Source organism: Podarcis vaucheri (assembly GCF_965113315.1).
Source record: "Podarcis vaucheri genome assembly, chromosome: 16".
Lineage (NCBI taxonomy): Eukaryota > Metazoa > Chordata > Lepidosauria > Squamata > Lacertidae > Podarcis > Podarcis vaucheri.
Window position 1 is genome coordinate 43,494,940 of NC_138754.1, and position 121,896 is coordinate 43,616,835.

At 49.6% G+C, this 121,896-nt stretch overlaps 1 protein-coding gene and 1 long non-coding RNA gene across 2 annotated transcripts; one reads left to right on the forward strand and one right to left on the reverse strand.

Moving 5' to 3' along the window:
* Positions 1 to 69,931: 69,931 nt before the first annotated feature.
* On the forward strand, positions 69,932 to 71,410 carry LOC309521385. Its single transcript, XR_014214634.1, has 2 exons — positions 69,932 to 71,127; positions 71,160 to 71,410. It is a non-coding gene; the product is annotated as an uncharacterized lncRNA (long non-coding RNA).
* MN1 (MN1 proto-oncogene, transcriptional regulator) lies at positions 71,273 to 111,603 on the reverse strand. Its single transcript, XM_082203771.1, has 2 exons — positions 107,975 to 111,603; positions 71,273 to 71,617 (listed from the first exon to the last, which is right to left on the reverse strand). The coding sequence occupies exons 1-2, from the start codon at positions 111,309 to 111,311 to the stop codon at positions 71,433 to 71,435; spliced, it is 3,522 nt and encodes a 1,173-aa protein (XP_082059897.1). The 5' UTR covers positions 111,312 to 111,603; the 3' UTR covers positions 71,273 to 71,432.
* Between the last annotated feature and the right edge of the window lie 10,293 nt (positions 111,604 to 121,896).

Sequence of the window (121,896 nt, forward strand, 5' to 3'; positions counted from 1 at the left end):
TCGGAGAAGGCTGAGGCAAAGAAGGCATTGAGTAGTTCAGCCCTTTCTGTGTCCCCTGTTTGCATTTCACCATCTTCTCCTCTGAGTGATCCCATTGTTTCTTTGTTCTTCCTTTTGCTACGAACATACCCATAAAAGCCTTTTTTGTTGCTTTTAACCTCTCTAGCAAGCCTGAGTTCATTCTGTGCTTTAGCTTTTCTGACTTTGTGTCTACACGTGCTGGCTATTTGTTTGAATTCCTCTTTGGTGGTTTCCCCCCTTTTCCATTTTTTGTACACATCCTTTTTTAATCTTAATTCAGTTAAAAGTTCTTTAGATAGCCACCCTGGCTTCTTTAGGCACCTTCCATGTTTCCGTCTCATTGGTATTGCCTGATGTTGTGCTTTTAGTATCTCCCTCTTAACAAACTCCCAGCCATCATGAACTCCCTTTCCTTTTAGTATTGTTGTCCATGGGATCTCACCCAGCACTTCCCTAAGTTTTATGAAGTCGGCTTTCTTAAAGTCAAGAAATTGAGTCCTAGTATGCTTGGCTGCTCCTTTCCGCTGTATAGTAAACTTCAGAAGAGCATGATCACTCGCGCCTAATGATCCTTCCACTTCTACCCCACTAACCAGGTCATCAACATTGGTTAGGACCAGATCTAAAATGGCTGTTCCTCTTGTTGCTTCTCCCACTTTCTGGACAATGAAGTTGTCTGCAAGGCCAGTGAGGAATCTGTTTGACCTTATGCTCTTGGCTGAGTTTGACGTCCAACAAATATCCGGGTAATTGAAGTCCCCCATTACTACTATCTCCCTTCCTTTTGCATGCTTGGCCATCTGTTCCAGGAAGGCATCATCTATGTCCTCCGTTTGGCTTGGGGATCTATAGTAAACTCCCACAATGAGGTCTCTGTTATTCTTCTCTCTCTTAATTTTGACCCAAATGCTCTCACTTTGGCTTTGAGGATCTAAATCTTGGATCTCTTCACAGGTATACACATCCCTGACATATAACGCCACTCCTCCTCCTTTCTTGTCTGGTCTGTTTCTCTGAAATAGATTGTATCCCCCCATTATTACATTCCAATCGTGGGACTTATCCCACCAGGTTTCAGTGATGCCTATTATGTCATATTTAGTTTGCTGTACCAAGAGCTCAAGCTCATCTTGTTTATTTCCCATGCTTTGCGCATTAGTGTACAGACATTGAAGTCCATTAATCATTCCCCCGTGTCTCTTATTTAAGGATTTTTTCCTCCCACCACTAGGTCCGCGTGCTGTTTGCTCCATTTGGTCTATGACATTTGGATGATCATCTTCATTAATTGATAGACTCCTACCTTCAGGAGCACTGTCTCCCTCCCCCACATTAGTCAGTTTAAAGCCCTCCAGATGAGGTTTCTGAGATTTTTGGCAAAAACATTTCTCCCAACCGTTGTGAGGTGCAGCCCATCACTTGCCAGAAGTCCATCTTCAAGAAACTGCAGTCCGTGATCTAAGAATCCAAACCGTTCCTGTTTACACCATTTGCGAAGCCAGCTGTTCACTTCCAGTATTTTTCCCTCTCTCCCTGGGCCACGTCGTTCAACTGGGAGGACAGATGAGATGACAATTTGTGCATTTAGTTGCTTCAATTTCCTGCCGAGAGCCTCGTAGTCTCTTTTGATCTTCTGGAGGCTATTGCTTGCAGTGTCATTGGTTCCCACATGAACCAAGAGGAAGGGGTATTTGTCAGTGGGTTTTATGATTCCTTGCAGTCGTTCAGTTACATCTTGGATCTTAGCCCCGGGGAGACAGCACACTTCCCGAGACATCTTGTCAGGCCCACAGATCACTGCTTCTGTTCCCCTCAGTAGGGAATCCCCTATCACCACTACACGCCTCCTCTTGGGTTTGGTCGGGGTTCTTCCGTGAGCTGTCCGTTCCAAGGTCGCCTGCACATTCCCTGAGGACTGACTTTGCTGCTCGTCTTCATATACCTGATCGACTGTAATGAGGGAGAGATCCTCAAATGGAGTCTGCTCTTCGTCTTCCATGCTAGGGGAGAGGACCTCAAAGCGATTGTGTATTTCTAAGCAATCAGAGTGAACCCTGGGCCTCCTACTTCTTTGAGTCACGTTTCTCCATATATCTGGCTCCTGTGTTGGTGAACTAGACTCCTTCTCAGGGGAGTCCCCTGTCTCCTCCTTGGTGGAGACGGTGTGCTCTGTTGCTTCCAAGAAGAGCTCCAGCTCTCTAATTCTTTGGAGCGTAGCTACACGTTCCTCCAGTTGCTGGACTTTGTCTTTTAAGAGGGCAATCAACATGCAATTGCTGCAGGTAAAGCTGCCTGCAACCTTTGGCAAGATGGCAAACATTGCGCAGGAATCGCAGGCGACTGCAGCTGTTCCCTCCCCTTCCATCTTGAGATCGTGTTGTTGGGGTTGGCTACAGAGGTCCTCCATCATAAAAAGCTTGAAGACAGGACAAATAACTTCCCCCACACAAAAAAACACCTAGATCTCCCCCAACAAACGTTTGAGACTAGCTCCCCTAAATCTAAAAGATGGATCTAACTGCGCGCGCCACTAGGCGCGCGCCGCTCCCCTACAAACTCTGATAAGCTCCTCCCACAGCTAATCCCCTGCCTCAACAGAAACCCTGCCCCCTCTGACCTTTACACAGGGAAAACAGCTAATGAGCCACAAAGAAACACACACACACAAGAAAACCCTTTTTGCTCCTTCTTCAACTGATGCCCTGCAAACTCTGATAAGCTCCTCCCACAGCTAATCCCCTGCCTCAACAGAAACCCTGCCCCCTCTGACCTTTACACAGGGAAAACAGCTAATGAGCCACAAAGAAACACACACACACAAGAAAACCCTTTTTGCTCCTTCTTCAACTGATGCCCTGCAAACTCTGATAAGCTCCTCCCACAGCTAATCCCCTGCCTCAACAGAAACCCTGCCCCCTCTGACCTTTACACAGGGAAAACAGCTAATCAGCCACAAAGAAACACACACACACAAGAAAACCCTTTTTGCTCCTTCTTCAACTGATGCCCTGCAAACTCTGATAAGCTCCTCCCACAGCTAATCCCCTGCCTCAACAGAAACCCTGCCCCCTCTGACCTTTACACAGGGAAAACAGCTAATGAGCCACAAAGAAACACACACACACAAGAAAACCCTTTTTGCTCCTTCTTCAACTGATGCCCTGCAAACTCTGATAAGCTCCTCCCACAGCTAATCCCCTGCCTCAACAGAAACCCTGCCCCCTCTGACCTTTACACAGGGAAAACAGCTAATGAGCCACAAAGAAACACACACACACAAGAAAACCCTTTTTGCTCCTTCTTCAACTGATGCCCTGCAAACTCTGATAAGCTCCTCCCACAGCTAATCCCCTGCCTCAACAGAAACCCTGCCCCCTCTGACCTTTACACAGGGAAAACAGCTAATGAGCCACAAAGAAACACACACACACAAGAAAACCCTTTTTGCTCCTTCTCCAACTGATGCCCTGCAAACTCTGATAAGCTCCTCCCACAGCTAATCCCCTGCCTCAACAGAAACCCTGCCCCCTCTGACCTTTACACAGGGAAAACAGCTAATGAGCCACAAAGAAACACACACACACAAGAAAACCCTTTTTGCTCATTCTTTAACTGATGCCCTGCAAACTCTGATAAGCTCCTCCCACAGCTAATCCCCTGCCTCAACAGAAACCCTGCCCCCTCTGACCTTTACACAGGGAAAACAGCTAATGAGCCACAAAGAAACACACACACACAAGAAAACCCTTTTTGCTCCTTCTTCAACTGATGCCCTGCAAACTCTGATAAGCTCCTCCCACAGCTAATCCCCTGCCTCAACAGAAACCCTGCCCCCTCTGACCTTTACACAGGGAAAACAGCTAATGAGCCACAAAGAAACACACACACACACACAAGAAAACCCTTTTTGCTCCTTCTTCAACTGATGCCCTGCAAACTCTGATAAGCTCCTCCCACAGCTAATCCCCTGCCTCAACAGAAACCCTGCCCCCTCTATGGTGTCCCACGGGTCATGTAAAATGTAGTAACTTCTAATATGGCTATTGCAGTAAAGTGATTTTCGGTGGGGGGGGGTGAATACAGCTGTTTGCCAAGCAGCATCAAGCTGACCCACCCAGTGTGAAGTGCAGAAGCAGCACCTCAGCAACCCTTTAGCAAAGAAGATCCATCTTATGCAGATTCCAAGTGGGGTCTTTCTGAGGCCCACTCCTGCCTGGAGAAAAGAGAGGGGCATTTTGCACTGGGGGGGCTCCCTGGCAGCAGCCGGAGCAGCAGCAGCTGCTGCTGCATTCTGCTTCCCGGGCTGCTGCACGTGTGCATTTGCAGTTAATTTGTGGGCCTCTGAAAGTTCCTCAAGATCTCACAGCTTTCACCGCAGCAGCAGCAGCAGCAGTGGCAGACTGCACCTGGCACTGGGTGGCCAAGGGGTGGGGAAGCAGACTGATGGATTGTTGACCAATCCAATTTTGCCAGCAGTAATTTAAAGAAATTAAAACAACTCCATTGGAGATTAACATGGTAAATAGCATGTCCAAGTTTGTTTCTGGATGCAGAAGAGGTACCAACAGGGTGGAACAAGGTGGCCAGCTTCAACCTTTTCTCCTTTTGCAGAAGCAGAGACACCCTGGAGGCCGAACAAAGTGGCCTTTGGCCTGGAGGACTGGTCAAAGTGCTGGGGTTGTAACGGGGGCGGGGTTTGGCTGGCAGGCTTTGTGGGCAAGGGTGAAAGTTTTGGATTTGCCAGGGCCAGCGCATGGTTGGCAGCAAAGTGCCTGAACCCGGGCTCTGAAAAGAGGTTATGGGGGCGGTGGACCTGCAGAAAGGCAAAAGGTTATTGGGAAATGATTTATAATGGTTAAAAAAAGAAGTTTAAAGTGATGATTCCCCAGAAACCTGAGGCCTTTCTGCTAGGTATAACTGGACCAGAGCTTTGTTTATGTATACTATGTTAGTGGCATGAATAGTCTACATGCAAAAATGGAAAGAAGAATGCCCAGCTAAAGAAGAATTGCTCATGAAGATGATGGAATATGCTGAGGTGGCTAGACCATCTGTGAGAATTGGAGAACCGAATGAAGAAAAATTTCTTGAAGAATGGAAATATTTTGTGGAATATTTCAAAAAATATCATGGTTATGTTAAAACATATGCAGGATTTGAAGTACAGTATAGCAGCAGATAAGAATTGCAGCTTAATAATTTATAATTATTAACGTACATAATTGGCAAAATACAAGTAATATAGCAACTGCTGGTTGTTTAAAAGAATTTGTAAAATTTGAAAAGCTAATAAAAACTGTTTAAAAAAGGGAAATGGATTATGGGATTCAATACCTGGTTCAAAGATGCTTTGCAGTGGGGTGCAGAGCTCCTCTATGGTGTCCCACGGCTGAAGCAGGAGAAGCCAAGGGGGGAGGTTGGCTTTGGCATATGGCACTGCCAGCCCTGCAGGCAGCAGGAGAGCGGCCCCATTTCCAGGAGAGGCTTCAAAGAAATGGACGGAAAAGCAGCAGGTTCCTCCTCCTTGACTGGGACACCCACATGACGCACCTTGTCAGTCACATCCACAGGTCAGGGGAAGCCAACTAAGCCACAGAAGCCCCCTTGGTCTTGTCTCGCTTCCTCTTCCCCCCACCCCCAGTGGTCAGTGCTCCATAAAATCCACATGGAATGCTTTTGCCCCTCCTTCCCCTGCAATGCTGCTGCTTTGGATGGGGTACATTGGGGGGCTGCCATTGCAGTGAAGCAGCCCACCGGTGGGGACCCAGCCAGCTGATGATGGTTACCACCTCTTAACTGGCACATTAAATGCATTGCAGGCATTAGAGTTTTTGCTCTGCTCTCTACTTAAGAATAACAAAGTCACTTGACCTTTCAGCAGCCACAATAGGCAAGGAAGCGACTTTTTGACAAATGCACTTTGTAATGGTCTCTGGTCGTCTTCATGCGGCTGTTGGAACAGTTAATATCTCATGTCACAGATGCAGACAGACTGAGGCTCATGATTAATTTAACTTGCCAATTAATCACCCCCAAATGGGCTGTTTTGTCACCTCTTCCTAATGGGAAGATGTTGATGCCTCCTGGTGAATCTGTGGAGAGGCTCTTGGCTGGTGATCAACTGGTGCTGTCCCAGCACAGCTTTCCAGGAAGGACCAAGAGAAAGAGGGAGGGGGAATTCCCTCAAAGAACACAAGCAGGTAGGGGAGAGCATTTGCTGCACAGTTCCACACGGACACCTCTGGGATGACCGGGAACTTTTGCCCTATGTAGCATCCTGGTGCTTAATCTGAGTCACAAATGGGCTCCACAGCCTGCTTCAGATGCCAGGGCTCAAGCCTAGAATAAAGTGCCTCTGAGCTAATGCAGAGAGCATTTCTTTGCTCCCATTTGGGAGTTACTAGATTCAGCACCAGCAGGCCCACCATCTGGCCACATTGAAGTCTGGGGAGGTGAGGGCTGCAGCCCCACTTCTCTCTCTCTTTTGCCTGACCAGCACGTGTGCTGTTGAACATGGTGACACACACACCTTTCGTGGGAACTGCATGGCTTAACTGCAGTGGCCCCCAGAATTGATGGGGAGAGGCAGGATTGAGAGGGAGGTATCTGCCTGCAGACTCCAGCATTCGCTGACCCTCCTTGCTGTGCCTACCATGGCACCCTGAAGCCAGGCAAAATCTCCACTTGGCACTCAGCCAGGGTTGTGTGTCTTTCAGAAATTAGCCACCTTGGAGACTGCGGTTTCTTTAAGAGATACGGTTTCTTTACATGTATTTACAACCAGTGTCTAGGTGGTGAGAGTTCAGAGCACTCGCCTATCTAGAGCGGCTTGCTTCCTGCAGGAGAGCAACACTGGATTCCAAGCACAGCAAAAAGTCATCCTTGGTGGCTCTTTGTTCCAGCCTGTCATCCCCAGCTCACGTAGAATTCTGTCCCTGCTTCTATGGCAGCTTCCCTTAATACCTCAACTATTGAGTTATTCCTGACCTTTGCTAAATCTAAGAAGGTGCATCTACCCCCCCCAAAAAAAAATTAGTATAACTCAAGGCGTAGGAAAACAGAAGCCAAGGAGTCTTCTCCACCTGCCCTCTTGCATCTTGCTTCTGCCCTTCCAACATTCAGGAGCCTTGGATCCCGAGGGTGTCCTGGGTTGGGAGGCCCTTCTGGCTCTTGACTGACTCTTTGCTTGCCCTCCACAGTCAGCTGGGACGTCTTGAATTAAAGCGGTGCATTATCACAGCCGCCACGAACCACCATGAGCTGGGTGGGCTCAAGAGCCGGAGCACGGCATGGCACAAGCCTTGTAAGTGCCCGAGTGCCACTCAGTCTCAGCTGGCATCCTCATTTAACTTTTATTGACAATTAATACCATGGGAAGGAGCATCACTGTTGTGTCAGGGAAACATAATGTTGCTTTATGGCCTCATCAATTAGATGTTTCTGGAAACAACAGAACTTTGGGCCCTGAGCCAGCCCTCCTCTCTGTAGCAGCCTCCCAATCTCAGAGCCACAGACCAGGCAGACAAACGAAGATCTCCTTCCCACTGCAAAGAGGCAGCATGGATGGCAGCAGAGAGCAGCACCACTCTGGGGATCCCAAAATAGCAAGTGGTTCTCTCCTCCCTGCCCCACTGGCATCCCAGAGGCAAAGCCTTGGCTGGTTTCGAGGGGGGTACCAGGCCTCCCCAGAGCGCCCAGGGAGCACACCAGCCTTGGAGTGGAGTGAAGCAGCTAAACAACCACTTAAAATTTGCTTGCAAGAAGAAACCTGACCCTGAAGGGAAGGGAAGCAGTCCCAGTGCAAAACACCCTCCCCAACCTCTTCATACCTGGTTGGGTTGCCCTAAAGAAGCTGGCCATTTTGCTCCTGTTAGTTTCTGTCTCTTGGGGAAGGCAGGGGTGATGATGATGATGATGATGATCATCATGATGATGATAACTTTTATTTGTATCTTGCCCTCCCCAGCTGAGACTGGGCTCAGGGCGGCTAACATCAAATATATAACATTGGTATAAAATCAAACAATAATTAAATTACCTCCTAAAAACAAGTCAGGATCAAATTAAAATCTAATTAGGTGGCTTTCCTCAGGATTAGGGTTGGGAACAGTAAATGCTCATCAGGCCCAGCTGTTTACGCTGTTCTTATATGGGCCTGTGAGAATCCTGGGAGGCTTCTTTCATACTAGTTCTTATACAAAGAGAGAAGGGGAGTCAGGTTGAGCCCTGACCAAAGATCCTGCAGAAAGATGTCAGATCCCACAGGGCCCTGGCCTCTTGTGGCAGAGCGTTCTACCAGGCTGGGGCCACGGCCAAAAAGGCCTTGGCCTAGTCGAGGCCAGCCTCATTTCTGAGACCCAGGATCTCCAAGCTGTTATTATTTGTAGACCGTGAGGTCCTCCGTGGGGCGTACCATGAGAGGTGGTCCCATAGGTACGAGGGTCCTAGGCCTAGGGATAAGCAGTGCAGGCCAAAGTGATGATGGGGTCCCTTTCTCTTCATTCATGCACAGAAATGTCTGGGGCTGCTTCGCTCTGCTCCTCCTCACTCTTCCTTATACCTATGATATTGTTACAGGCCACCCTGACCTCCAAGTCACGTGAGAGACTCCAAGGGTTGCAGCATTCACTCAGGGTTCTGTTTCCTTGAAATGAAGGTCAACAGAGACTCTGCTGTCTTTTGGATATGTGGTTTTATTTACACACAAATATAACCTGAGCATAAGATGGAGGGGCTCACAGCATCAACACCCAACAGATCTTGCTTTAGATCCAGCAAAAGAGCAAGCATCTATCTGGCTCTCTAGCATTTAGGTGAGGGGGGTGGAGGAAAGGCCAGCCCATGAGTTGAGGTCCCATCTTGCAACCTAGATCATTCTTTTGAGATGTGGATGAGGACACTTCAGTGGCCAGCTAAGCTCATTGTCTTCCCAAGAAACTTGTGTGACCAGTTCAGCAACCTCCTCTATCAGATTCTAACCCACACTGGGTATAGAACTTCAAGAACTCAAAGGGACTCAGGGAATCATGCAGTCTGACCCCCCCTCCACTGCCCACAAACCTGTTTCCCTTCCTCTTTCTCAACCTTCTATTCAGTTCCCTCAGCCTTCTGTCACAATCTGGTGTGACCAAGGAAGGGCACTTGGGTGGGGCTCTGCCAGGAGGGCCTGGCCTGGTTCCCTGGGTTCTCGGGGGCAAGGTCAGCAGGTGCCGTTCCCTAAGTCCATGGGCTGCTTCTCCCTTTAGTCAACAGGAGCAGAGGATTCATGGAGCAAGAATGCAGAGTGGGGTGAAGACTAGAACCCATCCGCTCCCTGTCCAGTTTGAGGGACCTTTGGGTGGTGTTTCTGTTAAGCAGCCTGTGCTGGAGGAGGGTCTTCTGTTACAGACACACACAGGGGCAGAGGTGGGCATGGCAGCATTGACTCAAGACCCACAGCTCAAGAGTGGTGCACCTACTTTCATCCAACCCCCCCCCCCCAACCCAGGTGCAGCTCTGGGCATCATAAGGTAAAGGAATCAGGTCTCTGCAGGTGATGTTGTCCTGGGGCTTGCAGAGTCCCAATGAAATGGGGGGGGGCAGCTTCCCACCTAAGCTGCAGGACATGGTCACACTATTTGCTACAGCAGGGAATGTCAATGGGACGTCAAAGCCACTAATATAAACAGATTTATTATCATCTTTAGGAAGAAAACCCACTGTCTGGTTAGTTAAAAGAAAGTGGTAATTAATTATTAACCCTGACTCCCAATAGGAGCTTTGAGATCTCTCCAAGTAATAATTACACTTAAGTAGCACAGCTGGAGAACACAGAGCAATGCTGTAGCAGCCCAGGAAATCAAAGGCAAGATCAAGGTGACTTAACTTGCAATATCCCCTTTCAAACAGTCTCCTTTAGAGACTAGGCACACAGCTCCTGCCTGCTGCCAGCAGTTGGCAGGATACAGCAGACACCCAGGAATTGAAATACAGCAGAAAGGGAGCCCTGTGGTTGCCTGTGGACCTGCAGGTGGTGGTGGGGAGGATGTCAGAGGGGTCTCTAGAGAGGTGAGGAGCCCCCCTGCCCTAGGGTCACTCCCAGAATCAGGAGAGGACGGAGCCTTTTGCACACACACTGCCCCAGCTGGCATGACCAGAAGCTAAGCAATGTCTCACTGGGACTGTACAGAAGGTGGTCTCCCAAGAGTCCCCAAATGCCTTGCTCCTTCCCGGTCTTTCCTCCTGAGCTGCCCTGAGCTAAGCCAAGGTCTGGAGAACCCAGGCTGGTGGTGAGGAGTTCTCTCTGCTAAGCAACAGCTGTAGACATCAGCAAGCCTTAGCAGCAGCTCATGGATTACCAGGAAAGGCAGCTTACTAGGCTGTGTGAACCAGGCCAGTCAGATCCATTTGCAGAGCCCAAACTAAGGTGCTGTTGGCTTTCCTGAAGCAATAACTCCCTCTGCTGGCCATGAACAGAAAGCACTGATTCCATGCACTTGAATGCATTTGATGGTGTTCAGTTAACTATGCAGCAAGCTCGCCAATGCAACTACTTGGCACATGTGGATGGATACCTGTCAAGTCGATTGCCCATAAAGTCCTGCCAAGTTGAGAGGAAATTCCCATCCATCTTCCTGCTGTGCAAGATTTATGATCAGATGTAGAAGTGTGGTAAAACTGCATTCATCTCTCAGAACAATGTTACAAAATAAAAAAAAAATCCTTCCAGTAGCACCTTTTTTATTTTTTATTTTATTTTGTTTCAACTATGGCAGACCAACATGGCTACCTACCTGTAACCACAATGTTACAGGCTTAGAAAATGGTTACCCCAGGCGCACTGTGGCAGAATACTTTCCCCCAAAGACTGTGAGTTGAAGGTTCTGGAGGGGCAGCGATGCCAACAGGAGACAACATGGGGCTGCCCAGTGCAGTGCAGAAGGGAGAAGGAAGGGCATGGGGGCTTCTATGGCTCCTCTCCCAAGACTGCTGTGTTCTAAGGAGGGTCATACACCTGCAGGGGCCTGCAAAAGCATTTCTTCCTGGGGGCAGCCCTTCACTCTTCCATGAAGTTATGGCGTCTCTGCTTCAGCTCCTGAGCGACACTAGATATGTGTAAAATGCAGTATTATTATTATTATTATTATTATTATTAATCATGATGAGCCTGAGAGTTGAAAGCAGAACTTTGCTGCCAATCTCCCTTGAATGGCTGCCATCCCTATCGATCCTGCTCTGCTTTCTGAATTACACAAGGGTGGTGTTCTCCCTCAACCCACTCTACAGCCATTCCCAAGGAGTCAAGATGTTCCACCAATTTCTCCCATCTTCACTTCCGAAGGGCACTTGGGGGTTGAACATGTCATCTCTGGAGCACAGAAAATCTCGTGACCGCAGGGAGTGGAAGCGCTCTCAGGCCGCTGCTGGGCTGATTTAACTCAAAGTGACGCGCCTGTCATAGCCAGAATGGGGGCCTGTGCCACAAGGACCCCGCTTAGCTGCTAGTTCAGGCGGGTGACTCTCTTCTCAGAGCAAAGGCACAGGAGAGTTGTCTAGAGGACCCACATTGGCAGATGAGGTGGGGGGAGGGAAGGTGCTGCCAGGTGGGGCGATGCAAGCCTCTTCCTGCCTAACACGCGACAGAAGAGCCGGCTCAGAGGCGTTGGCGCTCTCCCATACTCTGCCCCTGATGCTGACTGCTGTCTGTGAGGGGAACCCCTTGCCTAGAGGAGGGGGAGCAGCCAGAGCTCAAGTCCCATAGAGGGAGGGGCAGGGTTGCCTAATGCATGGGGACTACATTCAGTGGGGTGAGGGGTGCACTCTGCACATGTTCAAGAGCACCCTTTTCTGTATTTTTGCATCACATGTTCCAGGTGCTCTCTAGGAATGGGGGCACTTTTAACCATCTCCATAAAGCTGCTCTTTCAGTAACGCCAAAGCTGAGCATCCACAGAGACTCTGCCCCAAATAAAAGCCACAGAGTGACAACTCTTGGAATGTCGTGCATGGTTCCGGTTGCCTCACCTCAAAGGGGATATTGTGGTGCTAGAAAAGGTTCAGAAAAGATAGACCGGAAGGATCCAGGGGCTGAAGAAACTCCTGCATGAGGTGACAACACGAGGCTTCTTTGTTTGAAGACAAGGGGAGTCAGAGGTCAGATGAAAGAAGAGAGAGAAAAGCTTTCCTTCCACTTTCATAATACTCAACATGGGGCATTCAATGAAGCTGTACAGTGAAAGATTCAGAGCAGACAAAAGAAAGTACCTGGTCATGCAGTTAAACTGTGGAACTCCCTCCCACAGGAAGCAGGGATGGCGAAAGAGAGGACTGGACAAATTCATAAAGCATAAATGGTCATGCTCTGGCATTCACTGCCTTCACCGTGGGAAGCAGCTGTGCTTCTGAAGGCCCCTTGCTGGGGAGGCCAAGCGAGGAGCGTGCTGTTGCTGTGCTCAGGTCCAGCTTCCAGGCTTTCCTTGGACATCTGCGTGGTCCCTATCAGAAGACGATGCTGACCGGGATGGCCCCACTTTGGCCTGATCCAGCCGCAGGGCTCCGTTGACACAGCATGCCATGCCAAGCTACTGAGAAGCCCAAGCAGGGAGGGCAGGCAGCGCTGTGCCCGGAAATGCAACGGAGTGGGCCATCAGAGAACCATCGAATGGTAGAGTTGGAAGCGATGCCCAAAGGTCATCTAATCCAACCCCCTGCAATTCAGGAATCTCAGCTGCACAATCCCCATAAGAGCCACAGAAGCTCCAGAGCAGAAGCTGGCAAACAGTCTGCTCCGCCCACACGCTGTGAGCCAAAGGCAGTGGTGGCCAAGGGCTCAAAGCAGGCCCAGCTGTGTGTGAGGAGGACAGGGGCACGCTGCCAGCCTCGCTTCTCGTGGCCCCCTCTCTTTCAAGGAAACAGGCACTGCTTCCTGTGCCCTGCCAGCGCCCTCTGGCTCCTTCAAGGACCATGGGAATGGCCTGCCACAAGCCTCAGCCAAGCCTTGGTCGCCTGCATGCGAGGCCGCCTCTCCCTCTTTGAGCTCTCTGCTGGCTAATTGCTGGCACACTCTCTCGGAACGGGCGAAACACCCTCTGACAGGGCGTGTGATTTATTACTGCCCACTGCAAAACGGAACAAAATCAATTGCCTATTACCTCACTTAGCAAGAGCCTGTCACCGCCTGGGAGCAGCTGGGGGGAGTGGAAAGGCAGGGCAGGCCTGGCCCAGCCAAGCTGTGGCCACCCTTTGCCCCACCAGCTCCAGGACAGATAATATTTGCTCTGCGTGGCATGGGGGCTGGGGGGCTGCTCCAGCTTGACCTGAATCCCCTGCGGCATTGGTGCATCACAAGACCCTCCCAGCCCTGGTGCATTTCCAAGATGAATGAATCCCTTTGCTTTGCTTTGGTCTGTCAGGCAAGGCTGCTCATGATGGAAAGAGCTGCCATTGCAGCCTCTGGCCCAGAACGCCCCCCAACTGAAGCTGTGAGAGAGCTGGGGGGAGGACGCACCCCTTGCCCATCCTCAAAGGTACTCTCCTCCAGTTGATCCTCCCCCCCCCACCCCAAGGATCAGCCTGGGGCAAGGCATTGAACCCCCTCCCCGGGGGAGCAGATGCCAACTAAGCCTCAGGCAGGGAGAGAGACAGGCTGTTGGGTGGGGGGAGGCACATGACTAGTGGGGGTGGCAGGCAAATGGCATTCCTGCCATTTTATCCCAAGGCTGAATCTGTTGTGATGGCTGTGCAGAGGCTCTTCTGGTGGTTTGGGGTCTGCTGGGGTCCCCTTCCCCACCTGGCCTTGGTGGAAGAGAAGCCCCTTCCCTGGTCCAAGAACAAAGGCAGGATATGCTTGTGAAACATGGACCACTTATAAACGCCATCTCCAACTCCTCAAAAGATTCCATCAACAGTATCTCCGAATAATTTTACACATCACTTGGGAAGACAGGCAAACTAATATCAGTGTACTGGAAGAAGCAAAGAAGCAATAATTCTTCAACATCAACTTCGTTGGACTAGTCATGTTGTGCGGATGCCTGATTAACGTCTTCCAAAGCAACTACTCTATTCTGAACTTAAAAATGGAAAGTGTAATGCCGGTGGTCAACAAAAAAGGTTGAAAGACTGTCTCAAGACAAATCTAAAAAAATGTAGTATAAACTGGGAGCACTCCAGCTGGAGAACAGCCTTTACCAAAGGTGTCATGGACTTTGAAGACACTCGAACTTAGGAAGCAAGGGAGAAATGTGCTAAGTGGAGGGCATGCTTGGCAAATCCTCACCGTGATCAACTCCCGCCCAGAAAGCAATGTCCCCACCGTGGAAGGACCTGTGGATCCAGAATTGGCCTCCACAGTCACTTACAGACTCACTGTTAAGACCGTGTTCATGGAAGACAATCTTACTTGGCTACAATGGAAAGAAGAAGAAGAAGAAGAAGAAGAAGAAGAAGAAGAAGAAGAAGAAGAAGAAGAAGAAGAAGAAGAAGAAGAGACTTGTAGCAGAGTCAGCAGCTGCTCCCGCCTGGGTGCTGCATGGAGGTGAAGCCCAAGTCCAAGCGGGCACCCAGAACGATTCCAGCAGCTGCATCCCAGGAGGGCAAGGGGACACGGGGCTGGCATCAGTGGCACCCCCAGCCTCCAGTTTGCCTCAGCTCCTTCCTGATTTCCTCCTTAGGTTGGCATGTTTAAGGGCTTCTGCAGTCTATATGCTGGGGAACTCCTGGCAAGGGGCTCAGGCACACCATTTGGGGAGAGGCGGGCTCAGCCTTCTGCTGATGTGTCGCTTTTGGGAAGGGAGAATCACAATGCGCTGTGACTGAGCACCTGCTTTGAGTGCAGAAGGTCCCACTCCAGACCTTGGCCAGCACTGCTCATTCAGCTCTCTCTGAGAGACTCTTGGAATGGGGACCCCTGAGCTGCAACCTGTGTGAGTGGGGCTGCTCCCGTTCCCACCCCCTTGCGCCCCTGCCCCACTCCCTGCCTTTGCAACCCCACAAGGCCCACATTGTTCTGGTCTCTCCATAGCCTTGTTCTGCACAATGCGCCTTGTGGGGGGTGCTGCTTCTCTCCCTCCCCCCCCACAGGTTGCCATGGCTACCCCTTGGGCTCTGTGACTATATCAGAGACCTCCACTTCCCTCCCTCCTCCCAGGAAGGGAAGGAAGGTGCTTGTGAGCATGCCTGGAGATGCCACAATGGCAGGAGGGGGAGGGGGTTCTGCGTGGGAGGAAGGGGTCTGCGTGCATTTCAATGGGCCAGACAGCAAAGGCCTGGCAGCCCCCTCCCCCTTCCCGGCCTTTGTTATGCCCAAGAGCCAAATTCCCTGCCTGAGCTCCTCTGCTGGGGACCCCCCTGCCTCTATCCCATCTCTCAGGGTGTCAGGTTACCTGGACAAAGGGGGCTTTGTGGGGAAAAGGGGCAGGTGCAGGGGGGCTTGCTGATGCAGCAGCCCGCTTGTCGGTGGGAGGCTGGGCTTTGAGGGCAAGGGAGGGCAAGGCCGGGTGCCTTCCTTCTCCAGCCCCCCTCCTCCCCACCTGCCAGCGAGGCTCTCTCCTGGCCTAGAAGCTGACAATGTGCCCGATGTTGCCCGGCCCTTTGAGGGTGGACCTGCCTTCCACTTACAAAGGAAAGGGTGAATCCATGAGTGTGTCTGCATGTGTGAGAGAGATGTTCAAAGCATGCGCAGAAGGCAACAGAAAGCAGGGACGTCTTGTGGGCTAGTCTGCCTTAGAAGGAGCAGATGGGTCCTGCACGCTGCAGAAGATGCTGTGGAGAAACGGAAACAGGGCGGAGAGAGCCTGGCATGGATGGGTGTGCCCGCATCTGGTGGCACTGCCTTTGCGGGAGGGTCTGCTGCCACCCCCCTCCCCCTCCCGCTGCATGGAGCCTCAGAGATGGGGCTCATTTGTTGCAAGGGTAAACAACCTCAGGCAACGGCCAAAGGCAAAAGCTTGTGGTGCCTTCTGTGCCAACTTTTAAATACCTGCTGAAGACGACTTTATTCCACCAGGCCTATGCGGGCAATTAAGAAGACTTCATTCCACAGAGGTCTATGGATTTTGTTGTCTGGTTTCATGTTTTTATATCACTGTAAACTGCTCACGGCTGTGATATATTTTTATGATATAGCAATATATAAGTATTTCTATAAATAAACAACTTTGGTCCCATACAGAGGTCCTCCCCCCCCCAGCACACTTCTGCCCCCTTTATGGTGCCTTTTCAGAAGAGGGCTCTGAGCTCATGCCTCTCCATTTAGCCTGCTGCTCCTCTGGCATGCTCTACTACGGGGAATTTTTATGGCTGGGATTTGCAAGGGTATTTTGAGGGCCAGCCTGTTGCCAGGCGGAGGGAATATGGAGGCGTTAGAATGGAGGGGGGCGAGAGGCAGGCTTCTTTCTACTGGGGCCTATATTTAGAGAGGGCCTTGCTCCGCCCCGACCCCCCCCCCCCCCAATCCTGCTTTCTCCTCATCCCCAACCTCAGAGCCTGAGGCCCACAGGGTGGCTTTGTCCTTTGCTTTGGGGCCTTGGAACATCTAAACCTGGTTTAGCACAGGAGCATCTGCCAGAAACTCCTTCCATCACCAAAGAGGCCCCCACTGCCTTTGCAAACCCCCCTCTGTGGCACTGATGACTCCAGGTTTGAGGGGTCCTGGCTGCCACTGCCTCCTCTGCCATCCCATGAAAACAGGTCCCAGGAGACCCTGTCGCTGCCTTTGGTACCTGATGTGAGAAGCCCCCTTCCTCTTCTGCTGCCTTTGCCAACAACAAAGGCGTTTCAGTTCAAAGGAGAGATCTAGCCCACCACCAGGAGCCTTGAGGCTGCAGTCGGCCAGCATCCGCAGGGGGCAAGGGGGAAGTGTCCACTCCAATCCATCCATCATGTGTTGATGACAGGTGACTGGAAGCCCCCTGCTGTGATCTGTGGACAGCTGACCAGCCCTCAGCTTCAGTTGGGGCAGATGCTGGGCTGGGGCTGGCCGTGTTTGACTTGCCTCTTTTTCTCCCAACGTGAGTGGCAGCTCTGGAAGGAGGATGACCTTAGTCGTCAATCACTCACGGGACTAGGAGGACTCTGGCTGGGCAGAGGCAGTCCTTAGGCACGCAGCGCATGCCCTGGAAAACCTTTGTCTCCCAAAGCTCCACGTTGCTGGTGTGGAAATAGCCAGATGTTGAACAAGAAAGAAATGCCAGGTGGGGGAGAGCAGCCTGGATTTCTAACTGGAGACACACCCCATCCAGATGTGCGTGTGTGCAAACACTTTATTGCAAATTCATCAATATGCTAGTCAGGCTTGTGACCGTCCAGAGATTTGACTGAGATTCACAATAAGGCAGAGAAAATTTCCATTTGCTTAAAAAAGTGGCACCGTAGTTTTCGCTCTATAAGACGCACTTTTTCCCTCCTAAAAAGTAAGGGGAAATGTGTGTGCGTCTTATGGAGCGAGTGCAGGCAGGAGGCTCTGCTCAGCGCTCCCTTTAAAGAGCGCGCGGAGCGTGTGTGCTGCCCTTCTCCCTCCTTGGAGAAAAGCCCCCAAGAGCCGCACACATGCTCCGTGCGCTCTTTAAAGGGAGCGCGGCTCTTGGGGGAGCCTTCATCCCTCTGCCCTGAAGAGGCTTTGCCCGGCTATCCCACAAGCCAGAACAGCAAGAGGCTATCCCAGAAGCCAGATCTCTCTTGCTGTTCTGGCTTCTGGGAGTCAGACTAATTTTTTTTCTTGTTTTCCTCCTCCAAAAACTAGGTGCATCTTATGGTCTGGTGCATCTTATAGAGCAAAAAATACGGTACTTTGGCAAGGAGGAGGGGGAGGAGGAGGGGGAGGAAAGCAAGCTATGGTTCAAGGGAGGACAAGAAGAGAGACTGGGCAAGAGGAGAGTCTTAGCATGGCTCCCTACACCTTGGTGCCCGCCTCTGCCACCTGCCTTCAGCTCACCTGGAAGGGAGAAAATGTCCCTCCCCAGCAACCACCACAAGGGGAGTGGAGGCAGACCAGGTGGAGGAAGAGAGCTATTAATAGGCCACCCTTTGTGTGCCCCCCCCCATCTTTTCTCTCTTCAGTGTTCAGCGTGTTTTATGGTTCTTATTACCAAGAATCCTACCCAGTTGTGACCCTGAGTGGGGACTCCTTTCCATGCTGAGGTCTGCCTTGATGGAAAACTGCCGGCTTAGCAATTGTGAGTAGAGGAAAAATAGAATCATGGAATTTTATACTTGGAAGGGACCCCAAGGGTCATCTAGTCCAACCCCTGCAATGCAGGAAACTCAGCTAAAGCATCCATGACAGGTGGCCATCCAACCTCTGCTTAAAAACCTCCAAGGAAGGAGAGTCCACAGCCTCCCAAGGGAGACCGTTCCATTGTCTTTCCGCTTCTCTGGAGGCATCTCTCTGCAAAGCAGGCTGGCGCAAGCGAAACCACCAGCCTTCCCCACAGGACACAGGCGGAAAGGCCGGCCGCTGCTCTTGCACATGCAAAGGAGAACCCAGCCAGCCTCTGGTCTGGGGCGGAAGGAGTGGAGCACAGTTTGGGCAGAGATGGCCAGTTGCCCCACGGAGGACACACTAACCCTTGCCAATGCTGCTCCTAGGAAGATGCTTCTTCAGCAATGATGCCTATGGTGCCCTCATACTAGCACAGCTCGGCCAGGATGCTGGCTGCTGAGGTGGCTGTCTGAGATGGGGAACACAGTGAGCCGGTTTCCTCCCCCTCCTCCTCCTCGCTGGAGGTCTCCTGCCCAGCGCATACCAGGCACAGCCCTGGGAATCTGGGCTCCTCACAGCGGAAGCTGCAAGCCTCCCATGTTGTGCTGGAGGCGGACCTCTCTCTCCTGTATCTTGGGCTGGTTGAGTCCCTCCTTCGCTGCCAGGTAGCCACCTCTTGGGAATCTGACATTGCTGGAATTTACTCAGGGGGAGGCAAGAGCCAGCAAGGGGCGTGAGGACTCCCAGCCACAAAGTGTCCAGCCAGATGGAAATGTGAGCCACAGAGACAGCCCAAGCGCACCCACCTGCGTCTCCACCAGCCCCCGTCTGAAGGAGCAGCCACGCAGCCAAGCGAGAGAGCCAGGCAGCCTCCTGGCCTCCCTCCCAGTCCTGCAGCCTGATCCAAAGTCTTGCTTCTTCTTGCTTGCCGCTTGGTCCTCCTCAGCCTGCATTTCATTCCAAGATGGACTTTGGACTCATTAATTTTAAGAGACTCGCCCTGGCAGAATCTCAAATAATTCTCTCCCACTAGATAGCTACAATTATGAATGGTGCCGGCTCCCTCGATGGCTGGCAATTCCCATTCCCTTCCCCTGATTTAATGACCTATTTGTATTCTATCAATAAATGAAGTTCTCAGGGCCACCCGTAAATGGAAGAGGCACACTATGCTCCAGTAGCCAAAACCGGGGGGAGAAATCTCACCAGAGAGCCCAAATGTCTTGTAGGATGCGACTGCTTGACTTATTGGCCTCCTCTCTTGGCTGCACTTGAATATTAAGCGTTGTATTAATAGCTCACTCTTAATTATCCATGAGTAATGTACTACAACTGGAAAATTAATGGAGGGGAGCACTACAAAAATGAGAATTTCTACTCCCTCTCTTGGACACGTTTCCAAGGAGGCTGCAGCAGACACGTGCGGGCAGCAGCCCCCCCCCCCACCATGGGCTGCCCTCCTCACCAAGGCTGGTGGGGCTTGGGGGCTACATGAGTCCACACAAACCCCTACAGAAGTCACAGGAGGCTTAGAAACGGTTGGCATGGGTGAGTACTATTTCAGGCTGGGAAAGGTCAGAGCGGAAGAAAGCTGAGGGCAAAGTCTAGGGGGCCCCAAGGTCAAGCTGATCTGCAGCGGCTGCTCCTGCTCCCGGGTACATGGCAAGGTGCACAATCACTAGGCAGGGGGCGCATGAGGGCCATAGGGCAACTGGCTCCTTTAGCCAAGTCACCAGGCAGCGGCAGCAGCAATCGAAGTGGGCAGAAAGAGTCCTGTCCAAAGAACAAACCTGTCACTGGAGCCAGAACTCACCAGGCCTCAGTTCTGGAAACTGGTTCCAGTGCCAAGGACTGGAACATGTGACATAAAGAATAATGAAAGTGTGCCTCTGAGCACAAGCAGAGTAACTCTTTCTCAGTACTAAGAGTGACCCACAAGTCTGCACTGAGGGGGCTGGAAGATTGTAGTTTGCTGCCTTGCTTCCCGAGGACTGTGCTCCACCAAGTGTAATTGAAAGGGACTTCAGAAATACAGACCAGGAATGAAAAAAATCAGGCAGCAAAGTTTCTTAAAGAAAAAGTTTTTTTTATTTGGATTTTTGTCAGACAAAAAGCAAATAGGGTGCATTCAGGAAAATGAAGAATGCCCACCCCTCCTTGGGGGTAGCTAACTCATATACCTTCTTGCTAAGCATAGTTCAGCCCCTTGGCATCCCTTTAGCCAATGATTGACAATTTCCTATGGTCATTGATGCATATTCATTAGAGCTCAACCAATGAATAAATTGGTGTGTCCTTTCAGTTCCAAGTTGCCTATTCCACTAGGTGGCGCTACTGGCTTATAATCTACTTAACCTCTGTACTAGTTCCAGGAAGTGCCCCTGAACCCCCTAATTCCAAGAAATGTGCCGAAGTGAGTCGTGTGGTTTAGCACCTGGAGCCTGGCGGTCAGCAAACATCCTGCTACTTGCCTTTGTCAGGGGTCGTTTCTCAGAAATGGCTTAACCTCAACTGGCAAACTTCCTGCAGGGGCAAGCTAGCTGCACCCACAAGCTTGCATGCTTGCTGCCTCTGCAAAATATCCTAACCACACTTGCTCTTTGCAAACAGTTGCAAACAGGAGAGAGGCTTTGCTCTCAGAAAATGACTTCAGGCTTTTAGCTTCTAGTTTGCTCTCTAAAATGGTGTCAGAGGTTCTTAGCCTGGCTCTCCATTGGTCATCCTGACCTTCACCCCTTCATTCCCCCCTTTCCATCACGAAAATGCTGACCGGTCACGGTTCTCCATTTTCGCTTGATGGACCTATAGGTACAATATCATAGAGAGCCAGAAAATGTACACTCCTGTGGATACACTGGCCTCCCTCTATGACCCTGTCAAGTCTTCAAATATGGTACTGGGGAACCACGTAGGTGGTGTTCAGAATCTTGACCTCGCACGCATACCCAGCACTCAGACCTGTTCAGGCTCTGGGCCACAGCCATGGTCATGTTCAGGAAGGTGTTCTCCCTCCACCCGGTGGCCATCTGAGAGGTGAGAACCATCAGGAGGCAGGGTATGATCCACATCCTGATTCGAGGAATGTTCGGTGGCCCAGAACAAAGAACTGTACCACCAACACAGAAATACCACAGGCCAAAGGGATGGGGGCCCACGAAGGCCAGGTCATGTGGGCCTCTAACTCCTGGCCCTACTGAGGCGTGAACAGCGTCTACACACAAAACGTTCCCACTCTACACAGGGAAAAGTGGCCGCCTGACACTGATACACTGCTAGGCCTCGGGAGCTATAGGGATGGCAATAGACTCTGTAAAGTTCAAAAGCTGGTCCTACTGGGTGGAGGTCACCTACGTGGTCTCTGACCAGGGCCTATGGAGGCTGAAGCCTGGGGTGGCAACCCTTATGCAGCCACAAGGATACCCTACCACATTCAAGGGTATTATGTGTGGAGTTACCAGGCCAGGTATTCTTCTGGGATTATGGGAGGCTCGAGCCACCACGACAACCACAGGTGGGACTACAGGATTTACTGGCACTTGTTCAGCAATTTCAATGCGCACCTGGTTCAGGCTCCCTCCCCTGCAATATTTGCATTAAGATAGGCTCCGTCCCATGCAACACCTGAATTAAGATTAGGACCTGGTCTACCAGATGGGGTTGGTACAGTGCTCTACCCCCTGAGTGACAGTTGGTTACCCCCCCACAACAGCAAGAGCGGTCCAGAACTCGATAGATTTCGACCGTCTCTGCAACTTCCCGTAGGAGCAGTACCCATGTGCGCTGGACAGTGGTGTGGAAGAGAAGCCACAGTGGGGTAGTGGGATGTTTCAATACGGCAACCTCATCAAACCCCTGTTCCCAATAGCCAATGAGCACGCCATTTCTTACCACTGGCAAGACGAACCAGTCATAGCAGAGGTCCGCAGGCCAATAGGGTCGGTATGGCTCAGTGGGGTCAGGACAATAGGACATAGAGCAAATCAATACAGAACATAATAGAGAAAAGGGGAAAGTCCTTGTGAAAGTCCTTGTGATGATCAGTCGCAGGATCTAGTTGCCCGTGGCCTAACGCGTTTCCGGTAGCGTCAGACACAAGGTGATGATCAGACGCGTGTGATGCACCCAGGGAATCACGTCGGCTATTCTCACCGCAGTTGGGATGGAGAGGAGGACGTTATACGGGCCTCGCCACTTGGGGATGAGGGGGTTGCGCTTCCACGCTGTCACCCGGCTGGAACTGGTGGACCGGCTCAGCGAGACTGCACGGTGTAGGCTCGAGGTAGTACCTGGAAAGGGAAGCAAACACACACGGGGACAGGAATTGCACTTGTTCCTGAGTGATGTGATCTCCCACCCGCCCCAAACTGGCGGGGATGTCTCGGACGAAAGGGGTGGCCTGCCATACAAAAGTTCAAAGGGTGATAGTCTCAGTCTCTTGGTTGGAGCGCTCCGAATCCGAAACAAGGTAATGGGCAGGACATCTATCCAGTGTAGTCCCGTCTCCTGGGTCAGCTTGGCCAAGTGGGTCTTCAAGGTGTGATTCATAAGTTCAGGTTTTCCCGAACTCTGGGGTCTGTAGGCTGCGTGTAGCCTTCAGTTTATCTGCAGTGCCTTGCACACTTCTTGCACAACTTCATCAATGAAGGCAGGGCCATTGCCATTGTCACTGCCAATACTTCTGGGGAGGCCACTGTCCAACCCGTCAGGGTGCAGACAAACACAAGCAGGTATTTGATGCCCCTAACTGGAGGTAGTTCAGTGAAGTCCACAATCAGGCTTTCCATAGGGGTGAAGCCCACGTGTTGTACGCCCGGTGGGGGAAGGTGGCCTTGTCTGGGGGTGTTCTTGGCGCACAGGACACACTTTTGGGATATAGCAGCAACTAGTTGAGAAAGGTTAGTGATATAGAAAAGTCTCCCAAGGTGTACTCTGGCAGCTGGACTTCCTATGTGAGTAGACTCGTGGTAGTTCTTTACAATCACGCTGGCTAGATGCTGGGGCACAAAAACACGGTTGTCTGGTAGATGGAACCATCCCTCCTGGAGTGTTGCTCCTTCCTGGCGTGCCCACTGTTGTTCCTCCGGTGTGTAGCGTGGTTCCACATCGTCTGGAGTGAGTTGTGGGATGAGGGCTGCGTTGAGTGCTGGTGGAGGTTTCAAAGCTGCTTCACGAGCTGCGTTGTCTGCCTTCCGGTTGCCCCTAGTGACCATGTCCCGGCCTCTCCGATGGCCTTTGCAGTGCATCACGGCAATCTCTTCGGGACCCCATACTGCTTCCAGCAACCTCTCAACTTCTGGACGTTAGCCTTGCATCCAGCTGCCAATTGCAGGGCAATGCCTTTTGCTGTTGGACTTCGCCTCAGAGCACAAACAACTCTTGGAGACTTTGGCTTTCTTAGAACTCTTGGAACGGCTTGCCTGGCTTGCACCCCCACTTCTGGGTGCTCTGCTGCCTGAGGAACAACTTGTAACTGCCTTCCTCTTCCCTTCTCTCAGCCTCTTTCCAGCCCACCGTCCATCACACAGATTTATTGAAGCGTAGAAACAGCTTCCCAAAACAGCCTCAGCCCCCTCTGGGCTTGGTACTTTTTCTGGGCATCCTCTAGCCCCCTCTGGGCTTTCTGGGCATCCTACAGCCCCTTCTGGGCTTCCAGCCCCCTCTGGTCTGGCTGCCACTGTGGCCTGACATGCTGTCTTCAGTGGCTGCCACGCTACCCAGGGCTTCCTCCTTTGGAGTATTGCCAACAGCCAAGAATCAATGCTGGCCCTTAAAATGGCTAGGACCCTTTGGTCTCTCTAGAACATCAGGCACGTCTGCTTCACAAGCTTCCACTGCGCCTGCAGACTTCTCAATGGGTTGGGCAAAGCCTGTTTCAGCCTGTATACCCCTTATATTCCATAAGGGTGAGAACCGAATGGGGCACATTCACATGCATCTCCTGGCCAAACATGAACTTGCCTGCTTCTTCCACTAGTGTGACGGTGGCAGTGACAGCCCGCAGACAGGGTGGCCAGCCTTTCGCTGTGGAATCTAATTGCTTGATAGTCTCAAAGGCTTCTTGTTGGGCCGGTCCCCACTCAAAGGAGTCTCTTTCCCTTCCTCTGGTAACTTCATTTAGAGGTTTTGCTAAAATACTGAAGCCTGGGATCAGGATTCTGTAAAAGCCTGCTGCTCCACAACTTTAAACTTGTCTTTTAGGGATATCACAATCTCTGCCTTTTCTTGCAGTGACCTTTTGACAATTTCTAGATGGTCAGTATGTTCAGCAAGTTGTCTGGATAAATTAGCTAAATCTTCATCCCTTTTTTTTGCATTTTGTAAAGTGAGCTGGTTGTGTGAATCTTTCACTGATTTCAGCTCATTCACAAAACTTTGTTCTTTGTATTTCTTTTAATTTTAGTAACTTGTTCAATTTCTCCTTTGCAGAGATATGTTCATCGACCTGGGATTTAAGATGGTCTGTTTCCTCCTTACATTCTATTTCTGTTTCTTGCAATTTTTAGCTGATTTACTTATTTGTTCTTTAAGCAATTTAATTTGTGAGTCACACTCCATGAGTTTGTTGTTGTAAGTAACATCACAAGTCTTTATTGCAGAATGAAGATCTTTAACTGTTTGGCTAGTCTCTTTGTTTTGCCTAACAAATTCTTCATTCTCTTTTGTTTTACTAGTGTTTTCAATTTTTTTTTCTTCTCAGCCAGTTATGATTTTATTGCACTTAACTGTTCAGAAAGTTCTGAAAGCTTTCTGCCTCCACTGTTCACACCTTTGGTTTGTACATCTTTCAGCAATTTCCCTGTCTTGCATTTCATACTCTTTGCATTTGATCTGACATTTCAGAATATTAATCTGCTCAGAATACACATTTGTATTTGAAATAATAGCAGAAATTTATTTGTCTTTCTCAGCTAAAACCTCTCTGAGGTTGTCAAATTCTCTTCCATGCCTCTGGAGGTCATGAATTAGTTGAGACCTCTCTTCTAAATGACTTGTGTTTAATCTATTAAGTCCTTCATTTGTCTGCTCAAGATCCTGTTACATTAATTCTATAGCAGCATCCTGTTTCATGGTCTTTTCTCGAAAGTGGGTATTTATTTACTTTTTCCTCTGTTAATGCAGTAATAACTGCTTACTGTTCTGTACACTCTTCTCCATAAACACTGCACTTCTTCTGGACATCTTCCCTCTCCAAAACCTGACATGAGGGAGTGACTTTGCAATGTTCAGTCCTGCATTTCTTCAACCAGGGGGGGGTTGTCATCTACAACCTTCAGCCAGTTGTCTATATAGGGGATCTGGTCAGGATGTCCCCCCCCCTGGTCTATGCCATAGTCTCCGCTGAATCCTTTCTTGAAGTTGTTTAACATGCATTGAAGGGGAATTACTGGACCTTTCAAGCCTTTCGAGCCTCCCCCTCCCATTTTCAGTATGGCCCTGTACAGCGTCCCCACACCAAACACTCACACATTCATTTCGCAACTTTTCTCACCCAGGTGCGGTCGCCCGACTGGGAAATGGAGTACTTGTTGCTACGACCCCAGGGGAATGCCCCGGGGTAACACACATACATGCACAAAATGCCTCTCTCGCCAGACGTTGTACCATACACTAACCACCCTGTGCCCCCCCTTTCTCTCCTTCCTAATACCAAAGCGTGGGTGGTTGGGTCAACCCTTCTCCTTAATGCCACTATCCACGCTGGAGATTTGATCAGGATCTCCCTTCTCCTTAATTAAAAGGAGGATTTCCTATCCCCTCAGGGCTTGTTGCCATGTACTCACCCCAGCCGGCTGTTCTCTGCCCTGTCCTCCCAACCTCGGCTCTTCAAATCCGTTGTCCTCTGTCCCAGGATACAGCAAGAGGGTCAAGTTGCCTTCTGTCCCCCTCCGAAGAAAAGGTTCGGTGTGCACCTGGAAGCCAGGAGGTCTGTTGGCCCTCCGCCGTCACTGCCCAGAGGGCAAGGGAGCTGCCTCCTGGTCTCTGAGGACACTTAAAGTCCTTCTGATCCGAGTCACGGCACCAGAAATGAAAGGGACTTCAGAAATACAGACCAGGAATGAAAAAAATCAGGCAGCAAAGTTTCTTAAAGAAAAAGTTTTTTTTATTTGGATTTTTGTCAGACAAAAAGCAAATAGGGTGCATTCAGGAAAATGAAGAATGCCCACCCCTCCTTGGGGGTAGCTAACTCATATACCTTCTTGCTAAGCATAGTTCAGCCCCTTGGCATCCCTTTAGCCAATGATTGACAATTTCCTATGGTCATTGATGCATATTCATTAAAGCTCAACCAATGAATAAATTGGTGTGTCCTTTCGGTTCCAAGTTGCCTATTCCACTAGGTGGCGCTTTGTTGTTGTTGTTTAGTCGTTTAGTCGTGTCCGACTCTTCGTGACCCCATGGACCAGAGCACGCCAGGCACTTCTGTCCTCCACTGCCTCCCGCAGTTTGATCAAACTCATGCTAGTAGCTTCAAGAACACCATCCAACCATCTCATTCTCTGTCGTCCCCTTCTCCTTGTGCCCTCCATCTTTCCCAACATCAGGGTCTTTTCCAGGGAGTCCTCTCTTCTCATGAGGTGGCCAAAGTATTGGAGCCTCAGCTTCATGATCTGTCCTTCCAGTGAGCACTCAGGGCTGATTTCCTTCAGAATGGATAGGTTTGATCTTCTTGCAGTCCATGGGACTCTCAAGAGTCTCCTCCAGCACCATAATTCAAAAGCATCAATTCTTCGGCGATAGGTGGCGCTACTGGCTTATAATCTACTTAACCTCTGTACTAGTTCCAGGAAGTGCCCCTGAACCCCCTAATTCCAAGAAATGTGCCGAAGTGAGTCGTGTGGTTTAGCACCTGGAGCCTGGCGGTCAGCAAACATCCTGCTACTTGCCTTTGTCAGGGGTCGTTTCTCAGAAATGGCTTAACCTCAACTGGCAAACTTCCTGCAGGGGCAAGCTAGCTGCACCCACAAGCTTGCATGCTTGCTGCCTCTGCAAAATATCCTAACCACACTTGCTCTTTGCAAACAGTTGCAAACAGGAGAGAGGCTTTGCTCTCAGAAAATGACTTCAGGCTTTTAGCTTCTAGTTTGCTCTCTAAAATGGTGTCAGAGGTTCTTAGCCTGGCTCTCCATTGGTCATCCTGACCTTCACCCCTTCATAATCTGCCCCCACCCTTGGCCAGGTGGGATTATGTCTCAGAACATCCTTTCTGGGAGGGACCATGGAGCAAGGACTGCAGATCCCAACATGCAGTCCCAGGTAAATAAGCTGCTTCCCATGGGCTCCTGACAGTGTTTTCCTGATGCCTGCAGCCCTTTTCTTGTGGTGCCAGGGGGCCCATTCTGAAACAGAAGCCCCTAAGAACAAAAAGCCCAACTAATTATAAATCAGGTGATAACGGATGATTGTAGGTTCCAAAAAGGAACGAGACAAGGATGCCCACTATCACCATTATTGTTTATCCTGGTCTTGGAAGTACTTGCCAAAAACATAAGAGCAAATAAAGAGATCACAGGTGTAAAAACTGGCAAAAGTGAATTAAAGTTAAAAGCGTATGCAGATGACCTAGTGATAACAGTGGAAGAACCTAAAACCTCACTCCCTAAAGTAATAGAAAAAAATCAGAAATTTGGGGAAGTGGCAGGATTTAAGCTAAATAGGAATAAAACTAAATTATTAGTTAAAAACATGAAGGAAGAAAAAAAATGAACTAAATTAAATGAAAATAAGGTTAGCAAAAATAAATTGAGGAAATGGATGAAAGAGAAAAAGTAAAATAATAATATGTTAAATTAAATTATTAAGTTAAAGTTGAGAAATAAGTAATAAGGATTTGCTGAGCTAATAATTTGAATTGGAATACAAGAAGGGAAGGTGTGAGGAGGTCTGAGAAATAAGTTAAAAGAAATAAGCAATTTTCTTTTTTGTGGTTGTTTATTTTTGTTTTTGTTTCATTATAGAAAATGCTAATAAATATATATTTTTAGAAAAAACACGAAGGAAGAAGAAAGAACTGAGTTAGAACAAAACATTGAGACTGAAGTCCATAAAAAGGTTAAATATTTAGGGATTTGGTTAACATCAAGAAATATAAACCTATTTAAAAATAACTATGAAAAAATTTGGATTGAGGTAAAAAGAAATTTAGAAATATGGAGTACAATGAATCTCTCATTGTCAGGAAAAATATCGGCGATTAAAATAAATGTGTTGCCAAAAATGCTATTTCTTTTTCAAGCAATGCCAGTCATCCTGAAAGATTAATGTTTTTAAAAATGGCAGAAAGAGATTTCAAAATACGGTACTTACAGACGTAAAAGACAGAGGCAGGTTTGCCCCCCCCCGACCTTAAATTGTATTATGAATCTGCTTGTTTGGTATGGATCAGGGACTGGATGAGATTGGACAAGCAAGAGGCATTAGAACTAGAAGGGCATGACAACAGATTCGGCTGGCACGCATACTTATGGTACGGGAAAGGGAAGGTTCATAGAAGTTTTTACAACCATATAATCAGGAAATCACTAATGAGAGTATGGGAGAGATACGAAGACTTATTGGAACAAAAGACCCTGTGGTGGCTTTCACCCCATGAAGCATTACTGCTCAAACCACTTGGAAAGAAAGGAAAATGGCTCACATATGTTGATTTATTAAAGGACCGTGATGGAAAATGGAAATTAAGAGATTACGATGAGATCAAAGGCCACTTTCAGAGTTGGTTGCATTATCGGCAACTATATGAAACACATGAAGAAGACAGCAAGAAAGGATTCAGTTACACAAGATCTAGGTTTCAAACGGAAGTGATCAAAGGGAAAGTGAAATTACTGAAGGCAGCATATTATTAGAATGGGAGACAAAAGATGAAGAGATAAAATCAGTTAGTATTAAATGGGCACAAGATGTAGGTCATAACATTATGATGGAAGATTGGGGAAAATTATGGAAAACTGATTTAAAATTTACAGATTGTTCCCTACTGAAGGAGAATTACATGAAGATGATATACACCAGTGCGGTTAGGGAAAATGTACAAAACTAGTTCAAATATATGTTGGAAGTGTAAGGAAAAGGAAGAGACATTTTATCATATGTGGTGGGATTGTAATGTAATTTTTAAAAATTGGGAAATGATATATAATGAATTGAAGAAAATGTTCCATTTAACATTTGTTTAAAAACCCGAAGCATTTTTGTTAGGGATTGTAGGGGAAAATCTGCCAAAAAAGCTGAAAAAACATCTTTATGTATGCGACAACGGCTGCGAGAGTTCTAATAGCACAAGGATGGAAGACTAAAGAAACTCCAACTAAAGAATCATGGCAAGAAAAAATGATGGACTATGCAGAACTGGCAAAATTGACATATAAGCTACGGGACAAGGATAACTGTGACTTTAAAGATGAATGGGAACCCTTTACGAAGTATTTGAAGATGCAACAAAGCGAACTGGACTCCTTGGCAGGTTTTGAATAAACATTCACAAACCTTTTATTGATAATAATCAGCTAAATAGTTTGAGGATCCATACAACTGTGTAACATGCAGAAAGCAGCATTCTCAGAGAAATCAAAGACTGGAACTGAGGGAAGGGGGGTTGTGTGGGAGGGTGAGGGGAGGGAGGAAAAATGGGGGGGAATAAGGATGATATGTTTCTGGATAATATGTCTTGTTTTAATTTTGAATTAAAAAAAGTTTAAAAAACAGAAAAAGAAAAGCAAACTGAACCCCATTCAAGATCCAATTTCTGCAGTCTACATCCACTGCGAGCTACAGCTCTTCTCCTTCTCAGCAAATCTGACCTCCTTTAGCTCACTTCCCCCCACAGGACAATGTATACCTGTAGTCTGAGCTGCACGTCATGCAAAGGGTGCTACGCCTGCTCCCCTCATGGTACTGTAGTGGGGGAGACTGGAGAGATGCAGGCGTCTCATTTCCCCAGTCATGAACGTTTCAAAAGAGCTACAGGAAGGAGCGTGGCTGCATATTCTGCGGGGGGGGGGTGTATCTAACAGCAGCCTCGTCGCCTCCAGTAAACGCAAACTGTTTCCAAAGGTTCTTTTGAGTCATGAAAACTCAAGGTAAATCCCTGAGGAATGACAGTGCTGGGTCACCTCCCTAGCAGAGTGCTTTTCAGGAGAGATTCAACTGCATCCTGGGAATTCAGGTTTGCACAGCTAAGGGGGATTATAGTAGCCCTTTGCCTTGGCTTCTCCAGGAAACCTCTTCCCTGGGCTTTCATCCTGACTTGCTTCTGTGGAGGCTCTCCCTCTTTCCCTCAATCAATCATTTACCCCACACTTTTTAGTGCATTTCCCGTTACTTTCCTAACCGCAAAAAGTCCATTTTTGAAAAGTTAATTTGTTGCAACTGAGTGTTTTAATCTATTATAATTGTGCAAAACTGAATTTCTGATAAGTGGTTGAATCCCACCAACAAAAGATGGAGAGTTCTGGAGGCAACTTCCGTCACAAGAAGTCCACTTTTTAAAAATGCCAAACCTTTTCAGGTTAGGAAAGTGACACAAAAATTCACTAAAAAGTGTGGGATAAACTTTGGTCATATCTGCACCATACATTATTACCATCAAAGAATCCTGGGACCTGTAGTTTGTTAAGAGTGTTGGGAACTGTAGCTCTGTGAATTGGGGGGGGGAGAGAAACAATGTCCTTCAAATGTATGGCGCCGTCTTCTCCTCGGTTCAAGCATGGATGGATGCTCAATGATTCGGTCATGGGAGGAGCCTCCTGTCTATACATTATTCCCTGTGCCTTGGAGAGTCAGGCCCCTCATGTCACCACATCAGATGGCTGACATTTCTCTTTCTCTTTCCTGCTCCTGCTAAATATCTCACCAGAACCTAATGCTGCCCCTGTTCCCTGAATTAGGTCAAGAGCCCACCCAGTCCCACCCCAGTGGCCAACCAGAGACCCACAAGGGAAGCCCACGGGCAGGGGGGCAACAGCAACACCCTCCTCACTTGGGATCCCTGCAACTGGCATTATTCAGAGGCATGAAGGTCTTTGGCAGGGAAGGTGGAGCACAGCCACCAGGACAAGGAGCCACTCTCCCTCCACGCCACCACCATCCAGTCGCATGAATCATAGAATCATAGAATCATAGAGTTGGAAGAGACCCCAAGGGCCATCGAGTCCAACCCCCTGCCAAGCAGGAAACACCATCAGAGCACTCCTGACATATGGTTGTCAAGCCTCTGCTTAAAGACCTCCAAAGTAGGAGACTCCACCACACTCCTTGGCAGCAAATTCCACTGTCAAACAGCTCTTACTGTCAGGAAGTTCTTCCTAATGTTTAGGTGGAATCTTCTTTCTTGTAGTTTGGATCCATTGCTCCGTGTCCGCTTCTCTGGAGCAGCAGAAAACAACCTTTCTCCCTCCTCTATGTGACATCCTTTTATATATTTGAACATGGCTATCATATATATATATATGATAATATATATATGTGTCAGGGGTTCAGGAGCAGAGGCGAGGGCAAGGGAGGAAACAGAGAGCGAGGGGGAGGAGGCAGAAGAAAGGATGAGTGATGACGACGACCCGAGATCTCCGAGTCTTTCCAGTGAATCAGAAGATTCACAAAAAGGAGCACCAGTGGCCAGGGCAAGGGGGGAGACTAGGGGGACACCCCAGGAAGAAAGAGCCAGAGGGGACTCAGAGGGGAGCAGTTGGAGATCGGGACCAACGTCACCGCCAGAGAGTAGGAAAGAGGAAGAGCGCCAGGGAGCAAGCGCTGGCAGCTCGCAACAGGAGGGAGGGCACGAGTCAGGAGTGGCCACACCTTCATCGGGGAGCGAAGTGACGGTTAGACGGAAAGTGGAAGGTTGGGCGCGCGCGCCAAGTTCAAATGCACAGGAAGGTGGCGCAGTAGGCAGCCCGGAAAGGGAGCCAGGTCCTAAAGCCCGGCGCAAGGAGACAGGAGAGTCAGGGGGGTCAGCGTCAGAAGAATCCCGGAAGGAAGAGACCCAGGGGGGCAGAGGGACCCAGAGGAGAACTGTCAGGCGGAAAAGGTGGAGCAGGGCTAGGATATTAAGTTGGTGCGCAAGGGGCGGAGACTCAGACGGAGCTTCGCCGATCTAAGCATAAGACGTAGGGTTGCACGCAGCAGCTTGAGAATGGAGACTGTAACTCAATAAAGACTTTTATTTAACGATCGCTGGCTAGCGTGATCCTCTGTGAGCTAGGATCTGGAAGTAACCCTGACAGTAAGCTCCGTCTCTTCAAATTGTGGGCATCCACGGCCTCGCGGAGAGGAGGGAAAGCGGGTGCCTACAAGAGAGCTCACGAACGGCAGACAATATGACGGCCGAACAGCAAATAACGGAACTCAGAGAAGCAGTTTCACGACTGAATGCCGAGGCGCTGGCGTCCAGGAAGAGAGAGGAGGAAGCAGCTGCCGCCTACAGGGATCTCCAGGTCAGGTTGGACGTGCTTACGAAGCAAGGGCAACAGACACCCAAATCAGAGGGGATTGGGTTGGGGAGACGCACAGGCGGTCTGGTCTCGCACTTCGATGGGAATTTGCAACAGTACCCCAACTTTAGAGCAGACGTAATGTGTGCACTGCAACTACTGCACAAAGACTTTAGAGATGAACAAGAGAAAGTGGGGTTCATCATGTCCCATTTGCATGGAGACGCAAAAGCATGGCTGCGCAATTTGTGGAGAGATAAGGATCCTGCGCTCCAAAATGCGGACGCCTTTATTAAAGCGATGGATGGCTGTTTTTTATCAAGCATTGACGTGGATCTTGCCCGAAAGGAGGTGCATGGACTAAGGCAAGGGAGGGCCAGCGTAAGGCAGTATCATGCCCGCTTTTTCGCTTTGGTCAGTGCCCTGGAATGGGACAGAGATTCGGCTCCTGTCAGAGACCTTTTTTGGGAGGGCTTGCACAACTCGGTTAAAGATGAGATTGCGAGGGGGGAGAGACCCCGGACCACGCAGGAGATCGTTCAGAGGGCGCTGGCGGTGGGGGTGCGGCTGGAAGAACGTCCGTGGAGCAGGGACGAAGGGCGCAGCGGGCGCGAACCAGCCAGGGGCTCCTCCTTCCTTCCCAGAGAAGCAGCGCGTGCGCAATCCACGCCTCCAACAGGGGGAGGGGTGGAACCGATGGAGGTTGGGAGTGCAAGGGCTCAGTCAGCAGCCAGAGCCCTAGCACCGGCAGCAGTGAAAGCGAAGCCTCCTAGAGGGAACAGGAAGTGTTATATCTGCGAGGATCCAGGGCATATGGCGAAAGAGTGTCCCCGGAGGCTCCACAAGCACACTGCAGCCTCAGCAATGGTGACTGCAGCAACGCAGCACGGAGAACCACAGCAGGGAAACGACGATGTCTGGCTGGAGGAAGAGGCACTGGGGCCCAGCCAGACGTGTCAGTGAAGCAGTCCCCAGAGATTTTACCGCCCATGGACCCCCTCCCGCCCAAGCCAGTAGTGAGGCTCACCGCATCGCTCCAGCTACCCAATGGAATCACCATGGACGTGCCAATCACCGTCGACTCGGGAAGCAATGCAGACTTCATAGGGCAGGACTTTGTCGACCGGCACGCTATACAGTTGCTGCCTGCCACGCTGCCCCTGCAGGTTGTCACGGTGGATGGCAGGGAGCTGTTAGGGGGGCAAGTGGTGAAGCAGACGCCACCTATGGTGCTGCGGCTTGGAAATCACAGGGAAATCATCAGCTTCAACGTCACTCAACTCTCGGACACGCCTATTGTATTGGGCATGAGTTGGCTGGACAAGCACAGCCCGACGCTGGCTTGGTACCAGAGGCAGCTGACCTTCGGCTCTTCCTTTTGTGCTGAACACTGCATCATGCCCCAGCAGGAAGGGGAGCAAGAGGAGTCACAGCTGCTGCTAGGCACGCTGCAAGCGATTCCCCACAAGTACGCAGAATTTTTGGAGGTTTTCTGCGAGAAGGAGGCAGACAAGCTACCCCCCCACAGACCATATGACTGCAAAATTGACCTGCTGCCGGGGGCGGCGCTGCCCAAAGGGAAGCTGTATTCCATGTCTGAAGACGAACTGCAGGAACTCAAAGAGTTCATAGATCATAATTTGAAGCGCGGTTTCATCCGAGAGTCCCAGGCAGCGGGGGGCAGTCCTGTATTCTTTGTGAAGAAGCGAGACACGCCCCAAAAAAGACTCGTAGTGGACTACCGCATTTTGAACAGTGTCACCAAGCCATCGGACTTCCCCATGCCCCGAATCGACGACCTCCTCGCAAAAGTACGCAAGGGCAGCGTGTTCACCAAGTTGGACCTGCGAGGGGCGTACAACCTCATTCGCATGCGGGAAGGAGATGAGTGGAAGACAGCCATGTTCACGCCCCTGGGCACCTACGAATATAGAGTTATGCCTTTTGGATTGCAAAATGGCTCCCACGTTTTTCAAGCTTTCATGCATCACGTGTTGGCGGGGCTCCTCTACAAGACGTGCGTCTGTTTCTTGGATGACATCCTGATCTTTTCGGAATCGCAGCAGGAGCATGACAGACACGTCAGGGAAGTGCTGAGCAGGCTCCAGCAACATAGGCTTTACGCCAAGCTGGAGAAGTGCCAATTCGACGTGACGGAGGTGGATTTCCTGGGCTACAAGTTGTCTGACAAGGGGCTCGCCATGGACAGCGCCAAGGTTCGAGCGGTGTTGGATTGGAAAAGCCCACGCAACCGGAAGGAGGTCCAACGGTTTGTCGGCTTCGCGAACTTCTATCGCAAGTTCATCAAAGGCTTCGCTATGCAGACAGCGGCCATCACGGACACGCTCAGTTCCAAGAAAAAGAAGTTCATCTGGACAGCGCAGGCGGAGCAGTCCTTTCAGGCACTCAAGCGTCTTTTCGCGTCGGAGGAACAGCTGCTTCATGTCGACCCCAGCAGGCCGATGAGAGTTGAAACAGACGCCTCGGACAGGGCCGTCGGAGCAGTCCTGCTGCAGAAGGACCCGCAGGGGGTTTGGAGGCCCGGAGCGTTTTACTCCAGGAAGCTCAGCAAGTCCGAACAGAACTACACCATCTGGGACAGGGAGTTGCTGGCTATTCATGCAGCGTTCAAAGCATGGAGGCACTTCCTGATTGGAGCCAAGCACACGGTGCAGGTCTGCACGGACCACAAGAATCTGGAGCACTGGCGCACGGCACAGTTCCTGAACCAGAGGCAGATACGTTGGGCTGAGTTCTTTGCGAACTTCGACTTCCGAATAGAGTATGTCCCGGGGGACACCAACATCATGGCGGACGCGCTCTCCCGTAAGCCACAGTATCTGGAGGACGCCACGCCAGCGGCCGCCATGCACATCTTCGCCCCAACAGTGTGGGCGTGCGCGGCGGCGACAGTGGACCTGGAGGCGGTGCGACGAGCGTTGCAGAATGACTCCTTCGCGCAAGCAAAGATGGCAGAGATGCAAAGGGGCACGGCAGCGACCGACGGGTTCCAGCTGAGAGATGGATTGCTCATCCGCAAAGGGGCCATCTACGTGCCGGGAGACGAACTTCGCGCCAAGGTACTGCATCAGCTGCACGACGCGCCCACTGCCGGGCACTTTGGCAAGGAGAAGACGGTGGAATTAGTCGCCAGGGATTTCTGGTGGCCCGGAATGAGAGGGGAGGTCGCGGACTACGTGGCGAGGTGCGACACCTGCCAGAGGGCCAAACCAGTGCACAGACCGCCGGCCGGACTGTTGGAACCGCTGCAAACTCCGGTCGAGCCATGGGAGAGAGTCGCCCTGGACTTCGTCACGGATCTGCCCAGCTCGAGGGGCAAGACGGCCGTGCTGGTGGTGGTGGACTTGTTCTCCAAGATGGCACATTTCATCCCGTGTGCGAAGGTGGCCACGGCGGAACAAACCGCCAAACTGTTCATAGACCACGTGTTCAAGGTTCACGGTCTGCCACGGTCTATTCTGTCCGACCGAGGGCGGCAGTTCATCTCGAATTTCTGGCAGAAGCTGATGGGCTTCCTAAACGTCAAGATCAACCTGGCGTCGGCGAGACACCCGCAGACCAACGGGCAAGCGGAGCGGGTCAATGCCATCATGCAGCAGTACCTGAGATGCTATGCGAATCAACAGCCTGCGACGTGGGTGGATTACCTGCCGCTCGCCGAGTTCGCCTACAACAACACGAAGCACGTGTCCACGGGGGTCATGCCGTTCTTCGCCAACAACGGGAGGCACCCCAGAACCTTCCCGGGACTGGAAAGACTGGTGGAGGGGGAGCCGCAGACAGCAGATGCGTTCGCGTCGGAGTTGCAGGAGGTCCACGATCAGCTGCGGCGGCACCTGGAGCTGGCCAAACACGCATACAAGGTGCAGGCAGACAAACACAGAAGGGTTGGCGAAGAGATCCATGTGGGAGACTGGGTCTGGTTAGCAGCCCACGCAGTGCCGGCCAGGTCGTTGGCCAAGAAGAAACTAGGGCATAAGCAACTGGGGCCCTACCAAGTCGAAGAGCAGGTCAACCCGGTGGCCTTCAGGCTGGCGCTTCCGGAGGGTTCCAGAATGCATCCGGTGTTCCACAGATCGGTGCTCACTCCCTACAAGGCACCGCACAGGTTTCAGGAACCCGGAACGGCGCCAAGTCCGCTCCGAGAGGGAACCAGGCAACGGGGAGTGGCACAGGAGGTGCGCCTCAACAAAGTCACGGAGATTTTGGACTCCAGATGGGGGGAAGAGGGGGGTAGAATACCTTCTCGCTAAGGAGGGCACCCCGGCCAGTGCCAACAGCTGGGTGCCGGGCTACGCTTTAGATGAACCTCTGCTCAAGGAAGAGTTTCATGCCCTCTTCCCCCATAGGCCAATGCCAGCAGACTTTTTCGACGACTGGCTTTTCACGCCCACGCTTTCAGCCAGCACGTTCCGGGGGTTCGACTCGGATGAGGAACCGACACGAGACGCCCGTTCCCCGGAGGGGTCGCCCTCGGGATCTGCTTCAGAACCCTCGTATTGGTGGGATGATCGACCAGAGGAGCAGTGGCGCAGGAAGTGGCTGGAGGGTCCAGGACGAGCAACGCCTCCAGAAGGAAGCGAGGGAGAGACGGACATGGACGTTTTCGGGGACGACCAGGGTCTCGAGCACGGCGGCACAGAGATGGAAGCAGAGGTGACCGTCGTCGACGAGAGCAGGGAGGAAGAACCGGAAGACTTCGGATGGAGGCCCGCCATGGGAAGCGAACTGTACCCGACATTCGTCCCCTTGACACTGCAGCACCCAGTTCCCGCACCGGAAGGAGGGGAGGGGGGAAGAGGGGGCTTCGAGGGGGGGATGGATGTCAGGGGTTCAGGAGCAGAGGCGAGGGCAAGGGAGGAAACAGAGAGCGAGGGGGAGGAGGCAGAAGAAAGGATGAGTGATGACGACGACCCGAGATCTCCGAGTCTTTCCAGTGAATCAGAAGATTCACAAAAAGGAGCACCAGTGGCCAGGGCAAGGGGGGAGACTAGGGGGACACCCCAGGAAGAAAGAGCCAGAGGGGACTCAGAGGGGAGCAGTTGGAGATCGGGACCAACGTCACCGCCAGAGAGTAGGAAAGAGGAAGAGCGCCAGGGAGCAAGCGCTGGCAGCTCGCAACAGGAGGGAGGGCACGAGTCAGGAGTGGCCACACCTTCATCGGGGAGCGAAGTGACGGTTAGACGGAAAGTGGAAGGTTGGGCGCGCGCGCCAAGTTCAAATGCACAGGAAGGTGGCGCAGTAGGCAGCCCGGAAAGGGAGCCAGGTCCTAAAGCAAGGAGACAGGAGAGTCAGGGGGGTCAGCGTCAGAAGAATCCCGGAAGGAAGAGACCCAGGGGGGCAGAGGGACCCAGAGGAGAACTGTCAGGCGGAAAAGGTGGAGCAGGGCTAGGATATTAAGTTGGTGCGCAAGGGGCGGAGACTCAGACGGAGCTTCGCCGATCTAAGCATAAGACGTAGGGTTGCACGCAGCAGCTTGAGAATGGAGACTGTAACTCAATAAAGACTTTTATTTAACGATCGCTGGCTAGCGTGATCCTCTGTGAGCTAGGATCTGGAAGTAACCCTGACAATATGATATCAAATATATAAAAGCATGAGATGAAGTGGTCAGGAGCATGGGCATATAAATAAAAATACTTAACTAAAAGTAGAAATTATCAGAATATTTGAAATGGAAATACTCGCTGAGGTCACTTGGACGATGTTGTGGTGCATCCTCACGACGCAGCTGGCAACCCCATCGAGAGAGAGGAGTGGCTTCCTCAAACTGACAATCACATTGCAGGTAACTTGGTTCTGGAAGCTTCTCATAGTTTCCGGCATTTTCTCCTAAAGTTTTCTTACTGGATTTGCTGGAATGGTTTCCAGCAAATCCAAGAAAACTTGTTTTGTTTGGCATATTAAAAAAATAAGATGAAAAAAGGCAAAAATCCAGGCCTGCATGGTGCAAGGAAAATCCAATGGCAGATTTGCTCTGCTTCATGTACCACTTTTGGAATAATCCTGCGATTATCTTTGGATTTTCAATGCATTTGCAGACATGGGCGATCCCTCCCACCTCCCCTCTGTCTTTCCACGCCTCCTGCCAAAGACTAGTGCATGGGTAGTCAAACTAAGGCCTGGGGGCCGGATCAGGCCCAATCACCTTCTAAATCTGACCCACAGACGGTCCGGGAATCAGAGTGTCTTTACATGAGTAGAATGTGTGCTTTTATTTAAAATGCATCACTGGGTTATTTGTGGGGCATAAGAATTTGTTCATTACAGTGGTACCTCAGGTTACATACTTAATTTGTTCTGGAGGTCCGTTCTTAACCTGAAACTGTTCTTAACCTGAAGCACCACTTTAGCTAATGTGGCCTCCCGCTGCCGCTGCGCCGCCGGAGCACGATTTCTGTTCTCATCCTGAAGCAAAGTTCTTAACCTGAGGTACTATTTCAGGGTTAGCGGAGTCTATAACCTGAAGCGTATGTAACCTCAAGCGTATGTAACCCGAGGTACCACTGTATTATTTTTTTCAAAATATAGTCCAGCCCCCCACAAGGTCTGAGGGACAGTGGACCGGCCCCCTGCTGAAAAAGTTGGCTGACCCCTGGACTAGTGTCTCATCTGAGTTTCCAGTTGCTGAACAACAAGCTTCTCGGGCTCCCCAGGTGGGCTATGGGGATTTCCTTCCATTTCCCAAAGAACCCAGCTAACCCAGTTCTCTCTCTCTCTCTCTCTCTCTCTCTCTCTCACACACACACACACACACACACACAGAAACTCTGCTGTGTCTTGGATGGGAATTAAACTCTGGAGGTTGAATGGTTGTGTTTTGCTTCCCCCCACCAACACTTTTTTTAAAAAAATACTTTTCACTCATTTTCCCATTCTGATGATGTGATTCAATCGCAAATCTGCATAAACCACATTTCCAATTGCTGCCCTATTCATATTGTTTTTTGTTATATTTGATTATTAATCCAAATTTAATTCCATTGTGTTTTATGCTCATTTAGTATGGTATGTAAAACTGGTCTGGGACCGTAATACAATTTTTATATACCGTATTTTTTGCACCATAACACTCACTTTGTTCCTCCTAGAAAGTAAGGGTAAATGTCTGTGCATGTTATGGAGGGAATGCCTACGGGTGGCATGCCTACGGATTTTCCTCCTCTAAAAACTACGTGCGTGTTATGGTTGGGTGCATGTTATAGAGGGTAATCTGCATAATCACAAATCTGCAAAGTGTGGGCTTGCAAAATTATGGAACTTCTCCCAATATTAAATACTTCCTTATGGAATTAAAAATGGTGGCACACACAGACACAATTTGGCTGCACATGCTCAGCCCAGACTAGCAAGCTGAGTGTAGTTGTCAGCAGATACAATCAGACAATAAGTCCAACTGAAGAGTGGGCAGAGGAGGAACAGGATGAAGGGACTGGGGCAAAATGCCAAGCAAAAAGTGCAAGTATGAACCCAGAGATGACGCACAGAGCAATGAAAGTGTGGACAGGCCCTCAGACATGATTCCTAGCAAGTGTCAGAGAGAAGCATGTGGAACAGAGGTGGAAAGTCATTGTCTGGCTTTTCTAACCAGAGCTCAGTGATGGATGCTTTAGCTGAGATTCCTGTATTGCAAAGGGTTGGACTAGATGACCCTTGAGGTAATAATAATAATATTAATTTTTTATTTATACCCCGCCCATCTGGCTGAGTTTCCGCAGCCACTCTGAGTGGCTCCCAATCAAGTGTTAAAAACAATACAGCATTAAATATTAAAAACTTCCCTCAACAGGGCTGCCTTCAGATGTCTTTTGAAAATAGGATAGCTGCTTATTTCCTTGACATCTGATGGGAGTGAGTTCCACAGGGCGGGCGCCACTACCAAAAAGGCCCTCTGCCTGGTTCCCTGTAACCTCACTTCTGGCAATTAGGGAACCACCAGAAGGCCCTCGGCACTGGATCTCAGTGTCCGGGACGAATGATGGGGGTGGAGACGCTCCTTCAGGTATACAGGACCAAGGCCGTTTAGGGCTTTAAAGGTCAGCACCAACACTTTGAATTGTGCCCGGAAATGTACTGGGAACCAATGTAGATCTTTCAAGACAGGTGTTATGTGGTCCCGGCGGCCACCGCCAGTCACCAGTCTAGCTTGGCGCATTCTGGATTAATTGCAGTTTTTGGATCACCTTCAAAGGTAGCCCCATGTAGAGCGCATTGCAGTAGTCCAAGCAGGAGATAACTAGAGCATGCACCACTCTGGCGAGACAGTCTGCGGACAGGTAGGGTCTTAGCCTGCATACCAGGTGGAGCTGGTAGACAACCGCCCTGGACACAGAATTAACCTGTGCATCCATGGACAGCTTTGAGTCCAAAATGACTCCCAGGTTGCACACCTGGTCCTTCAGGGGCACAGTTACCCCATTCAGGACCAGGGAATCCCCCGCCCCCGCCCGCCCCCTGTCCCTCAAATCAGTACTTCTGTCTTGTCAGGATTCAACTTCAGTCTGTTAGCTGCTATCTATCCTCCAACTGCCTCCAGGACCTTCACCCCCTTCACTAGTTCTGATTTGAAAGAGAGGTAGAGCTGGGTATCATCTGCATATTGATGGACACCCAGCCCAAACCCCCTGATGATCTCTCCCAGCAGCTTCATGTAGATGTTAAAAAGCATGGGGGAGAGGACAGAACCCTGAGGCACCCCACAAGTGAGGGCCCAGGGGTCTGAACACTCATCCCCCACCACCACTTTCTGAAGGAGGAAGGAGTGGAACCACTGTATAACAGTGCCCCCAGCTCTGAGCCCCTCTAGACGGTCCAGAAGGATGTTATGGTCGATAGCATCAAAGGCCGCTGAGATATCCAGCAGAACTAGGAAACAGCTCTCACCTTTGTCCCTAGCCCACCGGAGATCATCAACCAGCAAGACCATGATGAGGCCTGAATCCTGATTGGAAGGGATCCAAGTGGTCCACATCGTCCAGGTGTGCTTGGAGGTCCCTTCCAACTCTATGATTCTATTATTCCTCTCATGATCTGGGCAGCTCCTAATGCTCCTCACTTAGGGCTTATCCATACTTAACCTTTCCAGGCAGAGGTCCGTGTTTTAATGGTCTGTGTCTGAGCGTTCTTGTGTTTCCCTTCTTCTTCTTTCCCCACAAAAACCCTCTCTTTAAACCTGAATCGGAGCAAACATCAGTTCGGATTTCCACAGATTGATGTTTATCTTGATTGAGCTTTAAAGAGAGCCTGGGGCTCTTGACCAAAAAGGGGGGGGGGTGCTTGGACATGGCTCATTAAAGCACAGACCATGCCTGGGAAGAGCAACGAAAGGTAAGTGTGGAGAAGTCCTTACTTTCAGCCTTTTGCCTTCCAGTTTAATCCAGGTGTTCTTCTGCTGCTGCCTCTGCATAATTCTTTCTTTTTCTGCAGGTTTTGTCTTTGGCTGGCAGATCACCCAAGGATCTCTGGTCAGCCATGACTCCTATCCTGCTTTTTTTCTACAGAGGGGCAGATAAAAGCTGCCCTCTGCCCCTGCATGCAGCTGTCACCCGCTCTCTGGAGCACACAAGGCCTGTGTCTTTCCCCCTCCCCCGTCCCCCACCCCGGAAGTGGCCACACCTGCCTGGCCAGATGCACAGAGGCAGAAAGGATGGCCGTTGGTGCCCCATGTCTTCAGAGCTCAGGAGTGTAGTCAGACCACCAGCTGGATCTCTTTTTGCATAACACGGCAAGAGCCCAACTCATCTCAGCAAAATGCAGAACCTTAGCTGACCCCTTCCCTCATTCCAACAGTTGCCCCCCCTGCCCTGCCACTGCTGCCCCCTCCCACTCCAGCTCTGCCTTGTCTCCCGAGGCTGGCCAATGATGCAGTCCCACAATATGGCCCTGATACCCGCCTGCATAAAGAGCCTGACTGGCTGCTTCCACCTGCAGGCTGCAAGACGGTGCGGGGTGTCTGCTAAATGCTACCTGGGGGGGTCTGGTCCTGCCATCTGGAATTAGAGGCAAGGCCTCTCTGGGATGCCCAGGCCCTCTGCAAAGTCTGCTTCTTGGCATGTCGATTAATGGTGGCGACAGGGAGGAAGAAGTTGCCACATCTCATCCCGACTCCCTCTTTTGGGGCTGAGCAGATGACGGATGGCAGAGTCAGACTCCGCTCTGGTGCTCCTGGCACTGCCTTCCACGCTGCTGCTTGAGTTGTTGGCCTGGATGCCGTTTTCCGGGGGGGGCACTCTGGGATGCACCTGATCCATCCAGGAAGAAGGGAGGTGCCTTTGCTTGGCTCAAAGGCCAATTTATTACTCCCTGCTTTGCAACCCCCATCGACAGGAGCTGCACAGGGAAGGGTGTTCGTGTGAAATGTGTGGCAATACCTGCCCTTGAAAAATGATAATCCTGCATGCTTGGAAATACAATACTGTCCATTGGCAGGATGCGGCCCTACCAAGCCCCCTCCTTCTGGCACCAGCAGGAGGGGGGGGGCTGGTGGCCCATAAGAGTTGTGCCAACCTAATTGAATTCCTGGTCCTGGGATTAACAGAGCTGAGGTGAGAAAGGCAGTAAATGAACCCAGAAGAAAGATTGTCTGGATCCTTGGAATTCCCAAAGGGGAAGGAAGTACAGTGGCTAAGTGGCTGGTTTTAGAGAGTTCAGTCCTCCATCTGAAGGACTCTCTGAGTCAAGTCCAGTTTAAAGATAACAAGCTGCAATGACCGGGGGGGGGGAGCGAGAGGGAGAGAAACTCCTAATTTCTCCACACCCTGCTAAATTCTATGCCCCTCTAATAGCAAGGAACATAGCAAGGGAGCTGTCTTAGACCAAGTCAGAACAACCATCCATCTAGCTTTGTATTGTCTATCAGCAGCTTTCTAGGGTTTCAAGCAAGCAGTCTTTCTCAGCCCAACCTGCAGACAGAACCTGGGATCTTCTGCATTCAAAGGATGTGCCCTACCAAGGAGCTGGGGCCCTTCCCACATTCTCCCTGATGCTGTGTCCTCCCTCCCTCACCGTTTTTCAAAGGGAAGAGGATTCCTGCCAGGTCCAGGGAGTGAACCTGCCAGGAGCTAGAAATGTTTCAGAGACAGGCTGGGGCATCCCTGGCTGGGGTTTCCTGGCTTTAGGAGAGGAGCTGCACAAGAGCTGTGTCTCTGTAGCCTGTAAAGGACACGGGTGGGCAGGGAGGATCTGATGATACTCCAGAAAAACTGGCTGTGGTGCCTCTTCCACTCCCCCACCCAAGGCCTTCTGTTCACCAGCATCAAGAACGGCAGTGTCCTTATTCCTGGCCAAAGGCTGACCGTCCTGCTCCCTCCCTGTCACTTTTAACAAGAGGATCATCCAGCAGAGATACTGCAGAAGCAAATGAGTCTTGACAATCTTCCTCTGCTAGATGCATTTTCACAAAGGGCAGAAGCAGCAGCACTTGGGAATCTGACCTGCACCTTTGCCATCTTGCAGGTGGGGAGGAAGCCATTTGCTACAAAGACGTGTCCCCACACGTACCCCCACGAGGCAAGGTGCTGGGTGGCCTGACAGAGCCCTCCTGTTCACTAAGAGGGGGGCAGCCTCTTCCTCTGAACCCAGTAGGATTTCTCAGGCAGCCAGTAGCCTCCTTCCAACCCCACCAGCAGTTCATGGTCACTATCACACACCAGCTTAGAGCAAATAAGCAGAAAGATATGTTTGGCCCTTGCCAGCCCTTTGCAAGAGAACGTGGCTAAGAAAGGGGCTGAGGGGCTCTGGCGTTGGGCATGGGCATGAGGGGTTTCCACAATGGTTCCCTGCCTGCTACAGCCAGCCTCCTCCAGTGGCACGGAGGCCGCTCTTGGCCAGCTCTGCTGCCCCTACCCAGGAGGGCAGAGGCTGTGGTGGGTGCCATGGCACCCCCCAGGCTGGGGCCTCTGATAAGCCCAGGCAGGCAAGGCAAGGCAAGGCAAGGCAGTCCCAGGATCAGAAGTCAGGCGGGGGAATGTGCCAGGCCCTGGCTGGCGTCACTGTTGAGTCATTTCCTACAGGGCGGGGGCGAGAAGAGCCCAGGCCTGCTCCCATCCCAGCCCTCAGGCCACAACCTGAACGGAACCAGCAGGGAAGCTGAGCATTCAGTGCCCTTCCCAAGGCCCGTGGACAGGGGGGCAGGGATCACCCACATGCATTCCTTTGGGTCCTCTGCAGCTGCCCAGCCACCCAGCTCTGCTGCGTCCTCCAAGGCATGGCAGGTGCCCGGGAGGTGCCACCCCTCGCAAGATGCATCCCCGCCCACCGCCAGGAAGGGCCCAGGTGCCCCTTCTGCAACGAGGTTGTGCTCTGCAGGGTTGGGGAGGGAAGCAGGAGGTGGCGGCTTTGGCACCTCCAGTCGAAGGAGAAGAAGGCAGAGGTGGGCTGGGCTGGAGCTGCCCTGCCACCAGACTGCTCTGCTCTTGCAGGCGTTTTGCAGCCAGGCTGTTGGCAACTTACATAACCGGGCAGGGAGTGGCCCCACCTGGAATAAACATACTGTTAAGCCGGGCGGCTGCCGTACATGTCTGAACGGGAGGCTCGGCATGTCATGCTCAGCACCTCCGTCCTCCCTCTGGAGCAGCCAGCTGCTTCCCTGCGGCACCTTCCAGGCATCTCGGAGGGAGGGAGAACAAGAGGGAACCCCGGAGTGACACAGCAGGAGGCGGAGAGAGGTGCTGCTGTGGTGGCGGGAGGGGGGCGTCTTTCCATTTCAGATGCAGGATTTCAAGCGGGGGGACTTCTGCCCACCCCTGCGCTCCCTGTGAGACAGGCGAGAGGGCTCTCCACCCATCACCACCTGCAAGCTGGCCGGAGTCACCCCGGTGAAAGTGGCCCACCGGCTCTCTTCAGTTTGCTCCCTGGAGCTGGACTTGTGCTCTTTTGCGAGATGCCTCCACTTCATGGATCCTTGCAAAGTGGTTCTTCCGTGCCAGGTGGGGAGGCAGGGAGGGCGGGGTGGGAAGAAAGAGTTTGCGGGGCATTTTTAGGACGCTGGGGAGGAAGATGTCATCAGTCAAGACTGAGCCTTGCATTGAGTACCTTGGAGCTGTTGAAGGGCTGCTGCGGAAGTCTCCCTCCCTCTGCGCCAAGCAGGCCAAGGAAAAGGGCTTTCCCAGGTGGACCCCTCACTCTGCTGCCTCTCGCTGCGAAGGAAGGAGCTCTGCCTCTAGCAGGAAGCGGGAGAGTTGGGCTCCTTTGAAGATCTGTGCGGGAAGCAGCAAGGAGGGGCAGTGGGATGACCACCCGCTGGAGTTAAAAGGAGGAGGAGGCGGCGGCAGCCAAGAAGAGCAAGAGGCGAGGAGCAGAGCGCTCCTGGGGGGCTGCATCCGCCGCTCCTCCCAGCTGCCTCGGGCCTGCAACCCTGAGGTGCATTGCCCCATCTCGCCTCATGGGCGAGGACTGTATGGCTCTGCTGGCATGCCTGCCCATGCCACTCTAGTGCCACCCAAGCTGCAGAGAGCTCTCCGATGGCTGTGCCTGCCCACCTGCCTGCTCACCTCTGAGGTGCTCCCTGCAGCTCTCTCCAAACCCCGACCTTGCCCTCCCCAGCCTTTCCTGGTGACACGATGCCCCTCCAGGTGGCTTCCCTAGTCTGGGTCCTGCTGGGTGGCAGCAGGGGCACAGAGAGAACCCAGAGCCCCAGCAAGATGCCTGCCACCATGAAGGCTGCCCGAGCCTCATGAAGACATGCCTTGAGCAGCTGCCGCAGAGTGCCAGCCTCTCTCACAGCCAGCGCTGGGTGAGCTCAGCCACCCAAAAAGTGTCCATTACGAGGCCACAGGGCAGGGCCTTTGTGTGCCTCCCCAATGGAGGGGGTCCAAGCAGAGAGGCTGCCTCTGAAGGCAGCCCTCTTTAGGGAGGCTTTTAATGTTTGACAGACTATTGTACTTTAATATTTTCTTGGAAGCCGCCCAGAGTGGCTGGAGAAACCCGGCCAGATGGGTGGGGTGTGTGTGTGTGTGTGTGTGTGTGTGTGTGTAAATAAATAATACTTCATCATCATCATCATCATTTAGGGTATCATTTGGTCACTGCAATGAGTCCACAGAGCAGGCTGTGGCTGTGGCTGCCCCTGCCCCATAGCAAGTGGGGTGGAAGCTTCCTTCCCTCTGCCTGATGGCTGATGAGGCAATGCTGCCGGGAGAGAACCTCAGCCAGCCAGGCTGCTGGTGGCAGTGACTTCAGCATGGCGGCTGCTGCTGGTGGCTTCTCACTGCCTCCCACTCTTTTGGACACAGAGCCAAACTGCTCACCCTTCCTGGAGCTTGGAAGGCTCCTGGAGAAACTCAGACCAATGCTTGGTCCCATTTCCCCACAGTCAAGCTGTGAGCATGGGGGCTGGAACCAGATGCAGATGTAGGGGAGCAGGACTTTTTGGGTCACACTGAGCCTCAGGGGCGCCGCAACAGTGACTTTGAATGGAGCACGAGAAGCAGGAGGGGGGCACCAAATTTTGGTGTCGTGCAGAGCACTCATAGGTCCACCACTGCTGGAGCCCTTTTCGATATGCCCCCTCAGGGCAAGAGAGGGTTGAGCCCTCCAGGGACGTGGGGTTAGGTAGGACAGAGTTGCCTCCACACGGTAGTCAGGTCATTGCCCCACGCTGCAAATCCCACACCCACCAGGAAGCGGGCAGGCTGGGCAGCCTTTGTGCTAACTGCGTGGGATTAGCAACACTTACCTTTTGCCCTGCTTATTCCTGGCACAGCTCTCTGTCTGAGGACTCAAGTGCAGACTGCGCCTCCATAGAGCAGGGGGAAGTGTGGGGAACCCCCTGGGGTGGCACCCAGCTGAAGGGTGCCTTTCTGATTCACGTCCTGGGTGAAACCCAGCCCAATAACGTGCTCAGCACCTCTGCGGCTCTGCTGCACATGAACACCTCAAGTTTCTCGGTTGGGCTGCCAGATGCCCAGCTCCTCCTCCTCTTGGATGGAACCCTTTCCACCTGGGGTGGAGCTCTTTCGCTCTTCACCAGCCAGGCCACTCGCAGCTAAGCAAAGCCCCCTGGAGAAATATGCTGAGGAGCCTCCCCAGCTAGCCAGGACTTTTGCTGGTGTCTGTGCAGATGTCCTTTCAGGGCACCGTGGAGTGCGGATGCTCCTGATCATTTCTGATCTCCAGCCTAAATTGGGCCCGAGGCAAACATGGCGATCTGTGAACCCCAGATCTGTCAGCTAGGATTAGAGTCAGCAAAGCAGAAGCTTTGAGCTGTCTGAAGGCAAGGGGGAAATAAGGAATGGCTGGACCAGGTCCTCTGAGTAGGATTTCAGGGGGGGCTGCTCAACTCAGAAGAGCCTTCCTGGAGTGGAAGCCCCTGCCCCACTAGTTGTGGGATAAGGAAGAGGGCTGGCCTCTCTAAAGAGCCAAGAGATGCAACATTGGGGGGGGGGGGACTGTATGAGGAAGGAGCTCTACCAAAATACCTTAATTGGGACCAGAACGGTTGACTGTATCCGTGAAGCATTTGGCGTTTGGGGTGAGCAGTGTGGCGGCTGTCTTTGTACATGACACCCATTCATCACTGGGGAGATCAAAGAGACCCACAGAAGCCCCCACCAGGAACAAAATAACTTCAGGGGATGTTCAATGTGGAAATGCAAACTGGGGTACACCCCATCCGCCACCCCCATTCCAGATAAGTCTAAGGACCCAGCAGAGAAATTGCGGGCAATGGAAAGAGGCAGAGGTCATCACCACGAGGAGAAAAGGCACAATAAGTGAGGGAAGGAGAACATTTGTGATCCATTGACGGGTAAGAATTCATAGACTGTTTAATCAAGGAATCCCTAAGCTGTGCACACAGAACGATTTAAAACAATTTATCACTATACACAAAAAGTCAGTAAAAATTGAAAACAGCAAAACATATCTTGTTTCTGTGCCGATAGGGGGGCTTCCTAAAACAAACACATTTTTAATGGGTACCTCAAAGCGTGCCAGCCCTGCAGGGCGCCTGGTCTGCAGAGAACAAAGCTCCTCTTCCCCCCAGCCATGGAGCAAAGGTCAGGAGGTTCTTGCAAGAGTGCAAGCCCCATAGATTGAAGCAGTTGAGGGGGCGTATGGTGGGGCGGGGGGCAAGGAAATTCTTCAAGTAAACTGATGGAAGCAAGATAGAAATTTATAAGCATATGAATGGAGAGAAGGAAATTCAGAGGGAAAATATGATCTCTCCTCTGCATGAGGAACTGCTTGGGGCCACCAGTGAAGATAAGCCTTGACTGGAGCCTCCACCTTCCAAGGCAAGCGTCCCTAGGTTGAGAGGATAGAAAGAGAACACTGGAGCTGCTGGGCCTTTGGTTTGAAGAAGCCAGGCGACAGCGGTCATGTCCTGGGGATGCTGAGCCCAAGTGGCCTCCAGGACCTGCCAAGATGCCTCTTGCCAGTCGACCTGCAGGCAACTCAGCCGGCCGGTTGGGTTCAGCTGATGGCAGCTTCTGCAATCTGGCAGCTGACCCAGCACTTGCCAAGGCAACCAGTTCAGCCAACACATGCTTAGCTTCTCCTCTGGCAACACCTGCCCAGCAATGGGCTTACTTGGGAACAAGCCTTTGCCAGGGGAGAGGCCGGCCACATCCTGCCCTTCCTTGGCAATGCTGTCAATCACACAGGAAGAGTAGCTGGCTGACCATGGGGCTTATGGCCATGCATTCAATGGCCAAAATGCTTGGGAGAAGCAGCCAACCCTCCTGCTTGGGGGGTAGGGGTGCTGGTAGTGAGACAGAGAAGGAGAATTCCTGGCAGGTGACTCTGGCAATTTGGCCCTCTCTTTTTGTTTCATGCAGCTGAGAGGGAGGAGTCTGCACGAGGCAACACCCCTTTCACCATCAAGCAAGTAGCTGAAATGGCCAAGAAGAAGGAAAGAAAGACAGTGACTTCCTGTGCCAATGGTGTGCCCCTCTTGCAAGGGTGACCTTCTCTCTGGCCCCCTCCATCCCCAAGCCCATGTTCAGCTCACCACCCTGACTGGGCATGTGCAGACATTTGGGGATGATTCTCATGGGAAGCCAAATTGCCATTGCTTACATATTATTATGATACAGAAGGGGGGGCATGTCTTCTTCACCCCTTCCGCCGGTCACCAGGGGGTCCAAGGCAATGACCTAAAGGGCACCCGGCCCTACATGGACCCCTCAGCCCCCACACTGTTACACAAGCACTGATTTTCTTGCTTTCGGTGCCAATTTACTCCATTTCTCTAGGACTCCATAATCCTCCTCTGTCCTCCATAATCCCTCAAGCGAGGTGTCACGTACACACAGGAAGACCCTAATCCCGTCAAATCACTCTGCCAAGCCCTTCCTCCGGGCAGTGCCAGGTGACAGACTTTGCATACCTGGACTATTGTCCTCTCATCACCGGTACTCAGGATGTACTTATCTGCGCATATCTCCAGCTCTGCTTATTCCCCCCTCCCTCCTCCATATGTTAATCCTGTGTAACCCAACCTCTTATTAATGTATTCATGATGTAACCGTGATGTATTTTGCATTGTCTCCTGGGACATGGAGGGAAGTTTTAAAAGTTCATGTCACCCCTTCCTCGGGGTCAAATCTCGCCTTGAACCTGTTGTGCAATAAACTTGGATCTTCTGCATCTCAGAATCATAGAATCATAGAGTTGGAAGAGACCACAAGGGCCATCGAGTCCAACCCCCTGCCAAGCAGGAAACACCATCAGAGCACTCCTGACATATGGTTGTCAAGCCTCTGCTTAAAGACCTCCAAAGTAGGAGACTCCACCACACTCCTTGGCAGCAAATTCCACTGTCGAACAGCTCTTACTGTCAGGAAGTTCTTCCTAAGGTTTAGGTGGAATCTTCTTTCTTGTAGTTTGGATCCATTGCTCCGTGTCCGCTTCTCTGGAGCAGCAGAAAACAACCTTTCTCCCTCCTCTATGTGACATCCTTTTATATATTTGAACATGGCTATCATATCACCCCTTAACCTCCTCTTCTCCAGGCTAAACATGCCCAGCTCCCTTAGCCGTTCCTCATAAGGCATCGTTTCCAGGCCTTTGACCATTTTGGTTGCCCTCCTCTGGACACGTTCCAGTTTGTCAGTGTCCTTCTTGAACTGTGGAGTCCAGAACTGGACACAGTACTCCAGGTGAGGTCTGACCAGAGCAGAATACAGTGGCACTATTACTTCCCTTGATCTAGATGCTATACTCCTATTGATGCAGCCCAGAATTGCATTGGCTTTTTTAGCTGCCGCGTCACACTGTTGGCTCATGTCAAGTTTATGGTCAACCAAGACTCCTAGATCCTTTTCACATGTACTGCTCTCAAGCCAGGTGTCACCCATCTTGTATTTGTGCCTCTCATTTTTTTTGCCCAAGTGCAATACTTTACATTTCTCCCTGTTAAAATTCATCTTGTTTGTTTTTGCCCAGTTCTCTAATCTGTCAAGGTCGTTTTGAAGTGTGATCCTGTCCTCTGGGGTGTTAGCCACCCCTCCCAGTTTGGTGTCATCTGCAAATTTGATCAGGATGCCCTTGAGTCCATCATCCAAGTCATTGATAAAGATGTTGAATAAGACCGGGCCCAAGACAGAACCCTGTGGCACCCCACTAGTCACTCTTCTCCAGGATGAAGAGGGAACCATTGATGAGAACCCTTTGGGTTCGGTCAGTCAGCCAGTTCCCCTTCATGGATCACTGCCTTGCCGTGGCGAAGGGGCTTGAAGAACTCAGAGAAGCTATGGACTATGCCGAGCAGGGCACCCAAGATGAACAGGTCATAGTGGAGAGTTTTGACCAAACGTGATCCACCTGGAGTAGGAACCGGCAAGCCACTCCAGTATCCCTGCCAAGAAAACTCCATGGACAAAGACAACAGGCATATAAAAGTTATGACGCTGGAAGATGAGCCCCTCAGGTCGGAAGGCGTCCAACATGCTACTGAGGAAGTGTGGAAGTCAAGTACAAGTAGATTCAGAGCTGATGAAGCGGCTGGGCCAAAGCCGAAAGGACGCTCAGTTGTGGATATGCATGGAAGCGAAAGGAAAGTCCAATGCTGTAAAGAAAAATATTGCATAGGAACCTGGAATGTAAGAACCATGAACCTGGGTAAGTTGGATGTGGTCAAAAATGAGATGGCGAGAATAAATATTGACATCCTGGGCATCAGTGAGCTAAAATGGACAGGAATGGGCGAATTCAGGTCGGATGACTATCATATCTACTACTGTGGGCAAGAAACCCGTAAAAGAAATGGAGTGGCCCTCATAGTCAACAAAAGAGTGGCGAAAGCTGTACTGGGATGCAGTCTCAAAAATGATAGAATGATCTCAATACGAATCCAAGGCAGACCTTTTAACATCACAGTAATCCAAGTTTATGCACCAACTACTGGTGCTGAAGAAACTGAAATTGACCAATTCTATGAAGACTTACAAGACCTTATAGAAGTGACACCAAAGAAGGATGTTCTACTCATTATAGGGGATTGGAATGCTAAAGTAGGGAATCAAGAGATAAAAGGAACAACTGGAAAGTTTGGCCTTGGAGATCAAAACGAAGCAGGGCAAAGGCTAATAGAGTTCTGTCAAGAGAACAAGCTGGTCATCACAAACACGCTTTTCCAACAACACAAGAGACGACTCTACACATGGACATCACCAGATGGGCAACATCGAAATCAGATTGATTATATTCTCTGCAGCCAAAGATGGAGAAGCTCTATACAGTCAGCAAAAACAAGACCTGGAGCTGACTGTGGCTTAGATCATCAGCTTCTTATAGCAAAATTCAAGCTTAAACTGAAGAAAGTAGGTAAAACCACCGGACAGGTAAGATACAATCTAAACCAAATCCCTTATGAATACACAGTGGAAGTGAGGAACAGGTTTAAGGATTTAGATTTGCTGGACAGAGTGCCTGAAGAACTATGGGTGGAGGCTCGCAACATTATACAGGAGGCAGCAACTAAAACCATCCCAATGAAAAAGAAATGCAATAAAGCAAAGTGGCTGTCCAACGAGGCCTTACAAATAGCGGGGGAGAGAAGGCAAGCAAAATGCGAGGGAGATAGTGAAAGATACAGGAAATTGAATGCAGATTTCCAAAGAATAGCAAGGAGAGACAAGAAGGCCTTCTTAAACGAGCAATGCAAAGAAATAGAGGAATGTAACAGAATGGGAAGAACCAGAGATCTGTTCAAGAAAATTGGGAGAATGAAAGGAACATTTCATACAAAGATTACCATAATAAAGGACAAAAGTGATAAAGACCTAACTGAAGCAGAAGACATCAAGAAGAGGTGGCAAGAATACACAGAGGAATTATACCAGAAAGATATGGATGTCTCGTACACCCCAGGTAGTGTGGTTGCTGACCTTGAGCCAGACATCCTGGAGAGTGAAGTCAAATGGGCCTTAGAAAGCACTGCAAATAACAAGGCCAGTGGAAGTGATGGTATTCCAGCTGAACTGTTTAAAATTTTAAAAGATGATGCTGTTAAGGTGCTACACTCAATATGCCAGCAAGTTTGGATAACTCAGCAGTGGCCAGAGGATTGGAGAAGATCAGTCTACATCCCAATCCCAAAGAAAGACAGTGCCAAAGAATGCTCCAACTACCGCACAATTTCACTCATTTCACATGCTAGCAAGGTTATGCTTAAAATTCTACAAGGAAGGCTCAAGCAGTATGTGGACCGAGAACTCCCAGAAGTGCAAGCTGGATTTAGAAGAGGCAGAGGAACCAGAGACCAAATTGCAAACATGCGCTGGATTATGGAGAAAGCTAGAGAGTTCCAGAAAGACATCTACTTCTGCTTCATTGACTATGCAAAAGCCTTTGACTGTGTTGACCACAGCAAACTATGGCAAGTTCTTAAAGAAATGGGAGTGCCTGATCACCTCATCTGTCTCCTGAGAAATCTCTATGTGGGACAAGAAGCTACAGTTAGAACTGGATATGGAACAACTGATTGGTTCCAAATTGGGAAAGGAGTACGGCAAGGCTGTATATTGTCTCCCTGCTTATTTAACTTCATCATGCGAAAGGCTGGGCTGGATGAATCCCAAGCCGGAATTAAGATTGCCGGAAGAAATATCAACAACCTCAGATATGCAGATGACACAACCTTGATGGCAGAAAGTGAAGAGGAATTAAAGAACCTTTTAATGAGGGTGAAAGAGGAGAGCGCAAAATATGGTCTGAAGCTCAACATCAAAAAAACGAAGATCATGGCCACTGGGCCCATCACCTCCTGGCAAATAGAAGGGGAAGAAATGGAGGCAGTGAGAGATTTTACTTTCTTGGGCTCCATGATCAGTGCAGATGGTGACAGCAGTCACGAAATTAAAAGACGCCTGCTCCTTGGGAGAAAGGCGATGGCAAACCTAGACAACTTCTTAAAAAGCAGAGACATCACCTTGCCAACAAAGGTCCGTATAGTAAAAGCCATGGTTTTCCCAGTAGTGATGTATGGAAGTGAGAGCTGGACCATAAAGAAGGCTGATCGCCGAAGAATTGATGCTTTTGAATTATGGTGCTGGAGGAGACTCTTGAGAGTCCCATGGACTGCAAGAAGATCAAACCTCTCCATTCTGAAGGAAATCAGCCCTGAGTGCTCACTGGAAGGACAGATCGTGAAACTGAGGCTCCAATACTTTGGCCACCTCATGAGAAGAGAAGACTCCCTGGAAAAGACCCTGATGTTGGGAAAGATGGAGGGCACAAGGAGAAGGGGACGACAGAGAATGAGATGGTTGGATGGTGTTCTTGAAGCTACCAGCATGAGTTTGATCAAACTGCGGGAGGCAGTGGAGGACAGAAGTGCCTGGCGTGCTCTGGTCCATGGGGTCACGAAGAGTCGGACACGACTAAACGACTAAACAACAACAAAGTCAGCCAGTTACAAATCCACTGAGTGGTAGCATAGTCAAGACCGCATTTTACCAAGAATATCATGGGGCACCTTGTCAAATGCCTTGCTGAAATCAAGGTAGGCTACATCCACTGCGTTCCCTTCATCTACCAGGCTTGTAATTCTGTCAAAAAACGAGATCAGGTTAGTCTGGCATGACTTATTTTTCAGAAATCCATGCTGACTATTGGTGATCACAGCATTCCTTTCTAGGTGCTCACAGACTGTTTGCTTAATGATCTGCTCCAGAATCTTCCCTGGTATTGATGTCAGACTGACTGGGCGGTAATTATTTGGGTCCTCTCTTTTCCCCTTTTTGAAAATAGGGACAACATTTGCCCTCCTCCAGTCTGCCGGGACTTCACCTGTTCTCCAGGAATTCTCAAAGATGACTGCCAGTGGTTCTTGCTCCTCTCTCCGGCTGAGCTCATTTTCCTCCGCAGGGACCCGCGGACTTAGTCCGATGAGCTGGGTAGCAGAGCAGCCTCGCACCCAGATTTTACCGTAACATCATCATCATCATCATTATTACTACTACTACAACTACTACAGTGGTACCTCGGGTTACATACGCTTCAGGTTACATACGCTTCAGGTTACATACGCTTCAGGTTACAGACTCCGCTAACCCTGAAATAGCCCCTTGGGTTAAGAACTTTGCTTCAGGATGAGAACAGAAATCGTGCTCCGGCAGCGCAGTGGCAGCAGGAGGCCCCACCAGCTAAAGTGGTACCTCAGGTTAAGAACAGTTTCAGGTTAAGAACGGACCTCCAGAACGAATTAAGTTCTTAACCCAAGGTACCACTGTATTATTATTATTATTAAATTTGTATACCAAAGGTCACAGGATGGTCCACAGAGCTCTTATGGAATGGGAGAGGAGGAGCAGGAGGAGGAGGAGGCTTCCTTGGCCACTTGGAGTCTGGAGAGAACACTGGCTGCACGGTGGCCTGGCTGGCTGACCAACTGCCCACCCCCTGCAAGTCAGAAGTGGGAAGACAATGGAACATCTTCAAGCAATTCCCTGAAATGGGCTTTTCCCTCTTGGGGCCTGTCAGGGAAAGATCTCCCCATATCCCTGCCACTCATCACTCCAGAGGAGTTCAGGCCAATCCCTGGAGGACAGCAAAATCAATGGTCCATCTCCCCCACCAGCCCCAGAGCTGCTCCTTCTTCCTCCCTAATCAAGTGCCATTCCAGGCACAAACAGCAGTGCATTGATTTATTTTTTTATTTTCCCATTTTGCAGAAGCACCATTTGAAAAATCCTATCAGCACAGCAAACCAAGTCCTGCTAGCAGCTGTGGGAGAAGAGGAACAGGAGCAGGAGGAGAGGACCCCTCTTCATTTAACCCAGAGAGCTCAGCCTCTCATCCACCAGTGGTGGAGGCAGAAGCCTTCCTGTCAGCCTGGGCAATCAAGCCCCACAAGGCAGCACCAACACCGGGGAGAGACGCGGCCAGACAGCTGGACAGGGAGGCAAAGGTTTAGCACCATCCCAGTCAACACACCAGAGGCAAGGGATGGCCTCTTGTGTCATGGTGGTGCCAGATGAGAAGCAAGGAGTTCTTGCCTTCTTCCTCTCTGTCATTCTGTAGCACTGGTTGTGTCTAGCCAGCCTCTGGCCCTGAGCCTATAATTTCATCAGCCATTCATGTGGCCCCACTCCCTTCTCCTCCCCAAACCAAACTTGAATTGTTGCAATGCCCTCTCTGTGGGGCTTCCCTTGCACTTGAACTGCAGCATTTTGCACTCACCGCAGCAAAGCGAGATGCTGCCCGTTTATGATGCCTTTTTCCAGAGCCCTGTGCTGCTTCCCACCAGGCTAAGTTCATGGTGTTGCTGTGAGGGACCAGTTTGGGACCAGTTTGTTTGCAGGATTGCGGTACCACTTTCATCTGCAGAACTGGTACTGTTACAAGCGCCACGTGATCTCCATTCCACCCGTTAAAAAACTGATCTTTTGGTGTGGCAGCACTTATACTTTGGAACTCCTGCCTCTTGACACCACTGTTTTCTTTTGAGTGCTGCTGGCTTGTGACATTTGGACACATAGATGCTGGTGTGGTTTAATCTCTTTTTAGTTTATTGCTGATTTAATTGTTTTTAAAATGTTTTTAATTATTGTTTGAAACCTTTTTCATTCATCATTTTAACATTTCTTGTAAAGTGCTTATGTTTTGCTGCAACCAAATGGTATATGCATTCCGTTACATAATTGAAGAATAAAGAAGCCAGGCTGCAGGGCTTTGCTTTTGTGCTCTGTAATTCACCAGGAATCCAGCAATGGCTAATGCTGAGGCTTCCTTTGCTGGATGCCTGGGAGAGAATTTTCCAAATGCAGCCCAGTGTTGCAGAAGCAGATTCAGTTTCACTCAGGCTTCTTGTCCCATCAGTCCTCATGAGAGACTAAAGGGGTGCTCTAAAACCACCGAGCCTCAGGCTTGCCGATTGGAAGGTTGCTGATTCAAATCCTTGCAATGGGGTGAGCTCCTCTTGCTGTGTCACAGCTCCTGCCAAACTAGCAGTTTGAAAGTACACCAGCGCAAGCCGCCCTGAGCCTGGCTTCGGCTGGGGAGGGCGGGATAGAAATAAATTTTTATTATTATTATTATTATTATTATTATTATTATTATTATTATTATTAAATAGATACCACTGCGGCGGGAAGGTAAACAGTGTTTCTGTGCGCTCTGGTTTCTGTCATGGTGTTCCATTGCGCCAGAAGCAGTTTAGTCCTGCTGGCAACGACCCAGAAAGCTGTCTGTGGACAAACGCCGGCTCCCTCAGCCTGAAAAGCGATATGAGCGCCACACCCCATTGTCGCCTTTCACTGGACTTCACCGTCCATGGGTCCTTTACCTTTACCTTTGCCCAGGAGCTGTTTCTATGGTGGCCCCTTTCAGTGCTCAGCCTCTGCCTGGTCTGCACAGGTGACACAAAAGGCAAGCAGGAGCATTTGGGAGTGGCTTCACTCTTGCATCTCATCTTCACTGTGCATTTCTTTTTAAGTCCAGCTACCTGTGCAGCAGGGAAACATGCCACTTCCAGAAAAGTGCCAAAATGTATTTCAGAAACTGTTTCAAACCCCTTGATGAGGTGGGCCCACTTCCTTCCATGCATGGTGGTGGTGAAGCAGGGAGCTCAGGACCCCAAACGTTTCGAAAGATTGCCAGAAGGGCAAAGTGTGGCATGTTTGAGCAATGCACAACATTGCTCATGTTCTCTGCAGTGATGCTCACATGGCCATGTTTGCTATCACAACAGCAACAGACCCGCTGGTTGCGAGGCAGGGACAGGACAGTGCAGGGAGCAACACAGGGTCCATTTTGACGCTTTGGCCTGCCTGAGGAAGAGGACTCTGGGACAGAGAATGTGCAGAGAGGCCCCAAGGAGGAAGAGGAGGAGCCTTTGGGGCATCCCTCTCATGAAGGCACTGCAAGTGGCTCTTCCTGAGGCCACCTCTTGGCTATAGCCAACTTCATGTGCATTCTCCATATTAATAAATGGGGGACAGGGGGCCATAAATCTTGCAAGTGTCAATTTGCACGGGGCTTGCTCTTTTCCTGGCTACGCACTGGCACCTTTTACAGCCCATTAATTACTTTCCCTAATAAAGTTTGACAAAATGATAACTTGCTCATGAAAAGTGTTGTAATAAATACATTTCCCTTAACTTTAAGCCATTCTTGCATGTCTGCCTCATAAACTTTGGTTGCGGTTCAGCACCTTAGTCCCTCTCTTTACATATATATATGTCTCCGTCACTGAAGGAGCCAGGAAAGGATGCTTCCATGAGCTCGTCACCACAGGGTGGTGAGTCACATCACGTGGTGAGCTGTGAGGTTCAGAGGAGGCCACATGCCCTCCCTCCCTCCCACTCCCACCCCTGGACCCACAAGCCGAGAGAGCCACACTCCTGTCCTGCCAGTTGCGGCTTCTTCTTCGTGACCCATGGAAGCCACCCAACAAAGCTTGGGAAACGGAAGGTGATCCAGGGTTGGGGCAAGTTGCCTTTGGATCCGCCTGCCTCATCTCCTCCTGTTCCAGAGGGGCAGAGAGACCGAGCCAGCCTGGAGCCCAAAATACCTTCCAGGGTGAGGCTTCTCCCAAGTCTTCCCAATTAGGAGCCATCTGCTCAGGGGACTTAGTAATATGGTGACTTTGGCACTGGATCTTGTCCAACTGTTTCACTGAAAGAGCTGAGCTTGAAGCCTCTATAAATACCTCAGTGTGTGCTTAAGCCCAGGAATTGTGGGAATGTTAAGGAAGGTAGGAGAGGATATATTGCTTCGATATTATCCCTCCTCACTCAGGCTAGTGAGTAAACAGCAGAGCACATTCCCTTTGCAACTTATTGGAAGCAAGTTGATGATTCGTTGTGTCCAACTCTTCATGACCCCATGATGATTCGTTAGAATCCTTTAATTAAGCAATCCAGTCTGGCTTGTTCCTGGTAAATTTCCCCTTTATTTCCCTCTTAAAATAATAGTAACACAACACAGTCTTCTTTAGAAGTAAGAATCAAGTTTTACTCACATTCAGTTCACAGCAGTAACTCTGAAGGCAGGCTCTACCTTGTGGCTACAGTGAAAAGAAGCCTGGGCTACATCTCAGACTTTCTGCCTGTGGGCTCCATCCTATGTGAAGGTTGAGGCATGCGCTGGCTAAGAGCCAGGAGAGCAAGAGACCAAGAGAGAGATGGTTGCGTGGCCAGCCCTTGATGTGGTCAGCTAGGGTCATGCCCATCTACCTGGTCACACACAAGGGGAGGAAGCTCCAGAGCAGGTAGGACAGGAAGTCCTCCCTGTCTGGAGCCACATACCCCTCTGTGTCCGTTCTAGGCAACAGGAAAACGTTGTACTCGACTGCTCTAGTAATAACACACCCCACTGGAATGAATGTAAAGTGCCCAGCCAGGGAAGGAGATCATGCGGCTCTCCAAGATGACATTCTCTGTAAGAAAAAAAATGTAAAAATTCCTTCCAGTAGCACTTTAGAGGCCAACTAAGTTAGTTATTGGTATGAGCTTTCGTGTGCATGCACACTTCTTCAGATACACTTCTTCAGATCTCTGTAAGAACGTAGGAGCTGCCTTCTCCCAAGCCAGACCTTTGGCCCATCAAGCGAGGTTCACTTCGTCCACACAGATGGGCAGCCAGGACTTTCTGGGGCAGAAGCCTTTTCCAGGTCTGCTTGGAGATGCAGTCTGGGCCTGCAAAGCCCAGTGGCTCTCCTGCTGAGCTACAACGGCCCTTCCTCTCCCCTGTTGCTGGGGCTCATGCCCTGGGAGACTGAGGGGCCAATTCCTGGTGGGTGGAGCCCTGTCTGCCCAACAGCTGCTGCTGATGTAGCCCACTTCCCCAGCCCTGCTCTCTTGCTCCTTCCAGGAGGGCTAAGGAGTGCGGGAGCCTAACAGCAAGAGGCTCTGTGTGGCCAGGGAACATTCGTATTTGCAAGTTCAGGGGAAGGACTGCCTTCCACTGGGGTCTGGTGGGAAGCAGCAGGGTGGGTGTGACCCTGCACTGCCTGAGGCATGTCAAATGCAAAAGTGGCTTCCAAGTGCTGGGTGCTTTCGCCAGCTCACTATTGAACATGGAATCAGCCCCTGAGGGTCTTCACACAGGCATTCTGGGCTAGGAGTGTGTGACCTTAGAGAAGACCTTTGGCCAGGTTTGGAACCCAATGTCACTGAGCAAGGGAAGCTCCTTAACTACTGAAGACAAAAATGCGTGGGTTATCAGTACAACAGGTACCTGGCACTGTTGGGTTGCTTCCAGGCCCAGCTTCAATGAGGCAGCCCAAGCAGCTGAGAGGGGGCTTGGGATGGGGGGGGGCATGTCTGTCCACCCGCCTGCTTGGAGATCAGCCATGTATAACAGGGAACAGCCACCACAGTTTAGCCATGGACATTACTAAGGATGGCAGCACAGGGACTTGGGCCCACCAGGAGAGCAGGCGTGAGGATCTCAGAATTGGCTGTCCACCTTGCCTCCCACTGGTCCTTACCTTGATCTGCAACACCTGCTGCAAGAGCTGTCAGGAGGCAGAGTTGGGTGGGGCTGAGCGGTCATCAGTTCTGGCCCCAGAGACCTATAGACAGCATCACAGTGGGGGTAGGCTATTTCCAGTAGAGATGACCCTGAGGAAAGTTGTTACAAGGGCCTGTGCCCCTGACCAGTAATTCCAGCTTTTGATTCCAGTACAGTACTGTAATGATAGCTTTTTATTGTTTTATGGTTTCTTATTACTATGATATCATTTTATTGTAGTAAACCATTTTGGGAGCTCCCCCGCTTTTTTTAATGAAGAGTGACCTAGAATTCTTTATGACAAAATAAATAACACTAAAGTCAATTGGCCAATTATTGTCATGATTTTTTGATACTAGAAGGTCAAAGAGGCTGGAGGAAGGGGGGGCACTGGAGTATCATCTTCCTTTGCTATTCTGGACACAACTGAAGATCTTTGGGATAGATGGACACCCACCCCTACCCTCGCCTAAATCATCTAAGATGCAGCAGGTGCTGTACTGAAATCATCTCTCTGGAGTAGACCAGCAATCCCTGGCTCAAAAAACAAACCACCCATTTTGCTCCCTGGAAAAAGGACCACAGATAGAGGGAGGGTGGTAAATGCTAAGCACCAGCCCCTCACACTTCATCAGTCTAGTCCAGCATCCTGTTCTCCCAGTGGCCAACCAGATGCCCACAAGCAGGATCCCAGCGCATGAGCCCTCTCCCCTCTTGAGGTTCCCAGGAACTGGTATTCAGAAGCATCCCTGCCTCTGACCATGGAGGCAGAGTACAGCCATTGCGGCTAGTAGCTTTCAAAAGCCCTCTCCTCCATGAATTTGCCTAATCCTCTTCAAAAGCCATCCAAGTTGGGGGCCATCACTGCTGCCTCTTGTGGAGGTGAGTTCCATAGCTTAACTATTCACTGTCTTTCTTTTATGCGTCACATTCCAAGTTTTGCGGTCTGGAGGTAAGGCATTCTCGAGAAGCAGACAGGACACCAGAGACCTACAAATGGGGTCTCAGACCAAGTGAACAGGGATCACAGCACAACGGAGTTTCTAAACTCCTCTCTTAGATCCCCCTTCTCTGATGAAAATGGCCAGGTAGCTTTCCACTTCAAACGAATCCCATATTTGCATATTTCAAGTCCTGAAGGCGAACCTCACAAGGAACCAGGATACATGAGAGAGGTCAAACTGTCCACCTCACCTCCCAGGAAGGGCCTCTCGGGCCCCCCCCCCCCCCCGTAGAAGGGTTCCTTGTTCCCAGTTTAGCCTTGCGGCTGAGCCCTGTTGACTCTGCACCAAGCTGGGCCAGAGCAAAAGGGCTACTGTGGGATCAGGAACCCTGAAGGGCCACTGCTTGCTTTTCCTATAAATGCAAAAAGGGGGCTTCGTACAGGAGGACACAGAGTGGTCAAGCTCCCCACCTATCCTGGAAGAAGCCTTGCCTCGCATACCTCTTCCTCTCCCTTAAGAAGCAAGAGCACATCTGATGGAGCAGATGCGTCTTCCATGGGGACCTCAATTTAGGGAACATTCCTTCGCCTGGTGCTCTGCACATACCCCAAGCACAGGCAACCCTGTTTCCTCAATGGTGCACCCCAGGCATGCACCCTCCACAGGCCAGGATATTCTGGTGCCTGGAGCCCTTTATGGCAGGGAGCAGGTGGCTCAAGTAGAGAAGCCATGCATTGCTCACAGGAAGAGGACCCTCGGCCCACCTGACAACTCATAGAATCATAGAATCATAGAATCATAGAGTTGGAAGAGACCACAAGGGCCATCGAGTCCAACCCCCTGCCAAGCAGGAAACACCATCAGAGCACTCCTGACATATGGTTGTCAAGCCTCTGCTTAAAGACCTCCAAAGTAGGAGACTCCACCACACTCCTTGGCAGCAAATTCCACTGTCAAACAGCCCTTACTGTCAGGAAGTTCTTCCTAAGGTTTAGGTGGAATCTTCTTTCTTGTAGTTTGGATCCATTGCTCCGTGTCCGCTTCTCTGGAGCAGCAGAAAACAACCTTTCTCCCTCCTCTATGTGACATCCTTTTATATATTTGAACATGGCTATCATATCACCCCTTAACCTCCTCTTCTCCAGGCTAAACATGCCCAGCTCCCTTAGCCGTTCCTCATAAGGCATCGTTTCCAGGCCTTTGACCATTTTGGTTGCCCTCCTTTGGACACGTTCCAGTTTGTCAGTGTCCTTCTTGAATTGTGGTGCCCAGTGCTCTCCACCCAATGCTCTCCTCTTAAGTCCCTGAAAGAGAGCCAGCCTCTCCTCCTAATGGGGAACAGGCAAGCTTCCATCCATAAGGCGGATGACAGGCAAGCTTCCATCCATAAGGCGGATGAGGGATCTCCCACCTCCACTGCCTCAAAAAGGCACCTTGTGAGCACATGTGCACATGTGAGCACTTGAAAGGCAGGTGATGCTATAAGGCTCCTCATTGGTTGACAGCTTCCCAGGGTGCCCCCCCTCCTATGAGAAGCAAAGCTGCTGGGGCCATTGATCCTTCTTGTCCTAAAGCAGACTGAACCAGGGAGAAGGGCATTTTGCCTTGACCAAGCCATGGTCCGAGGGGGAATTTGCCCATCTTCTGCAGGTCTTCACCCAGTCAGCCCTCAGCTGCCAATGGATACTTGTAGGCTGTGTATACACAAACATTTACAGTGGCACCTCGGGTTACGTACACTTCAGGTTACAGACTCCGCTAACCCAGAAATAGTACCTCGGGTTAAGAACTTTGCTTCAGGATGAGAACAGAAATCGCGTGCCGGCAGTGGGAGGCCCCATTAGCTAAAGTGGTGCTTCAGGTTAAGAACAGTTTCAGGTTAAGAACGGATCTCCGGAACGAATTAAGTACGTAACCCGAGGTACCACTGTACTGCGGCTCCACCACGCCATACTCAGTGTATGCATAAAGGTAGCCCCATCCACACAAATAGTGTACATCCTTGAGAAATACTGCTATTTGATGAGTTTTCCTTCAAAGCAGCTTCCATCCTGCGGTGAAGCTGCGCTGGGGACATTTGAGGAGGGAACAGCGCATGTGCAAATGACACCTTCACAGAATAAGCATTGTGAGGGGGAGGTTTCAGGCACAGAATGAGGAATCAGGGAGTGCACATTAAGCAAATGCATCCCTGCCCGCTCTCCGGCGTGTTCAGCAGTGTAAAAATGCAAGGTCCAACCACCTATGGGACCACTGGGTTCACCTCTGCAGAAAGCCATTTCGCTCCCTAAGTTGCACCCCTGGGCCTCCCTTTGCTGCGATTCAGAAGCTGTGACTTGGCTTTGGTGAGCCCCTCAGTTCTAGTCTTTGCCCCTCTCTTGTATTCTCATCAGGCCCACCAAAAGCAGTTTGTTCAAAAACGCAGGGTCGCATTTTGTAGCTGCTGCCTCCTCCAGACCCAGCTCCCTCCTCCAGCCACAAAAGGCCTCTGCTTGTCCTGGGGGCTAACAAAACATTGCTGTGTGTTTGGGTTAGGCAGCAGGGGGTTAATGAAAAAAGCCCCACCAGGAAGGAGGAGGAGGGCTGCAGGGTAGGGCCGTCCAACTCCCTGCAGCCTTGCACTTATTGAAGAATGTGGTAATGTGCTGGATTTTATTCAGTGGGGGGGGGGCAGGGGCTAGAGCTCCTCTCTGTCCCCAGAAAATTCTCACAATGCGGTTAAACAAAGAGCTCTTCACAAAGAGCAAATTTACACAGCAAAGTTTTCTTGCAGGCTAGCAGAATCCCAGCATTATAATGGGAAAAGTGGGGGTGGGGTGGGGGTGCATTTTGCAGAGGATAAAAGGGCATGGAGAGCAGCTGCCCCCCCCCCAACCTCAGAGCAGAAGATTCTGTGTCAGTTAACCTCAGCCTATTAAATCCCCACAGGCTCCTCGCCAAAGCACAGCCTCTCTGGGAATAGGGGACTTTTTGTTCAGAAGGTAGGATTCCGTGGCAGGGGTCATGCACTGGGAAACCGGGGTTGTTTGCAAAAAGGCAGGCAGTGAAATTATCATCCCATCAGCAAACAGGAGGCACAATTACATCAGGGCCTTTAACGGACCCTCAGGAGACCCACATTAGACCCACACCAATATGTACCTGACTGTGCATAAACAACATGGAGGCACCAGCCGCCCAATAGACCAATGGTGGTGTGAAGGCCAGCTGCCTGCCCTGACCCCCGCTCTGCAGAAGGAAGGCAGTCCCACTCAAAGAAGAGATAGTTGGTAGGGAGGAGGCGTGGGTGTAGCAGGGGGGTGGGGCAGCTGCCCCCCTAAATAAATAAAAACACTTAACTATCCAATTGCATTGTAGATAACTCAGTTCTGCCCCCTCCAACACAAAGCCTGCCCCCTAAAATAAATCCTGGTGGCGCTGTGGGTTAAGCCACAGAGCCTAGGACTTGCCGATCAGAAGGTCAGCGGTTCAAAACCCCACGACGGGGTGAGCTCCTGTTGCTCAGTCCCTGCTCCTGCCAACCTAGCAGTTCGAAAGCACGTCAAAGTGCAAGTAGATAAATAGGTACCGCTCCGGCAGGAAGGTAAACGGTGTTTCCGTGCGCTGCTCTGGTTTGCCATGCTTAGTCCTGCTGGCCCCATGACCCGGAAGCTGTATGCCAGCTCCCTCGGCCAATAAAGCAAGGTGAGCGCCGCAACCCCAGAGTCGGCCACGACTGGACCTAATGGTCAGGGGTCCCTTTACCTATCCCCCTGGGAGGAAGGAGACTAGATGCCCATCCTGAGTTAGCAGCACGTGAAACAGGGGTCCGAACAGGCACAGAGCAAACCTGCTCTTCACAACTATTAGGGGGAGATTTCCATGGGGCATTTCTTTTTAAAATGTTTCAATCCAGGCCCCCTCACACCAGCTGGCTCACTCGCTGGCAGGTGTTCACACAGAGACAGAGGGCCTTCTCCTCCGCTGATCCGTGCAGATCATGACCTGCATGCCTATCAAGCCACTGGACCCCATCCATCCCTCTGACATGCCTGCCTGGATTGCCTCCAAAACTGGTTGGGACTTGGAGGGATGTGAGGAAAATTGTAGACAGACTCAGGGCTCAGCCACACTTCTCCTTGTCCCATTGCTAGAAAGCACCTGTCTGAGCAGTTTCCCCTTTGCCGTGCCGCTGTCCATGGAAAACCTGCTCTCTAGTGCTAAATTGGCACAAATGTCAATCCGCGGAAACCCACAGGTTTTTCAGGAGGAAAACAAAAGTTTTAGCCCTTAGCCCCCAAATTTACACAATGTCTGCATTTTGCTAGTTACTGCATATTAAAAGGAGTTCCACCCTTTATCAAGCACACTGTACTAAAGAGGTTCTAGGTCTTCTAATAAAGGCTAAAGAGGCCGAATAGCCCAGACAAAAGGACCTCCAGAGAGGGGCCTGTCCAACTGAATCAGGCATTTTGGAGATCCTCCTGGTCCAAGACAGCAGCAAAAGCAACAACATTTTTTAGTTTTTTGTTTCTTTCCTCAAAGGCAACGAAGGGGGCACATGATAGAGGTCCATAAAGCAATGCATAGTGTGGAGAAGGTGCATGGAGACATTTTGGGTTTCTCCATCCCAATACTAGAAGCTGAGGTCATCCCATGAAAGTATGTGGAGGGATATTCAAGACTGAGAGGAAGTATGATGGAACCTGCTTGCTTTGTAATGGTGGCTACCAACTTAAGTTGGCTTTTCAAAGGGCAATTAGACAACTTCATGGGCAATAAGCCTCTCCAAGGCTACAGTTGTGACTGCTGTGCGCTACTTCCAGAACGGAAGAAAGGCTTGCTGGATCAGGCCCAAGGGGGCGATAGTGCTCATGTCTTGTCTGTAGGTTTGCTGACAGCATGTGCTTGGCCACTGTAGGGAAGTGGAGGCTGGACATGCCTTTAGTCTGATCTAGGAGGGATGCAGGTGCTGCTGCAAGATAAACTATCGGAGACACGTCTTATCTCTACTTTCCTGCTCCCACTCTGCCTCACCACTTTGATCTCAAAGGATCCCAGTATCTGCAAACACCTGCCCTGCAGATTTTACTTTATTTGGCCCGCCTACTATGCTAACAGCAATGGCATCGCTATAACTCTTGGAGATCTGCGGAAAGAAAAGGTTAAAATCATCAAAATGGAATTCCTTGATTGGCACAGATGTGGGTGGCAGTGAAAAAGAGAGGGGGATGCCCCATTTAGAGAGGAGAAGCTGGAAACATTTGGTCTCAAACAAGCACATTATGAAAGGGTGTTGACATGTTACAGCTGGGAGGGAGGAGGGCCCCACCCCCTTGTGGGCCAAAAGAGGCAGAGATGAGCTTTGGCCAGACCCACCCAGCCCTTCTAGATAAGCGAGCGCATGTTGCCCTTGCCCCTCTCTTTTGGCAAAGCTAGCCAACAAGCAGAGAAGAGGACAAAGAAACACGCTCCCTGCAGCACTCCAAAACATCGGAGGAGGAGAGAAGATATACACAATTTAAGGCAAAAATATCCAATAGTCACCATTAACATCATATTTATTGTTATTTAGTTGCTCAGTAAAACATATACAGATATATACAATATGCATGAATACAGAAGACTGCACTTTACATATTTTAAAAAAGAAAAAATAACACTCACTTTTCATGAGCTTTTGTCACAGTCTTCCAACCAAGCATTGAGAAATGAATTTAAACAAAAATTCCAGAAAGGGGAGGGGGGCGAGAGGAGGGAGGGGAAAGGGTAGATTACAGATTGCCCTCCACATTCATATCTTACATGTGCAATAATGTTTGTCAGGCTGAATTTGCTATGCAGTAAGGATTTGTCAGGGATTGGGGAAGGGATTTCTTTTTAAGGAATTAGATTCAATACAAAGTAATAGCATCATTTTGTCTTTAAAAACCGTTTTTAAAGCTGCAGTTGTTTTAGGGGTGGTGAACACAGACAAAGCAGCAAAGTGGGAGTCCCCTGAAATTTCATCTTAGAATCTCTCTGCAGAAATGAGTTGTCCAATGTTTCTGGTTTATTGTAGGTCAGTTTTCATCGCGAGAGAAAGAATTCTGCTGAACGGTTCCGGACTTCCTATTGAAGTGAGGCGAAATCTAAGAATTCAAGGAAAGAGGGTTCTGCGTGTGCAGAGACTCAGACCAATGTCAGAGCAAATTAACCTGATTACAGTTCTGACAGAAGCCCTGCTTTTCAGAAGGAACAGCCAGGCTGGTCGGTGGAGCATCCAGCTTTGGAGAGGATTTTCTGGCTGCCATGAAAGCAGACTATCCTCCCTGCCCAAGTGCCAATTAGGGCAAGCAACCTACCAGCCATCTCTCCCCAATACGAGGGTCTACAGCCAGTTTCTTGTGATTTCCAACTTGCATGGGGTGGGTACCAAACAGGAAGCTGTCAGCAGGGGTTTGCTGAGATCCATTTATTTAGCTGCAAAAGTACTTTCTGGCAATGAAAAAGATTTCAATTTGGAAACTTTCTTTCCCCCCCCCCCCACCAAATTGCCTGAATGAGAGTTTAATCTACTGGATGGTTTTTAAAGTTCCTGTTTTGTTATCATTATTAATTTCTTATTCTTTAATAATTTTTGTATTCTTTAAACACTTAAAATTTCAGTTGTGGTGATTGTTCAAGAAAGCATAATTTTAAAAAGAAAACAAATTAATGTTGTTTAAAATAATCTTCTGTGGTTTGATGGGAATGTCCCCAGGCCAACAGTGCTCCTAGACTGGGACTCCAGGCAGCAGCTCATCTGCAGGGTCTCAAGGGGGGGGGGGGCTCCTCCAGCTCTGCTCCCCAGGCCCATCGCCCAGAGGGTGGAAACCCAAGCCCTTCCGAGGAGCAGATCTCCTGCCCAGCAGGCCTTGCTTCCTTCTCTTCAATGTGCCTGCAGCAAGGAGGACAAGTTCATTCCTGTAAGGCAGTGTTTTGATCTGCCTCCTGCAACAGAGGGGGAGGGGGATTCAGTCACAAACCAAATTCCCACTGCCCTTAAAACCAGACTTTTCAGGAGAAGGAGCATGATGGCCAAAGACACAGGAGAGCATGGGATGATTGCTGGATGACACCATGTCCATTACCCATCCTGGACACAAGTCAGAACGAATGCTCAGTGAACAGGTCATGTGGAAGGGACCAAAGACTCCCCGGCTGGCCTGGAGTTGCAAATCTCGCAGGGAGAAAAGAAGAAAATGTAAAATCTAGCTTTAGCTACATGAAAATAATTTCACACAAATCTGAATAGACATTTAAAATGCCTTCATTTGAATTTCTTGGGTTTAAGAAAGAGGAGGCAGCCTCCTCCAATTAAAAGAAACTAACCAGAAGAAAAACAGAAAGTTAGGAAAATGCAGTCAGTGAGGCAAAGGTTGAAAGAACTGCCTTGCCCAGAGCCCAAAGGGGCCTTTCCTTCATCCCAGGAAAGGCCAACAGCAAAGAACATAGACTTGCTGGGGACTGCTGCTTCCTAGCTGCAATACACCCTGCCCAAAAGCAGGCAGAGGAGGTGCCTTCCCACTCCACAACTTTCCATTCCCATTACCTCACCATTTACACGGCTTTACAGTATTATGGTTGGGGGGCCCCCAAGAGCTTGGGAGGAGATCAAGCTGCAGCAACAGCCTGTGCCTGAAAAGCAATGGCCCATACAGGTGGAAGCTAACAGGCTCTTTCTGGGGACGGCTGATCTGAAGACCAACAAATCCTTGACACCTTAGGGTTTCCCTTTGCTGTGATCCTCCCTTCAGAGAATCAAGGCAATGCCAGCCAGTGACCACTTGCCCATACAGCTTCAAGTAGCTAAAACGACAGGCACCCTGCTTTAAAGCTGGCTATGGAATTCACCCTTCTGAATCCAAAATGTGTTCAGCCTGCGAATCATGCTCAGCCTGCCTCTTCTGGCCCATGCAGTATTAGCGCCATGGGAGGGGAGAAGGGGTCTCATGTGGGCATGAGAGAGAGAAAGGAGGGTGGGAGGCACAGACAGACAGGAGAGCCCTTGAAGTGCACAGATGGAAGCAGCAGGAACTGGATCACAAAAGGGACTGCAGACTGTGGCACACACCCACATCACTCAAGCAGCTTTCTAAATCTCATGTGGCCTTACCAACACATTTTTGGCATTTTCTAAGGGCCTTTCCAAATTCTCTCACACACACACTTGCCCAAATAAGGCCAGTCCATTTGTTAACCACCCAGCAACTGTTGCCTCAGGCAGTGGACTGGGAGGGGTGGCAAATGTGCACACCCTATGCCAGTCTGCCCTGCGCATGCCCACCATCTAGTGCCCCAGGAGCAAATGGACCATCAGTGCTCCCATAGGTCTTGCTGCTGGCACTGGACCACCCAGGACTTGCTCTGAGCAAGGTCCTTCTGCAGTGACATATTCTAGTGAGGTGGCCCCAGAGAGCGCTTGTGCTACTCTTAAAATTTAAGATCCCCTGGTCCCAAATGCCCCAGTCTGCCAAATTACCTAGGTTCCCCAGGATTCTTCACCAGAGCAAGGCATGGTCAGCCGGGAGGTTCTGCAGAACCTCAGACCCCCTGCTTCTTTCAAAAGCCCCTTTGCCTCAGGGGGCAAAATGTCTTGCGCTGGCCTTGCTCAAACCCTAGAGGCAGAGGGACTGGAAAAAGCCACTCAGTAGTGCCAATGCTACTTAAAAGTGATGGGAGGGACACAACTTGCGTGACATCTCTTTTTAGGGTTCCCTGGGTTAATGGCACAGGATGCGCTCCTCTGAAACACTCCTCGAAAAACTGGGGGCTCCATTAGACTCCAGCCAATGGTTGGTTGGCCTGTGCTAAATCTGCCCCAAATGATGATGGCCAGTGGATTGCAGCAAATGCTAGTTTCATTGGACAGAGACGGGGGGGGGGGACACTAATGAAACTAGCACTTTCCAGCAGCACGGTAGAGAGTGGGGCCTGCCCAGCTTTTCGGCTCTGCCACAGGGTCACAGCTTAGCCCTGCCCTGGAAGAGCCCAAAGGATTCGGCAGCCGCTCCTGCCCTCAGCTGCCTCAGCCCAGTTCCACAGGATGACAATAGGTTTTTAAAATGAAATTTAATAAATCCCTGTTTCAATTGCTTTAGCAATGCAAGCCTGTAAGGAAGCATACACTTGTCACACAACCAGGAACAACACTGAGCTCAGCCGAGACAAACTGTCCCACTCCCAAGGTGGCCGGCAGCATCAGGAGCGAGGAAGAAGGAAAAGCACCCTCTGCTTGCTCACAGGCCTTGGGTGAGAATCGGTGCCCTTGGAGGGACGCTGCCACGGAGACACACGGCTCTGTCCCCTGCTTGGGCAAGTGGCTCTGCCTGGCCCTCTGGCTGCTCCAAGAAGAGTGGGGATGAGACTCTGCGACAGAAAAGCAGACAGGCAGCAGGAATGGGGGGGGGGGAGCAGCTTGCATCCCCCCTTCCCCCTCTCCTCCTAGTTTCGCTCTCTGGAAAGAAACAGCACAGGCTGAATCCTGGACTGAGCATTACAGGTTTGGCTTGCAGGAGATGCACAAAAGCTCATCATCCATTCGGTGGCTTTAGGGTGGCAATTTCACTTTGAGGAGCATTTTAATCAGGACAGAACAAAGCATGGCGGGGGAATGTGTACAAAGTAAAACCATCTTGCCTCATCACAACATACCGAGAGACAAGGAAGGCCTCAGCTAGCCAGGCAGCCGAAATCAGTCCTCCTGTGGGTGGGCACCCATCTTTCAGGCAGACGCATCTTACAGATGGGTTAGCAGTAGGAACATACCATGGTGAGAGATGTTTTTTAAAAAATCAAGGTGAGCTTTATTTTAAATTAACCCTTTCCAGTCTCTATGCCGCTAAGCAGGTACCAACCTAGAAAAAGAGTCCGACTCGCAGGAGTGGCCCTTTAAACAAAAAAAGAAAGAAAAGAAAAGATCCTCCCCCCCCCACTTCTTCTTCAAGTCAGGGCAGCCACAAAAGTCCCAAATCTGTTAGAGATGTCCGAGTGCAGGGATCTCCACGTTGGCACCGCAGTCCGGCCCTTCGCTTCGCCCATGTCGTCCGTGCAGTGGACAGAAAGGCACTGCAAATGGCTGCCACTCTGTGTCGCGGCCGAGGACTTGCTTGAGGGGATGTCGTGGGCTGCAGAGGGTAGACAGAGAGGTTATGGTCAGCTCAGCAGCAGCAGCAGCAACAACAACAGAAATAACTCAATGCACAATGTTCTCAGGCTTCTGATGGCAGCCTCAAGCAGTTGGGATGTTCTTGGAAGAAGAAGGGAAAGGAATGTGGGAAGAGGAGGAGGAGGGGAGTCAATGACATCTATCAGGAAGGAAGGGTGGAAGGGGAGTGTGGCAGGAGTGGGAGGGAGGGAGCCAAAGGGTCCACAGGAGTTGTTCTGTTGCCCCAAGCTGTGCATCATTTGGTACAGTGCTATAGAAATTTATAGAAATCAAATAAATCAGAAGCTGCATTTATGCAGCAAGGTTCTGCTTAGCCTTTTGTCCCTAAAACTAAAGAAATCTGAATCACTTGCACTGTATCTTTAATCTCTTTATTAAAGGAAGTTACACACTTGACAATAATACCCATATCTCAAGGCAGCAAACCCTGAAGGTATCAAAATAAAAAGCAAACATTTCACAATCTGGGATTATTATGCAAAAGGCTATGCTAGCAGTGATGAATTACGGCACTTTCTGGGTGAGAGAGAAGCAGAAACACGGGTGCCCATCCACTCCCCACCCAGCCTAATCCACCACCACCCCTGCCCTGAAGACCAAATTCAGACGGTACTGGAAATGAGGGATGGGCAAATCTGCCAATTTCACTTTCTAATTTGTCCATTTCTCCATATTTTCTCATTAGTTTGCTTTTTTTAAAAAAAGTCCTCATGAAAATTCATCAGTGGATTTCTGCTAATGTTTGTATGGAATTTTACCATATGTACATTTCTGCAAAGCCATTTTCACTAATACATGCATTCCTATGCAGGCTAGCATTACTCATTTTTGTTCACATTACTTGACGAGAGAACTGCATTGCAAAATTTAGAGAAGTGTGGATGTAAAAGGATGGCTGTTTCATGTGAATTTGGTAGGTTCACCTTTATTTTAACAACATAATTTATATGCCGCTTGATTGTGCAGGGAAAACCCCTTTAAGCAGTTTATTATAATATAAATAAAATATTAAAATTCTCAGTAAAAAGAAAAGTTTTAAACAAGCATATATGAAAGCGTTTAAAATCTGCAATAGGTAAAGAAAGACAAAATGCATTTAACTACATGTCTGGATAGGCTTGACTAAACAAAAAGGTTTTAAGCAGGGTCCGAAAGAATGCAGCAAAGACACATGCCTATCAGCAGGCGGGGAGTTCTAAGGTGCAGGTGCTGCCACAGTAAAAGATTTATTGCAAGTGCAGAATGAGCATTATGTTGCATCTGTAACAGTAGCAGTTCCACAGATCAAACTTTAAATGCAAACCGATCAGATTTCTCCCTTATCCCTACCTGGAGCACATGGTCACCAGAAAGAAGCTGCCTGCATCTCAGGTTGCCTTTGAAAGCAACTGCAGGTCCTGCCCTGCCTCTATTCTCCCCTCAAGATGGGAAATCCAAAGTCTCTTGGGGCTCCAAATAATGAATGTCACCCTAAGCCACAGGCTGCACACTCACCACACAAACAATGGCAACTGCCACACCCAGAAAAACCAAACTCTGTGCCAAGGAAAGAGTAAATTTCTCTTACTTTGCATAACTTATTTTGTTTTCTCTCTACATAATTCATTCTTGCTTTATTGTCTTGCGGCGGCGGTGTGTGTGTGTGTGTGTGTCTTTGCCTCTATCCCCAAACTACTGGAAATCTCATGGAGCTGCCACCTTGGGCCAAATGGGACGTTCCCTGGTGCAGGTGGCCAATCTGCATTTCTCCCCTACCTCTCCTGGGAACTTCCAACAGCTGAATCAGACTCATGACATGATGTCGCAGAGTTCAGCATTCAGCACCCCCCCCCATCCAAATACATAGGCAGCAGTAGCCAATTAAGTGGTGCAAGGGCAGGGGAAAGCTGAACACAATGGCATCACGCTGCATGTCAGCTTCAACTAGACATTCCCAGGGGAGATGGCGAACGGATGTGAATGGTGACAGTTGCACATTATAGGTAACATCAAGTTTGGGCTTCTGGCTTCTAGAATTCCCCCAAGGACTGTGCACACAATTTCAAGCATACATTTTTAGCCATAAGGGATAGAAACTTGGAAAGGAAAAGATGAGGTTCCCAAGAAGCTATTTTTTCTATTGCTGTTTTCCCCCCAGAATCCAGCCTCTAGAATAACAAACCTGGTTCCTGTGGAGCTTAGGAACTGCCTCCCTTTATCAAAACTAAGGGCACATCCACACACCTTCTTTGTCCACTTTTTTTTTTTGCCCCACTGGTTTCCCCAGGAAAACCCAATATTTATTGCTGAATCAGAGCAAACATCAATTCAGGTTTTCCGTGGAATTGTTTTCACCACTAAAGAGTGGGCTTTTGCAGGGAAAGCACTAAGGCAAAAATAAAAGTTCCTGGACCCAGACCTGGAAAGCCTGGACCCAGGCCTAGAAATGCAGACTCTTTTGCGCGCGCGCGCACACACACACACACAGCAGTTCACACTTGTCATCACATTTAAAAAGCAGGAAAGCGCCCCCTTGAAGGCCGCTTTGCAGTTCCAGAGCTCCCTACAGCCTTGAAGAGATTAGCCAGAGCACAATGCAAGAGTTTTCTAAGCAGACACTTGGTGACAAAGTTAAATAAAAACAGGTCATTTTTCATTATTATATATTGTACCTTTTAAAATACCATACCACCCTGCCCGAGTCTCATGAGTGAGAGAAGAGTTCAAATCAGCACAAGTTGTACAGCCAAGAACACACGTGGGCCCCAACTGATCTAGTCCATTCTTCCTTTCCTTCATGGTCCTAATTGGAGCTCAGGAGATCACAAGAACATCAGACTGTGCCAAATTTGACGGCACAATCCTGTCTTGGGTTTTAAGTGAATTGGCTTGGTGGATATTTGTATGAGGGTTTCCCAGAGAACGGGAGATAGGGAGGTTAAGCCTTGGAGTCTGCTCAACACTGGCAGCTATTATTTACTATTTTCTTTTAATATTTCCATCCCACCACTCCACCAAATCTAGGCCTCTCCACTCCTTGATAGAGAAATCCACAAACTAGGGGTGCCTATTCAGACTCACTAACCAGATGGCTGAAAACGGCGGCGGCAGCAAGTTTTGCTATTAAAAAACCTTATGCCCTGATCTCACTGGGGATTGTGCAAACCTCCCATCTGATCCTCCCATGGAGCTTTTGGTCCCACATAAACACAAAACTGCCTCCATCAGTGCTGGCAGACTAGTGACAGGATCCACGCTGACTGTGCCGCTCAAGCCAAAGATCCCACCACAAATGTGGCCTCATGAAAGTCTGGCCACATCAATGGCAAAGGGGAAGGAGGTCCATCTGTCGGCCTTCTCAGTATCCTCTCTGCCTTCTTCTCCACCACAGCAAGCAGCTCTGTGGCATTTCTAAAGAGCACCTGCACTCTCCTTTTAGTGCACTGAAGGGTTCTGTGGCAGGAATGCCTGTAGCAGCAAGGAGCTGAGCAGCTGCGATGCCACACAAGGTATATCAGAGGCAAAGACGACCAGTCACGATGGCTGCGTATTACCTTCCCACAGGCCCTGAATATTAGCTGCTGGGGACTGAACCTGGGAGATGCCTACTGCACTCATATCCTGCTTGTGGGCGGGGCAGGGGTCCCCCCCCAAGAGACATCAGGGGGGCTGAGTGGGAAGCAGGACATTGGAATACATGGGCCCCCTTTGGCCTGATCCAAACAGGATTCTTCCTACGTTCTTAGGGATATTTTGACATGCTCAGTGAAGATTTCTAAAAACATGAGACTGCCAACAGCCAGCTTCTGTAAGAGAATGAAAGGTCAGCTGGGCTGGAGAAAACTCTCACAGAGGCTTAGGCAGGTGAAGACAAGCAGCATCAGCAGAGGAGGCTGAAAGGGAGGTGAGAAGACGTTCCAGGAAGCCAGAAGGCAGCCACAGAGGGGGAGCAAGGGGGAGCTCCAGGGAGGGGCCAGAACGCTGGCTGAGGATCAGGGAGACCAAGGGAAGCAGAACAATGAGGCAGGGGGCGGGAAAGCAAGGAGCCAAGGAAGTGCTGGGGCCACGGGGCTGCAAAGGAGAACGTGAGGCCAAAGACAAGCCCACAAACCCTTTCTTCTCAGGGTGGGGTCTGCCAAGGCAGAGCGGCACAGAGAAGGACGTGGGGACAAAGAGTCCAGGCACACCCTGGGCCAGGATGCTCAGTGGGGAGGGGGACGGGGGCTCTGCTTTAGCACTCGTTGTGGCAGCAGTCAAGAGGCAGTGCTGCTGCTACCAGGAGGGAAACTGGACAGGGTGCAGGAGAGAGCCAGGCCTTGCTTCTCTCTTCAGAGCACCTGCCCTCAGAAGGAGCCTCAGGCACACGCATTCTTCCGCTTCTGCAAGGAGCAGGAAGAAGCAGCACACAAGGCCACGAGTCCTCAGAAATATCACCTGCCAGCAAAGAAGGCATCTCACACATCACCACCTGCAAGGAATGTTGAATTATGAGCCTACCAGCAGCTTAATGAAGGCAACAGGAGACATGGCAGGAAGGCCAGAAGCCGTCTCTTTCTTCCGAAGCGATGGGGGGGGTGGAGGCGGCAGAAGCACAGGCGCATGCACGCACACACAACCAAGGAGCAACTGTGAGCCTGGTCAAGGTCTGGCCATCCAGCGCTGTCAACTTGCTCTCGCAGGAGGAAGAGACCTGCTTCAAGGCTCATCCCTTGCACCTCTCAGAAGGCTCTGACAAAGCCCTGCAGCTACAGGCAGTCGTCAGCTGAGCCAGAGTTGCATCCTCCCAGCCCAGCGTGGGGCTGGCCGATGGCACTCGGCCCTCTGTGGCCAGCCAACCGTGAAGCTCCTTGATTAAGGTTAAGGCTGAAGGCTCAAGCCCCATCTTCTGGGAGACTCCCCCCCTCCTCCCCCCCCCAGTCATGCGCTTTGGTTCACAAGGCCAAGCGCTCCCCAGTGGGAGTGGCTTCCAGGGCTGCTGCTGCTGCATCTCGCTATTAAAATTACTGCCTTAGGACAAGATCTTTTTCACTAAGTCTCCCCCGTGACAGTTTGACATATTGGTTTGGACACCTAACTGTGCATCTGTGCACACCACAGAATACTCAGAGGACAGAACACCGACACAAGCTACACGCTGCCTTTCACACCAACGGAGCAATCTGCTCTTGCAACTGAACAGAAAGGCTCATCCGCAAAGGGGTCACGGTCAACGCCAGGCAAAGGAGATGCGCCATGCGCACCCACCACTGTCCCACACAGCACTTTCTGAAATGACCACACCATTTTTAAAACTGGAAGCAGAAGCTTACACTCCTCTCCATTTACAACAGCAGCAGAAACTACATTCCTTCCCACAAGCTCCTTCCAAGAGGCTCTCCTTGCTCCCTCCCTGAAGGAATGGACTCAAGGCCCGAGGAGCCCAACCTTCTGCTCCTACAGCAGCCACCCAGAGGCCTCTGAGAAGCCCACAAGCAGGACAGCAGTGCAACAGCCCACCCCCCACCCCCCCCCGCATGTTCCTCAGCGACTGGTCATCAGAGGCAGACCATGACTCTTGTTTTTTTGGTTTTTTTAATAAATATTTATTAAAGTTTTCACAATATTACATGATGAAAAAGAAAAAAGAAAAAGTAGGAAATAAAAAACAGTTAAAAATAATTCCATCTTTACATCACTTATCTTTCATTTACTTGTTTCCCGGACCTCCTCATACCTCCCTTTTTTGTATTCCAGTTCAATTTATTAGTTCAGCAATTCCTTTCCCTCCTTATTATCCTGATCTTTAATCTTAATATATTATAACATTAAATTTTTACCTATTAAAAATCCAATTTTTCCATATTCTTTTAAACCATTACAGCTAGAAACCACTTAACTTCAATCCAACATCAGGGGATCGAGATATGGATACGCTCGTACCCCTTCCAATCTGCGCCCCATCCCAAGGGACGAGGGTAGGGTGAGCAAGGATTACTCACCTCTGTCACTGGTGCTGTGCAATGCCAGGTCTATAGGCAACAAAACCGCCACCCTGCGAGATTTCTTCACCTCGCAGGGGGTCGACCTGGCTTGTGTGACGGAGACCTGGGTGCGCGAAGGGGAAACAGTTACCTTACAAGAGATGGCGCCCCCGGGTTTCTCCGTCCTCCACCAGTCGCGGACTGTGGGCCGGGGGGGGGGGAGGGGTGGCATTATTAATCCGGGAAGATTGTGCTTTCAGGGCTCTACCATCCCCATCGATCCCCGGCATTGAATGTGTTGGCCTAGTGTGGGGCTCCGAGGAGAGCTTGGCTGTCTGGCTGGTGTACCGGCCACCTAGCGCACCAGCAGCCACCCTGTCAGGCCTGCTGGAGGCGGTGGCCGGCTAGGCCTTGGAGTTCCCTAACCTATTGGTACTGGGGGACTTCAACATCCATGCTGATGCCACTCCCTCCTCACAGGCTCTGGACCTGGTGTCTTCCATGGCGACACTAGGGCTCTCCCAGTTTGTTCCGGGCCCCACACATCAAGCAGGCCACACGCTGGATTTGATCTTTGGCGTCGGTATAGATGTGATCATGTCTCCTTTGATGAAGGTGCCATGGTGTCACTACGCTCTGAAAGCCAGGATTGACTTTCCACCCCCACCCTGCTTAGGTGGCAAGCCAATTTGGGCTCGCCTGCAGAGGCTGATGGACCCTGATAGATTCCACCAAGTCTTGTGGGACCTTTCTCCCCCTGGCGACTCATTGACTGAGCTTGTTGAGGGCTGGAATACCCAGCTCCTGGCAGCCATCAATGAGATCGCACCTAAGCGCCCTCTGTGACCCCGCAGAAACCGGGCTCCCTGGTTTACCGAGGAGCTCCGGAAAATGAAGCGGGACCTCAGACGGCTAGAGCGAGTATGGCGGGGTGCCCGTGACGGAGCCTCAAGAACATCTTATAGGGTTTTTATGAAAACCTACGAGATGGCGGTGAAGGCTGCTAAGAAGTCTTACTTCTCGGCCTCCATTGCATCCGCTAGCTCTCGCCCAGCCCAATTATTTAGTATAATCAGGTCTTTAAAGTCCCTTGAGGGACAGCCAAATTTAAATAACAATTTGACACTTAGCTGTGAGGCATTTGCGAGCTTTTTTGCGGAGAAGGTCTTGTTGCTCCGCCATGACCTCCCTGCCAATTTGGATACAATAAAGGAACTGGAGGCCCCTCAACTGTCCTCGGGCCCAGTATTGGACCACTTTGACCGGATATCCCCAGCCCATGTGGACAGACTCCTCCAAGCTGGAAAGCCCACCACCTGTCCTCTCGACCCGTGCCCGTCTTGGCTGATTAGAGCGTGTCCAGACGAGGTGCGGGCCCTCCTGGGGGATATCATCAATTTGTCCCTTGGCACGGGGACATTCACAGGGGAACTGAAGGAGGCAGTGGTGCGCCCGATCTTAAAGAAAACATCATTAGATCCCTTAGATCTATCCAATTACCGCCCGGTTTCGAATCTTCCGTTCCTGGGTAAGGTGATTGAGAGAGCGGTTGCTGAACAGCTTGGTGGGTTTCTGGATGAAACATCGGCTCTGGATCCATTCCAGTCCGGCTTCCGCGCTGGTCATGGGACCGAGACGGCTCTGGTCGCCCTAACAGGTGATCTTCGTAGACAGCTGGATTGAGGCAGGTTGGGGCTGCTGATTCTTCTAGATCTGTCAGCAGCTTTCGACATGGTTGATCACGAATTCCTGGACCACCGCCTTGCCGACGTGGGGATCCAGGGCACAGTGCTTCAATGGCTGTGCTCGTTTCTCTCTGGTCGGGGACAGAGGGTGGCGCTTGGGAGGGAACTGTCATCGCGTCACTCCTTGGTGTGTGGAGTGCCTCAGGGTGCGATACTCTCCCCGATGCTTTTCAACATCTTTATGCGCCCCCTCGCCCAGCTTGTTCGGTGTTTTGGGCTGGGCTGCCATCAGTATGCCGATGACACCCAACTCTATCTGTTGATGGATGGCCATCGTGACTCGGCCCCAGACACACTGACCAGATGTTTGGAAGCTGTGGCTGGATGGTTACGTGGGAGCCGGTTGAAGCTAAATCCTTCGAAGACAGAGGTCCTGTGGCTAGGACGGGGCGATATGGGATTGGGGGGGGCAACTCCCATCTCTTGCGGGGGCGCAATTAGTGCCAGCACCGTCCGTTAAGAGTTTGGGTGTAATCTTCGACACCTCCCTTTCCATGGAGGCGCAGATTGCAGCTATAACAAAGGCGGCATTTTTCCATCTCCGCCAAGCTAAGCAGTTGGCTCCTTACCTCTCTCGCCCTGACCTAGCCACTGTGATCCACACGACGGTCACCTCCAGACTGGATTATTGTAACTCGCTCTACGTGGGGCTGCCCTTGAGACTGACCCAGAAACTCCAGCAGGTGCAGAATGCTGCAGCGAGACTCCTTACGAGGTCTTCGCTGCGAGATCACATTCATCTGGTACTATACCAGCTGCACTGGCTCCCGGTGGAGTACAGGATTAGGTTTAAGGTGCTGGTTTTAACCTTTAAAGCCCTATATGGCCTAGGACCCCCGTACCTACGGGACCGCCTCTCTTGGTATGCCCCACAGAGAAACTTACGGTCTTCAAATATCTTGAAGGTCCCAGGCCACAGAGAAGTTAGGCTGGCCTCAACTAGAGCCAGGGCTTTTTCGGCTGTGACTCCGATCTGGTGGAACACTCTGTCACAAGAGACCAGGGCCCTGCGGGACTTGAAATCTTTCCGCAGGGCCTGCAAGACAGAGCTGTTCCACCAGGCCTTTGGCCAGGGCACAGCCTGACTCCCTCCCTCGGCAATCTTCGCGGAGCTCTGGCCCAGTGGTTGCCAGTGGCCTGAATTAAGTAATTTTATAATGAATGATTTTAGAGTGTTGTTTATGCTATACGTTTATACTGTTTTATTATTGTTGTTTTATTATTGTTGTTAGCTCAGGCCCGGCTTCGGCTGGGGAGGGCGGGATATAAATAAAATTTATTATTATTATTATTATTATTATTATTATTATTATTATTATTATTATTCTAACATTCCTTAATTTTGCAATATTTCTGTAAATAGTCTTTAAATTTCCTCCAATCTTATTCCACCGACTCTTCTCCCTGGTCTCGGATTCTGCCAGTCATTTCCGCCAATTCCATGTAGTCCATCACAGAGGCAGACCATGACTCTTGGAGGTGGCATACAGTCAGCGTGACTTGTAGCCATTCAAAACCATTTTGCATGGGTCATTTCCCCCTCCAGTTGTTCAGCCTCCCGCTGCCGGATGGAGATGCTTTTGCTGCACCTCTGGCCAGTGCTCAAGGAGGCACACACAGCTCCTCCTAAGTAAGTGCATGCTTCAAATCTGGGTTTCTGATCCTCCCGTATGCTCAGCATGTCTTAAGCCCACAACGAGAGACACATCTGAAACAGTAGCATCATGCCATGAGACACTTGGCTTGCCTAGGAACTGGCTGCACTCCAAAGGCCAGGAAGAAGCATTTTTATAGCCATGCCACTCACTCTGCAAAAACCACTTTTTCTAGAGAAAGCAAAAGGCTCTTTAGCAGACGCTGTGGTGATGCATAGTGGGACATTCTCCCCTGCTCCAGTCATTGAGGTATTAGCAGTCATCATCACTCACTATGGAGACGGGAGAGGGAGGGAAACCTGGGAGGGAAACCTGGGAGGGAAACCTGGGTGGGACCCCCCCCCCTCCACATGAATGCACACACTTGCATTGGGAAGGAGCCCATTTATCCTTAATGCCGCCTCCTCTGTGCCTGGCCCTTCCTGCAGCAGCTCTTGTCAGCCCTGGCAAGTGTCCTCTAATCTTCAAAGGCTCTTCCTTCACCGACAGGATGATTAATGGAGGTGCTGCCTGAGATTCTAGAGAGAGCATGTGTATCAGGCCATGTTGCAAGGATGTTTGTTTTGCTTCTCAGGCTCCAAAAGCTGGAAAGGAGCTGCTGACCCTTGGCTTTTGCCGAGAAAACCAGATACCAGCAGATAGCAGGGACCTGCTGGAAACTAAGACGCCTTGGGAGTATGTTCCTACTAAGTCGTTTTGGTTTGTATTTCCACCCAGAGTGGAAGGCTGGCCTAACAGCGGTGGGAGGGCGAACAGCGAATTTCTCCTGCTGGCACTGCTGCTGGAGACTCTGCATGGAGGAGGCAAAGGAAGGAGCAAAGGTGGGAGGCAACCTCACTGACTCCTGCTTGGCAGGGGGTTGGACTCGATGGCCCTTGTGGTCTCTTCCAACTCTGATTCTCTGATTCTCTGACTCCACCGAGGAGGACTGACAAGGTCTGGAAAGGAAGAGCCTGTGACGCTGAAGAAAGGGAGGGTGCCATGAAGACAGGCTGCATTTGCACCCAAACCAGCAGTGGCTGACCTCATCCCCATCACACACACAGGCGCCCAGGGCCAAAAAGGCACAGCTGCTGCTCTTCCATTTACCAGCCAAAGGGAAAAAGAAGAAAACCCGATACTTCCCACAGGCTTACAAGGCAGAGAAGGGCACAGAGGAAGGAGCTCTTTACTGGCTCTCGCACATCCACCTTCAGGCAGCAGTGGAAAAGCACAGGCTGTCCCTCCAGGCAGAGGCCAACATCTGCACACACAAAAGGAGGCAACAGTTCTTTCGTGCTCAACAGGCAAAGCGAAAGGAAAAGCTGTGTGTGATGATTCGTCACACTGTATGTATAGCCTTTTTGTGGCTGTGTTGGGGCCATGGCCATGGAGGAAGGGAGTTCTAGTCCTTTGCTCCCATCAGAAACGTCCCCCCAGAGAAGCTTTCTACCCAGTGCAAATAGAAGGTGCAGCGAAAGCAGTTCTGAATAGGATGACCAAGAGGGCAAAAGATGAACACAACCACCCAGCCTCCCTCGAAATCTGGCTCAGGACCTCCCCCCCCCCCACGGTTTCTTGGTCAGAGCATACACACCAGCAACCCAAGGCTCATGAATCAACGCCATGGAAAGGTGCCTGGAGCCTCTCTTGTGATGGGGCAACATTTGTCTTTCAGGCTCTGCGGCCACGTTCAGCATTTCAGAAGCAGCCACCACCCAGAGTGCACTGGGTGCCCCCAGCAGACCACACCCATTTCCTCACATTCTGGCCAATCAGCTACTCTCACACCCCATAGCAGAAATTGAAAGGAGGCACTCGTGGCCTGCAAGTATTTTGTCTAAACCAAAAACTATTCAGCACTGGTTACCTAAACAACCTCCAATTCTCAACTTTGTATCTACTGGTTTGGGACAGCATTTACGTCTGTTTAAATATCCAGCCCACCTGAAATAAGCTGCCATCTTCTTGACATTGAAGTCTTGTCCACATTTCTGCTTCTTCCGCCACTTTGCCTCAGAGGAACCTGCTGTTTACTGCTGAATCGGAACAAACGCCCATTGATTTTTCTGCAGATTGAGGTTTGTTCAGATTTAAGCAGTAAACAGCGGGTTTTCCCAGGGAAAGTGGCAGGCCAAACAAAAAGCACACATGGCCCTGTACTTTCTAGGCAGGGGACAGGCGGAAGTGTGGGTGAGCCATAAGAAGGGAAGCCCATCAAAGAGGATGGACAGCAGGAACCTCCATTCTCATGCTTGACTTTTTGCTGCCCCAACATCCCCCCATCCCAGCCACTGGAGAGCTAGTCATTGAAAACCTTCAGCAACTTTTAAGAACATCATCTTGCAGGTGGGACATTGCCCTAGCCACAGATTCGTGTACTGCAAAAGAAGAGGCTGGATGTTGCGTGACAAGCAGGGTGTGGCTAACGTCTGGTCACCACAACACCCCAAAGACGTTTTCCCATAGAAAGCTCTGCCGTGGTGCCTTTTAGGTGAAAGAGACAATTCCCTGCAGAGTAACGTGGAGTTCAAAGGCAGCTTTCAATTCAAACATGAAAAGGCCCCTCACATGGGACTCCCTTCCTAAACAGAGAGTGAAGCTTGCCAACCTGGCTTGCCTAAAGCAAAGAGACAGCCACATGATCAAGAAGAGCAGAATGGACACAGACTCCTCCAGGGGCTCCCAGTGTACTTAGCCAGTGAGATTAGCACATGCCAACTTAACAAGAGGCTATGCGGTGCAACCTGGGAAGTGTGAGGATGTTGGAGCCACCCTACTCCTTTGCTATCAGTATCTCCTCCTGATTAAAGATGGTTTCATATCTCACCAACTTATATCAGTTTGAAATTGTATTCCGCCAATTTAAAAAATATTTTAACCATAACCACCGCATTCCAAAACAAAGCCGGAGCCTCTGAACTGCACTGCCATAGGGCAACATTTTCCCTGTCATGTTTCTGTCCTATTTACTCTTTCCAATGCTTCCCCTTACCTAAATAGTGAATAGGGTACACTACTCAAGTATATCACTGACTGCTCCCGACAGCCTCTCACACTGAGAAGCAGAATATTATGGACCTTGGAGGGAAAATGAAAGTCCAGAAAACTGAATACATGGGGAGAAAGCCAGGTAATGGCAACCATTAGGAAGCACTCTGAGCAAGTGACCTCCGTTGCCTGTGACTTGGCAACCTTTAGGATGGATTACAACAATGCGTTGTATGAGGGGCTGCCTCTGAAGACTATTCAGGGACTGCAGCTGGTGCAGAATTCAGTGACAAGATTCCTAACAGGCCACATGATTGGAGTACATAACATCTGATTCTAGTTCAATTGCATCAGCTGCCAATTCATTTGTGGGTCCAACTCAAACTTCTGATTTGTATAGCTAAGGACCAACATCTTGTGGAACATCTGAGGTCATCCTCTGTGTAAAGTGACTAAGTCGACTAAATTGTCATTTTCAGAAGCCCTTCATTTTGGTAGCAATTCAGAGGCTGGCTACAAGAGGCATTGTCCTCCACCTATGAAATGCCTTCTGTAGGAATCCTGATGAAGTGGTGCCAACACAGTCATCTTTTTGGCATCAAGCAAAAGACCTTTCTCCCAGACATAGGAGTGTTCATCATTGTCAGGGCTGCTTCCAGATCCTAGCTCACAGAGGATCACGCTAGCCAGCGTTCACTTTATAAAAGTCTTTATTGAGTTACAGTTTCCATTTCCAAGCTGCAGCGTGCCGCCCTACGTCTTAGAAGCTAGACCGGGGAAGCTCCGTCTGAGTCCCCGCCTCCTGTACACCAACTTAATACCCTAGCCTTACTCCACCTTTTCCGCCTGACCGTTCTTCTCTGGGTCCCTCTGCCCCCCGTGGTCTCTTCCTTCCGGGACTCTTCTGACGCTGACCCCCGGACCCTTCTGTCTCCTTGCGGCGGGCTTTAGGACCTGGCTCCCTTTCCGGGCTGCTTACTGCGCCGCCTTCCTGTGCATTTGAACTTGGCGCGCGCGCCCAACCTTCCACTTTCCGCCTGACCGTTTCTTCGCTCCCCGATGGAGGTGTGGCCACTCCTGACTCATGTCCTCCCCCCTGCGGCGAGCCGCCGGAACTCGATACCTGGCGCCCTTCCTCTCCACTGCACTCTGTTGGGGACGCTGGCCCCGATTTCCAACTGCTGCTCTCTGAACCCCCTCTGGTCCCTTCTTCCTGGGGTGTCCCCCTAGGCTCCCCCCTTGCTCTGGCCACTGGCGCTCCTTTCTGTGAATCTTCCGATTCACTGGAAAGACTCGGAGATCTCGGGTCGTCGTCATCACTCATCTTTTCTTCGGACTCCTCCCCCTCGCTCTCTGTTTCCTCCCTTGCCCTCGCCTCTGCTCCTGAACCCCTGACAATCATCATCATCATCATCTTTTAATTTGTATACCGCCTTTCTATCTTACAATACTCAAGGCGGTTTACAAGCTGAAGAAACAAAAAATGTACAACTTATGACAATCTAATGCAATACAAAAATGTGATAATAAAACTTTAAAAAAGGCAACCTACATCAAAAAAGTAACATTCAACAATCATTAGAAAAGTGTTAAATAATAATAACACATAAAAGTTAAACAGAAATCCACTCCACAGTTACAATAAATAATTTCTAAAATATAATCAATAAAACAACGGCAAGCCACAGTGCATAAAATGATACAATACAAATTGAGAAGCAGAGACTAGAGGGTAAGGCAAGGCAGTCTGCCTGATGGAGACTCTCCCCTCACCCTTCTGAAGCAGTTGAAGGTATTGGGGGGCATTTGTTTGGTGACTGAGTTTATGGGGGTTTAGAGGGATTTGTTTTATGATTTTGAAAACCTTCTCAACTGTCTGTATGATATCAGGGCTCATCCACACTGTCTGTCTCGTCATTTTCCCCTGGAAAAACCTGCAGTTTAGCCCTGAATCTGAGCAAATAGCAATGAGGTTTTCTGCAGATTGCTGTTTGTTCCAGTTTATCACTGAAGAGCGGGTTTTCCTGGGGAAAGTGGCAGGGCAAAGGCAAAACTGCTCAGACCTGTGCCTAGAAAGCATGAGACAAGTGGAAAACCTCTCGGACTCCATGCTTTCGAGGCTCAGGACTCGCATTCATTGCGGATGAGCTCTCAGAAGTGAAGCCCATCAGAGGACAAACAGCATGTCAGATTTTAACGCTGTATTTTGCACTCTACTTCCAATTTTTTGTTAAGTCACTTTGAGACATTTATGGGAAGAGATGCCTAGATTGAAACAAATGAACAAGAAAAACTACAACTATGTAGGAAACGTCAATTTCCTCAAGCAACACGTAAGAATCAGCCCTCCACTCTGGCTGGCGCCATCCAGGCAGGGAATCTTTGCTAAGAAGAGGTTTAGAGTTGCAAGGTATCAGCCTGTGAGACTACCCTCCATGCCCCAATCATACCCTAATAACCTGGAACAGGGATCAAGGGGGCTGGCAATTCTTAATAGTTCCTAATCTGCACCCTGCTTCATTTCAGACAAGAAGTGATTCACCCTATTTTTCCTCAAGTCTTCACCTCTTAGATAGATAGATAGATAGATAGATAGATAGATAGATAGATAGATTCTTTATTGTCATTACACTAGTGCAACATTGCACAAGTGCAACGAAATTGGATGCCATCCCTTAAAAACAACAAAAGCAAAACAACAGCAACAACCAAACAAACCACCTTCCAACCACACCCACACCCACACCCATCAAACTCTCAGGTCTCACTATCGATTTACAGCATTCAAAAAGGCCACAGCTCTTGGATAGAAACTGTTTTTCAGTCTATTTGTCCTTGACTTGATGTTTCTATACCTCCTGCCAGAAGGCAGTAGTGCAAACAGACTGTATCCCGGGTGAGATGGATCCTGCAGGATGTTGTTTGCTTTCCTAAGGCAACGGGAACCGTACAGTTCTTCCAAAGGTGGGAGAGGGTGACCAATAATCCTTTGGGCTGTGGTTATGACCTTCTGGAGCACCTTCCTCTCCCTAGCTGTACAACTGGAGAACCAAGCACAAATACAGTATGTAAGTATGCTCTCTATGGAGCCTCGGTAGAAGGACACCAGCAGTCTCTCACTCAGATTGTTCTTTTTTAAAAGTCTGAGGAAATAAATTCTCTGCTGGGCCTTCTTCACCAGAGCAGTGGTATTTGCGCTCCAAGTCATGCCCTGATCCATAGTCACTCCCAAAAACCTGAATTCCGCCACCCTCTCCACCCGTTCCCCGTTGATATACAAGGGCTGAATAACCTCTTGAATAACTTTCAAATGCAACTGTAGCTGCAGCATCAGACATTGCCCCCACAAGGGACTGCTGCTGCATGAGGGCTTTAAAAAGAAACAGGCAATACGGATTCAGCCAAAGTATTGCTATTTTCTGAGTAAGGTATTTGTGTTTCCAGTTACACAAAACCATTGTGCATTTCCTACAGAAAGCATCTTTAAAATCCCTAAGTCAGTCAGGATGGTTCAAGTGAGGCTTTGCCCATCTTGTGAAAGCCATATGGTCTCATAGCATGCTTTAAGATCCCCCAAACTGTTATTTATTTTGGTCCTGGAGGTGCTCTTGAACATGATCAGAGGGGACCGGTTGGTTGAAGGAATTCAGGTCGGAGCTAAACAGTACAAACTTAAAGCTTTTGCAGATGACTTGGTTTTGACATTACAGGAGCCAGAATCTAGTACGAAAAGGGTGTTAGAATTGATTCAAGAATTTGGTCGGGTGGCGGGATTTAAATTAAATAAGCAGAAAACTAAGGTTTTGGGGAAAAAATTGACAACTTTAGAAAAAGAAAGGTTTCAGAAGGAGACAGACTTAAATGTGGTTAAAAAGGTGAAATATCTAGGGGTTAACATGACGGCTAAAAATTTGAATTTATTCAAAGATAACTATGAAAAACATTGGTCAGAAATCAAAAAGGACTTAGAAATTTGGTCAAATGGGCTGTACAAAGAGGGTCAATGGAGATTTATCCCAGCATCTGCTAACACCCCTGGGACAAAGGTGCAACATCAGCTCCTGTGTCTCGGGATCCACTAAGGGCTTGTCCACACTTACACTTTTGCTCTGCTCTTTCCAGGCACAGGTCCGTGCTTTAAAGCTCCATGTCCAAGTGGTGGGCTTTTTTCACTCTGGAGCTTTACCCATGAAAACCTGCTCTTAGCACTCAGTTAGAGCAAACGTCCATTTCGGTTTTCCACAGAATGCTTTTTGCTCCGACTGAGCTTTAAAGTGCATAGGAAAGGTGCATAAGCCCAAAGCTACAAGGCTACCTAGATGGTCACACCCTGGGGTCTTTCAAGTCCAATGTGGAGATGCAGCAAAACTTTGATCCCAGTTACTGTGCAAACCAAGAGAGTGCAGCGCAAGGCGAAGCCTGTCCTTCACTCGCGCTCAGCAGCTTGCCGTTCTTTAGTAAGCAGCAGTGCTGGAAAGAGTTAATCTTCCCCAGAGAGAACGCCCTGTTTCTGCACTATGCAAGGCTGTGGCTGAAGCTGACCTGCCTGTCTGCAGCTTGACCCCTGACATTTCCACTCGTCTCTCATTGGCACACACAAGCTGCCCAAGGCCACGCGAACAGGCTGGGCAGACAGGAGGAGGCAGGCACAGCCAGGGCTCCATTTCCCAACAGCTCAGATGCAAAAGCAATATCATCAGGGTCTGGCTGCTGCAGCTGTGCGAGGTCTATCTGTTAACCGCAAAACCTGTAACTGGAGGCCCAAATTTCCACACTCTTGGAAGGCCAACCACATCTTCCTCTGCACAATTATCAGTGGGAAAAGATCTGCTCAGAAATGTCTCTATAAGCGACAGACAAATTTACAAAGAGATACCAAACGCTCAAATTATTTTCTGATTTAATGACGTAAATCTACACAGCAACATTAAGACGCAGTCCCCTCAGAAAAATATGCAGAACTGGCATTATCCTTCCTCAGTCACATTTTGCTATTTTGAAACAGAAATGCCCCAAACACGGCTCCAAGGTTCCTGTTCCAGGCTGGCTGAAGCCCTGGACTGGACCCATGGTCTTAAGGGCTAGGGGTTGTTGTTTAGTCGTGTCCGACTCTTCGTGACCCCATGGACCAGAGCACGCCAGGCACTCCTGTCTTCCACTGCCTCCCGCAGTTTGGTCAGGGCTAGGGATAGACCCCCCCCCCTTATTTACTTTTACTATCTTGCATACGTTACCCAGCAGTCTCTCCATCCACGGGGCTCCTGCCGCTTTCCCGAGGACCCATTCTCTGTGGCTCTAAAGCAAAGCTCGGGCCTGTCTTCCTTCCCACGGCCAGAGGACATTTAAGACGGGTCAACCAAGTCACAAACAGGTGTGTGGCCTGAACGCTTCATCCCTTCCCAGCAGCTCACTCCTTGCCCTCTATGCAGAGGCGCCTGCCAAAAATAGCTAGACGAAGACAGATGCACGTGGGTCAATGTGATATACCAGGAAGAAGCAAGCAGAGGGGGCTCAAAGGTTTGGAGGCTGTCACTAAACACGTCCTTTTCACAAAGGCCCTAAAAAGACCAGGAGGTTGCTGTGTCACAAGAACATCCTCTTTTGAGAGCCTAACGGGGCAGAAACAGGTGTGTGCCACTGAATGTCCCAGGCACCTGAACTGTGGCCCCTGCTCCTCTATTAGCTAAGCAACAGAGATGAAACTGGGCTGTGGAGCGGCACAAATTGCGTAGCAGCAAATGAGTTGAGCTGCTGCTGGCTGCGCACACAAGATACATTTAAATAAAACACATCTAATGCACATGGCTTTCCTCAAAGAATCCCAGGAACAGTAGTTTATTAAGGATGCTGGGAAGTGAAGATCTGTGAGAGGAAACTACAGTTTCCAGGATTCTCTGGGAGCGGTGTGCTTTTTATCCATTTTAAAATTATGGTGTGTCTACAGCTTCAGTCAAAAGCAAATTGTGAGAAACCAATCCAAAAGGAGGGGCCTGAGAGAAGAGACATAACACTGAACAAATCAGTGTCTGTGAGGAACCTTTTGTGCCAACATCAACTACACCTGCATCCAGCACTATTGGGCTGGCTACTTCTTAACTATCCTGCCACAATTCACAATATCAACGGCTGAAAAAGAGGAGAAGTCGTCCCTGGATTTTAATGGTTCTTTCAATGCATATGCATGGGTGAAATGAAAATTCAATTTGTGCAAATACAGATTGAGGGAGTGGTGCCTATTCCAGATCAATGTAGAGCAGAAGGATGTGTGGGGAATGGAATAGAATAGAAACTGTTTGTGAGGTGCCACCACCCAGTGCCCAGCACTGACCCCCCACCTCCTGCAGCTGCCACCAGAGCAGCTTCTAAAGAACATATTGTTTTAATAATTTTATATAAACTGTTCTCTGAGGTCTGACTGGAAAGTGGAATATGAACACCTTATCAATAAATATAGCCTATTTCTCACCAGTCAGCTCGAATCCTTGGAAGCCCTTGTTTGTTACTGTGCCATCGCACAATGAAATCAGGGACGTATCTAAACTAAGAAAGCTAAAAGAAAGAAGCTAGACTTCAACAATATAAGGTGCATAAGGTGCCGTAGGATCTGGAACTACTGTAACAGGAAGGAGGATTCTTAGACAAAAGCTACCCTCAGCGCAACCTGGGAAGAGAACTGGTGACTGGTGAGAAATAGGCAATATTTATTGATAAAGTGTTCATATTCCACTTTCCAGCCAGACTTCAGAGAACAGTTTATATAAAAGTATTAATGCCATGAGAGTTTTGAGAACGGTTTGGGGCTGGACGTACCATTGCCGGTGGAAACCTCCCTCTTCAGGCATGCACATCCATCAATAGGCACGCCTAAAGTTGCTCTTTTGGATCCTAGCCACAGTGTGTACGTCAGTCTATATTATATAAGTTGCAAGAAATATTATTTTATTTTATTTTCGCACCTTATTACTGGGATGCCTTGTGTAAGACGTCAACAGTATGAACTCTATCCAGAAAACAGGAAGGTTAAAAACTGAGTTGGCTAGGTATGCAAATTATGTGGATGTGCAATAAATAAATGAAGCATATTCAGCTATGCGATGAAGATATTCATTATAAATCATTAAAATCACAAATAAAATAAGCAAAACTGCAGAACCAAAATTCCTGCTTTCATTATTAATACTTTCATATGTAAATTTTATTTTTATTTTTACGATTACCTGATCTGCAGTTTTCAATTAATAAAAACAAGTCCTTATTGGGTGTGGAACAAAAATACATTTCACTGGCTACAAGACAAGACTTAAGAATGTTCCTCCACTCTGACAAGCTCTGTAGTTGGAAAAGGGCTAGTTTCTGATTTAGTCTATGTCAAAAAGCATTTGCCACTGGGCATAAAAGCAAACAGAAGACACTGGGGAAAGTATTAATTAATTAAATTATATCCCTACTTCCCAGGTTCAGCTGCTCATCTACTGTTTGGCCAACTTTTGTCAATTATTTTTGTAAATGGCTCCTCTGTCGTCAGGGCAACATCTTTTGTTCTCTAAACCAAGCAAAATCGGGGACTTTACGGATAAACTGTTGTCCACTGAAATAATTTAAAGCTTAATGAAGTAGCCCTCAACCCCACTATGCACATACTTAAGTTGCTGGGAACTGATCTGATTTTTGTTCAAGCTTGAACAAAATGTGTGCCCATCTCTGCTTCAGGGTAAAACACAGTGGAGAACTCACACAATGGGAGTTAGAAATGCTGAAGAACACCTCTGCACAAGAGCACATTCAAATGAGCACACAATGATGTGACTTGCGAGCACTATCAGAAACATAGGAGGCTAGGGAGGTTTATTTATTAATGATAAACACAGACACATTAAAGTCAAAATTTGATATTTTTTTGTGCCAGGAGGTGCTTGTTTGAGTCCTTTGCATTTGCTTACTGTAAGCCAAATAGGTTTCTTATCTTACAAACACGGACGTCAGTAGAAGAAGGGCCATTACACAAAGCAGAGAACTGTTCCTTCCAATCTTACAGGAAAGCTACGGAACAGAAGAATCTATATTCATCTCTACAAAAGCCAGCTAATAACCCAAGATGGCATGACACCAGAGTCAACAACACTGGTGCACTATGCTGAGGTGTCCGAAAATACCCACACCCAGACTCACTGGTGAGAGTGAGCCATAACCAAACACCAGGGGGATTTAGGGGAGAAGAACTTGGGACATGGACCTGATGTTTTCAAACCTCAGCCACCTACTGGCTCCCTGACCTATCTCAAGTGAGTCAAGCACTCTCGGCCTCTGCACCTGGAACATTCAGTCTTATGAATGGATGTCTTGTAGTTAAGCACAGGAACAGGCAACATAAAGCACTCCGTGTAAAAATTCTATATAAACCAGCTACCACCAGCATCCACCAGCCAATGCTCACCTGCTAAGCAGATTTTTAGAGCTGAGCCTCCTTGCAGAAATACTGTGTCCATATTCTACACTAAAAGCCTTGAGACAAAACAAATCTTTTCAGCCTGAGGAACATGACACAACAAAAGCACTTCTCCAGGGTCAGATAAGCCTCTTGGCAAAAGGACCCAGCAGTAGAAGAGTCTCCTTATGATATTTGGCAGGATTTGTAGAGTAAAAAGCTCCAGGCATGGATTGATTAATTTATTCATTCAGCAATGGCAAATTCAAAAGTGAATTTTAAATTCAATGTTATACAGACATGCTCCCAGCAAAAGGGGCCTGGTGTTTATGGCACTCTCATATGTATGTTTAAAAACAACAATATATCAACTCAAGCAAAGAGCTGTGAATCTGGGCCAATTTATCTATACTGTGCAATCAATAAAGTGCCACCTTCATCATGTGAAAAGGATCTAGGAGTCTTGGTTGACCACAAACTTGACATGAGCCAACAATGTGACGCGGCAGCTAAAAAGCCAATGCAATTCTGGGCTGCATCAATAGGAGTATAGCATCTAGATCAAGGGAAGTAATAGTGCCACTGTATTCTGCTCTGGTCAGACCACACCAGGAGTACTGTGTCCAGTTCTGGGCACCACAATTCAAGAAGGACACTGACAAACTGGAACGTGTCCAGAGGAGGGCAACCAAAATGGTCAAAGGCCTGGAAACGATGCCTTATGAGGAACGGCTAAGGGAGCTGGGCATGTTTAGCCTGCAGAAGAGGAGGTTAAGGGGTGATATGATAGCCATGTTCAAATATATAAAAGGATGTCACATAGAGGAGGGAGAAAGGTTGTTTGCTGCTGCTCCAGAGAAGTGGACACGGAGCAATGGATCCAAACTACAAGAAAGAAGATTCCACCTAAACATTAGGAAGAACTTCCTGACAGTAAGAGCTGTTCGACAGTGGAATTTGCTGCCAAGGAGTGTGGTGGAGTCTCCTCCTTTGGAGGTCTTTAAGCAGAGGCTTGACAACCATATGTCAGGAGTGCTCTGATGGTGTTTCCTGCTTGGCAGGGGGTTGGACTCGATGGCCCTTGTGGTCTATTCCAACTCTATGATTCTATGATTCTATGTACTTACAAAATCTCTTGTATTCAGCTATAGCTTTAACTTGGTTGGTATAAGAGATTTGCTGTGAATCCCCCAAGAGGTGGGATGCTCAAGTACAGTACTCTAGATTAACCAGATGTTGGGCTATTCCCCACATTTTGCTGAGCAGGTTAGGAGAGAACATAAAACAGTCAACTCACTGATAACCTTTTCTACTAATTCTCACACAAGTGACTGCATACCACTTCAGACCTGCCTGCTCTCCAAATGGGACTAGAGATAGCAATAATACAACTTGAAAGCATATTTATTTAGGAAGAATGTGAAATTAGTTCCTAGAGCCAGGAAGCAAGAGTTACGTTCCCCCTATTTATACTTCGAAAAAAATAAGGCTGTAACAGGTGCTTTGTGGACCACGCCTGACAGCAGAAACAGTGTTAAATATTTGGGAAAATAGCCCATGACATCTATTTCAGCAGAAGCATCACATAAAGTGTATATAAGCAAAGCATTGGAAGCTGGTGCAAAGGGAGATGAGGACAAATCAAAGGCTAACTATATGTTGCATTTCAGCCACGACTCACATTAAGGAAGTAGGAAAATGGGCATTTTGAACTTTGCAAAAGAACTTTCCCCCAAAGACTGTTTAGGAACAAGTAAATGGCAGGAAAGCCAATAGCCATGCACTCCCCCACTCCCCGCAGTCACTTACAAAATAAGAAATAACAAGCCCACAGAAACCAAGGCTCGTACTTCTGCACATAACACAGTGTTTGCCCATAACCACCTCACACAAAAGAAAGGCTTTCCACAACAATCTGTTTATAGACAGTGATCATACATTTGCTACTCAGGTTCCAAATATGCATTTCCAAGATTCAGGAAACGCTTCTGTCTGGAGGATATAAAGATTTCCAGGGTTCAAAACTGCAATATAACTGCTGCGGGGAAAATGCAGCTCTTTGAACACATAGAAAGCGGTCTTATACTGAAATGGACCAGAGTCCATTCTATTGCAGCACCCTATAGATTCTGACTGGCAGCAGCTCTGCAGAGTCTCAGGCTAAGAGGCCTCCTGGTCCTTTTCAAAGATGCTGGTGACTGGATCTGCAGCTGGCTCCGGCCTTTCCCCACATAAGAGGGGAATCTTGCAATCTGAAAAGCTGCATTGACTATGGGTGGTTGGGCAAATGTCACAAGGAGTCCCTGGTGGGTTGAGTCAAACTCATCAGCATTTAGTGCATTTTTTTCTAATTCATTTTTGTATGTTATTTTCACTAATATAGGCATTTTATGCCCACTTTACCCTAGCATATGCATTTTTGTACACATCACTTGGAGTACTGCACCACAAAATTTGAAGAAGTGTGGAATTTTGAAGGGTGGCTTATGTTTCTGTTTGTGTCTTGTTTGGGAAAGTGCAAATTACATAGAAGCACCTTGAAATGTGAAGTGGTTCAAATTTCTCCCCTGTTTCTACCTCCCACTCTTGGAAATAACGGACTCCTGACACTAAGCACCCTTACAAGGATTTAAAAACACACCCATGTAATCAGGGCCATAGCATTTCAGGAGCCAGTCTGAAATTTGGAAGATATGTAGTTCAAGAGACACTGGGGAGAAGCAGGGAGTCTTTGCAGCTTTCCTCTCCCTCACCACAGTCCTCCTGTGAGGCCTTCTCATTTCTCATTTCACCATACCAACAAAAAACAAGCCCACAATAATACGAATGGCAACAAGGCTCTTTTTTCCTTCTTCCTTCCCTTGGAGAAGCAGGACTACAGGCTCCCATGCAAAAATGCCCGAACAGGAATGCTACCTTCTGAGGGCTTGGCCTGGGCGCCTCCACCTTCAGAGGTTAGGTGGGTAGCAGACAGAGAAAGGTCCTTTTCCAGGCTGAGGAGACCTCCTTGGTGGAAGGCTCTGAGCAGGGGGACTGGCAGGTGCTGCTGTATATTAGACCCTCCTGCTGAAGACTTTGGTTTTTCGTTTAATTATCCAACACTTCTATTATTTGTATGGGATTGTCCTTGCTGCTTTTGCTCTGGTGTTCTGCTCTTTCACTGTATTCACTGTATTTACTGCATTTTATTTATTTTTTAAATCAAATGTGTGTTTTTCGGGGGGGGGGGTATTTGCTTTTAAATGCCAGCTGCAAATTGCTGTGCAAGTTGTCAAACTGAAGGGCAGAGTATTAAAGATTTTAAATAAATGAATAATGCTCTCCTCCCCATGACCCATCCTCTGGAAAAGGGCTAAACGGAGGCCATGCAAGTTAGTGCCAGAAGCAAATTCTTGTTTTCACACACGGGCCGCTTCTGCCAAGATCAAAGACTGCAGAGATGCTCTACTGTGGCAATCCTACAGAGCAATTGACAGGGGGATGTCCAAGAGGCAGAATGAGATGCAGCAAGATTAACAGAAACTTCACAAAAGCTCAGCAAAGCGCCCCCCCCCCTCTGGCTGAGCCTGGAATTCTGCCTCCACATGATGGAGCCACCTGTACAGGCACCTTGCCCTGCAGACGCTGCTCTCTGGACGCTGCCTGGATGGGCGGCAAGGGCCTTCAGCAATGCCACTTAAATTCATAACCACAGTTTGAGTATTCCACATGTCGTATTTAGCTGAAAGTAACTGTAGCAATTAATCTTTCTGAAATAACACTATCATCCCAGAACTGTGGGTTAAACCACAGCGCCTAGGGCTTGCTGATTAGAAGGTCGACGATTCGAATCCCTGCAATGGGGTGAGCTGTCATAGCTCTGTCCCTGCTCCTGCCCACCTAGCAGTTCGAAAGCACGTTAAAGTGCAAGTAGATAAATAGGTACCGCTCCGGCGGGAAGGTAAACGGCGTTTCCGTGCGCTGCTCTGGTTCGCCAGAAGCGGCTTAGTCCTGCTGGCCCCATGACCCGGAAGCTGTATGCCGGCTCCCTGGGCCAGTAAAGCAAGGTGAGCGCCGCAACCCCAGAGTCGACCACGACTGGACCTAATGGTCAGGGGTCCCTTTACCTTTACCTAACTGTGGCAATTAATCTTTCTGAAATAACACTATCATCCCAGAGCTGAATTAAGGACCACAGCCTTTTCCATATCATTTAAAATCAATAATGATATTGTCCAGATTTTTAAATTCAACCGTATTTCAAATTCTCTCTCTCTCATTTCCTAAATGCACATCCCACAGCTCCATAAAAATGTCTCCGGAGCCTTGTAAAACATTAAAACCAAATAAATCAGATTCAGAAATAGAGAACACAACAGCAGAACACAGAGCGCAAAAGCCCCACTAAGAAAACAACAGCACTGTAAATACAAAGTTAAAAGCCCAGGTGAAGAGAAATGCATTCCCCTAACCCTGGCACGAGAAAGACAGCAGCACAGTCCCCAGGCATACCAAGAAATGGTGAGGAACAGGACTTTTTTTCAGCTGGAACTCACCAAAACTCAGTTCCGCCACCTCTCAGGCAGGCGCCATTGCCGCTATGAGAGAACGAGGGAGGCGTTCATGGTGAGTTCCAGCATCTCCTTCTAGAAAAACAGCGCTGGTTAGGAGCCCACCCCAACCAGGCGCCACCATAGAAGAGTCCAGGTGGTGGTGGAGGAAACCTGTAACTAAAGCATGGTAATAAGCTCTGTAACCGCAAGTACCAGTCTCCCCCACTGCTGCATCAGACAGGCAGCCATCTTCTATTTGCCGTTCCCTAGCTGGGCTATTGTGTACAATCCCAGGGTGAGACAAAGCAGCAACTTCCACTTGGAAGCCCTTTGAAGTTTAAGGCCCTTCAGCCGCCAAACCCTTCCGCACAGGCAAACATAAAAATTAAACTGCAGGATCCATCCAAACCAACCTCAAGTGACACTCCCCACCCTCGCCGGCCACTCTCTTCCGAGTTCTGCCAATTTGCAACCAAAAAATTTGAGTAATTTACACAAATGGATTTCAAAGAAACAATCAAAGGACGACAGGTCAGGATAAATTTAGACTTGGCAAAACTCAGATATATTTACGTGTGTACAGACAACCTTCAACCAAGAGACTCTTCCTGAAGAAGGCTGCCGCTCCAGATTATATCCAAATAAGGATGTTTTAATTATGATGTGCACAAAGTTATTGTTTATTCATTTGTTCTTGCTTTATTGTTTTATTTCTGCCTTAGGACCAGTTAGTAAAGGGCTAGAAATACCCAGAAATAAATAGATAGATGATAGATAGATAGATAGATAGATAGATAGATAGATAGATAGATAGATATAGATAGATAGATAGATAGATAGATAGATAGATAGATAGATAGATGATAGATAGATAAAATAAATAGAGATAGAAAAGCAAAGAAGCATCCTTCAGACAATTCATCTAGATATATCGGTTGCAACCCTAAAGTGCATATGCGTGGAGGTGGGTGGGTCAAGAAAGCTTCATTTCCAAACTTTAGAAATGCCAACTGCCATCATCTCATAATCTGGCCTGACGCTGTTCATTCTGCAAACAGCTGAAATGAATTAAATATTGCCCCCACCGCCAGAACTGAAGGCAGGCTGGAAGAAAAGAATGAAGGAGCACAGTGGCATTTATTTGAGTTTTCAAGCATCACCTTTTCAGAACAGCTATGATCAAACTTGGGTTGAATGAGTTACCATTCTTGCTGGCACACCACCCCATGCATGGAATATCAGAATGTCTCATATTTCCTGAAATTCCACCGTTTGGAAAAGTTATGACATAAGCAGCACTGGTTCAGTGGCTGTGGCTGGAGTCTGAAAGAACAGTCAGACGGAGCACATCTATGGGGAAGTGCAGGTAATGGATTGGGTTTTCTTTCATTGATCAAACATGAGGCCAGCATTCAAGAGTTGGTGACTAGCAGCAATTAGATTCCCTCTGCTGTTTTCATGAAGTGAGAGTCATTGAGCTCCCAGCATTTTCAAAGTCATTCTCTGGCTTATATATTTGTCTTAGTTGGATGGAAATAGCCTAACTCCCTGCCTTCCCCAAGCACACATACAGAAATCTTCACTAAGAACCAGTTAATGTAAATTGGAACTGCCCAGTTTAGATACCCGCTGTTACACTTCTGCATTATTTACACTTCCAGCATACCGTATCACCAATACGTACAACTGTGCGTTAGCTGTGATCAAGCAAACAAAGAATTGCTAGTTTCAGAAATAAAGGAGTGAGAACCTGTCTGAAGGAGATATTGGGAATTTGAACTTTGCCTTTCAGCTACTCCAGAAAGAAGTGAAAGAGTCCATTTTGGATCCATTTTTGCAACCAGAATTCTGAGTTCAAAACATTGCCTAGCTGATTCTGTTCCCCGCTCCCTTGCTTAGGTTCAGATTGCTGGTCTAGTACACTTTTCTCTTTTACATAGAGGGAGAAAGATGGGATGGCACCTCCAAGAGGGAAATGTCACCCCATGAAAACTTACTCAACTGCCTTTCATGGTGGCATGATCAATCTGCAACTGTCAAAGTAGAGGCAGGGCAGTGCTTTAGTCTGAAGCACTGCATGGTGTGAACATCAATACCAAAAGTATGCAGATTGCTCTGGTGCCCAACAGTCTCTCTCTTTCCTGTTGGGACATAATTGCATCTCTCTCTGATTTGCAGTTCACCTCACAATGCCAACATCAGCTGCAGAACAACTAGTTGGTGTTAAAAGACTGACTGATCACTGGGAAAATACACGGGGCGACTTGGGCTAAAACAATCTCTCTTGAGCCACCTTGTCCATAAAATTCAACACAGATATCACTGTTACGGGACCAAAACAGCTTACAGCCCAGTCCTCTGCCTTGAGATATAACCCTGGAGGTCAAAAGTGCCAGAGAATAAATTAAAAAAGGAGGCTGCTTTAACTGAGCTGTGGGTCATCTTTAAAGTCACAAAGAAATTATCTCTCAAAATTTTTTGAGAGATCATGAAGAGGATCTTGTGAAAGAAGTGGCCTCTGGTGAGGGGTCCAATTCACCAGGAAAAAAAATACCAGTCACAAAGAAATGTTAAAGACTAACATGTCAAGAGGCTCTAGGTAGCCATTCTGCCCCCACCCGTCCACCGCATGCTCCGGATTCTGTGCGATGAAGGAGATTATCTGTTCTCTTCATTCCAGTGTGAAAATGTAAATTGCATTGGGCGGGGGGGGGGTCATATCATAGAACACACTGGGAAAAATGGAGAGGGGAGAATCGCCAGAGCCTCAGGCACTCCAAAACGTAATTTAGTTCTCCTCTATATGTGTTAATAGTTCATGTTCCTTTCAATATATTCACATTAGCAAAGGGGCTGACACCACCCCATCTTTTATTTAAACATTAAATGACAACAAATTCTCCCAAATCGAAGGTATATCTCCATTTTTTGTTTGCTTAGCCTTAGATGAAGCAGTTACAAGATTTTTATTATTATTATTTTTTAGAAAGGTAGCCGGCTGACGCTTTACTCCAAGCCATTTTTCTTCAGCAATTAAAATTTACCTAAAATTGGCCTGAAATTTCTAAAGATGCTTTGCCATTGACTGGAGTGCAAGAAAGCATTTCAATTATCAAATCCCCATTCTTTTAAAAGAAAAACCAGATTTTGCATCAGTTTCCCAACAGCTCTCTTTTCAGGCAATTGAGCCCAGGCAAGTAGAAGAAACAGGTGCCAAGAGATCTGTGCCTGCATATTTTCCCCTCCACTGCTACTAGCAACTCTAGGAAGGGATGGAATTTGAAAACTGAGGCAAGGAAAGGATTTAAAAGCCCCTTGCTGTGGACCCCAATCCAAATTGGGGTCAACGTGACTGCATCTGCCAAAGAAAAAGAGGTCAGGAAATCACTTAATAAATATCCCATCATGTCACATCTAGTTGGGCCCTGTGAGGTCTGGAGCTCTGATGTTGTGCACTGGGGCTCAAGGGCTACCGAGAATCCCACACAAGGGCCACAAATCCAGCACAAGGAGCGCAACGCAGAAGAGCTACGTTCTGAATGAAAGTGATCTTCTGGTGAGAACCTCTGCAGTGATCCAGAGCCTTGAGGTTTGTTGCTTTTGCATATAACCTCAAATGAACTGTTACACTTTGAGAGGGGAAAGTGTTGTGACACTCAGAGCAGGAGCAATTTTCTGTGCTGAACTGGATTTTATTTTTTTAATTAAAAAAAGCCACAATACCAAATAAATCTGATTACTGTGTTTTAAAGCTATGTTTTTAAATGGATTTCTAGTGGGAAGATACCCTTAAAATTTCTACTCTTGCAAAACTTAATGTGTCCAAGGCACAAAGAATCTATTTACATTAAAAAAAAACCAAGCTAAAACAGCATATGAGCTCTCCTTGAGCAATAATTACTCTAACCACTACATCTTCAACCTATTGGAACTATACTCAACCGGTTAAAATATTATGTCTCAATGTTGGCAACATTTGATGCTATTTAAGGAGTGTTCTCAGCTTTTTGAGACAAACAATGGTCCCACATAAAAATAAATTATTCAGACAAAGTCTTCTTTGTGCAAAAGTCTTCAGCACTTAATATCTCAGGTTAGTCCAATACCTAACGGAAGTTGTTATAATTTATTTATTAAAAACCAATAAATCTACAGATTATTCCAAGTAGTGCTTTTGTCCCTAAACAAAGCTGAGAGAACCCACATTGCAAATTTATCTTAGGTGCAATTATTGCCGGCTACAAACAGGTTTAAAAGGCTCCCAAATCAACACAAGATACACACCCACCAGCCACACATGACCTCTAGAACCCACAGAGACCCAAAAGCTCTAAAAAGAAAATGTAGGGAACAAATCCTTCTCAGCATCAAACTCTGAGCATTAACTTACACAATCCCTTGTAACATCCAACTGGCACCTCCACATAGTAAATTCCACTGAGGAGGTCCAGGCGACTCAGTTCCGCATAAAAACTAAACATCACTTCCATCATTTGAAAGCCAAGGAGCTAACAATTAGAGGCTTTTGGCTAATAATTTTTGCAGTGCAGTATCATCTAAGTTGCTCCCTTTGATGCATTAAGAAAATCAGCTAGTTAAAATTAATGGATTATCCCTCCAGCTAGTAAAATTCACACAGCCCAAGATTTAAGAGGAATCTGACGATCTCTGCCACGTAATCTTGAAATGTATGTCGTGCTGAAAGAAATGTGACTGCCACATTGGAGCAGAAAGGGCCGAGGGGGAGAGAGGGACCAGCGGAAGGGAGCACCTCATCCCAGTTGTCCCATTCATGCGCAAACTGGATATTGCAACGGGCTTTTCTCCCACATGCTTTACACCACTAAAAACAACCGAGGTTGTCCACCCATTTTTAATGAAAACTAGAGGCCGTAATACAACAATAGACCAATGCCTAGAACTTTATTAGGCAGTATAATTACATCACATTTCTAAACTGCCTGTGCCCCAATTAATACTTAATTTTAAAATACAGACTATAAATAGCAGGTAAGCAAGTCAGGTTCCAAATGTATTGATAATCAAAGAAAAATATTCTTAGAATATCACTGAAGAAGCTTTTGCCCACCTTCCAATTTTAAGCAGGATTTTTTTTTAAGTTAACACTCTTCCAAAGATTCCTGTAATGTGCAAAAATAACTAGAGAAGGCTAGTGGAAGGCTTGCTCCTGCTCACCAAAAGAAACTATAGATTGTCATAGTCAACACACATTTACACCGTTAGGCAAATAGTGCTTTCCTGCTTTAAGATGAGCTACAGGAGGAGCACTACAAAGGGTGCAAGAAAGCAAAGTTTCCCACATAAGATATTCTAAATGTCCAATGCAGTTTCAAAAATCTACAGTGGGAACTCAAATAAATTATTCTGTAGAAAGGGGGGGAGGGGGGAAGGCAAGGCTCATTTTATGAAATGTGATTTGGGTTATGTGGAAGCACAGGCTGCACTCCAGTAAGATAGTGGTTGCTCAGTATTTGTACCTTTAATATATTTTTAACCTGTTGAAAGCAGCCCAGAGTGGCTGGGGAGACCCAGCTGGGTAGGTGGGGTAGAAATAATTGTATTATTATTATTATTATTATTATTATTATTATTATTATTATTATTTAGTGTGTAAATTTATATGTCTACGAATACTTCTGTACGCACGGGAGAAGCACTAAAGTGTCATTGGGTTGTATTAAAACGTTACCCACATCCTCATTATCCTCCTCCTCCTCCTCTGCAGTTCATGAAAACCATTTTTATTGTAAGATTCTTACAAAATTGTACTGTATAAGTAAATAGTAAATCAGTACATTCAAATGACACCTAGTATTTACATTTCAGAAAAACTCAATTCTAAACATAAACCATTTCTCCTAAACCTGATTTCACTATGCAACACATTCCCTGTGTTAATCTGGAATATGCTACTCAAATTTAACGCCCAACAATTCAAGGCAACAGAACATACTTTCACACAGCATGTTCAGAACACGGGGGAAATTCTCCTGCTTGCTCCAATTTGACGTGCAAATTAAAATTCCAGTTTACATGTAGCACCACAAATGTGCCACAAACTGAGATTTAAGGGTTTTTTTAAAAAATGGGGGGGCCCTAAACTCAATGCAAAGGTATTTGTGCTTATGTCAGTCAGCAGATGTAAGCTACCTCCAGTTATTCTCACAGATAAACATGGAGAAAGGTTTTAACCGTTCTATACTTACAGCCCCAATTCTTCAGTACCAGCTGTTTTATAAAACTATGCACATTTTCTCCTGAGAAGCATCCAGAAATGCAGAAAACAGAAGACAGGAAAGACAAATGAAAAGACTGACCAGAAGTATTTTCCCCATCAAATGCCTGTGAAATACTTCACTGTTGAGAGACAAAAGTATGATGCTGGCTAACAAATGAATTAAATCAAATCATGTAAAAGAAGTTTGGTTTATTTCATTTTTAAAAAAAAAAAATTGCACAAATATTTTTTTTTAAAGCTTGTTAAATGTGAAACTCGAACTACGTGACTATCTTAATCTCTTTCCACAGATGAGTTTTTATCATAAATCACACTACTAAACCGGATCATTTATTAATGATGCATATTTCATATCAATGGACTGTATCATGTAACAACCTGGTGATGGAAGCTACATTGTCAATGCTATTAAAATACCTCACATAAGTTTAAATACTGCTTTGAAACCAAATAACTGGGATTCACAGTTTTATGACAATGGCAGTATTTAGTCAGGTTACCTGTTTATAATAGCTCTTACGTCGTAAATCAATTTCAACCTAAATACAGCACTGTTTTTTGAGGGTGCTTGGAATTTTCTGCAAGTTATAAACAAGTTTCAACAAGCGAAGCTATTCCATCATGCAGATCAGAAACTTTAAAAATAAAGACTACCCAAGACTACACTAGGAGATGAAAGAGGCCACAGCTTTGGCCCAACAGACTCATCCAGCCCATCATTCAGGGCACAAATAAACGTTTCATGCTAAGCAGGTTGTCCCGTTCAGAGTTCTGTCTGCCCCATGTGCTGGCTAGTTACAAGGACAGGCTTATGAGAGCTATGACATGCTTCCAGACCAACAAACAGGAGCTAAATGCACTGCAAAGGCCTGTGAATAAAAATGCAAGGGCTGCAGAGCGTAACCACATCTATTTACATTTTGCCTGACAGCCACCTAAGTTGTTTAAGGTTGCCTGTTCCTATGGGACAGCGTCAGGGGTGTGTGTCCAACTGAGATGGATCTTAAGAAGTTATAATGAAGAAATCGAGGACAGAAGAAATTGAACAGAAAGAATGGGCTTTGTAGCACTTTTCTTGCTTATTCATGAAAGAAATAGCGTGTGCAACAAACGTGACTCTATATACCCAAACAAGGAAAAATGTCACCTTGATTTAAGTTGGCAATATACTCCCAAGTAAATAAGAGGAAACTTCCTTCTCAGGAAGGTGTCTAGGATCCGAATGCAGGGGAGCTTATTTCTAGACAGAATCTAGCATCACTCCATACTGGTATTTTTATACTCAAAGATAAATTCCACTTAGAAATAAAATGTGTACACCGCCATGCATATAAAAGGTCTCATTCTGCTCTACGATACTTTCTAAATGTGAGTAGTAGGAGCAAAATATACAGAATTCTCCCTGCTGCCACATGGGAAACAGCCCTGAGACTGTAACCCAGAATACCTCCTCACTCCATTCATCTCAGAAACACTCCCATTGAGTTTTGTGGAACTGTTCCAGAGCAAAGGACAGATAGATAAACTGATACTGCCTTTCCAAGTTTGTTTTAACTGTAAATGGCCCTATCAGATGTTTGCTACTGAAATGTCATCCTTTGCTGCCAGGAGTCACTATGGAAGATTCTAGTCCAGTCTTTTAAAAAAAGGTATGGGTTTTGCTTATTTTGGCTTCCTAGAATTTTAAACCTGTATCAGATCTGTATTAAATTTCTGACATACACAAATTCAACAAGGTTATTCATAAATATAGATCCATGTGTTATATCTACACAAACTAATTTTAAACTATAATAATAATAATAATAATAATAATAATAATAATAATAATAATAATTTATTTATACCGCGCCCATGAGGCTGAGTTTCCCCAGCCACTCTGGGCGGCTCCCAATCAAGTGTTAAAAACAGTACAGCATTAAATATTAAAAACTTCCCTGAACAGGGCTGCCTTCAGATATATAACATTATTTATATTTACTAAGCACTTTTCTCACAAAACTGACCCAAAACTACTTACATAAAGAGCATAAACATTAAAGCCAATTATAACAAAACCAATAGAAACCTAAAAACACATCTATACAAATAAAATAAACAAAAATGAGATATGGTAGTTGACTTCAACAGCGCATTTCTCCAGTAAGAAAAGGTCTTCACAGATTGTTAACTGCTATAATTAGAATAGCTATGGGACAGATGACACGCAGAGAGAGAGAGAGAGAGGGGTGGGGATGAATTCTTACACTGCAGTCGATGTTAAACTGCAGCTAAGCTTGGAAAAAAGGAAAATGCTTATGTCTGAAGTTCTTAATGACCAAGTGTTTCCCAGAAATCCTCAGGAACAAGGCACAGCCTAACTTCCAAAGTCCAGTAGCTTCCAATCCCATTATTCTTCACTCACAAACTCACAGAATAGCAGCACTGCATGAACACTTCAAAATAAATGTTTAGCTTTGTTTCATTTTATGTATCATTTTTTAAAAAAAATGATGCAGCAGCAAAGTGTGAATAGGCTCTGTTTTAAAGGTCCTGGTTGACTTCTAATATATATTTGTCCTCTCGGAAGTAATAAGAAATAGAAACCTACATGCTCTGGATAAAGCAGAGTGACTGCCTTGGAATCCTTTCCCTGATTTTCTGTTTTATTTTGCTTTTGAAAATGTTTTTGTGGGTCTTTGGACCAAAATAAATATATTATATTTGGCAGATTTTTAATAAAAAAGATGTAAAGAGTGCCCCTTTTCCTCCTGTAGATGGTTCATTTGTTCAGCTGCATAAATCCTGAAATATTTGGTAACCTTTGGCAAGAACACCTACTGTAATTCTCTACATACCTCTGTTAGCCTTCTTAAGGACAAATTTTCAGAAATTGGCTACGTTTTTCTACTCATACCATTGGCAAAGTTAGGTCAGTATCTTACGTTTAACTTTAGACCCAGTAATACGATGGTAGCTTTCTGCTCAGAAAGCTGGCAGATTAAGTGACAGTGCCTTTTTTTAGCATGATATGAACAATAAGGGCTGCTGCCTTTAAAGTTGTTATAAATCGCATAACAATGGCAGGAATCATTGGAAATGAAAATCATGCAAATATCAGGCTTAAACCCGCCTAACTTTTGCTGGATTGTGGCCAATGTGTGACCTCAAAACATCACTGATATGAAGCAAAGCAGAGCTCAGAAGTTTTTCACCTGTGTGTTTCTTAGAAACAAATTAAGATGGTCAAGTTATTTCTCTCCTTTCCAATCCGATTGTACTTATAGGGAACAAGTGTGTGCATGTCTGCACTTAGGTGTGCGTCTGGCAAGGTAGAGGTGACGGGAGCTGTGATTTGTGCTAACTAGCTATTGATCCAGTCAGATCTAGATGTTGTGTACAAGAAACAATAAAAGAAGGAGCCAGGAAGGATGCTGTGTGAAACTCCATTTAAAAAATGGAAAAGGCAGCCCCCCAAACAAACCAATTTATGTCCTTGCCTGGATGAAGCCTGAAGAATGCTGATGGGCTTCCCGGCATCTGCCGCGCATGCTAAGCACTCTCTGCCTCAGAAAAAGAAGCTCCCTGCCACTGGCATTGCCAGGGAACAAAGACACAAACAGCAAAGGCAGCATTCAGATTCGACAAAGCCAAAGACATGAAAGCCAGCGGAGCGGGGAGTTTCTCAAACAGCCTCCTAGAAACCTTTCCACATACCCTAAAAACACAAGGCTCAAAACAAAGCAAAACAAAAACTTTTTCTGAGCAGATGCTGGAAAAACAACCACAAAAAAGGAAGACCGATGGCTAGTATTCCCCAGTAGTCAGCTCCTTATCATGTTTCACAGGGATCCTCCCCATCTACTGAATTCCACATACGAATGAGCGAATGAAGAAGTGCCTGGGCACCGTTCACCAGGTCCTGCCTTTCCACTCGCTAACCGAGAGTTCCACCAAATGAAAAAGAGCATTGCAACTGCCTAGCTTTAGCCCTCAACACATTTTAAGTCTGACCTAAAAATGAAAAACTAAGCAATGTCTGCTCCTCTAACTTTTTTATTACTATATTTAATTACTTCAACGCAACACCTGAATTGGAATAAATCAAATGCACCTTAGGAACAAGAAGAAAACCAGAGATTCCTAAGATGAATGAAGAAATTTAACCAGGCACGCAGTTCCCTTCCTCTCTTACTTAAATGCTACTGAAGTGCATTTGTGTATGCAAGGCACTGCGCTTATTTGAAAGAGTCAGGAAAATATGCTGGAAGAGCCTGCTGCTCTACGTGAGGTCGCCATGAGTACCTTTTGATAATTCTGCGGGGGCGGAGGGAGCAAAACCCCAGCACAGCAAAGGGCACATGTGGGACACCTCAAAGGGATCATTCACACATGAGCCTCCAAGAAGCTGGCTTTTCCTAAAGCAGCTATCCTGGCAAGAACATACATCCCATTGTTGGAAACTTACCCTGCACATCACACAGGCAGTGCGGCAGAGACACAAAATACTAGCTCGGCCTTCTGCCGCTCCTCCCCCGTTTCTCAAGCACAAAGAAAGGCATGCGGGGGGGGGGGTCGGAGGGAACGGGGCCGACATTAGTTGGCGCAGGTTTTTGCGGCTGATCCTCCCGCAGCCGGCTTCCTCCTCCACCTGCCCGGGACCCAGGAAGGGGCTGGAGTCCACTTCCCTCCTGCCTTCGGGTTGTGCCGGCCTAGCCTTGCAAGGGGGTTCCTGCCGCCCCCTTTCTGCACAGCATCTGCCTGGAAGGGGCGCCCCAGAAGCCCCCCCCCCCACCTCCGCGCGCCCCGTACCTTCTTTGCTGGGGTTGGGCGGCTTGGCCTTCTCCCAGGGCGCCAGGGCCTTGTCGTCGTCGTCCTGCCCCTCCAGGAGGGCCTTGTCGCTGGGCAGGTACCAGGCGGCCGAGTGCTCGGCCATCAGCGAGTCCAGGTCGATGGTGCTCATGGCGCCCTTGCCGCTCTCGACGGCGGCGCAGCAGCTGCTCAGCTCGACGCTGTCGCCGCTCTGGCTGCCGCCGCCCGCGGCTCCGGCGGGGCCGTCGGGGGGCTTCTTGGCGCTCTTGAGGCCCAGCGGCTGGTCCTCGGAGATGCTGAACTGCTGCCGCTGCAGCTGGATCTGCGCCTGCAGGATCTCCAGCGGGTGGATCTCGTCCTGCACCGGGGCGCCGGCGGGGGGGCCGCCGCCGTAGCTGTCGGGGCTGGAGGTAGAGTTGCTGCCTGCGCCGGCGTGGAGGCTGAGCTGGGCCAGGGAGGCCTTCTGTCCGTTCAGTAGTGCGTGGTCCCCCGGACGGGGCTGCACCGGGCTGCGCCCCGCCGGGCAGCCCTTGGCCAGCTGGTTGTCGGAACTCGACGACACCTCTTCCTCGTTGCCGGCCTCGTCGGGGAAGTCGCCTGCGCCGCGGGGCGAGCAGGAGTCCGCCTTCTCCAGGGAGGGCAGCAGCTCGGGCTGCTCAGAAAGAGGCGGCGGCGGCGGCAGGAGGAGGTCGCCGCCGCCGCCGCCTCCCTTGGCCCAAGCCGACGGGGGCGAACTCAGCGCCTTGTGGGGCTCGTGGAGATGCGGAGTGCCGCCCCCTCTTTCTGCCCCCTGCCCGGGACTCCCGCCTTCCACCCCGGCCGTGGGGCCGTACTTGTCAAAGAAGCTGCTGCCGCCGCCGCCCCCTCCGGCGGCCGGGCTGACGTGCCCGCTGTCCCGTTTCCTGCGCCCCCGACCGCGCCCGCCTCCTGCCTTGGCGTCGGGGCCCGGGCCGGGCGAGTAATTGGGGGACAGGCCGCTCTCGCCCGGGGCCGGCGGGGCCGGCGCGGGCGGCTGAGGTCCGCCGCTGCCCGGCTCGGGAGGCTCGGCCGCGCCGAGCTTGCTCCGCTTGGGGCCTTCGCTCCCCGCCCCGACGCCTCCGCTCCCCGCGGCCGGAGCGCCCTTCTTGCCGAAGGTGACGTTGAGGTTGGGCGCGCCCAGGCTGGCGATCATGTTCTGGCACGCCGTCGAGAGGGCCGCCAGGCAGCTCTGCCCGAAGAGGCCGCTGCTCTCCTTGGGTCCCGGGGCCCCGCCGCCGCCGCCGCCGGGAGGCCCCGCCACCCCGCCCGCCACGCTCCCTTTCGAGAAGGAGCCGAGAGACAGCGCGCCCAGCTTGCTGCTGGACTGCGGCGGCCGGGGCGGCGGCGGCGGCGGCCCAGAGGGCTGGAAGTCCGTCGGGGGCCCGTAGGAGGCGGGCGAGGCGCTGTGCGGGGTGGCCTGGCGGCTGGAGGCGCCGAAGGGGAAGCCCTGCTGGGCCGCGAAGTCCGGCGGGCCCGGCCTGCTGCGCTCCGAGGGCGGGCTCAGGCCGAACTGGCCGTGCAGGCTGCCCGGCGAGGGCACGTGTCCTTCGCCCCCCGACGGAATCCGCAGCGGCGGCGGCGGCGGCTCCTGCAAGCCCGGCATGCCGCCCACGCCTGGCCGGAAGAGCAAGTCCCCTGCGCCCGGCGCCGCCGAGGGAGGATGCGGCGCCGGGAACCAGGCGCCCTCCTGCGCCTCGAAGGCGGGCTCGCCGTGGTGGTGGCCCGCGTGGTGGTGGTGGTGGCCCGCGTGGTGGTGGCTCAGCTGCTGCAGGCTGGGCTGGCGGAGGCGCTGCTGCTGCTGCTGCTGGCTGCGAGAGGCCGCCATCTGCTTGATCATCAGGGCGGCGTTCTGGCGCTGCTGCTGCTGCTGGAGAGCCGCCTGGTGGTCGGCGCCCGGCGGCGGGAAGCTCTCGGGCCCGGGCGGCGTGAAGTCTCCCGGCAGACCCGGGTAGGCGGCCGAGGGCGAGAGGTGGCTGTCCAGGCTGGCGCTGTGCATGCCCGCGCCGCTGCCGCCGCCGCCGCCGCTCCAGGAGTCGAAGCGGGGCCGCTTGGCCACGTTCATGTAGGGGGGGGCGTCGAAGTGTTGCAGCCGCTGGCTGGGAGGCTGCTGAGCCGGCGGGTGGTGGTGAACGCTGAAGACCGGCTCGCCCGGCCCGTAAGGATGCTGCAGGCTCCTGTTCTCCAGCCGGTGGATGGGGTACTCGAACTGCGCGTGCTGGCCTTGCAGGAGGGGGCCGCCGTCCTGAAGGCCGGGGTTGGCCGCGTTGCCCTCGGGGCACGGCTGCTGCCGGGGCAGCGCCGGCGGGCACGAGTTCTGCCTGGCCAGCAGGGCCCCCGGCGGCGGGGGCTGCTGCATTAAAGGGTGCCTGCCTGCGCCCAGGCTCGGCTCCAGGCCCACCGACATCTTGCGAGCGCCCCCAAATCTCTCGAAAAACTGCTGCTGCTGCTGCTGCTGGGGGTGCACCTTGCCGAGGCCGCCGGGCCCTCGGGGCAAGGCCGAGGAGGGCCCGGGGAAGTTCCCCCCGCCTGGCGGCGCTTGCTGCCTGCTGGCCCCGTAGTGGGGCAGCTGCCCGTCGGCCTCCGACGGCGAGAAGACGGGCAGGTCGAAATGACTCTCGCCGCTCGGGTAACTGTACTCCAGGGACTCCACGGCGGCCGCTGCTTGGCTGGGGAGGCGCCTCTGCGAGTCGAGGCCGTGCGGCTCCGAGGTGGCGGCTCCTGGCAGGCCGTGGAAGGAGGCCGCACGGTTGGGCGACTGATCCAGCGGCAGGCAGGGCGCCGGCACGCCGGGGTTGTGGTGCTGCTGCGGCGGCTGGAAGTCCTGGAGGGGCCCTGCCCTCTGCTGCCCGAAGCCGTCCGCGCCTGCCTGGCCCTCCGCCAGATGCTGCTCGTAGCCGTCGGCAGCGAAGCTTTGCTGGCCGCCTGGGTAGCTGAGGAGCCGGCCCCCGTGAAGGCAGGAGGCGCTGGGCTCGGCCCCGAAGCCGCCGCTTCCGAAGTGCGGCGGCGGCGGCTGGTGGGCGCCGTGCGAAGGCTGCTGGCCGCCGAAGAAGCCGTGCACCGGCTGGGCCTGCTGCAGGTCCGCGTGGCCCCCGCGGGAGGCGTGGAAGCCGTACGCCTCCCCGGGCAAGTTCAAGTTCATGGCCAGCATGGCCGAGGCGGGCTCGCTCAGCGTGCCCAGGGTCCCCGTCTCGCCTCCGGGGGTCCCGCCGTGGAAGGGGGGCGGCTTGAAGTGCGAGCCCATGCCCGGCCCGAAGCCCCCGCCGCCGCGCTCGCCGCTCCGCCCGCTGCCCTGCGGCTCGAACTGCTCCAGCCCGAACATCCCGCCGCTGCTGCCTCGGTCCCTGGCCGGCCGGGTCGGTCCGTCACTGGGGGGCCATGACGGGCGGGCGGCCGGCCAGCCAGCCGGAGCGGGGGCTGCTGCTGCAGCGACGCGCGCGAGGAGGGAGGACGCCCCGCGCGCCCGCCTCACATCTTGCGGGAAAGTTGCTGCCCGGCGCCGGAGCTCACGGACTGGGCTGGCCGGGAGGCGCGCTCCGCCTCATGGCCCGCGGAGGCTGAGCCGGGCGGGCTCGTCGTCCCCGTCGCCTTGCCGCTGCCAGGCGCCCGCCTGCTGCCTCTTTTGCGCTCGCTCGCTCGCTCTCCGCCCGCGCCCAAGAAACAGCAACAAGTTTTGCATTTCAGCAGCCGCGTCCAGCCATCCGGGCTGCGCCAATGAGCGCCCGGCGGGGCGGGGCTCCTCCTTAAGGTGGCTCTCCGGCCGCGCGCTCCCCCCGCCAAAGGGAGCCGCCGCCGCCGAGTATCTCCAGCGCCTGCTGCCGGCTGCGCCCCAGCGGCGCCTCCTTAAGAGAGCAATTAGTGGGCCGGCGGGGGGCGAAGGGGCGGCAGCCCCGAATCAATCGGGTGTCATTTAATAGCCGCGCGGCTCTTTCTGAAATATTTATCCCCGTCGCCTGGGTGCGAGCGCGCCTCGCCCGCTGACCTCCGCGGGGGCTGGACTCCGCCCGCCCAGCACAGATTTCTCTCCCGCGCCGGAGCCCCGAGCAAGCAACTCTGCGCGCCCCCCCCCCAGCAGAGCCCAGCGCGCGGCCTGCTGCTTCGGGGCCACTCGGGCCCCCGAGAAGAAGGGGGCGCCTCCCCCCCCCCCTTCCAGTGCACCGCAGGCGCTTCCCCGCCTCCCCCGGAGATCTATAAAGAAGCGGGCCCGAAGAAGTCTTTGTATATGGCAGGAGAGTTTTTAAAGGATTTTTCTGCAGGATCAGGATGCTGGGCTGTGATTAAATATTGATTTTGTGTAATTAGTTTTCATGTGAACTATCCTCCTTGCTGATGGCTTCGAGATTTCAGAACTAGAAGAGGAATGGAATTGGACAGGGAAATGATTACTTAGCAAGTGACGGGCGCTGGAGAGAGCGGCAGCAACGGGAGGGGCTCCTGCAGCAGCTCGCCGGTCCCCCCCCCCCCCGCCTCCGACGGGGCATCCGCAGCACCGCCTCCTCTCGCCCGCCCGAGGGCGCTCTGGCGAACCCCGCCGAGGCTTGCTCCGCCCTCTGTACGTGCGCCGGCGCGTGTAAGCCAGGCGCTCTGCACACGCTCTCTTTCCAAAGCCGTGCCTTGCAAGCCAAGTCAGTGCCAAAGCTGGGGAATGGGCGTCGATGGAAGGCCCTCCGCGATCCTGGAACAGTAATAACCCACCTTCAGAGCTCCCCTGCTGTGCCAGTAGAAGGAGACTTCCTTCTGCATCTCTTTCTGCCCCGTGACACATATAAGGAAGGCAACATATTATTAAATCATTGGGTGCCATTCTTTTAAATGAAATTTAAGTTACAGAGCAAAATATTTTGCGGAAAGGAAAACACTCAGAGAGAGAGAGAGTCCACCTTTACATTTTCACGTGAGATACAATCCTGACGTGTGGTGGAGCAGTGACAGCACAGCCTGGTCATCAATCCTGTGGGATGATACATGTGCATAAGTCTCTACTTTATGCCCAGGCGTTGTTTGCCTTTTCTCCTTGTTTTTTAATATCCCAACCCTAATCAGTTCAATCTGAAGTGACACAGTGAAAGGAACTGATTTTTTTATTTATATTTTTTTTAAAAAAATTGATTTTCACAACATTATAAACAAACAAACACATAAGACAAACAAACATAAATCATAGCCTTATTGAAAATTACACTTGTTCACATTATTAAGTGACTTCCTCGCTTCCCCTTGGTTGAATTTCATTGCATGTCCTTATAATGGTTTTCCAAAAGGAACTGATTGACTCTTTATTTGCCTCTTCTTTTTGTTTTGTTTGGTCAAACCATTCTTGGAAGTCATTGCTTCTCAAAAGACTGTGCCGTCTCTCCATTTCAGATATCCTTCTGAGTAGTATCTCTTTCCCCTTGACTGGGGCTTGGGAATAATAATAATAATAATAATAATAATAATAATAATAATAATTTATTATTTATACCCCGCCCATCTGGCTGGGCCTCCCCAGCCACTCTGGGCGGCTTCCATAGAAACCAAAATACACTAAAATATCACAGATTAAAAACTTCCCTGAACAGGGCTGCCTTAAGATGTCTTCTGAATGTCAGGTAGTTATTTATCGCTTTGACATCTGATGGGAGGGTATTCCACAGGGCAGGTGCCACTACCGAGAAGGCCCTCTGCCTGGTTCCCTGTAGCTTTGCTTCTCGCAATGAGGGAACTGCCAAAAGGCCCTCGGCGCTGGACCTCAGGGTCCGGGTAGAACGATGGGGGTGGAGACACTCCTTCAGGTATACTGGGCCGAGGCCGTTTAGGGCTTTAAAGGTCAACACCAGCACTTTGAATTGTGCTCGGAAACGTACTGGGAGCCAATGTAGGTCTTTCAAGACCGGTGTTATATGGTCTCGGCGGCCGCCCCCAGTCACCAGTCTAGCTGCCGCATTCTGGATTAACTGCAGTTTCCGAGTCACCTTCAAAGGTAGCCCCACGTAGAGTGCATTGCAGTAGTCCAAGCGGGAGATAACTAGAGCAGTGTTTCCCAACCTTTTTTGGGCAAAGGCACACTTGTTTGATGAAAAAAATCTTGAGGCACACCACCATTACAGCCCTGTGATGTCAGCGTGCAGCGTCACGCCGGGAGGGACGCACGAAAGTGTAAGTTTCAATTTTTTTCCCTCCCCCTTGCCGGGGAACCTCCAAGCTTTGGGGGTGGGGGGGGAGGAGGCAGTAAAGCGAGGCAGGAAGGAGAGCGCGGCTTGGCTGGGTGAGCTTTGGCAGGGGCAGGGAATGAGAGCCGCAAGGCGGGCGCTGCGGACGGAGGCGCTGCCCGCCGAGCTCGCAGGCAGCCAGGCAGGCAGACGGCGAGAGCCCCGCGCTGGGCGGCCTCTCCTCGCCGCCGCCGCCCCGCCTCTCGCCGCCCGACTCGCCCACCTCCCTCCAGGCAACATCTCGCCGCCCGACTCGCCCACCTCCCTCCAGGCAACATCTCGCAGCACACCAGGCAACATCTCGCGGCACACTAGTGTGCCGCGGAACAGTGGTTGGGAAACACTGAACTAGAGCATGCACCATTCTGGCGAGACAGTCTGCGGACAGGTAGGGTCTCAGCCTGCGTACCAGGTGGAGTTGTTAGACAGCTGCCCTGGATACAGAATTGACCTGCACCTCCATGGACAGCTGTGAGTCCAAAATGACTCCCAGGCTGCGCACCTGGTCCTTCAGGGGCACAGTTACCCCATTCAGGACCAGGGAATCCCCCGCCCCCGCCCGCCCTGTCCCTCAAATCAGTACTTCTGTCTTGTCAGGATTCAACTTCAGTCCGTTAGCTGCTATCTATCCTCCAACTGCCTCCAGACACTCACACAGGACCTTCGCCCCCTTCACTAGTTCTGATTTGAAAGAGAGGTAGAGCTGGGTATCATCCGCATATTGATGGACACCCAGCCCAAACCCCCTGATGATCTCTCCCAGCGGCTTCATGTAGATGTTAAAAAGCATGGGGGAGAGGACGGAACCCTGAGGCACCCCACAAGTGAGGGCCCACGGGTCTGAACACTCATCCCCCACCACCACTTTCTGAACACGGCCCAGGAGGAAGGAGCGAAACCACTGTATGACAGTGCCCCCAGCTCCCAGCCCCTCTAGACGGACCAGAAGGATGTTATGGTCGATTGTATCAAAGGCCGCTGAGAGATCCAGCAGAACTAGGAAACAGCTCTCACCTTTGTCCCTAGCCCGCCGAAGATCATCGACCAGCGCGACCAAGGCAGTTCCAGTCTGTTCACCCAGCCTCCCAGTGGGCAGCCCGTGAAGCAGAAGCCAGCAGCACTGTATCAGGAGACCGGATACATACCAAAGTGAATTGGGCACCCAGCTCTAGCCCAGGAGGAGACTCTCCAGGATGTCGTTCCTCACATACAGGAATACAGTTTCCTCTTCCGCTTGTTGTTGTTGTTGTTTAGTCGTTTAGTCGTGTCCGACTCTTCGTGACCCCATGGACCAGAGCACGCCAGGCACTTCTGTCCTCCACTGCCTCCCGCAGTTTGATCAAACTCATGCTAGTAGCTTCAAGAACACCATCCAACCATCTCATTCTCTGTCGTCCCCTTCTCCTTGTGCCCTCCATCTTTCCCAACATCAGGGTCTTTTCCAGGGAGTCTTCTCTTCTCATGAGGTGGCCAAAGTATTGGAGCCTCAGTTTCACGATCTGTCCTTCCAGTGAGCACTCAGGGCTGATTTCCTTCAGAATGGAGAGGTTTGATCTTCTTGCAGTCCATGGGACTCTCAAGAGTCTCCTCCAGCACCATAATTCAAAAGCATCAATTCTTCGGCGATCAGCCTTCTTTATGGTCCAGCTCTCACTTCCATACATCACTACTGGGAAAACCATGGCTTTTACTATACGGACCTTTGTTGGCAAGGTGATGTCTCTGCTTTTTAAGATGTTGTTTAGGTTTGCCATCGCCTTTCTCCCAAGGAGCAGGCGTCTTTTAATTTCGTGACTGCTGTCACCATCTGCACTGATCATGGAGCCCAAGAAAGTAAAATCTCTCACTGCCTCCATTTCTTCCCCATCTATTTGCCAGGAGGTGATGGGCCCAGTGGCCATGATCTTCGTTTTTTTGATGTTGAGCTTCAGACCTCTTCCGCTACCACACCTTTAACATCTAGCACTGATTCCAGAGGTGGCTGCTGTAAATGTGAAGACAGCCATTTGTAACCTCAGCCCCCCACCCCCCAAAAAACATTTCAGAAGACACTTGGATTTTATAGGAAGGTGAGATTAACATTTGTTCACTGCCCTACCAGATGAGTTCAATTGATTGCAGGGAGGAAGGGAAATGGCCAAGAAGCATTCAAATAAAGATCTGTGTAAAGTTTTAAGAGGTGATAAGAGGTAGTCCAGAGACTGCGCAGCTGTCTTGCACTCCATACTAGTCACCAAGCCTGTTGGCGGAACAATGCGGTATGGACACATTTGTATACCAGACAGCTCCCAAAGAAACATGCAGGAAACACCTTGGCTGAAATGTGTACCTGCTGCTTCTCTGTGTCCTCCTCCTCTCAGTGGTCCTCCCTCTTTCCTCTGTGCTGTCTCCTAGCACTTTTTTTCATGCAAGCTAAAGCAGCACAATCCCTTTTCGCTTTCCCTACATAAAATGTGCTCCAAAGCTTTCCTCACTCAGGCTGTGGACACACACTACCCTAAAAAGCACACAGACACACACACCGCCAAAAAAAGAATACTGCACACTGTCATTTGTAGGGGTAGAATGCAGGGAACTGTAACTGTGAGGAGTAAGCTACAGTACCTACAATTTCTGAGGCAGAGGTTTTCAGCCTTTCTGAGTCCATGGCTCCCTTGACCAACCTCATTCTTTCTGCGGCTCCCCTGTGGGAGCCACTTACCCTGGGGTTCCGTTACAGGAATTTCCCTCTACTGTCCCCACCCCATTCCACCCTTTTTGACGCGCGTATAAGTGGAAGTGCATGTGTTGGTGGGATCCCAAGCAACACCACTGCTTTACAGGGCCGAGCTGACACACTCCACATGGCAGCCCCAACCTGCCTTTCCCAAAATTAGTGTGCACATGGGTGGGGGGGGGGTGGAGAGAGCAAAACAAGATGAAGATCAGAAGCAGACATATTTTGTTACTGTGGGGAAGAAAAGCGAGACACACAGCACAAGACACACAGGCAGACGTGGTCCTTTCTTACAACATTCTCCCTGTCTCCACAAAGCTGGGTGACCATTAAGGAGGAGGGGGATGCCTGCAGGGGGAGGGATGTTGGGGGTAGAAGAGAAACTTTCAGGGTTATTTTAAAATCCCTCCTTATAGAGAACACACACCCTCAAGCTAGTTTACTATTTTCTTGCATTTCTCAAGCCCTCTGTGTAAAACTGAGGAACTGTTAGTTACTGAAGCTGAGGAGGATTTTTGTTTGTGGGAGGGGGAAAAAAGATTTTAAGAAGATACAGTAAGCAGTTGTGCAAAAGGGTTTTCCCACTTTTCTTCCCAATATTTTATTTCGGGAAGATAATGAGCTGCAAGTTATAGCTGCCAGCTCCCTTGAATGTTCCTCAGAAAGAGAGAGGGCCGCAAGTTAATGAAAGGATGCCCCCCCCCCAGGGCTCTCCTAAACATTTTGAGGAACGGTCACCCCAAGTGCCACAGCACACTGGTTGAAAACCAGTGCTTGGAGGGGAAAGGTGTGCTTCCATTTGTGAGTTTCCATCATGCAACTGTGATAACCAATTGGTTTGCAGCTGTGTTTTCCTTTTGAGTCTCAAATAACATGGAAGACTAACTAGGCTCAGTCAGGTAGAAGGCGAACTCAGGAAAATGAGAGGCACAAATACAAGATGGGGGACACCTGGCTTGAGAGCAGTACATGTGAAAAGTATCTAGGAGTCTTGGTTGACCACAAACTTGACATGAGCCAACAGTGTGACGCGGCAGCTAAAAAAGCCAATGCAATTCTGGGCTGCATCAATAGGAGTATAGCATCTAGATCAAGGGAAGTAATAGTGCCACTGTATTCTGCTCTGGTCAGACCACACCTGGAGTACTGTGTCCAGTTCTGGGCACCACAGTTAAAGAAGGACACTGACAAACTGGAACGTGTCCAGAGGAGGGCAACCAAAATGGTCAAAGGCCTGGAAACGATGCCTTATGAGGAACGGCTAAGGGAGCTGGGCATGTTTAGCCTGGAGAAGAGGAGGTTAAGGGGTGATATGATAGCCATGTTCAAATATATAAAAGGATGTCACATAGAGGAGGGAGAAAGGTTGTTTGCTGCTGCTCCAGAGAAGCGGACACGGAGCAATGGATCCAAACTACAAGAAAGAAGATTCCACCTAAACATTAGGAAGAACTTCCTGACAGTAAGAGCTGTTCGACAGTGGAATTTGCTGCCAAGGAGTGTGGTGGAGTCTCCTACTTTGGAGGTCTTTAAGCAGAGGCTTGACAACCATATGTCAGGAGTGCTCTGATGGTGTTTCCTGCTTGGCAGGGGGTTGCACTCAATGGCCCTTGTGGTCTCTTCCAACTCTATGATTCTATGATTCTAGGATACGTGTGTTAAACTGGGCTCTTGCAAGTTGTAATTTAAGCCCCCAGGTCACTAATAATAATAATAATAATAATAATAATAATAATAATTTATTATTTTTACCCTGCCCATCTGGCTGGGTTTCCCCAGCCACTCTGGGCGGCTTCAATAGAAACCAAAAATACACTAAGTCCAGTGTACACCCAGCCCAAACCCCCTGATGATCTCTCCCAGCAGCTTCATGTAGATGTTAAAAAGCATGGGGAGAGGATGGAACCCTGAGACACCCCACAAGTGAGGGCCCACGGGTCTGAACACTCATCCCCCACCACCACTTTCTGAGCACGGCCCAGGAGGAAGGAGCGAAACCACTGTATAACAGTGCCCCCAGCTCCCAGCCGCTCTAGATGGTCCAGAAGGATGTTATGGTCGATTGCATCAAACACCACTGACAGATCCAGCAGAACTAAGAAACAGCTCTCACCTTTGTCCCTAGCCTGCCAGAGATCATCAACCAGCGCAACCAAGGCAGTTTCAGTCCCATGGTGAGGCCTGAATCCCGACTGGAAGGGATCCAAATGGTCTGCATCCTCCAGGCATGCCTGGAGTTGTTCAGCAACCACCCACTCAATCACCTTGCCCAAGAATAGAAGATTTGAGACTGGGCGATAGTTGGCCATACTGGCCGGGTCTAAAAATGTTTTTTTAAGAAGCGGTTTAATGACCGCCTCTTTCAGCAGATCTGGGAATGTTCCCTCACAGAGGGAAGCATTCACCACCCTGCAGAGCCCATCGCCCATCCCTTCCCAGCTTGCTTTTATTAGCCAGGATGGGCAAGGATCAAGGAGACAGGTGGTTGGTTTCATGCGTCCAAAGCAGCCTGTCCACATACTTGGAGGTAACAGATTGGAACTGATCCCACGCAATTTGACTAGACAGGGCTCTAGCACTCTCCTGCCCCGGCAATGCTCCCATGGTGGTGTCTACCTCCTTCCAAATATGAGCGACTTTATCTGCAAAAAACTTTGCAGGAGATCTTGGGGTCTTTACAAGGCCTCGGTGGTAAAGGTGGTTCTGTTAAATTGCGAACCACCTGAAAGAGTCTCCTGCTACTATTTTCTGCAGATGCAATAGAGGCGGTGAAGAAAAGTCTTCTTCACCGTCGCTATCGCCACTTGGTAGGTTTGACGTTGAGCTCTAACCCGTGTCCAGTCCGATTCAGAAAGAGTTTTCTGCCACTGACGCTCTAGCTGTTTCAGCGATTGTTTCCTCACCCTCAGCTCCGAAGAAAACTATGGGGCTGTCTGGGCTCCATGCAATCGGAGAGGGCACTTCGGAGCCAGACAGTCGATAGCCCTGGTTAGCTCCGCATTCCAGCGGGCCACCAGGGAATCAGCTGAAAGGCCATCAACATGGGATAAAGAATCCCCTACCACTCTCTGGAAACCATTTGGATCCATTAAGTGGTGGGGGTGAACCATCCGAATTGGTCCCACCTCCCTGCAGAGGGGAAGGGTCGCGGAGAAGTCCAGTTGCACCAGGAAGTGATCTGACCAACCTATGACAAAGAGGCATTCCGGGGTAGGAATGGACTGGTGTGGGGCTATGTAGACATTAGCAGCTTGAAAGACAGTAGGCTCGTTTTCCCCTGCTGCATTTCAAGTCACAGTTTCACATTGCTGTGCATGCTAAAGAGGGGTGGAGATGTCTTCACCCAATGCACATTGCCTGGCTTGTTTTTTCCCCAGCCCCCAGAACTCCTATTCCACGGAGCCATCATCTGCACATATACAGCGGCTGCCGCAAAGGTAGGCACCTCAGCTTAACTGAGTCTTAAGTCTTCAAATCAGATGGAAAATGGTTTCAGGGAAAGCACAGCAAACAGCAGTGTTTCTCAAGAAACTACAGGTGCAGATGGATTGTGGCTAACGTCATGTGTATTCAAGCTTTAAACAACAGTGGTGGGAGCACACTGGAGCTGGAGTAAGCAGTATGCAAGAAATGCATGTGCAAGTATCTTTTTATTAAAGGTAAAATTTAGAAACCTGAAAAATACTATTCTAAATATTTCTCCCCCTGCCCCCTTAAAATTTTAAAAGTGGTTAAATATCAAGGTCCCTAAGGGGAAAAATAACTAGACAGCCTGAACCCACCATTTATAATTCTCTTTTCACGTGCTTATGCCAGCTGAACTCCATCATGAAGTAGAATCATTCTGGCCATGATCCAGAGAGCTCCTTTAGTAAGAGCATGTAACCAGAAGGAACTTTGTCCTTTTTAAGTAAATGCCCCTCTTACACCATATGCCAAACTGCTGTTGAAGCTATCCATGATCTACTGCAGCCCCTTACTCTTCCCAGATGTGCAGTTCTTGGCAGTTTCCACCATTCTGAATTTGTTTACATCTCTGTGTGGAGTCCTTTAAATGGTTTAATTTTGGTGTTTGCAGCTCAGTGCTCCAGTGCATCAAGGTTATACATGGAAGAAAGCAGCAATTTGAAAAACAAAAGCTGAGATAATTTGCTATCTCTCCCTTTCAGCACCTGCAACATCACAAAATTGCATCCTGGAAGGGTGCAATTAATTGCATCACAGGACCAAACAGTCCCATACATGGGAAAATTGGCTGCTTCCCACAAGCCACTTAAACTGGCTTGGAGCTACTGAAGTTGATGGGTTTGAAAACAATTTAAGTGCAACGTGGACACTTTAAAAGGCTTGTGGTTTATAATGATTAGACCCTGTAACAGTTAAGAGTCTGTTAATTAATTAAGGACCAGCATGTGAACCCAGAAATACGCAGCTATGACATGTGTCTCCCTAGTTTAAGACGAGATCACAAACATGGAAGGAGTAGCTTAAGCACTCTCTCCTTGTGCTATTTTTCTATTTGTAGGATTGTTATGCAGGGGACCATTAAAAAGTGGCCTGTCTTGTTCCTTCTACAGGCATTGGTATCAGAGACCAATGTTGTCTAGAAGACTCACTTCTTTTTAAGTAATTATGTTTAGGATGGTGGTATGAAGTCTGCAGAACTCAGGAGAACTGTTACTAGCACAAAAGTACTTAGGATAACATTTCCCAAGTGCTACACCAGTACAACATCTCTGCAATTGTTCTGTGCTGTCTGCCAGAAGAGCCCAGTGAAGTCAATAATTGTTATTCCTGTTTTCCAGATATGCAATGAAATCTGAGAGCTAGCAACTACAGGACTCTGAAAATCCAAGCAAGCTAATAAGTGCTTCCCACAGCTGTCTTCAAACTGGATGAATGGGCAAGAAAATAACCAATTAGATTTTCAGTTAGTGTAAAATTATTCAACCTCCCCCCACCCAACTTCACATATATACTGATGAGGCATGAACTGGTAG

Coding starts and splice junctions, on each gene's coding strand:
- MN1 (XM_082203771.1), bottom strand. CDS start 111,311: ATGTTCGGGCTGGAGCAGTTCGAGCCGCAGGGCAGCGGGCGGAGCGGC. Junction 71,618..107,974: donor GCCCAACCCCAGCAAAGAAG/GTACGGGGCGCG, acceptor TACCCTCTGCAG/CCCACGACATCCCCTCAAGC.